Source organism: Gobius niger (assembly GCF_951799975.1).
Source record: "Gobius niger genome assembly, chromosome: 5".
Classification (NCBI taxonomy): Eukaryota; Metazoa; Chordata; class Actinopteri; order Gobiiformes; family Gobiidae; genus Gobius; species Gobius niger.
In genome coordinates this window covers 26,467,150-26,580,585 of record NC_136856.1, presented here as the reverse complement: position 1 = coordinate 26,580,585, position 113,436 = coordinate 26,467,150, and the positions used below count along the sequence as shown (strand labels likewise).

The 113,436-nt window shown below is 40.5% G+C and overlaps 3 protein-coding genes across 8 annotated transcripts; all 3 read left to right on the top strand.

The window, feature by feature from the left end:
- Positions 1-543: 543 nt before the first annotated feature.
- prom1a (prominin 1a) lies at positions 544-88,113 on the top strand. 6 transcript variants are annotated; one of them, XM_079557251.1, is made up of 29 exons: positions 544-1,075; positions 38,312-38,370; positions 39,574-39,600; positions 49,052-49,257; positions 64,709-64,829; positions 66,137-66,200; positions 67,323-67,412; positions 69,377-69,606; positions 70,182-70,256; positions 70,335-70,398; positions 70,464-70,623; positions 70,699-70,851; positions 71,589-71,712; positions 71,954-72,057; positions 73,225-73,309; positions 75,747-75,893; positions 77,434-77,505; positions 77,642-77,734; positions 77,919-77,936; positions 78,484-78,537; positions 78,621-78,701; positions 79,513-79,581; positions 79,967-80,056; positions 80,171-80,286; positions 81,800-81,823; positions 82,193-82,261; positions 86,276-86,362; positions 87,238-87,270; positions 87,356-88,113. In XM_079557251.1, the coding sequence occupies exons 1-27, from the start codon at positions 838-840 to the stop codon at positions 86,343-86,345; spliced, it is 2,703 nt and encodes a 900-aa protein (XP_079413377.1). In that variant the 5' UTR covers positions 544-837; the 3' UTR covers positions 86,346-86,362; positions 87,238-87,270; positions 87,356-88,113. The 6 variants fall into 6 exon arrangements, with proteins under 6 accessions (XP_079413377.1, XP_079413379.1, XP_079413378.1 ...); XM_079557253.1 differs by lacking the exon at positions 39,574-39,600; XM_079557252.1 differs by lacking the exon at positions 77,919-77,936.
- Positions 88,114-95,189: 7,076 nt separating this feature from the next.
- On the top strand, positions 95,190-97,392 carry fgfbp2a (fibroblast growth factor binding protein 2a). The gene is made up of 2 exons (XM_079557208.1): positions 95,190-95,860; positions 96,935-97,392. The coding sequence occupies exon 1, from the start codon at positions 95,207-95,209 to the stop codon at positions 95,855-95,857; it is 651 nt and encodes a 216-aa protein (XP_079413334.1). The 5' UTR covers positions 95,190-95,206; the 3' UTR covers positions 95,858-95,860; positions 96,935-97,392.
- A 2,068-nt stretch (positions 97,393-99,460) lies between these two features.
- fgfbp1a (fibroblast growth factor binding protein 1a) lies at positions 99,461-102,949 on the top strand. Its single transcript, XM_079556677.1, has 2 exons — positions 99,461-99,618; positions 102,330-102,949. Exons 1-2 carry the CDS (start codon positions 99,508-99,510, stop codon positions 102,933-102,935), a joined length of 717 nt encoding a protein of 238 aa, XP_079412803.1. The 5' UTR covers positions 99,461-99,507; the 3' UTR covers positions 102,936-102,949.
- Positions 102,950-113,436: the final 10,487 nt, after the last annotated feature.

Sequence of the window (113,436 nt, the reverse complement as noted above, 5' to 3'; positions counted from 1 at the left end):
GTTGCGCTTATGGCCTCTAGGGGGAAGAGTTACTTAGTACTGCTTTAACATCTTGACGCATTAATTTATTTCCAATTATATAAAAAAAATATATTATCTGTGTTTTTGCTTTCAAGCTGATGCTTAATTAAGTGGAGTCTTGCGAAACAAAAACAATGTATAGGACCTTTAAATGCATTACGTTTTTGTCACTTTTGTTGCTTGTTTTTGTTCATCATCATTCTTTATTCAGACTCTAGGTCCATAGTATAAAAAAGACATATACATACATCATATAAACACCCAAAGACAAGACTCACATAAACAATACATGAAAGACTTTCTTTATTGCGCTTTTTCTTGGGGTCATGTTTTCGCTCCTTTTTTGTCGCTTTTTGGTCGTGTTTTCATCGCTATTTTTATTTTTTATTTTTTTATTTTTTGATAATGCCAAAGTTGAGAAAATGCGCAGTGTCCAGCAGGAGGCGCTGTTCCCTGAAAGCCGCTCTCTCCTCCCCGCGCGCTCACGGCTCTCCTCCAATGACGCCGCGCGCCCCCGTGGATACACACACGCTGCTGGAGGGAGGACAAGTGCCGCTCACTCACTCACATCCGATCTGTGTGGGACCAAACAGCGCAGAGGAGCCAGCACCGAGGACCCGCTCCACACGTCCACCCGCTTTGAGATGCTCTGAGCGCGGGGGGAAACGATGCTCAAGGCCGGGGTCTCCTCCGGGAGCACCACGTAACGAGCTGCTAACGGCAGTTGACATCACAGCTCCTGTTTCACGCTTAATCCCGCGAAGATCCGACCATTTCTTGGCATTAAAGTCACATTTGAGGCACAGTTGGAGCAGGATGGACACGATGTTGTGGTTAGGTGTGTTTGCGATAGTTTCGTCGGGACTTGTTCACGGCGAGCTGGAATCGGAGACGGACTCACGGAGACTTCCACCGCCACAAAAGTTGGATTTCGGCTACGTCCCCGCGGGAGTTTACGAGACTCTGGCCCATTACGAACCGGGACCGATCGGGATACTTTTCCAGCTGGTGCACGCTTTTCTACACGTGGTGCAGCCCAACCCTTTCCCGCACGGTCAGATTTCATACATGTTGTTATTTTGTATTTATTTATTTGGTTGCTTGAATTAATGCATGTGTTTAGGCTGCGGATTGATGTAGTTTTAGTCTGTGTGGCGGGGGAGGGAGATGCTGGGGTGCGGATTGGACAACCTTGCTTCCCTCCAGAGTAGAATCCAGAATGATGCCCTTCTGAATTTTATACACACTGGGATATCGGTGAGTCTCATGCACTTGACCCAGGGCTGGCCATTTTCATCTGCGATTTTTTTAAATAAAAAACTTGATTTACGATTCGTTTCGATGTTTTGCCCCCATTTAAAACAAAAATAACTGCGAACAGTAAATATATTTTAAATATATTATATATTCATTGTATTTAATTAAAGTGCATCAACATAAACAAAATTGCAAAGGCAAACCCTTTCTCTATTTGAAAAGTCACTGTGCAGTACACTGTGCAACAAAGATTGTTGCAAGTTGGTCATTTTATGCTCACTGCTGCCACCTCAGGTCTTACGCGCACCTGCAGCTTCTATATTAAGCTTGTGCATGACGGCACTTCGGACCTGAATTAACAACTTTTTGAGTGACTTTAGAGGCAGTCGTGGTGAACAGGTCTGGGCTCATTCTATACATTAGGACATGGCTGGAACATGTAGGGGGAGGAAAAATACATTTTCCAACTCCGTATAGTCCCTTTAAACATCCAAATTGTTCATACTGTATTTGGATTGAAAAACCCTCAGGTGGGCTCTGTTCTTCTTAGCAAAGTTGGTGCAGCAGGATCTTCTTCCTCTGATTCGAGGGCAGAGAGCTAAAAAAAAAATGAATACCTATTCAGAGGTGTACAGCAGACCTGTTGTGGCTGTTTTGCTCATTATAGAATTAGGCACAGGTATTTTGTTTGCCTGCAATATTTTGTATTTATTTTTATTAGCAAGGAACTTAAAGTAGCCTCAACAGGGCTCTGCAAACCTTTGCATTGGGTGTAATTTAAGGAAATTGAAACTCATTGGTGTAAGTGTGCCATGATGCCTTCACAGTCTGCCAACAGATATATGTTTTACATATATTGCAAGTAAAAGTTATCATGCAAGTTAATTCATTTGCAGCACATTGCAGTTTTTGTTTTGATTTTGTAGTAGTGTAAGTTTATTCATTCTTTTTTTTCCTTGTGCATCTGAGAGGGGGTCTGGGGGCTCCTCCACTTGGAAAATCGAAATTTAACCCCAGCAAATGTCTGTATTCTGGTGCATTTTGGGTCTTCTATTATCTACACACTAATAAGACCCTATTCACAATTTCTGTCAAGATCCTGTGACATATTTACTGTACTGTATCTGTCTTTACTTGACACCATTGATATAATGGTATAATATATCTGATGATGTGACACAGTATTATTATTTGTAATCAATATCTCTTTGTAATCAATATCTCTTTGTAATCAATTTGTCTTGGAGCGTCTCCCTCTGCATTTTAGTCATTCAGTCTGTGTCCCCACAGGTGCTGCTCCTCTGTGTTATTAAAGTCTCCCCTGCACTCTCTCAAATTGTTTCCCCTGCTAATCAAGTCTTGCTAATCGCTGATGCTTCACTTTCCTCCGTCTAATGTGGTTGAGTCCTGGGCCAAGACACTTAAAGCCACACTGCGCAACATTTCCGCGGAATAAATAGAATTAAATAAAAGCATTTTTATTGTAGAGAAAACAAAAAGACCAAACAAATGTGTGTTTGCTGTGTTTGGGGTTCATCAGACCTGACTGAAACTTTACTGGGAGTGGGGACGTCTCCAGCTTGTCTCCATGGAGATGTTGACAAAAGGCGGCCAAATATAAGATTCAAACTTAGGTTAGGTCTTCATCCAAGTCCATTCTTTGATAACCCACTGAAAGAGGCTTTTTCTGCATCTGGTCATTAAGAGCGTGTTTTGTATTGGCAACATTGGATTTCAAAATGTTCCGCAGTGTGCCTTAACTCGCCCTTTCCCCCAGTGTCTGCTGGTGTCTGATTATGTGAGCGGGGCAATGGTCTCTTCCTCGATGCAGGGGCGGACTGGCCATATGTCCATTCTGGAAGAGCACAGAAGGGCCACTGGCTCTAGGGCCATTGGTCCCGCCTCAACTGAGCTTCACCCAAATCTAAAAGCTAAAACGAAAAGCATCAAAATAGCGAGAAAAAGAGGATGAAAACAAAACAAAAATGTGCTGGAAAAGCAACAAAAAGTGACAAAAAATGTGATGAAAAAATTACAAAAACGTGAGAAAAACACAAACAAATGATAGAAAAAAAACAAAAACAAAAATATGACAAAAATGACGTGACAAAAAGTTACCATCACTTTTGTAGGTCTCCTTTGCTCTCCAGTCGAGAAGCTTTTAGATTTGGGTAAAGCCCAATATAAAAAAAATATGAATCTAAAAGGAATTCCGTGGAGTATGGTGCACCACAAGGTTCAATTATGGGACCATTATTATTTATTAGTTATATTAATGATTTTGCTTCTGTTTCTATGACCGCATTTCCCGTTCTTTTTGCTGATGATAAAAATAAAATAAAATAAAAATAAAAAAGTTGACATGGGGAAAATGCACTCGGTTAAGGCGGGTGGTTAGAGGTTAAAATAAGTATTTGTGGAAGTGTCACAATTACGCTAATTTGGGCCAGGCTGGTCAGAGTCCAGGGCTGTTTTTCAGTCCCAGTCCGCCCCTGCCTCGATGTAAAGCGCTTTGAGTAGGGCTGAAACAACTAATCGATTAATCGACAACTAATTGATTACTAAAATCGTTGTCAACTATTTCAGTAATCGATTAATCGTTTTCTAGTAAACCCTGACTAAAATAGAGCAAAAAAAGACATGAAAATTATGTATTTTGAATGAAAACCTACTTTGTTTTTAAAGTTAGGGTTTGCAGTGTTTTGTACATTGTACATTTCCTAAATATCTGTCTTTGTCTTGTCCAATCAGAAAGCAGAATTAGCACAAAGAGCCTCCTCCAAACGTTTGCTTTAAGTTTACTCCATCAACATGTCCTCAAGCGGCGCCACTTTAGCGTTCTGTGATAAGAAAATTTAAAAAAAAATACAATTTCCATGCACCTTTCACAGCCAATCGATTAATCGTAAAAATTATCGATTAATCGCTTACCAAAATAATCGTTAGTTGCAGCCCTGGCTTTGAGTGACCAAGACCGTATCTGTTTTCAATGGGGACGATTTGCAGATTAGCCTCTCCACGACGAGTCACCTTGTTAATGAGCAAATCCCATAATCCTTTGCTCCATATGTTGTTAGCCCTTTAAAGTTTCTAGTTGGCCACCAGCACTAGCCTTCCTAAATCCTCTGTCCATTGAGAGAAACGGGAATCCAAGTGGAACTAAACTGCGGCGCACGCGTCGGCTCCACGCTTTGTCATCTTTGCTTACACGCCCCGGGGATTTCATTATTAATTTTGGGTTCATCAGCGACATGTCAGCAAAGGTCACGTGTATAAATAGCAGCGTGGGGATTGTGCTGTGACAAATTCAATGGTCTGTCTGCGCCGTTGGAATGAATAGGAGGCGCCCTGTCAAAACCGAAACGCAACACGGCTTAGTTTCAGAATGCTGCGGATCATCTTAAACCGGTGGTCACCAACCTTTTTATTAAGCCAAAGATCACAGATAGCTTTGTCCGAGAGAGGGACAATTTCTGCCTGGCCACATCGCAACAATAGGCTACATTGTTTCACCGTTGGATAGAGTTATCTGAAAATATTGGAGGAAAATGGAAATGAGAAGAGATATGTTACAAGAACTTGAAAAATCTGGGTCCAAGTAAATAAATCTAAGCAAGTCCAAACTACTCCACTAATATGAATTCACTTTTGCAGCCAATCTGTTATGGCGATGTTGTGCAATCCGCAGGCAGCTGAGGTTGTGTGTAAAAGACAAGCGGCAAGACAGAATGTGACTGTTTAAGGTCCAGTGGGCAGAGCTGATGTCAGAGCATTGTAAGAGGCTGGGGTCAGTCGAGCGTGCAAACATTTAAGATGCAATCCACAGAAGTACTTGTTTTACATCGGGTTGTGTTATGTAATCCACAACTTCACATTGAAACGTCAATCTGAACTGGTTGTGTCATCAAAACCAGATTTCTCATAGGATTCCTGACGCTATTCCACGATAATAAACAGATTATTTTGAATGTAAAATACTGTAGTCGCTGTTCACATGATCAGAGGAGACCCGGCTGTTAGCGTGCTTTTTGTATTGCTTTTATTTATTTATTTGGAGGATGTCCCCTTGAGATGCACCGTCTCGTTTTTAAGAGGGTCCTCAATCGTCCCGAAAGCAAATTATGCACAAACAGACATGGATTGAACAAAAAAATCCAGGACATAATAGACATAAACATAATTAAATCCCCCACCATGCACAAACACTAGCACGCCCATGCATACGTCACACCTGCACACCCAAATACACATTCACAAAATCAATAACAAATACAGTCACAAACAGATGTCCTCAACAAAGAGAAGACACTAGAGTCAAAAACAATTATATGTAAAAGGAAGACATAGTGGATAGAGGCAGGTACTTTGTGCAAGTATTTACTTTTTAGTTTGTGGGACAACAAAAAAGTTTTGATTTGCGTTTCTTAAACTATTCACCTTATTCCGGAGGCTCGCGTGGGCGCCTCCATGAATTGTGCCCGCCCCCTTTCTCCTATCTGTTAACATGGGACTGGAGGAGTCCACATAAAATCAGTTACTACACGAAAACAAAGCCGTTTTTTGGCTGCACAGAGAAACGGTGCAGAGTTGACATGTTGGTGCAAATGAACATTGGCCATTTTACACAAATCAATCTACGAAACATCAGATTTGAGGAGAATATTTTCCCTCGTTCTCCGTTTAAATGAACGGGCTTTGCGCTCGACCGGAAGTGTCTGTACAACGGAAGTGCTGAGACAAAGCAAAAAGTGGCAAAAGTGGGCGGGGCGGAAGAAGGTGAATAGGAAGAAATGAAATAAACAAAACTTAAATGGGGGGTATTATGCAAAATCGACTTTTTCAAGCTTTACATCATGTTATTATGTCATTCCCTCATTAAAAACATGCCTGAAGTGTTGCCTTGGCACATTCACGTATTTTTGAGTAATCTGTAAAAACTCTGATGGCAGCCATTTTAGGGATAGGTTTGCCTGAGTCCTCCTAGGAACGCCCCCACCTCCTGGAGACGCCTCTGAGCTTTCGTCACCAGCCGAGTAACCAACCACTGCTCCTCAGCAGCACCCCCTCCCCACTGATGCCACAGACAGCATGTGGAGGGGGCGTGTCGGAAAGAGTCAGAGGTTCTTAAAGAGACAGAGGCCTATTTCAAGACATTCGCTACAGCCATTTTGAGAGAGCAATTTTATACAAGGCAGTTATTCTAATTTACTGCATTTACAGACCAACAGAAGGTTTCGTCATCATTGTAGTGTGATATAGACTGGTGCTATGTGATTGAAAAAAGCATAATACCCCTCTTTAAATATGTGTTAATATAAATATTGTTTTAAACTAAGATACATAATAACCAATGAAATTGTCGTCTGGAGGATGGAGTGAGCCAAGAGACTTGTTGATACAACGAGCAGTGGTGGGTCCTGAAGGGCCAACGGAAAATGAACCTGCACAGACTAAACAACATTGAGTGGTTGAAGATTAGTAGCTGTAGTGTTCTGATAAACTATATCACTGTAATCTAAAATAGGAAATAATAATTGGGTGATGTATGTGAGAATGTAAAGAAAGGGTGGGGTCAAGCCTAGATATTTAAACTCATCAACTAGTACAATTGGCTTTGTATTAAAAAAAAAGAAAGATTTTACTAGCTCATGTTAGTCTGTAGTCAGTACATTTGCTAGTCTTCTCTAATCTGGCGGATTTCTATTCTAACATTGAGTTAATCCAGCTCTGATCTCAGTGTTTGTTGTTGTTTATTGAATTGGTGTGCCAAGTTTGAAAGAGGCTTCATTACTTTAGAGATAGATTCTGTTTTATGCTCAAACTTACTTTACAAATTTCAGGCAGTGTTGTTGTCGCTGCAGCTCTCCTGAGGTAGACTTGACGGATGTACGGCTGCCAATCTTCGCTATCGGCCCCTTCGACCACCGTCAGCTTCTCACTCACACGCCACATTACGTAGGCACGGTTTGTGAAGTGTCTTTGGATTCGTGGACAAAAATGCTCCAACCCCTGAGCGGTCATTCACACAACAAGGCATCCGAATCTAAATCAGTGAATTATCCAGTCCACCTTTCAACACAAAACACAAGCAGCCTTTGAAAGAAATCCTCTTAATTGCTGAACAAAACATTACGCAAGAGAAGCCAGCATAGGCTGTCCCATAGGAGTATGTATCACAGGTGTTGTGTTTTCCTCAGACCATATGTCCTCATGTAAACTGCTCCCAGTGCAACAGCAGTAGGCCTTGTCACAGCTCACGCCTCGCTGTACGAATAGCAGATCGAGCCAATGTGGGTGGGTGCCATTGATAGACACATTTGGTTGCTAATAACACCTCCTGACAGCAGAGTGTGTCACATCCATCACATTATAAAGACCCGCTACAATGGCTGGTGCGTTCACTGTATCATTGTGTAGAGATTACGTTATTGTCCAATCTCACAGAAGAACTATTAATGGGCATTTAAGACTGACGGAAGAAACAATTGTGAGATAATGTGGTAAGAACCATGCAAAAAGCTAATTTTGGGGTTCGATTTTTACATTAACTTTGGGGCCAGGGCTAAGATGCTATTCACCATCAAGTTGAATTGCAAATTGAAATGTGGCTGCATTCAGAGGTTGTATGTGATATCGACACAAAAACTTCCTGGAGTGGGTTATGAGAGTAAAGTGTTATAGCCAGAGACAAAGCAACAGTAAGAGCCAGGGGCGGAGCCAGGGGCGGAGCTAGGGGAACGGCTGGAGTAATAGATAATAGATAGTAATAGATGGGCATATGGGACATTTCTAGCGACTTTATGAAACACTCGGCTCGCCACCGTATTGAACAATTTGGGAGGCCTGCTGCTCACGGTGCTTTAACATTGGACCAAAGTCTGAAATATGAACTGCTAAACTAATACAATAATCACATCCATTTCAGAACCTGTTTTGTACCTCATCTCTTGGGACTTTAGTCATATTTATAGAACAGGTGACACTAACCTGTAATTGCACCTCTGATGATCTGCGATTGTGACTATTTGAAGTGTTATTTGAAAATAGAGCTGGGCGTTAATGTATTTTAAATATTTTATTGTTTTTAGTTAAAGTGCATCTACAAACTTTGAAAAATAGCAGTGGCACTCGATGTAAAAAACTGAAAAGCCACTGTGCAGTTTGTAACTAACATTTTTAAACATCCAAATTATTAGTAATAAAAAAATAAAAATCAATTTTCCGAAAATAAGAATCAATTTGACCAACTCGATTCTTAATTTTTTTAAAATCGTGACAATTGACAACATCGACTTTTCCTACATTCCTGAATTTTTAGCCTGTTTTTGTATTAATGTTTATTGCAACTTGTGTGTTATAAAGGATCAATACGTACTTTTAAAACAAGGTGTTTTTTTTTCAATTTCCGAAACACATTTTCCTGCCTCAGTAGATCAAACTTCAAATGTTGTTATTGCGACAGGCCTACACTGTTATGTGGGATCGCCCAGTGGGACCTGTGTGCGGCCGTCATTTAGTTCCCCCCAGAAACAACTTCCTCATTAGTCGGTTACTCTTCCCCAGGGACCACAACTGTAGGTTGTTGTTACGGAAACCAACCTTCACTTTGTCCCACTGTCCCACTATAGATACCATACATAGATACAGATTCTCGGCTGTTTATGTATTTAGCATTTGTTAAAGTAGTGATGGAATAATTGGTGAAAGAGTAGTTCTCATCCCACTTTGTTTTCCTCCTCTGGTAACGCCAAACGTGACCACCGGTGGACAGTCCCTGAGAGGCCGTCTGTATACGGAAAACCTAGCCCTGATGTCTCAAGCACAAATTTTAAGCGTTTGCAATACATTGCAAAGAGTCATTGTCAGCTACTTACAAACAAGTTATTATGAAATTATACAAACCCTAAACTTTGCATGAGCGCTGCACAAATCAGTCCAGTCCAAGATGGTCGACTTGAGTGTTGTTCTTTTCCTCACAGGTTTTGGGTGAGTCCACATGGATAACCCTTGTGTTAGTGTCCGCAAATCAGATTGTAATTCTTAACGCAACAAGCAGCATATCGCTCACAAGACGAGATTAAATCTTAATTTGATTTTTTTTAATCATTTGGGTTTATCACAACACATTATGTTGCCAGCTGCACACGGACAACGGCTTGGGATGCTCAAATGACTGTCTAATAATGAATGTTTGCCCTTGCATAGTTGTCTAAACAAAGTGAAGTAAGTCAGGATGCTAATCACACAGAGTGATTGGAGCCCAGTGAATGACGCATTAGACAAACTACCTGGAGTGAACTTGTAAGAAACAATGCTTGAACGTTGTGCTACATTGCATTTTTCATTCACAGATGGGAAGCCATTATAGTTGGCTCAGCTGCCGTGAGGCTGAGTGATGAAAACCTGGCTGCCAAACTGAAGCGACAACTTATCTCTGAATTAATAATAACGCAGCAGTTTTATACAGAGCTTTTCTGGACACTCAAAGACACTTCTTACTTGGTGATGGTGGTAAGCTGCTGTTGCAGCCACAGCTGCCCTGGGGTAGGCTGACGGAAGGCGAGGCAACCAGTCCAACCATTGACCCCTCCGACCACCACCAACCACTCACTTAACTACATTCACCCAGGCTTTCTGGTGTTACCAAACAGTCTCCCATCCAAGTACCAACCAGGCCGTTCCCTGCTTCGCTTCTGAGGTCTGACGGGGCAAGGGCCACATACCTAAATACTCATTTACATACTAAATTAAGAATGAACTAATGATAAACCAGCAGTTTAACACAACGACTAAAAGAAGTGGTGTCCTAAAGTATGTGGACAGTTAGCAAGTTAGCACAAGCCCGTGGGAACCCAGGGTGCTGAGGGTGCTGCAGCAGCCCCTAGTGGGTAGTTTACGCATTGCAAGCAACATTGATAAACAGGAAATATGTGTCCTTCAGCACCCCCTAACTAAATATGTTCCCACGGCTCTGAGTTAGCATTGAAAATTATGAACGATCCTGATGTATTCAGCCGTTGTCAACCCAACGGGTTGGCGTCTGAGCTAAATGCTAAAGGATATTCAGTAACATTTCTGCCTTATATAGAATCGGATACACATCCATGGCCACAAAACAAAATGTTTGCTAAAAGTTGTAGGAACAGGCTCAGATAGCGAACTGCATTTCGATGATTTCTATGATTTAACAAAATAAAACAAAAATATGTGTAACCATTAAATATTTCAGTATTTCACTGCAGAGAGACCTTACTCTGTCCTCAACACTCATCATCTAAAGTCCAAATGTTTCTTCTCAAGCATTAAGTGTTGGCTTTTAGTGCAGGCCTTTTCTTTTACTCTATAGTTAAGAGGTAGTGAGGAGAATCCCTTCAGACCCAAGGACAAACACAGAACAGAGCACTTCTCCTCATGCTCTGAAGGATAAACTTCACACTACTTGAAAACCCGGAGGCACCTATAACTTTTTCATCTTATCTTATCTTTGAAGGCAATGTTTGTAGGATGCACTGAACTTGGGTTGCTTTAAGCTGTTTTTTTAAGGACACAGCGCAAGTTGTACCATATTTCTCCGAGGATGTGATCAGTCATTCGGTTGATTCATTTACTCATTACGCTATAACTGCTGCAAACAATGGCTCTCATATTGTCAGCGCTAATTCGTCCGATCGCTAATGTAATGTAATTATGATGAAGCTTCTAATCAAATGCCAACAGCCTGTAAACATGATTATAGCTCACTAAACAAGGCATTAGCCACGCGAACACGTCATTTTGACAAATCAGAGCGCAGGGATTATTTGGAAAGGTCTCTCTGAACAAAGAGTCCAGTGTTGTAAATGCTTCGTGCTGCTCCAAAATTCAGATATCAGAGGCAATTTTTGGATTGTTTTTCAAAAAGTTGTTAATTCGGGCCCGAAGTGCCGTCATGCACCAGCTTAATATAGAAGGTGCAGTTACGCATAAGACCTGAGGTGGCAGTAGTGAGTATAAAATGACCAACTTGCATTTAGCCCCTTTAACTAAGTATTGTTGTTTTTTTCATCAAATTGTATCAAAACAAGACATGAAAGTACTTAAGGACCAAAAGAAAACAAATATGGAACTAAATGATATGACAAGAAGTTTAAATACTGTTTTTTGTTGTAGTTTGCTTGCAACAAATGTGTAAATCTCAAGTAAATGGATTACCTGCATTGCAGCTTCTTGCGATATTGATATCGTATCACCTTGTATTGCGATAACAATGCTTCTGTAGGCGTAATATACTTATGTTCAAAGGTATTCAAAATTCTATTCAAATCAATTTTGCAGCTATTATATTTCTTCCCATGTTGTTGTGGACAGCTCAGTTCTGGAGGCCAAGTTGAATGCGCTGAAGGTGATGTGGTGAAACGTCCTTTAAAGGCCCTATACAGAGTTTAAAAATGTTAAAACTAAGTATTTTCATCCCCCTACATGTTCCATCCATGTCCTAATATGTAGAATGAGCTCAGACCTGTTCACCACAACTGCCTCTAAAATCCTGCTACTCAAAAAGGTGTTAATTCGGATCCAAAGTCCCGTCATGCACGAGCTTAATATAGAAGCTGCAGTTACGCATAAGACCTGAGGTGGCAGTAGTGAGCATAAAATGACTAACTTGCATCTAACCCCTTTAAGATAAAGGTTGTGCTCTCGCCACCTCTGCCACAACTGTCATTGTGTCTTTGGGCCAAACACGCTTTAACACAAGTGTTTGCAACACAGCCCACATCCATGAGATGACATAAGATCTGAGTCATGCATGTGTGTCAGTGGAAATCTTCAGGATCGGTAAACAGCCTTGAAGCAATGGAAGATGGTTTTATGTGTGCAAAAGTTGAACCGGTAGAGACAAAGGGAAATCCATGTGAATGAAATATGCCTTTGTCTTCCCACTATAAATAAGTAATTGTATCACTCTTGCCAGATTTTCTTTTTCAACTTGCTTATTCAATACTATTGACATGTTTTAGTTGTTATGTTCTCCTGCTTACACAGAAGAGGGAAGCAGCTATTGCCTTATTATAAGCCTTACAGAGAAGCCTCCTGCTGCACACTAATCAATGTGCCTTGGCCAGGATGTCTCTTACAAGCCTTACTGGCTCTTGGCTCTCTTTCGTTGCCACCTCTAGGACGATTTAGGGGAAACAGATAAGTGTCGGTCAGGGGCAAATAGCACACTAAGATGACGCCGGGCAGAGATGAAGTTATTGATAAGGAATGCCAACAATGGGCAGCACGAGAGGTGTCCTTTGGTAGGCCGTGCAGGGGCGAGAACATTCTCTAGCATAAGTCTCTCAGTCGTGAAGGAGTTTTCCATTGTTCCATTGTTTATTCATTTGCTGTCGTCTGTACTTGGTAGTTTTCGCCTCTTATCCAAGAAGCTTCAAGAATCAGCCCCAGTGACGAAGCTTCTTGGATAAGAGGCGAAACGTCCAGTTCATGAAGTTTATCAAGAACACATGACAGCTTAAGAACCTTTCTCTGCAATACTCTTAACATTTACTTTTGCCTGGATTCATTCTTGTATTAATTCTTCATTCCAGCGGTATGTGAAGGCCTTTACAGCTGTGCAGACGTCCTTTCTGTGAGAGTGGTCTAACCTTTAAGTGTGGAGGTCAGATGTTTGTGTAGGGAAAGGCTGAAAGGCCAGGCTGAGTGAACCTGTCAGAGAAACTGTCAGAGATGTAGTTAGACCACAGAGCCGTGTTTAGGAATCCAGATGTTTCTTACTGTCAAAACCTCAATCTCAAAACGAGTGTGATGATACTGTAGTTTATGAGTTCTACTGTGTTATTACTGTCTGAGTATAAACGATGGAAGATACTACAAATTGCATTATTGACTAAATAGATTGAACTGGACATTTTTACACTTAGTTGCCCCGTGTTTTGAGAATCGTCCAGTTCTCTTCTTCAAAGATCTTAAGTCCCAGGTTTCATATTAATTTCATCCTAAATAAGAACATTTAAAGCTTTGATCTTTATCAACACTTGTCATTGATGATTTTATTGTTCTCGATCTGAAATAATTTGGCTTCCATCCACTGTATTGATCTAGGTTGTTACTATTCCATTTGTATTTTGTATTTGTAGAGTTCATGGTCCCAGTGGGGAAAATAGTCCTCCGCCTTAAAGCAACTTGTCAGTGCCCAGGGAATGATATAGAATTAGGGCAGGGATATAAATGAGAATTACAGTTTCATGCAAAATAATACATTTGGCGATATAAGTGACTCCAGATATAATACCTGGAAAAAATGTCCTTTAGTCTATTGGGCAAACTTATTTAAGGACTTTGTCTTTTAACAAATCTTAAGTTGAAGGTATACCTCCATCTGGCAGATATATCTCCTGGCTATTTAAGTAAAAGTGAGTACGTAAACAGTCAGTACTGCAGTCTGAATGCACAGCGCGTTTTCCCCACAGTTCTGTTTCCTCTGTAAAGGCTAAATGAACACATTTATGAGGAAATACAAATCCTTTCTCTGAGTTTTTAAGCGCCTGCAGACCCAGTTTTCCCCAAAACCCATCTGTGAACAGCCTTAACTGATTACAGATGAGACCATATCAGAACGAAACGAGGACTTCATCAGACCATCATTGCTGAAAGATAGAGCCCCATCAGATGTTTATGAGCTTACAGGTCCACATCGTCACCATCGATTCGATTTGATATAATCACAGCTTCTTTCCAGCTTGTCATGTAAAAGTGCCTGTCACAGAAGCCAGCCTCGTCTAAATGACTGGACTGCTGTTTTTATACATTTGTGTTTTACTTATTGTTGTCTGTTGATGCTTTGTGATTCTTGTTTTTTGATACATTGTGCACCTTCTGGGTGTTGTAAGGTGCTACACAAATACAATTTGATTGATTGATTAAATGTTTGTGTGCTGTCACACAATGACTGGGGACGATGGGTGAGAGGCTCGGAGACGTGGAGCCTCCAGCATCATGTCGACTCATTGTCTGAGGCACTCACTGTGGATATGCAGAATACACAGGCGGGGAGTTGGATAAGATTATCATTGATAGGGCTGAATGATTTAAGACCTCTTTTAAAGCGATAGTGTTGGAGAAACTACATAAATGATATTAAAAGTCATGAAATGGACATGCCGTGCTTATACAGGCACTGACTTTACCATTCATCCAGACCTGACCAACTGTGGCAACCCCATATCCAAGTAGCAACTGTACTGACTGTCCCGTCATCTGTTCAGTTTATAGCAACTGCAAATCCTTTTGGTTTTAGTATCTGCATGAGGATAAGCATTGGCTGATCTCTAATTTGATTCCACATATTATTTAGGCAAGCTAATACAGACGGCATCTTTGTGAACGCCCACAATCGTTCAAAGCAATGGGCGAGGAACACACTTCTCTTTGGTCCTCATGGCCGGGAGCTGACATTCCTGCAATACCACCCCCTGGTGGCCGACTCCAAAAGACACTTTTTAAAATGGATTCCAAGGGAGTCTTTGCACCTCCCAGACACTGCTTAAAAACCTGGCTCCAAAGAGTGTCTTTTTTTCAAAAAATTGTCATGACCCATGTGACAATGCTGGACAAGGCATTATTTTTTTAACCATGCTGTTTTTTTTTCGTAGAAATAAAACGTTTAAGCCTGAGACTTTGACAGGCCCTGGAGCACTGTGGAGGCATGTGCTCAGCCTGCCTCACGGGGGCGCAGTTTCCCGCCTTTTTGTCCTTTTTTAGAACATGCTGTATAGGAGGAGATTGAGCAGCAATCATGGATTTCCTACAGGAATGATTAATGTAAATGGGAGTGAGCACAAGACAATATTAAAGGAACAGGCCACCGTTTTTCCATACTGTGATATGTTCTTACCTGAGCTTAGACAAGTTGATGCGTACCTGTCTGGTCTTAGTGCGTGCCCGTGGAAGAGCTTGGTCGCTTCTAACTTCACCCGTTTGGAGCTATAGGAATATACTGGGAGATGCCAAATGCTAACAACATCTTTGGGCGTTTTGCGTGACTGAGGGCACACACAGACCAGACTGGTAAGCATCAACTCGTCTAAGCTCAGGCAAGAGCATGTCTCAGTATGTAAACATTTTGACTTGTGTATTTATACGCCAGAAAGCGTCTGGACTCGGCATCTAGAAAAGTGAAGGGAAAAAAAGTGAGCGACACCTACAGACTCCTCCCAAATATTAACACTCCTGAATGAGTTAAAATGCAATACAAATGAATCGTATACATTTTATTTTTTGTCACTGTTATTTCCAAAACCAATTAGCTTAGAAGATTTATGGAAAACCATGGCACAGTGATAATAGTCTCGTGAGATGTCCAATCGCATCATGTGGATTGTGGTTGATTGACACTCCTCTGCGTAGTATATGGGTGATGACGGCTAATGGTTACTGAAGCCTGCCAGAAGAGAAATTTAGCATCAGTAGCTCAGTGTGGGAGAGACGAGTGAGTTATACAGTCAAGGCTTATCACCGGAGCCCGCCGCTTGTTGTGAGGTAAGGGGAGTTAAATAGCTTAGCAGGATGGACTTTGTTTATTGTTTATTGTTGTTAATGAAGATATACTTGATTTGTATCATTTTGGATTTCTTCCAAACAACACATTTGATATAATCTTGTTGATGGTATTCTGCGCACCTTTAAAAAGCTGTGTTTGTGGTATGAGAATGATTTGAGAGAAGTGATTGTGACGTCAATAGCGCAAACTCTTCTAATGTACGTAGCGTAGCGTCTTTTTCTAACCCTCTCCCTTCTCGGCTTTGTGACAGAAGATCACACCAAATAATGAGAACATACAAAGAATTATTGTTGTGCTGTTAAATCTTAGCTCGCAGCTTCGCTCCTGTGAATGGGTATCAGGATAGCCTTTAGCGACTTGTTACTCTTGGAAGCCGTCCACAAATCTGGGCTTATAGTGGTCCCCCGGGCCAGGATAAGAGAGCGCAAGCTCACAAGCAAAGAAAAAATGCAAATAATGAATCATTTGAAGGTCAGAGAAACTTGGAATAGATGAAGAAATGTGTGAGGATTTATGTCTCACCCAAGTACTTGGCTTAGACATCAGTGGTTCCCAATCCATTTTACTGAAGCCCCCCAGCACGAGCTGGAGACTCGTCAGGCCCTGCCAGTCAAAAACCGTGGCTTCAATTGCATCAAAACATTAAAAATATTTGTGAATAAGTATTTAAATACAACAAAGAAACATGTTGTTTACAGCACCTGCTCTCCTCTGTCTGTCATACATGATGATTTTTTTTTTACCTTTTCATTTGCTCAAATAATATTGCATCTCTTTGTGCCAGGTGCCAGATTTATAGAGTGAATAACAGCAGGTCTCAAAACAAAGAACAATGAACTGCTATGATGTAAAACTAAATATTGTGTAAAAATCAATATATTGTGTATATTATAAGTGGGTAGCAGCTAGTGCTGGACGCTTTTCCCCCCCAAAAAACATATGTTGCTGCCAACTGTAAATATATTTTTAACATATGTATTTATTGTATTTAATTAAATTGCATCAACATAAACAAAATTGCAAAGGCATTTGTCTAACTGAAAAGTCACTGTGCAGTGTGCAACAAAGATTGTTAAATATCCATTATTTATACTGTATTTGGATTGAGCAATAAAACAACAAAACATCCTGAGCTGAGCTTTGTTCTTCTTAACACATTTGTACAGCAGGACCTTCTTCCTCTGAGCAGAGGGCAGAGAACTAAAAAGCAGCGCATTGGGCCCAATCTTGAGTTTCTAAACGCAGACTGTAGCCTAGACATATGCACGATGACAGGGCGTGATGTGGAATCAGCTTCATGCCGGGGGCAGTAAGTGGGCTGGACAGACTCCCATGGCGATGTTTTGCAGAAGCCCCTCCCCATGCTTTTCCACACCAGACTGGAAGGAATGGACTGGAATGTAAGAGAAGACCGTAGAGCAGGGGTGGCCAACCAGTCGGAGACCAAGAGCCGAAATTTTCAACCTTGATCCTGTGAAGAGCCACAAAGGCACCGACCATTAGCAAGATCCCGGGGCGGTACTTTATTGTGATTAAATAGAATGTGACCGTTTTATTTAATCACAATAAACTATAACTTTATGCCTTTTTCTTTCTTTTTTTTTATAATTATGTTAGATTGAATGGTTTTACTCCTCAACAAGATTGAAATACATGTATATTAAATGACATTTTGTGTTTCCTGTTCTGACTGAGACAGAATTAGATTATTATTATTTTTTTTATTTTTTTTATGCTGGGGTGTGTTTGTATGTGGGGCCCTGCCCACTGAGCCCCCTTCTCTGATTCGCCCCTGGCCTGAGCGCTCAGTGCCTGCAGCTTTGTCCTGACTGGACTGTGCAAAAGAACGCACTCTAGGCTGCACAAAGTTCATGAACTTTAACCAGGAGCCTCTGGAGGATCTGAGAGTCTGTTTTAAGTTGCATCTGTTACAGTTATAGCACGTGTGAAAGAAAAGTCATGACTTTGCGTATTTCCGCGTTACGATGTCGCGCTTCGCATCATACGCTTAATAAGAGCTCCGCTTTTTTCCATTTCCTAATTTTGATCTTTTTCTGTGAATATGTGGCCAAATTACATCAAATAAAGAGTAGCTGATCAGAAATCTGAAAAGCACAGAAGCTAATCCTAGTGCCACGATCTGCCTGCCTGTTGTTCAACCTACATCCCGCTTTGAGTGAGGCTGCACGGGCTCCTTTTTCACACTGCCTCGAAAAGGAGAGAGATACGGACTCTCATTCATGTAGAGATGGAAACATGGTCTGTAGGACGATGGTTGGATTTTTGGTCAAAGACTGTTACAGTTCATGGGAAATATTTACCAATTATTTTGCAAAGAGCCGCATTGTATTAAACATCTCCAATCATGCAAAGAGCCGCACTCTGATTGGCCAAGAGCCGCATGCGGCTCGAGAGCCGCGGGTTGGCCACCCCTGCCGTAGAGGAAACTGAACGCACTTATCGTTGTCAGCGTTTAACTAGCATACAACGCCTCAGCCCGACCCCCTTTTTTCCAAAGCGACGCCCTCAAGCTACCGACGAAAGCTCTGGCACACCGTTGTTTGTAAGCAAGACACCAACATCATCTTGAGCAACGCTGTCTTTGCGCCAGGCGGAAGATCGGGGCCATTGTGTTTTAATAAGTATCCATGAAACTGCTGGTTGTTGTTGGCAAATGTAAAACTCACCCACTCATGGCAATATTGTGATGCAAGTTTATGAACTCACACAACTTTGCGACCATCCAGCTGCTGTGCTTTGGACTTGATGTTGACTGTTTGTCGACTAGCCAGGGCTGCAAGGTGTAGGCAAGAAAGTCTGGACAAAGTCACATGTATAAGAACTCGCATCTTGCATAATATAGTCCCAAATCAATCACAACTGAAGTGTAGAGACGCGTTGATGAATTGACCGCACATTTCGGCTCCCAAGTGTTTCCTCTGATTAGAAAATCCTGCTTCTGCGAGGCCTGGCACATCGCATGGAGAAACTGGAGATAAAAGCTGTGGCATTAAGAGACTGCCATCGTTCAGCCATTTGGAGGTAAGATTATAATGCCACCTCAGCTTAAGCCCTCGCAGATCTGACAGGCAGAAGAGTAGCGGCGCACAGGGTGACGCAAGAACGGAGAGGGAGAGGTGATCCGGAGATAGTCGGCCGGAAACGGATTTCACCTGTGTGTTTTTTTTAGAGAGACTCTGAAGCTAAACTCTACTTAGATCAAAGCTCCCTCCTTGTTTATTCTTCTTGTCGCCTGTCTTGCAGTGTAAACCAATCACAGGCTGCTGTCATTGGTTTACACCTGTCAGAATAAGGAACAAACAAGGTTAAATTGGAATTTGCAATATATTGTGGCTTCTTGCATTGTGCACTATGATGTTTTGGCAGGATATTGTACAGCCCGTCCATTGCAATCAATCGTCCTCGTTGTGTCTTATAGCCGCTCCTTGTTTTTGATATGCAATCATAGATATATATGAGTTAGCATCTTTGTGTATGACTGACAGGAACCAGATTTTATTAACTTGAGTTTCTGTACATAACATAGTTGATCTAAAGGCAACTGAATTTCTCATGAATACGATGGAGTCTTTTTGCGTAAAAGCGAGAGAAAACATAGCAATGTGAACTGAATTGTATTGAAACTTAAAAAATAAAAAAATAAAAAAAACGCGACCGAAATGTGTCGCCATTTCCATCTAATAAAGGACTTTTAACCAAGTATCGGAATGCCACAGATTTTTCTTTTTTTTCTTTTTTTTTTTATATACTTGCGTTTTCATTCTGAAGAGCACTTGACCTTCTTCACAGACAATTCCGCCGACTGAAGCGATCACTTTGTTCCTCTCAAAATAAAGATTACCGTTGGACCTGTTTCTCAAATGGTTCAGTCTGTCAATCTTGAATGTATGCTTTTCATACATTCAACGCCGTCATATTCTGTTTCTTTACTTATGCACTTTTAAATTTACTCCTAACGCACTTGACAGAGCAATAAGCTGGTGAATTAATGTGAAAATGCAATCCTCCACATGGACCTGAGTTTATTACGGACTACATACTGTATATTACTGAAATCAGAGTCTGCTGAATTCAACCAGTGCTAAATGTTGTCTTTATTGTATCACAGCGCTGGGTCTGCAGTGTTTACAAGACGAGCAGGCTAATGTTGCTAACTAGTTGCTAAGGGCCATGGCGATTCTTAGCTTGTTTATGCTTAGGGTCTTCATGCATTTGTTAAACAGACCCAGCAATTAAAACATACTCGGGATATAACATATATAATACGACGATATATAACATACAGCGCAACATTTTGCTACACTGCCTGCCTAGAGGGAAAAAAACAAAATGCTACCTTAGCACGTTAGCGGGAGCTCGCAAAAACACAAATCCACAAAGGAGTATCGCTTGTTGAAATAAGTAACCATCTAAATACTACTATACTTATTACCAATAAATAAATACATAACAAAGTCGAGTAAAGTAATTAATACATAAGCACAGACTCAAGCATCGGTTTCTTGCATGAGTGTAGTTGAAAGTTTATGTGATGTTACTTGAAGGAGAGATAAGGGGTAGGTTTATTATAAGTTCTTTGAACTTCCTGCTACTCCTTTTGAGCACTATAGTCTTGTTTTGTTTTGTTTCTTCTGTAAACATGTTTTAAATATGTGTCTGCTGAAATGAATTTAAAAAAAAACATTCTGATTATTTTAATTTTATTTTATTCAACCTTTATTTAACATGGAAAGTTCAATTAAGATTAAGAACATATTTTATTCAGGGGAGTCCTGGCTCCAAAGAGGAACCTATTGTACATATTTTTAGTGATAGGAGAAACCTACGCAGACACAAAGAATATGCAAACTCAACACAGAAAGGCCCCGTCCAGGTGGGAATCGAACCCGAGAACTTCCTACTGTGAGGCACAAGCGTGAACCGCTGCACCACTGTGCCGCCCTGATGCAACTTGTCTTAAAAGTACTTTATAAGTCAAGAAAATGTAACTGAGTAAAATAATTAATTCCCCATATGCTATGAACTAGTGAGTCTATACCTATGTTTGAAGAAAATGCCTGTACTCTTATCGGTATTCGACATCGGCGCGTACTCAAATCATACTCGTACTTGTATCCGTTTGTGAAAAAGTGGTATCGTCCCTATCGGCCACTAAAGCGGGGTCAAACTGTCCCCGTGTCTCCGTAGTGCTGTCTCATGTGTGTCTGTCATATTTGGGTCAGGTCTGTGTGTATGTGAGCAGAGAAGTGAAGCGTCCTCTCTTTGTTTCCGCTCCATTGGTCACTATACTCTGAGCCTGCTCTCTCTGGGCTAAATGCAGATGCGTGGCACTAAAGGGTCAAGCTGCCAACGCTGTGGATGACAACACTAAACACCCAATGCCCAGACTGAGATTCTCCACCACCAATTAGTGATGTTCTATTTGGTACAAGCGCATGACATGGAAACTGCATGTACTAATCATATCCAGATCTAATAGTCTACAAAGCCTATATGGAATGATGCCCTAACAGTTTGTAACTCAAATCTTACAGGATGGATTATTGCGAGATTTGAATCTTTTACAAATTACAGCTCCTGCATTTGGAGATTTTTCTGTTTGGAGACTACAATACATTCCATGCACAGAGCATATAACGCTCATGTACACCCCTAAGCAGCAAAAGTGCTCACTTAAGAAAACAACAGTGGTAATTGGTTTAGGGCTGACGCAGCTTAAGACGAGATGGACACAGATTAAGAGACTGCAAAGCTTCATGCATCAAACTGCAATGCATTGTGCTTGTGCCATTGTTTCAGAACTCACTATTTTGACACTTCTGCATCTGTTGGAGTGTTATCGATGTGTTTCACCTGTTACTGGTGAGGATTATTTCTTACCACAGATCAGTCACGAAGTGATTCACTCACACATTCAAATGGAAGACTTTTTCTTCAGCAGGGTTTCAGCAGGCATAATAAAGAAGGCATAAATGGAGCAGGACGCACACATGACTCATATCAACTACGGGCACAGAGGTATCCATCCGCCAAAAGATGGACCATTGTCATTTTTAATGATTCTTCCTGGTGAAGTTATAGCCCCAAGAGAAATCCATTCACAGACGTTACAAAACTTTTGGACCCTTTTTCTCAAAATAAGGTTTTCTTTACACTCTTGCAACAACGTCTCAACTTAACTCCTACAAACTCCAGTCTTGTACTTAAACCGCCAAATACAAGGCAAAATTTGAATTAAAACTTTGAATTGTGCCTGCCCCTTTTCTCCTATCAGTTAACATGGGACTGGAAAAGTCCAGATAAAATCAGTTACTACACGAAAACAAAGCCGTTCTTAGGCTGTGCAGAGAAAAGTTGCTGTGTTGACATGTTAGTGCACATGAATATTGGACATTTTACACAAATCAATCTAACATTAGATTTGAGCGGCAAGCATTTTCCCTCGTTCTCTGCTTAATGAACGAGCTTCGCGCTCGACCGGAAGTGTCAACACAACGGAAGTGCCGAGACAAGGCAAAAAGAGGCCAAAGTGGCCGGGGAGGAATAAGGTGAATACCAACAAACTAAAAACATAAATTTAAACCTGGCACAATCCACCATTTACCTGCAGCGTCTCACCTTAACTGATTTATTATGAATACTTAATACTAGGGTATTTTCCGATACCGATACCAATACCAGTCGGGTATCGGGCCGATAACGCTTGTACTGATACTCGTACTTATTCATCAGGTCCCGACGCTCCTACTATTTATATTCCACATAGAGCTGACTTTATTACAGACTACACTCCCTAAATCAGAGTCTGTGCTGGATTTAACCAGAGCTAAATGTTGTTAGTGTCAGTTCAATTCTGATATAACGTAGATGAGTAAATTAACTAATTACTAACCAATCTGCTTTGAAAAAGTCAGTCTATAAACAGTCTATTCACTTCAAAAAGTATGTTGAAGAAAATACCTTGTACTCGTATTGGTATTTGGTATCGGCAAGTACTTAAATCAAAGTACTCGTACTCGTATTGGTTTTAGAAAGAGTGGTATCAGTGCATCCCTACTTAATACAAATCAATATTTAATGACTCAATGAGAAAACATGCATGTTGTTTGTGAATTCTTGTCCTGCAATCCCTCAGCACAAGTTGACCTCACCTTCAGTTGCCCCGTGGTTGTCAGCTCACCTCCAGACACCTCCCTGTGTCAGCTGAAGGGCGCTTGTCTGTCTGGGCTGGTGTGGCTGAGATGGAGCTGTCTGATTAGTAGATGTGGGTCTCTCCTTTGTCAGTCAGTGTCAACAGCAGGCCGGGTGAGAGTGCGGAGGGCCTGATGGTAAACTGCCCAAAATCAGATCAAGAAGCCTGTGCTGATTTAAATATTTCTAATAGTGGAGACGAGATATTTTGCTGCTTGCAGTGGATATTGTGTTACATAAATACATTTTGTGATTTGCTACATGTGATTATAGAGACGGGACCGTAGCTGGGTTTCAGGTATACTGCGTTATTAGATGGGTTGTCACAGTGAGGTTAACCGCTGTTTCCATGTGTTTTTTTTCTATGGAGCAATAGCTATGTATCGCTGAAGTAAAAATAAATAAATATTGAAGCAGTACGTGGCAGAAGACAAGCAGCTGTTGGAGAATTACTAACTATATATTAAAAACTTTTACTTTAGTTCACTGCAGGAGCCTCCTGTGTGTCTAACTATATCTGTTGTAGCCTTGAAGCGAAAGGATAACGTTAATTTAACGAATGGTAAAATAGCAACACCATCTGAGCACATTTTTATGAAACACACTTGGCTTAACATTTATTTAAGTTTTATCTGTCATTTTAATCCTAATTTACCTTTAATTTACGTAAAAAATGAGACCCTAGACTGGCCAAAAGGAAGTTGGCCAAAAACATTATGTATGGAAATTAGCCCATGGCTACAATCCCGCATGGTTGTTTACACAATCTACAATTACTTGACAGCAACAGCATACTGTGGTATTTTTTGGTCCCACTTAATATACCCTGGAATTGTCATACTGTCTCACATTGGACAATTTCATTTAACTTGTGTTTTAAAATCACAATTCATAAACATCCATAAATGTTGAATGACTAGTACTACATCTCACAATATTTTTCCAACCCTATGTTTAACACCTGTGTAAGTTACCAACTGGTAACCGTTCTGACGTCATCGTGCGCAGTGCAGTGGGATCATGTTACAAGTTCTCACACTATATTCTCCTGTTTATGTAAGCCAATAAGGTCATTGTATTCTTCACCGCTAAAACTTCACTTTACTTGCCTACATATTTTCGTTACCTTTGTCATCTGAAAAATGTGCCTTTTCAACAATACCTTAAAAAACTGGAAGTGTCGTTCGCTATTTTTAAAGTTCGCAAGCCATAACTGGACCTTTTATGAGCAATTCTGAACTCCAAGTGTGTTTATCACGGTGCCGTTGGTTTGTGCACCTGCCGTTTGTTAAAAAAGAACTCTTGAATTCTCCACAGTTGCCAACAGAGGGAGCACCAATCAAAGAGCGAGATACAAACCAACAGTCCTTGGTGATAAAGTATAGTTTATAGTTTTGTTTCAACCCACTCGCACATATTTAAAAAAAAAAAAAAAAAGAACACAACCATGTGCCAGCTGATCAAAGGAGCTGGCGTATGATCGTTTTGATCTTTTGCCATTTTTGATTGTATCTTGCCAGCTTCTATTGCAGGAGCGTCAAAGGCAGAACTGGCACAATAAAAAGTAAAATACAACACATATTTTATCTGAATGATCTATGTAATTCAAATTTTGGGACATCCTGTGTCTTGTGACTCTGATCATATGCTACCTGCTCCCTCCAATCAGGCTGTAGCATTATTGTAAACAATATACAACAACTGGGACTTAAAACGGTTGAATGATACTGAACTACAGATCTCTTTATGAATGTTAGGACGGGAGAACACGCACACACAAAATATGATATGAAAAATGACAAACATACAAATAGAAAAAGTGAAGTATCCAATTATCACCAGCAACACACGAGGGCCATGTGTCATATGGAATGTGTGGATTCTCAATTACACAGAGAAAGATCGCCGTACCTTATCCATCGTGAGAATGACGGCGCTCATACGGAGACAGTGAAGTGCTACTGTCACAGGAGCAGCAGGAGCAGGAGGAGCAGGAGGAGCAGGAGGAGCAGGAGGAGCAGGAGGAGCAGGAGGAGCAGGAGGAGCTGGAGGAGCTGGAGGAGCAGGGGGAGCAGGGGGAGCAGGAGGAGCAGGAGGAGCTGGAGGAGCAGGAGGAACAGGAGGAGCAGGAGGAGCAGGAGGAGCAGGAGGAGCAGGAGGAGCAGGAGGAGCAGGGGGCTCTGGTGTCATGGCTCAGCTCAGTGTCACTGTGAAAGGAGCTGGATTGTGCCGTTCTGACAGGCACAAAGCCCTGGCACCACTGAAGCTGCTTAGAGACATCATCTGTCCTTCTGAAGTGATCGGGCACTTTATTTATTTATTTTCTTGCCCAGATGCCCTGTCTGTCACAACTATATAGTCACATACTGTTTCATGAGGCAGTATGTGACACACCAACTGAATACGCTTTGGCAAGGTTTGAAATTAAATTACGTTTTTCTGTCATTAATTGTATTACTATTTTTCTTGATCTATTGGTTTCAAAGATTTTTTTTCAGAGAGGATTTTGGATATCTTACACTTTGAATAAGCTTTTTAAAAGTGGAACAATTTAAAGCTCATTAAATCAAGCTCGATATTAGATACTGAAAAATCTTCTGAGAAAGCCCCCTGAAAAACCTTGAAAATATATAAAAGTACAAGATGAGAATGTTTGGAGTCTGTTGGGGCTAAAGTGGACATGTTGTTGCACAAGTTCACTTAATTAGTCCTAAAATGTAGCCGCAGGTTTGACCAAGTTTGTCTCCCTGACAAGCGGAATGACCATATTTGGATTACAGTGTCATCCCGATTCGCCTTTTGCACTACACGAGGATGCCAAACATGTGAGAATGAATACGTGAAAGACACAATGTTACAGTTACTTCAGGAAAGTCTTGGGCTCGCTAGCGGACTTTGACATTAAAACTCGGATGTTAGAGGAGACAACTAGCTAAAAATCTCTGCTTTGGCCACTGCATGAAAAAACGATGTTTTCACCTGCCGTGTCTGGCTTTAATTATGCCAGTTATTTTACCTCTCTGCTTTATAACATCAGTGCAAACATTGATACAGTGCACGATTTGTGGCTTCTCCTCCAGTAAAGGGAGTCGTCTCAAACTGTATCATTAGTATCACTCAAACCGGGCCACAAAATTACCGCATTTTCCGGACTATAAGTCTCACTTTTTTTCATAGTTTGGCTGGGGGTGCGACTTATACTCAGGTGCGACTTATACGTCACAATATATAATTTCACGTTTGTTATTTTCACACTGACCGCTGCTAGAGGGCCGCTAGGCTTGTGTACCAGTATCTGCTGCTCATGTACCACTGAAAACGTAGAGAGAAACTGCAATGTAGAAGACATAAAAGCTAATCGTGGGCTAAAAGCTCGATGGCGACAATTAAAGGAACGACTTCGCAAATGGGTGCTTGAACAACGTGCTGCCGGGAGAGGCTCGTCAACGGTGCAGTTACGCCTCCATGTCCAGGTAGTTATCAAGGCTGGGTCGACTTATACTCTGGAGCAACTAATATGTTTTTCTCTTCTTCATTATGCATTTTTTGGCTGGTGCGACTCATACTCCAGAACGACTTATAGTCCAGAAAATACCTTAACCAATAGGTACATTCTTGCAGTGTTCCTCACAATCAGCATTTTATTTGGTGTTAGTTTAGCAACACAGATTCACACAGTATCATGTGGAATGAACATAAAAAAAAGATTTGTTACAAGACTTTGTCCACCATTTGACCATTCAAAATGATAATAATAATAATTGTACTTTGAATTGAGGCAAAGGACCTATGTTGCTGAAAGCCAGACAAAAGATAAAATCACTCTTGTATTGCCACATGCTGAGGTTGTCCAAGTCACTATTTTGTCTGTGCTTGCCTCTTTGCCTGTGTAAAGTTCGTCCTAATTCTCTCTCCATAGTTACAGGTTCTATGGTTACACTTGTTTGCATTGTGCTCTGCTTGTTTTGCTCTTCTCTACACTCTCTTAAGCCCCACGGGACTCATGCGTGCACTCTCACATAGGCTCGCTCCGCTTCATTATAAACTTTTCTCTTAGATGTCAAGTCATAGCCGTGCGTTCGCCGGCATAAGATTTACCGTACCATATGGGCTGGGAACGAGGCGCTGTGTAAACAATAGAGTTGGCAGTGTAAAACAATAAGGCAGGAGAATATGGCCTTACAGATGTTTGTGCGATGGAATCTGAATGAGGAAATAGATTGCAATTTAATAGTAGCAGCAGCTGTTCAGCGATATCAGACTGCCAATAGTGATATCAGACTGCCAATGTACAATACAAGAAAGATGTAAATTATAGTTTATAGATGGCACTTTTTGATCAGCGCCATATAGATAGCAATCTCTTGAGGATTTGTTTTGAAATGTTTTGACAACAGTGATAATCTCGAGCTCATCTACTGGGGCAAGAAAAATAGTTTTTGGAATCCTGTCAATGAGAGTGAAGCTCAATAGGGTAATGGCTTACTCTCCTGCTCATCCACAACCACTTTGTTATTGTATAATGTTCTTTCTTGCTGTGAATTTCCCAGTAAAATCACACCAGTCCCCGAATCATCATCTAAAAATACTCATAACTTCTGTTTCTTAGCAACAGAGGAGTGATGCTGTGTTTGTGTTCCTCGAGATTCTCAGCGCTACCTTCTGCAAAGCTGCGTGTGTTACAGACGTTACTGTCCCCATAGGGAAGTATGTCCTCTGCAAGTGACCCATCCTTCCACCAGTGCCTTTGAACCACCTGCCAGGAGCAGTAGTTGACTGTAGTCCAACGCCAATGGGCCCATCTCCAGATCTTGAGCCAGGATCTTCGTCACGGGTGCCTTCTTTACAAGTGTACGTGTACAAAGTGTACAAAAAAATACTGTTATTCTCCGCTCTGAATTCTTTTTTTTTTTGTCATAATGCGACAATTTTACTTCATATGCAAATCTGAAGCTCCGTGGCGTTAGTTGAAAAGCTTTGGCAATGACATTTCTGCAAACCACATTGATGGAAAAGTGTGAGGTTTGCCAAACTTGGTGATGATTACTGTAATTTAGTTGGCCGGCCAAATTCTCACTCTGCCCTTTTGTTGCGTTCCACAATGTTGCTCCTTTTGGCAGTACAGCATGAGGGGAGGACCAGGCTATATTCTGAATCTCAACATAACCATACTTTAGCATATGGAGCTTTCATTGTAAATATGTACTATGGCTCACATTGCTTCCTTGATGATTATCATAGAAAGGAGAGATAAGAGCAACTCGTATCATTTCATAATATAGTGTGCAAATGCATGAATGCGAATGTTAGCTTTATATTTTAAAATGTTTCATGTTATGCTAATCCCGGGTTTGATGGAGTGTGATGGCGCACTCCCTATCACTATGGTGGATGATGATACTAACAAGCTTTGTCAATGCGTAAGATCAGCACTGCCTTTAGACTCACTATTGGGCCGCACAGTTTATTATCAGAATTGCAGTTTGAATTGGTGTAACTGGCAAACTGCAAAGACAACATCCTCAGCCGAACCACATGGGACTTCTCTCAAATGTTTCAATCCTGGGTAGGTTTAAAATGAGCAGAGTCAACTGAAGATCATTATGAAATCCAGCGCTGGAACAAAATATTGGAATGCAATACCTTTGGCTGCAATATCAAGTATCGATACTTTCTCAACTATCGGAATTCTTTGCATTAGGAGTTGTGAAAAAAAATTATTTGCCGATATATCGCGATATTATATCACATGATTATCGTATCGAAGCCAGAAGCGTCTGACTCAATCGAAACCTCTATTTTGGGATGAAATATTCTTTGCAGCGTCCGCGCAGCCTTGAGTAACAATAGAATCTCGCAAGCGTTATCTATGAATGACTTTTTAGAGTGTAGTCTGGCAGAGTTTTGATAACACAGCAAAAAGTTTTAAAGTTTTAGTTATGAGATGCTTCGGGGCGCTTTTTAAACTCTATATTGCTGGTTTGCAAGTGACATCATGGCATTCTGAAGGCCTATATTATTATATAGAGGTAAAATTATTTCATTTTTGAGGACATTATTGGTCTTGAACACACCATGGACCCAGTGACTCATATTAATGATCATTTTTGTAATTCAAACATTTTCTTTTTAGATACGACTTGTGAAAGCGTAATGCTGTTAATAGGAAGAACTGGCTCCTGCCCCCCGCTGGATCCTCACATCACATTGTAGAACCTGCAACCCAGCAATTTCACCTCACTTTGGCTTTTACAGCAAAGACAGAGGCCTGGATTATTACGAGAGCCACCTACCTTTGAGCATATGTTTCAAAATTGTTCTGCATCGCTGCGATCCTCACTTTCTCCACATCCCTGTTGTTTTGGCGTGTGTTTTTTTTGTTTTTTTTGTTTACCACACAACAATGCAAAATGGATTTATCTTCGTAGCATTTCATTATGGTATAAAATGGAGCCTGAACTAACATGACTGAAATAAATAAATAAATCATAATTACTTACTGTATCACAATACATATCGGATTGGCCCCTGAGTATCATGATAGGTATCGGATCGTGACAAAAGTGTATCGTCCCAGAAATCTTTTATCTATTCTAAGGTTGAACGATATGGACAAAATTTCATGTCTTGATATTAATGTCAGATATCTCGATATCGATATGATACGATATAACTATGGGTTAGGTGAAAACTAAGCATTTTTCAGGAAAATAAAATCATAATACTAAAGAGTGCAGTTTTATTGATACAGATGAAAATCTATATCATTTATATCTTGCTTTATATATATATATATATATATATCGATATAAACACAATAACGATATATTTTTCTTTTGCGATATTGATATCTTAAATGTTCATTGCCCGATACGATCACGATATATCTTTCAGCCCTAATCTATTCCCAATCTCATTCCTTATTAGCACCTTTACAACCGGCTATTTAAAACTGTGAATCCATACTCACTGTGTCGAAATATTCCAAACCAGTTGTGACATAGCTGCTGCAAACCAAATCTAAAATTATGAACTGTTTAGTTTCATTTTCTCACAGCCACTTGTGCACAAACCCTCCTTAAACCCTGCCACTCACCGTCTCCATGACTACACTCCGCTCTATTCAAAAACGTTGTAAATCCAAAAGTAATTTAGAAAAAGACAGTTGCTGAAAGGTTAATATTCTCCGCTTGCTCCAAAGCCCCTTGACGGCTCGTAACAGCGGGGAAAGGCCAAGCGGAGTTCTCACAGCCTCTCTCCCAGTTATGAGCATGTCCTTAGATAACTTTAGGGAGAAAATCTTTGTAGCTAAAGAGAAATCCCTCTGACTTTTGTGCTCTATTGGGCCGCTTGGAATGAAATAAAAATTGAATGTGTGGCGTGGATGAGTTGTTATTGAGTTAGTTTTAAGCCTGTTAGACATGGTTAGAGGGGTAGAGGACAGAGAGGCTAAAGCTGGAGAATATTGGACAGTTCACTGGGACACTTTTGTAACGAGATGCAGGAGTTTCTCTCCTCTTTTGTTGAACCTATTTTGTACAAGGTAGTGTAGCTACTAGCATGTGATTCTTCTTCGGTCTTACTTTATTTTTGTTAGTTCACATTGCACCAGAAGGTTATAGGGCATAGAAGTGAAAAGGATAAGCGGTATTCAATCCTAAGGTACGCGGACAGTTAGCAAGCAGGCTAGTCCGGGAAACATTTTAGCGTTCGTTAGCCTGTAACCATTAGCATTTAGCCATCAAACATAATGATGAACAACCCAGATGTTTCCAGCTGTTGCCAATCCATTAACCACATTTACGTGATGTCAAAGCCGAGTTACAAATCATTCATGAATGTACAAACCTTTTGAGATTTTACTAGACAAGAATTAGCATGTACAAGTGGCATCGGAGCTAAATGCTAAGTCATATTCCGTTAAGTTTCTGCTTTTGGGTGTTTTCGGATCCAGTGCCCACTAAACTCCCTCCTCTGAAATGTTAATGATGGAGAAACCACAGAAATTATATGAATGCCGTAGGGCTGGGTGATTTTGGAAAAATAATAAACACAATTATTTTCCCCATATTGATCGATCTCGATTTTCGATTCAACTTTTTTTGTTAAAAAGAAAAATACAATAAATGTGGTCTTTCCTGGACGAGCATGTAAACAGATGCTGCGGCCAAACTGAAAACTGCAGCTAACTCATCAAAAAAACAACAACTCCACACTCGCAGTGCAGCATCCCCATGTCGCCCCTTCACCTGGCTAAGCAACACACAGAAATCTGCAAAGGAGACGCACAAAATTGGAACGTTTGAAGAATGTCTGAGCAGAGAACAAGCACATGTTTGTGTGCAGAGCCTCAAAAGGCCGTTACTTATTATGTACATAAAGAAATAAGTAAACCACACATTTATTAGAAAAAAAAAAGACAATCAAAGTTAAAATTCACTGTTAGAAGTTCTGCTGCAGCCTCAAAGCAAATCCACATGGTCCAAATATCGATCATTTCCTCTTTGAAGAAAAACTCTTCATTCCCGTGCGGGCGTCCTTGTCCTCTATCAGCTCCTCACATGTTTCTGTTTTGCCCTTTAGACAAATTAATGCAACTTTGTAGCTGATTTTTCACATATAATCACCAGGTCCTCTCTTCTGGCTGCAGCATGTGCCATCCTTTGCGTCCAGTTTGTTTGGGCGGAGTGATCCCTGGGATTGACCGTCCATATTTTTTCCAGAATGCGACAGGACTGGCCAATAGGTAGCGTTCACGTGACATCACAACATTCTAAAGAGCCTATAGTTTAAAACTGAGGTGGAGGTCAACTGACGGTAACTATGGTAATTGTGGTAACTGACAAAATGCATATTTTTTTATGTCTTTGTTTTTTGGCTCATTACTGGAGGAATCCACATGAAACAAAAACTGTCATAAAGTTCATTGTCTCCTCTGTCAGCACATATTAACTAATCCAATTATTTTCTCTATCAAAAAGTGGTGACAATATGTGAAAACATGACCGAGATGTTGTCCAATAAAAGGGACTCTCAGACATAAAAATAATATCACAGGTTTGTGAATCCAATCACGATCAAATACTGAAGAGGAAAAACAATTGTCCATTTTCGTTTTGGAAATTTCTTCCAAAAACTGCATTTCTCCCGTAGAGTTATTTTGGCCCTGCCCTCCATCTGACATTATGACACCATCACATTCTAAATCGTGAACGCTACCTATTCTCCTCGATTAAAACGCACCACGCAATTATCGTGATCGACCTTTATTAAAATCACGATTAGATTAATTAATTTCCCACAAACAGTGAAGTGATTCTGTGATTTCTAAGGAGGGCGAGGACAATATTTTGCAGTGCGTCAACACGGCTTTGCTGTGTCGCACCTGGTGTGAACATCATGCAAATGTGTGACGATGTTGTTCTCCACTGCTTTTATAGTCTTGTAAAATCAGTCAATAGTCAAAGCAGTAGAGAACTGCATGCTATTGTACATCACATGTGCCTCCGGTGCTTAGTGCACTCATTTACAAACAAAACACAAAACAGAATTTTAATACCAGCTTCATGCCTTCAAGGAACAGGCCACCATTTTTCCAAACTGAGATATGTTCCTACCTGAGCTTAGACGAGTTGATACGTACCTGTCTGGGTTTGTGTGTGCCCTCTGTCACGCAAAAAGACCAAAGATGTTGTTAGCATTTGGCCTCTCCCAATGTATTCCTATAGCTCCAAATGGGGGTGAAGTTGAAAGCAACCAAGCTCTTCCACAGGGCACGCACACAGACCAGACAGGTACGCATCAACTTGTCTAAGCTCAGGTAAGAACATATCACAGTATTTTTTTTAAAAACGGTGGCCTATTCCTTTAACGCTTTTGCTCTTTTTCTCTCAATGCCAAACAGATTATTACAAAAAAAAAAAGATTTATAAAGTTTGGAAAGGAAATGTGTGCTTTCTTTTCCTGTTCATTTTGTTCCTTTTTGAATTCTCTGACCATGGTGATATTTATTTTATTGTGACCAAAGTTTGTCGTCCCAGCCCTAGAGGTTATGTTGGGCAGTCAAATTCACAATCAGAGCTCAACAATCCCACCCACAAATTAGTAACCAAAACGTTATGAATTTTGACGTATTCTCAAGGACGGTCAGTTAGCACGTAGCTGATCTGCATCGGTCGCCCTTTAAAATTCATGATATCTGGATTTTTGATGGGGTTTTTTACTTTGTGAAGAGATTGAAAAATTGTTACAAATGACTGTTCATAAAGACGATGTTATTATAAGGTGTTTTCCAACACAGGAGCCTTTTGCTGTTCTTGGGGCTCTCTAAGTACCAACCTCCCCTTTGATTGCTTTCCGACAGAAAGGTTTGGTGCTAAAACGCCTATTGAGTTGTGTACACCTTAACAAACACGTTATGAAATGTGTCTGATTCCATTAGTTTTAATCTTTTCTCAATTTCTTAAGAATTTGTGTCCAATGTTATGCATTTATTGGAGAGACTGCCGCACACAAAATCACTTTTTTGAGATAGTAAAACTAGCATGGTTTCTCCGCTCAGGCCATCTTACCCAAAGTGACCCTCTCATCTTCTGCTTGTTTCCGCAAATGTCATCCGGCAACAGGCATATTGAATATTTATGGATTTATGCCGCCATTATTGTCGGGGTCATGTTTAGATGAACTTGTGGGATGGATGGTAAACAGATAAAGTGCTTATCATGAACCGTGGGCCCATTAAAATGTTTGCCTACAATTCATAAACCATTTTACCTCCAGAGACGGTAGCAAGAGAATGATAAGAATGATTTGAACAAACATTGAGCAGTGCGGTTTTTTTCCTCCACTGCAGTGAGGGAAAAGCAGAGAAAGAGGGATCCTTGAAAGTGGAGCATTTTATTCCACACATTTATTGGACGACCATGGCTATAAAATAATTTGTGTAGGAAGTGTGGTTTCATACTTATAAGCCCATGTAATATATGCAGATGTGGAAAAACACTATGCACCCCCTGCCCCACAGCTAGACAATTGTCAGATTGATCCGTGACATTTCTGCATAGAGTCTGCGTTTTCCCCTTATTCTCTCAGGCTTTTTACACTGTCCACACATGCATGAATAAATAAAATGTTAAATCCCAGTGCTCTGCGGTAAAGAAGTGCAAAAGCAAGTGGTTTACAAAATGTCTGCAAGATGGCCACTCTATAATCCACATAAGGAAAGCCTGGAAATGACTGTATTGGCAAGAAGTTTCTGTTCAGTTAGCGTCTTGCAAAGAATCAAAATCGCGTTATTCTCAAGCCCTTTGTGAGAAAAACAACAGTTAAAGGGAGTGGGTGGAGGGGTGTGTATTTTACAAAATCGACCTTTCTGAGGTTCTTGCCATGTTCTCTCATCAAAAACATACCTGGAGCTGTGCATCGAGTGGCTAATGTTAGCTCGCTCATAGGCTCAGGAAGTAAAACTACTGGATCTATCAATCGGCAGATGCCTATGATTGCTGGTTAAACACAAGAAAATGTTCTGAATTTATTTCCCTAATTTTTTCTCATTTTTATTACCAATATTTACCCTAATGCCCCACATTTTCCCCAAATTATTCACACATTTCTTGATCGTTAAAGTCTCGTTCGATCTACCTCTAATGTAACCCGTCTTCTGTGCAGTAGGAAAGCCGGTCGTGGGGGCTCAGTCGAAATCATTGTTGCTGAGTCAAAACACAACAGCGTAATTGTAAACCAACTTGCTACGACTTGAAATATACAGTCTCCTTTCTGTGTGTGTGGTGCTTCGATCAGGTTTCATCCAGCAACCATTATCCTATAGAAAAGAATACCTTTAGCTTTGTCTTGTTCTATATTACATAACTCAGAGGCTCGGTGATCTATGAGAAATGTATCACTTTGCTACTTTTTTGTTCTTCAGTACAGAAGTCAAAACATAAGGACCCATTGACAAGTGCTGTGGAGACTGTTGGGATGTTGAGGGCATAAGAAGTGATGACAGTGACTTTCAGCACATGAGGTAAACTCCGGAGTGTCCTTGAACGCCTCACAAAGAGCTGGACCTCTTCCACCGGCCGCATCACTTTACATTTGATTACACGGGCCACAATGAACAGTGTTCCAAGCTAATGGCCATAATTATGAGGACAGTTACCAACAGCTCAGGCTGCTTGGTTATTGAAAACAATAATTATCATTATTATTTTAGTTGATTATTATTATTATTCAAACAATTATTTGTTGCCTTTAAAAAAAGGTCCATCTTTATTTTATTTATTAATCAAAAAACTATGCTGAATATTTTCTGTTTTCTGAACAGTCATAAAAGTACAAATGATTTCAAGTATGCCTCGATTGAGGAGAGTTCCTGTTTCACACCTGCCCCCTGCTGGCCGGCCCTCACACCTGCACAAGTAAACTGAGCAGCGCAGCCTGATGACATCATCACACAGCACTGTTTGTTTTTATGTCAGGTAAAAGCATTAGCCATGGCACGTGAAATGCAAAGGGAAAATAATCCCATCCGAATGAAATACAGCAAGTTTTATTTTGCTTTGTGAGATCGCTTCGGATGGACAAATGGGAGGGCATCCTTAATAATTGTTTTTTTGTTCATATCTACAGACTTGCAAGGAAATGTCATGACTCTACATTCATAGAACATGACAATGTCAATAAGCTGTTGCCTATTGTTTGGCAATGACCAAACAAACAATTATGAGTTCTCTTTACTCATTAGATTAGCATCATTACAAGGCGCTCTCCTGACAAAGCCGGGTGATGCCTAGCTTTTACTATCATTACGGTCATTTGCATTGAACTAAGCTCCATCTTTTTCTCATGTTGAGAATAAAGCATGTGTGCTGGCCCCTTCTTTCTAAGTGTTTGCGAGTGTTTGTGGTGAGCAGTGCTGCAGGCAGTTCACTGTTGTCTACATAAGAAGGTCAGGCTTTGTTCACGAAGGTGGGACTGTGTAAGATGAAAGCGAGACTGTCTCAGAGGGGTTCAAGTGTCGAGGGCCACTGCCAGGTTAGACCACAGAGGCTGGAAATAACTTTGTTTGGGAGTTGTGTTCCTTGTTGTTAAGTCGGTCGTTGTATTATGGTGCCTAAACAAACTTCTGTTCAATTCCTGCTGCTAGGTTTGCATTGTCTCCTTGTATCCTTGAGCAAGACGCCCATCTCTCCTGATTAACTGGTGATGATTGGAGGAAGTAGCAATCTCACTCAAGAAAGCTGTGCCCAATAGCTTACAAACAATGTGACTGAGGAGTTCATGAATTATAATTTTAAAGCCCCCTGTGTCAATTTTTTTGTTTACGAACAATGAAAGAGGGAGTGGGTAAAGTGTAAACTGTTGTTTTCTAACCTTTAATCCTTAATCTTAACTTTCCTAACACATCTCTATTCTCAGAGTCAAGATCATAAGCATATTTCACAACTTTCCCGAGGCAAAGTGGAGTTTGACGGCAATGGATGGCAATGCTAACAGGAACAGCCTTAAAAACCTTTTGCATGAGTCCCATGTAAACACAAGAGAAAGGCCGCGGGTTGGGCTAAATGTCAGTTTTTTAAAGAAGTAGAGGCGGCGTTCAATCCTAACCTATGCAAAGCAAGTCACCTAGTTTGGAGTTCGTTACCTGTTGAATGTATTTTTCCTGCAGCTGTTTAGCCGTCAAACATAGCAAATTCCGAAAGAGTCAGATGTTTTCGGCTACTGTCAACCAGCCACATTTAGCTGAGGTCAAAGCCTGATTAGAAATCAGTCATCAATGTACGTACCTCTTCATGTTGCCTTTAGTTGAGAATTAGCGTACAAGTGTTTTTCACAGTGTAGGCGGCTGTAAAATTATGAAACACCTGCTTTTTGAGGGCCAAATTTGCTCTTTTGAAATTTAAATCAGGTATTATTACGACGGTATCTGTTCCAAAAGGAAAAAAAAACAGAAAATCCCCTCGACGTTGGTTGAAACACATGCAGCGTAGTGGGCCAAATCGCAGCGTGGGGGAAGAAATTCACAGCATAGAGGGCCTCTGACGCGAACACTGTAAACGCTAAATCATATTCAGTTCTGCTTTTAATGCGGTCAGATACACATCCAGTGGCCACTAAGCATCATCTTATAATATGTTAATGATGGAGAAACCATAAATGCCATGAAACGGCCATGTCATACCTTGCCATACTTGAATATGGTGTGTGGCTTCACCATTCATTTGTCTGGGGCTAGAACGCCGTTGGCTAACAGAAGTACGCATGTGTAGACACTGGCTCAGTTAGCTAAAAGCATTTTGTTCATTTCTCTGGGAAGAACTCGCCTACTAGGTCACAATTTCTAAAAAAAATGCTTTATAATTGAATACACAGCGTCGGCGCACAAATGTTTTTATTCCCTCAAATGTCTGCTTAGTATATGTAACTAAAACTATAACACAGACAAGCAATCTCACAAACCAACTGAAAAGGTTTGCAAAATACATCCGGCACGTCTCGGGGCAGGTGGTTTCGTGTGCCATGAGGATTTTTCAACATCGATTTGTCATGGCGCTACTCTGCCACTTTTCAGACCATTCTAACCATTTAGTTTTCTCCGTTTACTTTTAGAACTGTAGGACGTTGTGCTTCTGCAGTTGCTGGTGTCAATTCCGTCAGTCTCACCTCAATTCGAAGGTGTTCGGTGTGTGAGGAGACTGTTGAGACGTGCTTTCTGTCTGAACTGAATCCGTAAAAGCCGAGGAATTGAAGAGAAAACAGACTTGGAGACACAGCGCGGCTCTTTCTAAACAGCAGCACTAATTGGGTAAAGTACAGGCCTGAAGCTTTCTCTCCTAATGGGGATTTCATGCTCAGAATAAAACGCAACAAATCAGTCTGTTTTTCTAACATTGTCTGGACGAGATGGATATTTGTGTCCTGTTGCTCTGCAGGGTGAAAACTGCCCTGCAACAAAGTGATGTCTGCATTGTAATAGGGACTCTGGATTTTGAAAATCCAGTATAAAGTACATTATTGAGCAAGTGTTTGGTTTGCCGTGGCATTTCCATTGTTTCGTGGAAAATATCATTCCATTATCTACATAAAGTTCATTACAGGAGAACTGACATTTGCTTTAATGGCGGCTTGACTGTATTATCTAATCTCTGGGGTCATAAAGATAAAAACACAAATGCAATTAGGCCCAGTTTCCACTGGACAAGCAAATAATACTTGTAGTAAGAATCGAGTAATCGTAAATGCGTGTTTTGACTAATAAAGTGTTTTCTTCTCTCTCAGATCTTGCTGTGACATTGGCGAAGGACAAGTTTACTGCTTTGCAGAGAGAATACCAAAAGGTAAGGCCTGTGCATCTGTTTTATTAATCTAGATTATGTTGTGACTTTATGGAGCTATCTTTTATAACTTTCTTGGGCAGTCCACTCTATCTTTTAGTGACTTTTCTGATTTACAAGACTATATTATATTGTTATTGCTCTTGCCACCTGTTTTTATGTTGTTAGTCCAGATTATATGCATGCCTGTACAGTCTGTTCAGAAAGTTTTTAGACCTTGTTTTATTTTTAACTTTTTTCGTGGTCTGGTGCTAAAATTATACATTTATTTTATACTGATTACTCCACTGTACTCCAGTAAGCTTTCATCAATATGAAAAAAGTAAAACTAATATTTCTGTATGACATGATTATTCAGTGACCCTATTCACCTTATTCCGGAGGTTCCCGTGGGCGCCGCCATGAAACATGAAACACACAAGAGAAAGGCTGCAGATTGGGATAAACGTTAGCCAAACATCATTGTAAAAATTAGTCAGAGCTGTAGAAATATTTGCGTGAGGGGCAGTCACAGTCTAAAAGCATTGTAATTTATTATATGAGGTCATGCTGTAAGGCCTCTAGAAGAGTCATAATAACCTTGATTCCGTAATAAATAAATAGGTTAATCACAACACTCTTGCTAATGCTATCGCGGCTAGTGCTAACGCCTACAGCAGCTTTAAATACACACACTGAGGAGGCTTTGCGCCAGCGAAAAACATAGTTTTGCAAAGAAAGACTTCACTTTGCATTGTCTTTAGAGCAGACACAGAACTCTGGCAGTATCGAGATCAACAGCCGTGATCGCGAGCGCTAAGTAACCATGTGTGTGCTCCGGATGCGACTCAGGCCTTCAAAGTAATACAATAGAACTGGGAAGGCCTTTAGACGCCAATGGGACTATAATAGCATGCGTCTGTCCCTGTGAGGGTTATAATAATTCAATCTGCTGCTGCTTTGGTGTATAAAGGGTCTTAAAATGCTTCTCAACGTTTAGGTCTGTGGTAAATTGCAGCCTCTATAAGTGGAGAAATAAAATAATATTTGTATAATATCAGACTTCAACCGAGCATTGGATTAAACCGAGCTGTTTGAAAACTTCCTGAACCCACTGTATTCTCTCACTGTCTTTTTTTTGTGCATGGCTTTGCTCTTTCTTTGCCGCTGGGTTCTGTATGCTGCCTTCCTTCTCCATGTGATGTGCTTTGGTCTGGTCGTCTGCAGCCAGAGAGCATAGTGCTGACCCTTCAGGTAAAGTCTATCCACTGGACTTTGTCTATTTTCAACCCCTTCCCTAAAAATGTGTCATGTCGTGCAAACCCCGTCAAATAGTGTTGGTGGCAGGTCCCTTCATTTGACTGAAACAAGTTTTATAAACGCTAGGTGTAGCTTTAGTGATCAATCATGCATGGTGGCTGCTCACAGAAGTAAAAGTAAGGTGTTACTGGGGAGTGTAATATTATTGTATCACAAAAATAAAAGTATCTAATGCAGGTACCGAAAAAATTACAATCTTGAAGCTGTTGGTCCTGGGACAGCATTAAAGGAAGTGACTTGGATGTTTCTCCGCAAATAAATTATCCCCCCCCCCCATTTTTCTACACATTTTTCCCTACCCCAGATGCCCATTTTTATTATTTTTTTCACATTATTGTATTATGATATAATTATTCCCCATTTTCACACATTTCTTCACATTGGAGAAATTTGCTCAAGTGCCAAAAAAAATGTAACGTACCCAGCCCTAGACATGGGGGGGAATATGCAAATAACATAGATTGGTAACATGAAAGACTTGTGAGTGCTATAAGCTCGCTCCATGCTCGCTCCCTCACTGCCTGTTCGCCCAGTGCTTTGATTCGGCTTCTCTCCTCTTACATGAGCTTTGTCTGCTGCAGAAACTAGGACTGAGTGTCCAGGCCCGGTCCCATGGGTGCAGGCTCTTGACTCTGTGTGGTGTTTGTTACACTGTGGTCTGAAGGACTGTACTGTCAACTCATGGACACTCGCGATAGAAACAGAGCTTTTCTGCAATGTATTCAAGCTATTCCTGTGTGAATAATGTAGAATAGGCTTCGGAAAAGTATTGTTCAGTTACTAGAATGTACAACACTGGCCTGGGAAAAAAAATGTAAAAGAACCCAGTCCTATTCCGGTGAGTCCATACTTCTTCGCAAAATGCAGAATGCTGTATTTCTGCAGCAACCTTTCTAAAATGCCCAATGAGCTTGCCTGTTATTCTAAAAAATATATATATACATTTTGATTAGTTGTAGTAGTACTGGTTTTTAGTGGAAGGAAATTGTTTTAGTTAGTAGTAGTAGTGGTAGTCTAAAGATTCAGAATATAAAAAGAACCAAAAGCAAGTATGACCCTAGTACTTTGCATCTTCTGTGCTTCAGAAGACGGCAAGATGAAGCTTGCTTTCCAACATTATCTGTTCAGAAGGATTACTAGTTCCTGGAAATTCAAAATCTGAAGAATTGAGAGAGAAACGCAAGTGTTACACAATGAGAGTCACTGCAAAGAGAAGTGTTTGAGAAAAATTAGTCATTTGGATTCAAAAGGAGGCATTCGAGAGAAAAGGAAAGAAGCTGGAGGGTGAAGCAAATGGAAGACGACGCCAAAGGCAAAAATGTGTCTCTGAACACCTCGCACAATCTGACAAAGGAAGACTGGATCTTTCCTGAAGCACTGCAGGCGTATCCCGAGACCAAAAATCTTCGACTGGTATCTCTACAGCCCTTCACCAGCAGCTCCCCAAAGACACTTGATCAGTTCAATCCTCAGTACATTTGTATTTTTTACCTGATTGCAAAAAATTCTGGTAAAACAATATTATATGCTGTGAAGGGAACATTTTATTTTATTGTGGTTAGGGGTTCCCAAACTTTTCAGGCATTTAGATTAGATAACAATCTGGGATCATTTCTGTAAAAAATAATTAGTAATAAATTGCCTAATATCAAGCAAAAACGAAAACAAGCAAATTTAGATCAGTGCTGTCTGTATTTTACCTCAATTCATAAATCTATGCTGTTTTTGACTCTCTCGATGCTTTAAAACCACAGCTTTCACCCAATCTCATTGAATATGAACATGCTAAGAGAGAGAATTGGAGAATTCCTTCGCTGAATTTGTTTTAACCTCCGCAAACGTATTGCCGCGCAAAATGCAGTGGCTAGCAACAGAATGCCAATACTAGCAGCAACATGCTAATGCTAATGACAACTAATCAAGGCTGGGAGAGAATCTATGAGTGGAATCACCTAAAGTATTAAAATAGTCACTGCTGGAGTGGCCAAGTGTTTGTATTAACTAACATTGTATTTTTTTAATGCCCAAGTTGTAGGCAAATGATCTGATCACTTTATGCTGTGAGTTAATATAATTATCCAAGTCAAGTGATCCTTGTTTTTTTAAAAGATTTAATTTATTTATATCTTGAAATCATCTTGAGATCCCCAATTCATTGCTTAAAGGGGCTAGTTTGCCATTATACTCACTACTGCCACCTCAGGCCATATGTGTAACTGCACCTTCTATATTAAAGAGGGGTATTATGCTTTTTTCAGTCACATAGCACCAGTCTATAGCACACTACAATGATGACCAAACCTTCTGTTGGTCTGTAAATGCAGTAAATTAGAATAACTGCCTTGTATAAAATTGCTCTCTCAAAATGGCTGTAGCGAATGTCTTGAAATAGGCCTCTGTCTCTTTAAGAACCTCTGACTCTTTCCGACACGCCCCCTCCACACACTGTCTGTGGCATCAGTGGGGTGGGGGTTCTGCTGAGGAGCAGTGGTTGGTTACTCGGCTGGTGACGAAAGCTCGGAGGCGTCTCCTGGAGGTGGGGGCGTTCCTAGGAGGACTCAGGCAAACCTATCCCTAAAATGGCCGCCATCAGAGTTTTTACAGATTACTCAAAAATACGTGAATGTGCCAAGGCAACACTTCAGGCATGTTTTTAATGAGGGAATGACATAATAACATGATGTAAAGCTTGAAAAAGTCGATTTTGCATAATACCCCCCCTTTAAGCTTGTGCATGACGGCAATTTGGACCTTTTTGAGTGACAGTGCAGGATTTTGGAGGCATAGTGGTGAAGAGGTCTGGGCTCATTCTTTAGGACATTGCTGGAACATGTGGGGGGAGGAAAATACTAATTTGAACATTTTTAAACTCTGTATAGTGCCTTTAAGACCTGCTTCAGGAACCAATGATCTCTGCTACTAACTGCCCAGAGTGCACTCCAACAGTTTCTCAAGTACTCAAAGCAGGAGTAGCTCTCTGCAGTCATTCAGTACACCGTAAATAGTTCAATGGTAAGAATGGTTTAAGACTCCTATAGGTCAAAAAGCCCCGTGGAGTTTTATTGAGCTGGTGTTGCCACTCTTTAACATCTTTAGGCCATGTCCAGCAGCAGTGCTTAGTGCTCCTGGATCTCTTGGTAAAGCTTACACCAGTCTTCTTTTCCATCATGCAAAAATAACCGAAAATCCTGATAAATTGCGCTGTGTGTTAAGAATCGCCTCAAAGCTCGCGCGCGTCGGCAGCCTGCCCCCCCAGTGATTAAGACTCTTGCCACATTCTGGGATAATGGAGCGTGGCGCACAAACAGCTGATCAGGAAGTTGTTTTGCTGCGCCATTAAAACACAGATGGATAATAATTACACTTTTATTATACGCAATTTACAATCGTTTTGAGGCGCTTCATCGGAGAAATGAGTCATTCAGCACTGCAGCCTAGAAATGACCAACTCCCACAAAGCTTTTATTCATTTTTTCACCTTTCATACTTACATTTACAGAAATAGCTGATTGCTATGCCTGATGACAAACAAATGTTTCTCTGTGTCCAATTCAGAAAGAGCAACCTGCCTTGAGACGCCATCTTGACACATTGCCACCACTTTCCATTTTTATTGCTATAGTAAGGTCAACGTTTTCCTCTGGACACTTGCCAAGACGAGACTAAAAATAGACCCCGCTGCCAGCTCTTGGAAAGTATTGGGAGACATTTTTGACCTTTTTTTAAGGATGGGGGGGTGGGGGGAAGCATCAGCCAGAAGCACAATGACAACAAAAATGTCCGTCTTGTTTTATTTGTTTTGGTTTTTTTGCGTAGCATCACATGCAACTGTCTCTTTGGCTCGTAAGTTCCTCAAATCCTTTCTTTCTTTTCGGCTGCTTTGGACCATTTTTTACTGTCTTTTGGAATCAAGCTTGGGGTGGTAGCAAATGGTCTGATCTGTTACTAAAAATCAAGTTTCTTTCCTCTGTTATCACACACTACTACAAACACGCACAATAACATCCACTCTGGCACCAGGACCTATTAAAGAGATTCTAAAATCTCAGTGGGACTTTTCTCATTAAGGCAAGACACTGCATAGATCTTTCACGCGGTGGTCAATGAACCCAGTTTTCTCCCTTAAAGAAGTACTAAGTAACGTGTTTACCTTAATAAATCCTTTCCGTAGTCCCTTTGGGGGTAATACAAGTGTTTATGGGATGATTGGAGGGTCTTTCATTTCCCCCTGGTGTCTCTGGCCAGAAAACCATGTTTGCAACTTGACTGCCACCGGGCCGGAGCACCAATACACAGTAACAGAATCACGAAGAAGAAGCTAACAGGCTAATGGGCAAAGCTAACTGCGGGCTAGCGTCACTTTAAACAGTATTTACAGCCAAGTTTGAGTGAAAAAAACAATTTCCATTGTATAATTGGATGTACAATATCACTCTCTCCCGTCGCCTTTTCTGTCTGCGTAGTATTAACTCTCTAAGACAATTAATAAGTAAAAAAATCGTAACTTACTAGCGTTACTTTGTACTGCTTTAACATCTTAGTTTTAATGTCAGAGCATAAAGAAGACTAAACCTACCCTTTACGATGCTTATTTTATGACCTTTTGTCTGCTAGCGAGCCGGAGATAGCCGGTTTCCCACACGCATTCATTCACAAATATTGACGTATTTTGTACCCACGTGTAGCGCAAAAGGCAACCGAGATGACGCTGTATTCCAAATATGGTCATTTCCTATCTGGGAGACTGCTGAAAATGTACGCACATGCGCTGACGTTTTCTCCAAATGAGGTTTTCAACAATATCTCTACTTAAAGGCATCGTCATGGCCGTCCTTCAGTTCAACCCCTAGTCACATATTGACTGTTTGGGTTTACCGTAGACAACGTCAACTAATCATAAGACAATGCAAACTTCACAGATCAGGCTGATTTTTTTTTTTTTTTGACAAATTACCACTTTTACATACTTTTATGGGGCAAAAAGGACATTTCCCTACAAAAAGGAAATAATGTACGGTATTTAGCCCCTACAAGACACCAAACATTCCAGTCTTGAACAATATTTTCAAGGTTATTTTTGGGGGGAGATTTTAAATATCTACTCCTCAGCCTGATTTATTGAGCTTTGAACTAGAGAGCCAACTTTTTTGACAGAGATACTGGGTTTTTGGGTATCTGCCAGTATCCGATATTAACCGATACCAAAAGTGGCTGCTCTGAGGGAAAAAGTGGCAAAAGTTTTCTAATGGGTAATCACTGGACTTCCATCCATCCATTTTCCTCCACTTTTCCGATGTCGGCTCGTGGGGGCAGTTGTTGGAGCTGCCCAAATCACATTGCACCAGCCCCTTATGGCTCCTCCTGCAGGTGGTGGGTCCACAGAAGCACGGCCTCATGGTTCTAACCGGGCCTGTTGGTCTCTCATATGGGGGTTCTGAACCGCTCTTTGTCTGAGCCGTCACTTAGGACCTGTTTGCCATGGGAGACCTTACCAGGGGCACAAAGCCCCCGACAACAGAGCTCCTAGGATCATTCAGGTGCTCAAACCCCTCCACCACGTTAAGGTGGCGGTTCCAGGGGGGGGTAATAACTGGACTTTTCTACACTAAATATCATTGGGTATATGAGGGGCTATTTTGGTTACATTATAAACAACTCACATAAAGTGACTAAAATACAAACACTTTACTACTCCAGCAGTGACCCGTTTATTTCATTACTTGATGTATTTCTATCATAGTTTATGTCCCAACTTTGATTAGTTGATTAGCATACTTCCGCTAGCTTTAGCATGCTTTTGCTAGCCACGGCATTTTGCACGGCAATCTAAAATACAATTGCAGGTGTTAAAGATAACTCAGCAATTTAATTCTCCAAGTTCTGCCCCTCAAAATGACATACAGCATGCCCATATTCACTTACATTTAGTTGGTGAAAGTTTTTCAAGCAGAGACAGCCAAAACAGGTATCGGTTCAGTATCGGATATTTGCAGCTGATACCTGATATCATTTTAGATCCCAGTATCGACTCTGATATCAGATACCAGTATTGGATGGGTACTTTGAACCCAAAAAGACAAGGCAAACAGACCTTTTTCCACTTAGAAATAAGATATCCAAAATCCCCTCTGAAAAAAACATAACTAACATCATATTATCATCACACAACAAAATAAAACCATTAAAATAAAGCATAAAATGACACAACACTTGCAATGTTCAGCAAAAGTTTCAAATTGATATCTCTAAATGTATTTTCCCCCTATTCACCTGCAGTGTCTCGGTGTGAAACCATGTTCAGGAATCTAAACGATTCATCTAATTGGAATCGCATACACTTCACAACAAGCTTGTGTAAGTCTAAACAAATTACGATTTCAATTTCAATTCACCTTCCCACCATAAATGAGTGTCTGCAAACTGCCGCAATAAAGCTACAACCCAGCAGGAAAGACGAGCTCACTGAATTGTAAAGTGTTTGAGATCAGTGAGGGCGTTGGTAAAGAGAGTGCAGTCAGTGGTCCATTCAGAAGCAGCACTCGCAGCCCAGCTTTGATCCTTTTATGGAGAAAAGCCATTGAGAGTAAAAGTGACACGTTACACACGGCAAGAGAATCCCCCCAGTCCTATTCAGTTCTCCCGGAGCGAGCCGAGTGCGGTGTCAAACATGGGGAGATTAAGTACAGCGGAAAAAAGGACGCGCCAATCCTAGCTTTCCGACAGCAGCAAGTTAAGAAAACCATGCTGCAGAACACATGCCCTAATTCCGCAGCCTCCAGACCCCGGCCTGAGGACACAGCGGGAAAACATAAAGGCCCAATAACTGCGGGACAAACAACAAAACGCCAGCCACAGATCACTAGATGATCTGTGACGTCCCGCTTCTTCACCTCCTTTGACTTCCATTTGAGAGAGCTAGAAACACCTCAGGAAGACTTATACCGAGCAGCATGAACCGACAGCGCAGGAAGCAGCAGACACTTGACACTGTTGACCAGTCCCGGACACATGTGTTTCCTCACGCAGCAGTGTTTACTGATCCAGGGTGATCTTTTTCTAAAGAGAGAAATAAAGCGAGAGGAAGGAGATGGCATGAGCTGTTTGACAGACTTGTGTTGTGTGGCCGTTCTCGCAATTCTCGTTATTAGGGCTGCATGGGTACCGTTAATTCTTTTTTTTTTATACCAGTCCTTTAACAATACTTAGTTTTTCGATACCGATACTTGAACAGTACTTTTTTCGATACCTATACTAAAATATTTGTCATCTAGAACCAGAAAACAGAACAATTCATGTGTGGAAGATATGCAAGTTTACAATATTGGGTTCATCGCCGATGTTAAAAAATGTGTGAAAACGGTTGGGGGAATTTGGTTGAAATTGGTTAAAAAAAGATGGGGGTAAATGCTAGTAATCAAAATTGGGGGGAAAATTGGGAAAACGAGACAAAAATTGGGGCAGAAATAAGAAAAAAAAGTTTTTAAAAAATGAAAAAAAAATGGGGCAAACATTGGGCAAAGAAAAAAAAGGGGGGGGGGAATCATTTATTTGAGCTGAAACAACCAAGTCACTTCCTTAATGCTATCCCTGGACCAACAGCATCAAAACTTGGATCTAAGGTTAAAATTAAGATTATGATTTTTCTGTACCTGCTTTCGATACTTTCACTTTTTAGACACCATTTGTACGTTTTTTTCCAATACCATACTGATATCGATTAACAGTACACAGCCCTCTTGTTATGTGTGAACGTCCAGTCTGTCTATAATTGCTCAAACTCAATCGTGTAATTTGGACACCGCAGTTTTACAAAGACTTTCCAGTTGCTAATGCCCTCTTTCCAAGCACTGTCATTTTGCTGTACAGTACAATTCATTTATGTTCCAAAAAAATATAGATTTTATGAACCTGTCTTACCCCCTTGTATGTTTTGCTAATTGGAAACGTCACTCCAGCAGCTCAGCCAGGTGTAATTACAATACAGTATGAGCAGATTTGTTACTTGGATCTGGGAGAATCTTGTGATCAAAAGCTCCTGTGAAACTCCTCTGCCGAGCTCCATCTGGGGAATGGATCTATAATATAATGACTGAGGCTCTTCATCACACTCTCCTCAGAACACTGGCTCAGCAGCACACAGCCACATGCCTCTGCCTCCCCTGGAGATATTCCCATCCAACTCCATGTGCTGTCATCTCTGCGAGGCATATGGGCTTCTGAATATGTTGAAGAATCGCAGCTGAACTGCATATCTAACCATCCAGATATGGAAATGTAGTGTTGTGTTATGCAGAATATTCAGGCTGTCATAGTAATTACCAATAGTTCAAGAACCTAAATGATATTTCAGTGAGTTGTCCAATGTCCACATGGTGCGCTGGTGTGAGTAGAAGTGGATTTGATCCCCAGGCTGCTCATCATTATTGGAAGGTGGTTTCGACAATGTTGCTGTGGATTTGATTTGGTGGCTTTCTCACAGTATTTTTACTTGAAGGAAACCCACAACTGTCCCGATGCCTGTACGAATGCAAATGAGAACATGGAATGGTTGCAAGATGAAATGCAGTGGGCAGGAAAAATTACAAGTTGTGCTGACCAGAGGTCGACCGATATATTGGCCGGCCAGTATTTGGATATTTTACAATGTTAATGCTGCCCACACCAAGGACTTCAGAGAAACGACAAGTTATTGAATTTTGTATATTATATGTTGCAGACTTTTGCTTATACTTTCAGAACCATAAGCGATACTTGGAATCTACTCTTTAAACCAAGCTCCCTCTGAAGTACCTGCTTAACAGGAATGTCTTCAATGAATCAGCCCTAGAAAACCTTAGAAAAACCTTAGAAAAATACTGAACCGATACCAGTTTTGGCTCTCACCGCTTTAAAAACACAGCAATCACCAACTAAATCTATGTGAATATGGGCATGCTGTATGTCACTTGGAAGGGCAGAACCTGGAGAATGATATAAGCCAGTCATACAGCCTTTTTAATGTTTTCCTTTAGTTTAGTTTAGTTAGTAATAACTGATAATTGATCTGTAACATCATGAGAAAAGAGCATTTTATTTATCTTAAGGATAAAAGAGGAACATTCACTTTTGTTTGGACAGTTTGGATGTTTTATCTACCCTCAGAATGGCACTCAGACTCTTACCCTTCCAGTCTAGGTTTCCATCATAAGAGTCCTTATTATTCCACAATATCTATCTTTTTACACCACCATATATGCATTCTTACTCCATCCATCATCCTTTAGTTTTCCTAATAGTTCACTCCTTTCACTCCATTTATGTCTTGTCCTCTCTATTACTGATTCATTTCATTACAGCTAGTGTGCTCTCCGTCTACAGTACTTCTCTCTCTCTCCCATCATCGCAGGTGATCTACTATGAGCTGGGCTTCGTGGTGTGTGCCGCGCTGGGCCTCCTCTTCACCGTCCTGGTGCCGCTGGTGGGGCTGTTCTTCTGCCTGTGCCGATGCTGCGATAACTGCGGCGGGGAGATGCACCAAAGGCAGAGGAAGAACGCGGACTGCCAGAGGGGACTGCTCGGGACACTGCTCTTCTCTACCTCCCTGGTCATCACGTGAGTAGCAAGTGTGCCCAGTCGTACGCAGACAGAAAGTTGTTTAGGGCAAAAGTGGGAATAAGGCTGAATACTTTTAGTTCCTTTTCTACCTTAGCATCTTAGCTTTAATGTCAGAGTAAGAAAAAGACTTAACTCACCCTTGGCGATGCTTATTGTGACATTCACACTGACATGGCATCTACGTGTAGCACAAAAGGTGTCTGAGATGATGCTGTAATCGAAATATGCTAACTTTTTGGCGACCGCTGCGGCAGTAAAAGTCAGAGATTAACAGAAAACTTGCAATATAGATACAGACGGCATCGTGTCATAAAAGGGGGCGTGGTCTCGCTGAGGGGGGAAATGGAATCGTTTGGGAAACACAACATTTAGCCATTTTCTGGCTAAATATAAACGCTTTTATCACAAACAAATTAAGTCAAGTGTAAATCGGGTCCATATGGATGTTTATTCACAGCAGATTGTTCTGTAGAAGAAAAAACCGGCAGTCGTAGCTAGCCTAGCGCTAGCTATCATTAGCTAGCATGAAGCATCATGTTAGCATTCTCCGTTATTTATGTATTTTTAGTTCAATTTAGTTTTTGAATAATTAGGGAAAGTTTTGATTTTTTTTCTCCAAATTGTTTTCCCCCTTAACTGTTTCAAACATGACCATATATGGGCGATTCCAGAGATGATCTGTATCCATCTGTATCTATACACCATTTCTCATATTTATTTCAGTAAACTGCTAAAGTTTCTCCGACAGCTTTCAGTTCAGCCATGCTAATCACTTCAAAAACCCAACCATCCTGTAAAAACTAAAAAATTGTGGCCCACACGCTTCCTTCTTCGACTGTCAATAAATGTCTGACTTGTCTTCGATTTGAAAGCTGAAGATGAGACCTTTGTAGTGCCTTTGATGAAGAAACTATCTGCCGTAAATCTCTGGGTCTGGAGGAATGATGGCTCATCCATGTTGGGGAATGTTTTGCGTGCAATATCGTCACCCTCAACCCATTCTCCACGGTTGTGTAGCTTAAGCATTGACATAACCCACTAGACACATCGCACCAGAGAGGCATCTCTCAATCTCCGTAGCACTTTACCCACGCGTGCACCGCGCACATGCCCGGGCTGTAGCGCTGGCTGAACAAACTCCTCTGGTCATCTTGTGAGTCGGAACACATCACGCGTCTCCTCCCTGCCCCCCATGCATGCTTAGGCTATTTATAGTCAAACTCCACAGAGATGGGATGTTATGGACTATGCACTGTGGTCATACTCATCTCCGTGGAATTAGCACCCATTTTCTGCAGCACTAATCAAGCCGACTCATGCCAAATCTGGCTGCACTGTTGAGTATCAAATTGCAGCAGTATCAAGAAACGTAATGGCCGTGATGCAAGGAAATGTTATTTGAAAGTCACAGTCAAAATTTTCAATAGGTCTTATTTCAGTTGTTCTTTGTCTTATGTTTACAGTCACTGGCTGCGTTTACATGCAGCTCAATAATCTGATCTAGATCTGATTTCTAGAGTTCTCTGATTATTGAAGTGACGGCATGCAAACTGCACAATCATCTGATAACGATATGCTGTTTACAATATATATAAACGTATGTATATCTTTGCTAAGATTAAAATATATAATAAGAATAATGGCACGTTTAATAAAGAATAAATAAATCAAAGAAAAACAATCACAGAAGTTCTCTATGAAATAAATCCCAAGTTTGTTTAAAGAGACAACACAGTGTGCAGCTGGTAGTCGAGTGGTTAAGGCTGCTGCACATATGGCAGAACATTATTCCGGGTTCGGGCCACGGCTTTGATTATCAGCTAACTTCTTCTATCTGCTCAAGTGCTTAAAGTGATAGTCTGGACGATTGCAAAGTGAGGAGAGCGTGAGAGTAAAATGTGAAGGTAAACAATCAAGTTTGTCCCCTCCCCAACTGATTTGACCTGAAAGCCACTCCTGGTTTGCAAAATAAGGAGAGAGGGACAGAAGCAGAGATTTTTCTCACCAAGTAAACCTTGCTACTGTGAAGTTTGTCAGTGACTGAAGGCTTGAGTATTTCTTTCTCTACTTGGCGCTTAATGCACCCGGCTGGTGCAGATTGTCACTGTATCCTTGTGCAACGCACCTCACCCACCGAGTATGAAGTCAATGAATAATGACTATTGATGTTGTACTTTGAGAAGCTTAAAAGAACAGTTCGGACATTACTAGGGCTGGCTACCAGTACTTCAACAAAACTTGGTTTTCAACACCAATACCTGAACGATACATTTTAAGATACTTTTACTACAATATTTGCCATTTAAAACCAGGAAGCAGAACAATAACGTGTGGAAGATCTGCACATTTTGGGTTCATTTGTGTAAAGAATGTGTGGATTGTCTTGACATTGGAGCGTTTGAGTCTGCGCAGTTTACTCAACACTGTTGCACTGGACCAATCGTGTGACAATGTTGCCGTGAGAGTTGTACATTTGCTGACAACAACCATCACATTTATCGTTATGAATGTACTACATGGCAACGGCAAGTATGTAGCTGCATCTTTGCGAAACACTACGTTTTTGCAATGCTGTGATTGACAAAAATGCTTGATCCCGCCACAAAAAGCAGTGCACAGAGAGTATAGATTTTCTAATAATGTAACCACTGCCTACATTGCCCTAACAAAGCTTTTTAATTGAATGAAGCTTCCAATACTGCTCCGAAACTTCCCCCCCTTGTGGTTTCATTAGTGGGTAATGGATGAGTGCAGACTTGGCCCAAATGCTGCTTCTTCCCTCCACAACTTTATTACATCTGTGCTGCTTTCCTGTCTCATCCCCAAACTCATCTCTCCAAAGTGGACAGTGGGAGAGCATATCCCCTCAGCTGGAGACCAAGCCGGGGTGGATTCTAACAGGATATAAGTTTGTTCGTCGCATGTCTTTGAGTTGGAGAAATCCGAACTTATAAAATGCCATTTTTGTGACTTGTTCTTATCTATTATAGAAAACGCTATCTCAATGGCCGCCGCCTGGGCGCCGCCATGTTTATTTCCCATACCGACTTTGAAGCTAAGCAGGGAAGTGCCTGGTTAGAACTGGGATGGGAGACCGTTCCTCGGATGCTAAGCAGGGAAGGGCCTGGTTAGGACTGGGATGGGAGACCGTTTGGGAACACCAGGAAGCCTGGCGACAGTACTGAGTGCGTGGTTCATGGCGTGGTTGGTGGTGCTGCTGTCCGAGGACAACCCGCTGTCACAAAAACGCGAGTGCACGAGATCTGACTGCCGTGCGTGTGCGCGCATCCAAACAGGGCGATGTGTGCGTGTGTGGGCGTGTGTATGTGTGTGCGTGCGTGCCCAAAACCTGTTCAAACACGAGCCTCTAATCAAACGCGCTGCTCCGACTGATTTATCCTCCGTGTGATTAAAAGCGAAAATGAAACTACAACTTAACGAGCGCATGGCCTGCACTGCGTAGTTTTTTTTCTTTTTTTTTTTCCTTTGCTGCTGTACCATTTGTTTTCTATTTTGCTTTCACGTATTGTGAGCCCAGAGGTACATTTTATTCTAAAGCAGCTTTGAAAGCATTGCCAATTTTATTGTAAGGTTATAAATACTGTCTAACAACGATCATTAGGCTATTTCAGTTCAAAACCTACTCATTATTTTTTTTATTGTACACTACCGTGATGGACCAAACCACGGGTCCTGCACCGTGAACCAAACCGTTAGAGCTGAACCCCTAATATTTATCCATAATTATTCCACTGTCTCTTGAATCCTCTTCCCCGAGTTTAGCGAAAATATTGTCGTTGTTTATAAGAAAGGAGCACGGGTGCATCAAACACTCCAATTGCAGTTTGTTTGAAATTGTTTTTTGCCTTCATTCTTTTACTCATTTGTGGTGGCCATAGTTTTTGGAATGGGTTGGGAACCACTGGTCTACAGCTGAACTGTGTGACGGGTTGGACATTTCTTTAATCACTCACAATCTCAGAATATCAAATGTGGAGACTAGCGAGGCCCGGCCGAAGGCCGGGTCTCAGCTAGTAAAGTTATAGTATGATATGAATCGTCTAATACAAAATGCCAGCAGAGGACAGTAACCTGTACGAAGTGCCACCAACAAATCATTTGATAAAACTCTAGATCGAACATGACCCTCGTTGACGCGGCAAACATGGCGGCCATCTTGTGACTGGCTGGTGAGGCAACCAACCTTTTTTACCTGGCGAGCTAATTTTACACAAGAATGTCGGAGAGCTACTGATGCTTCAAAAACATTTGTGTAAAATGCTACTTAGGTGGACTTCACCCTGGAGAATTAGTATTTCAAAGAAAATGACTTGAGTTTAGTCCTTATACTTTACAAAATTGACCAAACTGTTTGCAGGTTGTGTTCAGCAAGTTCAGAACAGACAGAAAATGCATCTAAAATTTGAGTTATCAAACGTGTAGACTAGAGATGTAGAAAGTCTTTGGCTCCTGAGCTACCTGTTGGAGATCCCTGCCCTATAGCAACCAATGCAAAACCAGGAGTAACATTTTCGTTGATTCAGCGGCAGAATGTGAGATGCACTCTTTTGTGATTTTGTGATTGGTTTATTACTTCTAAGTCTAGGTCTTTGAAATATCTCATTCAGTCGTGTTGTTAAGCCATATTAGCATCGTTTTCTCCATTCATTCCCAGTAGAGATGCGCCGGTCGGCTTTTTTTCTGACCCGCACCAACCCGATCGGCTGTAATTCAAACCTAACCCGAAGAAACGTGTCTCAGTTTGCCGACCCGACCCAACCCGAACCCGCACGTATTAAAAACAGTGGCATGAGTCACACTGCAGCTGGTTATCAGTCAAACGGGTGCGCATCACGTGACCACGAGTTTACAATGGAGAATTAGATCTTCATGCTTTGTTTTGCTACTGCGTCACTCTTTCTGTCAATCTAAACAGAGTTTGGACTAAAGTGGAGCAGCTTACCTGACGCTACAAGTCGTTGCTCTCCTCAGGTTAGTAAGATGCTGTGTCTTTGTTATTTTAGTTTTACCTTGCTTCATGTTGATGCGTTATTTTCATCACGTGTTGCATATATGCTTGGGCACGGCTATTGTGCTGCATTTGTCGCGGTGATCAACTCATACAGAAACGATAGGCCAGGTGACATCTAAACAAAACATGCTAATGATATGTTAACCCACATTCAACTACACACAGTCAACTTTGTGTGGCATTTATGGATAAGAATGCACTGTTTGTTGTAAGCCAACAATGTTAGGACAAAAAAATAACCCATGTTCAATAAGTATTGGTATTAATGTTGTGTTAAAAAGTACAGAAATGCTGTTTTAAAGTAGGAATCAAATGTTATATTTGATTTAAACAGAACAGAATGATTTGAAGTGTTGAAGGGAAAATGTAGCTAACGTCAATCCAATGCAACTGACATAAAATTGAAAAAATTGCAACAAGGTGATTATCTTCCCAGATAGGACATAAGGCCAGTCACAAGATGACCGCCGGAATTGCCTTTCATTCTAACGTATTACTATGGCCATATCCTAGAGTTTTATGAAAGATCTTTGGCCACCCATTACAAATCTTCTCTTGAACAAGTGAAAAACAAGGGCTAACGCCACTCCAGGTATGTTTTTGATGAGGGAAAAAACCTAATCTCATGGTTAAAAGAACAAAAAAGTCAGTTCAGCGTAATATAGTCCCTTTCATATCAAGCTGGATCATGTCTGACAAAAAGCCTGGGAACGCCACCTTTCTATCTACTACCAAGGGGATGTTCTTTGACTTCCTGTCTTCTCTGGAATCCCACATTATTAGAAAGTCTCCCGCAATATCCAGGCAGCGGCCGATGCGGAGCTCTTATTAAGTCTCCCCAGCGATGGAGCAATTACAAAGTGCACGGGGCGACTCTGCTCTTTTTCTGTGAGAGCCGAGAGGAGAGGGAGCCGGGAGATTTGGGCTCCGCCAAGTGTAAAAACAGATTAGGCCCGAGGCGAAGGTGAAGGCAACAAAGATGTCACCACGGGGAGAGATTGAGGCACAAAAAAAGCCTGATAAAGATTTGACAAAAAGAGTGGGAAAGTCTGTTGAATGGCGAATCGATACTGAAGGAATTATGAGTTTGAAACATGGATTTGACCATTTAATCAAGAAATCTGTGATATTAATCTGCATTAAATTGAAATTGATCATTTAATTTGGTTCATTTTTACTGTAGTATAAAATCCTGCTATCCTTCGACTCGTTGTGTAGCCCAACTTATGAGGCTTTAAAAGTCCCCGCTGTAGCAAATTCATCTCAATCTGTCTGGAGAAGCTTGGCCTTGATAAATGTTTGTAATAACTCCGCTCCCCTGATGCTGTGGCTGTAGGACTTAGGACAAACTTGTTAAATCTGTTTTGGGAAGGTTGGCAATCTCTCTTGGCCTCACTCCTTCTTGGAATCTAAAAACAAGTGTACGTCTCCAGGGTTAGCTTATTATGAAGAACGATTGGTAATGGGGTCTTTGAAATAGCAGCTAATTAACGTTAGTGTCGGCAACTGAATTTTCCAGGTTAGGAGTTTCAAAATGTGGTGCAGCATTTCCAAAATCACTTTAAAGTGATCATATCTTGCATCTCCAAAATAGACTGAAAAACTTTATTTTGGGTGCTTCAGCTTCGATAATTTACGTTCTATAAATATGTCTCTGTAAGGGCTTAATAGTAACAATGAAATGGTTGGATTATGGGCTTTAAAAATGTGGAGGACAGTTTTTGGGCTTAAACAATGACGTGACTGTAATCGGGAAGTACAGAACGAGGCGCTGACGATGTAGAAGAAGAAACCGTTCAATTAAACCGCTTTGTCCAAGGATTACTCCAAACTGCGTGAATGTTGTGAAATACTACTCTAGGTCTGTTGTTAACCTCTTTCCCCCCGCCTTAACCGAGCGCATTGTCTCCAGTTTGACTCTACCCAAATCTAAAAGCTTCTTGAAAAAGGCGTCAAAATAGCAACAAAAACGAGACGTAAATGAGGATTGGAAACGCAGCCAAAAAAAGCATCAAAAGAGTGATCAAACGTAACAAAAACGCTGCAAAACAGGTGACAAAAAAGTGATAAAAAGGCAACAAAAACAAACAAAAATCTTAAAATAAGCTGAAATTGTGACGACCATGTGGCGACAACGCGAGGAAAAAAAATCTGTTTTGTAGGTCTTAGCTTTCAAATGAAGCCTTACTCTGGCCTATCTTCAATGAAGGTTCTTGAGTCGTCATTGAAGATGGACAACTCCTGTACAACTGAGAGCCTACACAGACATCCTACTTGTGGCCTGTAGTCTGTATGCTCCAGTCAAGAAGCTTTTAGCTTTGGGTAAAGCCGACTTGGTGGGGGTTAGGAAGTTAAAACATAGTTTAAACCTCAGGAAAGTCGATTTTGCATAGTGTGTCCACTTTAACATCGTGAAAGTTGTGCTTTTAAAACGGTGAGAGACAAAACAGGTATTGATTCAATAACGGATATTTGGAATCGATACCTGATCAGGATCTGCTCTGATATCAAGCACCAGTATCAGATTGGTGCATCCGTAGTTACGACCCCGACATCACTCGCTGCCCAGTGCATGCTAGCAAGAGCAGCCGAGCCTTTTGAAGTCACTTTTAATCACAGATTTGACTTTCAATCTGCACAGACTCACACAATACAGACACTGAGAAGATCCTTTCTTTACCGACGCAAATCCCTGCCTATTACCCAGCATGCACTTGAGCAGGCCACTTATTAAAGTTTCAGCATGATGAGCTTATAGCCATTCATGCTAATCCCCTGGGCTCTCATTAGCTTTTATGGAGGCAGACGGCATGTATCACAGTTAGATACAGGTTAAACTAAGGGCTACTCTCCACCTTATTGCGTCTTATGAAGTCATTACTCAACACTTCCATTATGTTCAAATGAATAAATAATAATGAATCCTATTTAGCTAAGGATTATGACAAACTATTACAGAGGCTAAATCCAATGTATTATTAATGTCACTGATATAGAGCAGTTACAATAAACAAGACTTTTTACTTGTAGGGGAGAGTGGGGTAAGATGAGACACTTTTTGCTTTGGTGGTTATTGTGTGAAAACATTAAAATATAGATACGCAATTTTACTATGTACATATATTTTGTCTGGAGTATATGGTTTCAAAGAAGTTTAAAAAAAAAAGTGGCTGATTTTACCCCAGGAGCAGGGGAAGTTGAACCAGGTGAAATTGACACTAAACATCATAAAATCCTATATTTACATTTCGGTGTTTCCCATTGAAAAAATGAATGAATAAATTATAGTATATATTTTTCTTTTCATACGCACCATCTGCAGATAATGACATGTCTGTTAAAAAAACATCCAAGGAATTTAATGTAATATTTCATTGTAATTTGCTTGTCTCTACCAAACCCAGAACCAGCAATAAACAATGCAAGAACGATAGAATTGTACAGAAAAATGTTCTGTAGTTTGTTATTCATTGTTTCTTATGGAGCAGATGGGCTCAATTTACCCCAACGTCCCCCCAATTTACATGTTTTGTTTACTTCTTTGCAAACACCAAGAAGAAGAAATATGCCTAAACTATTAAGCTGCTTTTATATCGAACACAATTACTAACCAACATCAGAGGGGCAAAAAAAGGACTTTGTTTTTTTTTCTGTATCAGGCCAAAAAATCACTAAGTCATGAAAAACGCTTTTTTCATGAGGAATTTGTAAAAAGTGAGGTTATTTTATGGCCAATTTTTCCACATTTTTGTCTGGAAAGTTCAAATCATCTAAAGTTCAAATCTATATATATTTTTTATCAAAATGTATTGAGTAAACTTATTCATCTTACCCACTGGCTCGACTTACTCTCCCCTACTACGTGTATTTTTGGTCAGGTGAGTAAATAGCTGCCTAACCTAACCTAATGTATCTTGTGCTGCAAAACTAATTGCCCCATCGGGGACATGAAATAAAGTGAAGTGAAGTGAAGTTAACCAACCATGTACTATTTAATATTGTTTTTATCACATCAACTATCCATATGATCCATGCTTTTGAAGCTTTCTTCTCTTTTATAATAGCTTGTACTGCCATGACCTTTCCAGCTGCCAGCTCCACTGTGAATGCTAAAGGCTGTTTGGCTCACACCTAAATATTTATATCCCTCCCTTGAGTTAAGTGTGGAGCTAATGGGCTGATTTAACTAATGTAGACAAACTTTGAATAGACTTTAAGGAATCACACGAAAATAGCCAACCGACCGCTTCATCATGACGGTGTCTACAAAAAGTCGACCTCTTTTGGTTATAGATATTCCACCTTCCAGGCAACGTACTTTTTCTCAAATCTTTATCATTTACTGTTAATAAAGCCGGGTTCCCAACAATTGGCAACAGAGGTGCTGATGAGAAAGCACTGGCAGGATATAACACAATGATCAGGAAATGTTCTTATCATCGAGTGTCAGCACCTATTGTTGTGTTTTGTGTGCTTTTCCCAGCCAAGTCTTTATCATATTTCATAAGCCACACACAATTAAATGTAATGTCAGTGGTCTCCCAGGGCGTATGGGTTACAGTTACTCAGATTGTCTAAAAACTCGTACCGAAAGGAAACATCAATTGGTATTTTTTTTTTATGTAAAGATAAATCAGGCATATGTAATGATTGTTGTAAATGAAACCAAATCAGACTGCTTTTATTTTTATTTTACTTTCTTTATCTCTTACTCTGGGATACATTTGTGAGGTTAAGACTTTAAACAGACATTTTGGAAATTTTAGCATCTTTGCCTCATCAAAAACGTAACATGGAGTACAGTTGCATATCTAGTTGGCCTCCCTCTTTCATACTCTGACAGGATGTCAAAACATTGTGATTTTTTAAGCCTCTCTGTATTTCAAAGTCCACAATACGTTCATGAGACTTGTTCTCCCGAAACATGCTGGCCAGGTTGGCCCACAATGGCGGTGCGCTCAGTCGCAGAGGCTCAGGACTAACCCAGTACAGTTGTACAATGACAAATAACTCATTTACTTACTTACTTCTTATCACACTCAAATTGCCTGCGCTACAGCTTAGCCATTCCAGTAACATAGCCGGATTTGTTTTGTGCTTGTTCCAAATTGATTTCTTGTGCATTGCGCTTCCACATAGAGTGTAGGACTCAGAATAAAGGTATTTTCTAATCTAGGCATACTGTACACAGATCCTAGTTTATACTACAAGAAACACCTTGGCTAATGTATTCAAAGTAAAAAATCAATTTAAGCATAATATAGGAACGTTTTAATCAGATGTTGTCTAAAACTGTTTATCCTTCTAAAATCATTCATTATCACAATTTATTAACAAAATAAAATTCTTTCTTACTCCAGATTGTCCACTGTATGCTGTTTCTTGCTTATGATCAATTCTCCATTCTGCGTTGGTATAATAGGGCACAGTTTCCCTGTGTGAGACTGAGCGGGGAGGAGCTGTGAGAGGCGCCTGTCCCGACCTCGCTATAGAGCAATCACTGTGAATACAGCCCATTGTTGGGACACTCCACCAGACCATGGAGCACTACCCCGGCAGCCTAACCCCCAGAAGTGGCCTACATTCTGGGCCGCTGCACTTGCTTGGATCTCCCCCTTCAGCTGCTCGGCCCGGAGGAGAGCTTTATGTGTCATTGAACTGCCTTCAAACATGAACTATAGCACTTTGAAAGTAGCTGGGGGGGAGTTTGTATCCGGCTGTGTCTGAATTGTCCCCGGTGGTCCATAATAAAACAGTGTCATCAGGCTGCTACAGGGAGGAAACACAGTGTGGCGATGAACTGCAACACAGGGCTTGCCTTCAGATTCTTTCTCCACAAGGCGTTACTGAGAACAGGAAAGCAAGCTGATGATGTGAAGGTCTGTGAGCGGCCACAGTTTTCTACTTCTGAAACACTGAAGAGGCACTGCAGGAAACAAAAAAGGGTCCATCGAGGAGGTATCCGGGCAAGACTCGCAGTTAAGCCACACAAGAATGGTGGTGGAAAGGACCCCAGTCTTATTTCGCTGGTAGCTTCATTCAGAGTCCGTTTGTTTTTCACCATGAAATGTGTATCAAGACGGACGTTAAGCCGCGAGACCTGATTGTCTGGAACTTGGAGTTTGCATGTTCTCCCCATGTCTGCGTTGGTTTCCTCTGTTCTCCCCTACCTCCAAAAAGATGCTGGTCAGGTTGGCCCCCAGTGGTATCTGATCTGCGCAATTCACTTGTACAATTGCATAATGACAATAAAGTTCTTCACTCATGCACAGTAGCGAGCACTAGAACGAGAAGGTCCAGTCATTGATTTTGAACTAACCTCAGTTTCAAGAAATTCATACACATGTTCTCTTCTTCACCCCTTTGGCACTGCAATAGTAGATAGACTATTTGGTTTAGCTGCTATGCACTTCTCCGAATCCCTCGCTCACCTCCCACGGCAAAGTGTGTACGCAAGTGAATAATTTAGAATAACTCTTTGTTTGGGGTTGTGATGGGTTTTAGCAACTCCAAATCCTCCCCACGTCCGTGTCCAATGAGTCTGACGAGTCGTGTTGTGTCTGTGGGCAAGACATTTTACTCACCTTGCTCTGAGTAAGTGTGCTGGTGGTGGTGGGAGGGTATGATAGCACACAGCAGCACCATGCACAAGTCCACCCCAGAGAAACCTGCTATTTTCCTCCCCCCCCCCCCACCATTTTTTTGTTCATTTTTTTCCCTATTGCTTCAGAAATTAATTTAAAAATGGAGTCAAAATGTCATAATAAACATCTACCCACACACCTGCAACCCCAGAGTGCTTATTATACAATAACAAAGCAAGCAAAACAAATGCATCACCGCCCACAGATATGTTTTGCTTCCCTAAACATATGCCAATTGGGTGACATTTTGAAATGAAATTAAGTTGCAACTCTCTGTGTGCATTTGAAACACATCTACGAGATGTAACTGAAATGTTTGCCTACTAAACACTTATGTACAAATATTATGTACTGCTAATTTTGCTCGATTTGTCAGTTCTCAAATGTCAAAGTCACAATATTCACCCAGCAGAATGCAAGCCTACACTTTTCTCCTTAACGTTTTATAACAAGAAAAACCTGACACCAAATCCATAAACATATTGCCTTAGAGCCTATATCTTTCTCCATGCCTTACATACACACCATTTATATTCCATACCGTGCCAAGCCGCTTATACAAATCTCCTCGCACTCCCGAGTAAATATATTTCTGTCACATCTGCTGTAAAACCAGCATTAGATAAAGGTGAAGTAGAGGTAGGCGCGCAGAGATTGGTCCGTGGAGGAGGCGGCGTCTTAAAGTATTCACGCTTCAGTGAGGCGCTCTGTGCTGCGGAAAATAAGTTGAACGCGCAAAAATAATGGCAGGTTGAGTGGAAATAATGGAGTGTAGCTTTTAATCATGTTATAATGTCAAAGAAACATATACCTGAAGAAGGGCTTTGCTTCATTCACCCAGTTTGACTCTTCTACTGCTTAGGTGCCAAAAGAAGTTAAAGCCTCACCGCGTAGAATTGTACCCAAAAAATAAAATTGAAATACAAGTTTTTATTTTATGACTGATATTTTCAGCATTGAAAAATACCTCAAACAAACATGTGATTTTGCTGTGAGCGGCTCAGCTCTCCTAAAACATGGCATAACTTTACCAGGAGTGGGTACGTCTCCAGCTCGTTTCCATGGAGATGTCGACTAAAGTCAGCAGAATTTTAGATTTAAACAGGTTAGGTTCCCATCCAAATCCATTCTTTGATTTCTCATTGCAGAAATAGCATTGTCTGTCGAGCTGGTCATTAGGAGCATGTTTTGTACCGATGGCAACAGTGTAGTCCAAAAAGTTACGCAGTGTACCTTTAAGATAAGTGCTTTATTGGCCATTGTACAGTTCAGTTGTACAAGGAAATTATGTTCAGGTGTTAGTCCTGAGCCGCTGTGACTGAGCGTGTCCCCAATGTGGGCCAACCTGACCTGCATGTTTTTGGAGGTTTGGGAAACTGTAGCATCCTGGCTGCCTGCCTTAAGTGCTCCTCTGAAACTGTGCACCACCTCCTGGCTTTATCCCTGTTTCAGAGCATGGTGTCCTGCACTGGTCAGCTCCTCCTCCTTCCTGTTCCTCCTGCGCAGCTTACCTCTTTTCCATAACAGCCTTTCACCATCTTCTGGGAAGAGCTTAGTAGTGCATTTGTTTTATTCTCCAGTGAGCGTCCATCAGTCAGAACAATAGTCGAGATAGAAGGCATGTGCGAGTCTTGCCTGGATACCTCCTTGTTTTTTATTTTTTTATTTTCTGTAGCGACTCTTGTGACGCAAAAGAAAGTTTTCAAGCCTCAATCATGCATAACGTGTCAACGATTATGGTAAACATTTAGAACTTTTATAATGTTTGACCATTCATGTACATTTCATCAATTTAATGGAACAGGCTATTTAGTTAATGTTTTTTGTAGGGCTTAAACAACAAAATAAAGCAAAAATGACGGGAAAATGTAAGTATTTTTGATGAAAAACCACCTGTTTGTGTTTGGTACTTTGCAAATTTCATAAATATCTGTCTGTGTCTCATCCAGCCAGAAAGCAGAATTAGCACCTCCAACAAACATTTTACTTTAGCTTTTATGTGGCACAAAGTTGAAAAAAATAAATACAAATGAATTAATCTTTCACAGCCATGCGATTAAGATTTAGTTTTTTGTAATGTCCACTTGCAACATGCATATTGTGTCATCTAACGTTGGTACCACCTCCTCCTGAAAGAACCAACAGCAGCCCAAGAGCCAATCAGTTTGATATTGCGGCTGTAGCTCCCCCATGGTTCAGACTGCCCCACTTCAGCCAGCACTCGTATGGCCCACTTTATCATGTTGTCTTCATGTATTTACTGTGACAGCGTTGGCTCAACACTATAGTGCTCTCCCAAGTGCTCTCCGGCTCACTGTCACTCAGATTAAAAGGGCTGGAGAAGGCTTAGGAATCTTAGAGGTGTCAAGTACTTTCATTAATGTCGGCGGCTCGGAGCTTTTCACTGAGAAGATGAGGAGTACAGCAGCATTACATAACATTGTGTAATATTGTTGTGAAAATGAATGCGTGTGTGTGGTTTCATTGCCATATTTTTAAGCTTTAAAATAAGAGGAATATTGTAACAAGTGCAGTATCCTACCTCAAATACTCTCTCCCATGGAAGCTTAGATTTCCGCCCCCATATCTCCTACTAATTCTTCATACAGTGAGTCACACCTCCTCTTCATTGATCTTAACCTGCGCTCGCTACTTTTTACTGCCATCCTTCTGAAGTGTATGGACATCAATGGCGCCCCGGGCTACATAAAGATTGCATTATGTAGTTCTTGCTTTGAGGTACCGGGATGAGTCATGGTTAGCGGGTAATACAGTATTATGGTCTGTCGGTCCCCTGGTAATTCTTATTCTAATTAGGCCCCATAGCAGCTGTTTGGTGTAGTGCATTGCATGAAAATGGACGCTGCTCGTCCCCAGTAAATCCAAAAATAGTTGTCCGTATTGTAGCTTTAGGATTTATTGATGCAATGTTTGAATACATTGTCGCCAAAGCATTTTATATTTCTGATTTGTGTAATTTTGTAACAATATTTTTAATCATTGTCCTCTTGGTGCACACTGACCCCTACTGTCGGTTCTATGTTATTGCATTAGCTAGCAATGTCAAATTAAAAGATGTTTCATCTATTCACTGGTTGACATGACTCTTTTTAAAATCATGTCATCGGTTCGCATCTACCTACAGGTTATAATGTTTTTTATGCTGGTCCCAAACCATGATAAATGATGGGAATCGGACTCAAGCCAAATAGATTTTTAAAGTACTGCATTAGGGCTGCACTATTTTGAATGGAATTTAATCAATATCTAATTGAGATTTTGCAATTCATGCTTTACACTCACGATTCACTTAATTTTGAGGCCATACCTGAGGCTCTAGAGAACTCGCTTGGAAAAATAATCCTAGGTGTTCCTCTGAAGGGTCTGCAGGACATTTATTTAGCTCGAGCTCTGGATAAAGCAGATAAAATATTTTCGGACCCAAAACATCCTCTGTTTGGAGAGTTTGAGCTGCTCATTTGTGCCACAAGTCATTTTACTATTAAGCACACAATTGTTATTTATTTTTATTTTTTTCATTTTCTTAAGTAGCCAATTGAGATTTTTTAGATTCTGTACAGCTGGTCTGTCAGAGAGGGCCACTACTACCACTACTACTACTACTACTCCATCGGTTCATCTGTGCATGGATCTGGATTCATATTTACCTTATTCAAGATTGACAGACAGAAGAAAATGCTTAACTATGATTTAGAAGGGGGTAGAAAAGTACCATACACGTGCCTGACTCTCTGAATACTCTCTGTTCCAGGATTGGCGTGCTTTGTGCCTACGCTTCCAACCAGACCCTGAGCTCCCAGGTGAAGAACATCCGCAGACTGGTCAACACCAACATGAGGGACCTGCACACCTTCGCCAACGACACACCCATGGTACCGCCGCTCTGCAGTCAAAACCACAGCCGCCTGCTCCATGGCTTTGATCTGACTATTCCCTTTCAAATTCAAATAGAGCTGTCAATAATTTAGGCTTTCCTCTTCAGCTTTCACCGTCTGTTTTATTCACGGTTTTAGATTATGGATTATTCAGGCTTTATAAACTGCTTTGGACGCTGTGGCCTTGGTGTTTCCTATAGCAAAACTTTACAAAGAAGAAGGTAGAAAACATCTCCAGGCTTTAGTTGTCATGGACCTAGAAATCTCAGAAGCGGTCTCTACTCTCTGCTCCTATTGCTGCAAATGTGAATACTTGGGTTTTCTGAGTTGACAGTTATCTGCGTCATTAAGTTTTACCATCATTAATATATTCGAAGAAGAGGTTTAGTGGCCACTTCATGCGTATCCGTCCCCACACAGTTAGAAAACGTACAATTATATGACTTAGCGTTGAGCCACTTTAACATGCTAATTATCATCTATAGAACAATCTCCAAAGGTCTGTACTAGAGTTGCACCAATCCATCTTTTTTGCTACCGATACTGGGGTTTGAGGTTTACCGATACCAAGAGACTTTCTTAAAAGTGGCTGTCTCTGAGTGAAAAATCTAATTGACTCTTCTCCATTGTAAGATCAATAAAGTCATATTGTATTGTCATGTCACAGATTCATTTGGATAAACATTTCACAAAGATGACTTTTCCACACTAAATATCCTTGATGACAGGCTTTAGGCTACATTGACATAAACAACTATGAAGTGAACTGATCATTACAAATTTGTTAGATGAGTTATTTCTTAAACTAAAATACAAACTCTTGGCTTCATCAGTGGTTATTTTATTGTATTAGGCTACTTTAGGTATTATTATCATAGTTTCTGACCCAGCCTTGATTAGTTTTCGTTAGCATTAGCATGTACCCGCTAGCTTTAGCATGCTATTGCTAACCGAACAATTCTGCAGAGCTATCATAAATACATTTGCGGAGGTTAGCCTGCTCATATTCACTTAGATTTCGGTGGTAAAAGTTGTTTTTAAGGCGTTGAGAGCCAAAACTAGTATTTGGTTCAGTATCGGATATACGTATGTAGCCAATACCCGATATCGTGTTTTTATCGTGATACCAAATCCGATGAAGATGTATGAATTAAAAAACAAAAAACAAACACATTAACTACATATTGAGCAGGCTAATAATGTCTGTAACTGTATTTTTGTTGTTTTGGGGCTTCCATATTTCATTCTTTCGTCTTATTGGTTTTACTGCCAGACCTGATCCTTGATTCTTTTTGTGTTTGCAGCAAATCGATTACCTAATATCCCAGTACGCCACTGCCAAGAACAAAGTCTTGTACGACCTGGATAGTAAGTTCCTTTTTGATGTTATGTTAATTCGACGCAAATGACCCGTTTGCATCGGCAATAGCTCATTGTGATTCTGTTTAGCCCGCACAGATCGATGACAGAACTAGGGCTACATTGAGAGCTGTGTCTGTGCGTTCAGTCTACTTTAGCATCTTAGTTGAAATGACTTGTAATCATGCATATTGTTTTGATCTGTGCTAGTTTCACTACTTTGAACTTGTTTTCTAAGCGAGTGGTTCCCAAAGCAGGGTTTGGAGTATCAAGCCTATGAAAAGAAATTGTGTTTGACAGTAACTTGAAATATGAGTTAGATTAACAGTTTCGAATCTGTGTTTAGCCGAGAGTTATTGCTGTTTTTCCTTTTTCTTTTTTGGTAAATATGTCACATATTATTTCGAATGGAATAAATTCTTCCTTACAGGCAGCCCTGTGGGATGCTCAGATCTATGGGGGAGCCGCTCTGCTCAAGATTTCGTTAATAATTGTACCAGACAATTTCACTTATGGTTTCAGTATGGATAAATCGTCTTTCAGTAGAGCATGCAAATGTATCTTATTTCAACTGAAGTTTTCTTATTGTACTGACATGTTTTTTTTTTAGCTTGAAGTTAAATTTAAACTGGTCATAAATATACACAAACTAGTACTGTTAAATTAATCTCAACATGATGCATAATTACAATAAAAAATAAATAAGATTATGTATTTTTGAGTAGAAGTTGGACTGAAAAGAATTGTAAATTTGTCCTTTTCCAATAAATTTGACCTTTATCATACTATAAAAACAATTTTAATAGTCTTTTCAAGTTCATGTAATTTCGCAGAATGCTTTAGCTCTCATTTTTAAGATTAAAATCATTTGTTTGTGCTTTACTGTTCTATAAGGAAGCTCAAAGTCAGTGTGGAACTGTAATATGTCAAAATCACATTTACAGACTGTAAGGTAAAAAATATTGGACGGGGGGAAAAAACGTAGTGTATGACGTTCAAAGCTTAGGATTCATAAAACCGACCATCCATTTTATCTTTCTAGATAAACAAAATTGCCTTATATAAGTTTTGTAAATGTAATAACGTTCGATATGATGTTGTGTCACTGACGTGGGTCTATATCTTGTACAGACATTGGTCCATTACTGGGCGGAAGGATTCACGATCAGCTGGATAAGGAGGTGCACCCTGCCCTGAACCAAGTGCTTAATATGGCTGGAGGTACATGTGCACCCCTTCATTTCCTCACTACGATAGCATCATGTTGTCGTGACCACAACAGTAATAATGTCACATAAGGCGCCTGACGACAAGATCAGGCTCCTGCCCAGAATAGAAAGTAATATATTTTTACACGATTGTAATTGGTCGTCTTTTTCATAAACCTAACATCTATGCTCATTTCTAACCAACTATTTATTGGACACATTTGTTTTCATGAGGTGTATGATTCATATTGATTCTTTTGTATATCATCTTTTTCATATCATCATTTTATGTTTTTTTTTGTTTTGTTTTGTTACTTTTATGAAGTGAGAATCGAGCGAGCCCTGAAAGGTAACAGTGACCGGTGACCCCTGTGCCTAGTATCGTGATCTAACAGTGTTGTTGCACCCATCTTTTACTCCTTTGTGGTCATTTTTGAAGTGTTTTTTCCAAACTGTTCTCTATTCAGTATGTTAGAAGCAGAAACAAGTCAAGAGTTTGATCTTTTTAGTGTAAAAAAGGATGAATAATAATGAGTTTGAGAGGATTTGATCTCGTTTGAGCAGTTTTCTTTCCCCTTTCTATAGAGGTCTTTGTTTCTTTTCCACTTGTGTTCTCCTCATGTTGAGTTGGATCTCGGGACTGAGTTCAAACCAATATAAGCCGTGTGTCACGTGTGTTGTCTGTGTGTCTTCCTATGGCCTGAGTCAAGTCGCTTGATTCTCAAAACTATTATGTAGTTTCTCATTCCCCTTGCAGCCCCCTCTGTAGGGCTCAAGGTCGTTTCTTATCAATTATTTTTAATATCCGCTGCAGGAAACTTTAACTTTTACCAAATTTCCAATAGGTGACAAAAGCACTGACCTTACAGTGCTGCTACGGCCTCTGTGGTTTATGAATTAGCGTGTTTATTACTTTAAAGGCACATCAGTAAAGTCACAGTGCATTCAGCTCAAGTTCGGCTCAGGCCTGGACCTCTTCAGTGTGCCCCCCTGTCTGTGTCTGTGTTAAATGTGTCCATGCATAACTTAGTGTCAGTATTGGAAAGTGTAAGTAAGAATAAGTAAGACCTTTGTTGCTTGGATGTTTTTATTCTGTTATCTGGACAGGAGGAGACATATCATGCAAAAATACTTTTTTGAGCTTTACTCCCCTACTGCTGAAGTTGCCTGGAACATACAGAAGCAACCAGGAAGTGGAACCAATCCAACCAAAGACATGTGTTGCAGTGTTATTAGCGGTTCTGCGTTAATATTCAAACAAGGGTTATGACTCACAAAAGTCACCTACAGTCCAAATTTTGGTCATTGCCGCCGAAAAGCTCTCGGCTCTACCGCGCGGCATCCGTTCATTATCATTGACGGAACAAAATGTGACTGCAAATAAACAGATTTGATTGCACAGACCCGTTTGAGTTCGGCGGGAGCAGCAAACCAGGGCAACGTGCACAAACTAATAACCCTGTGTAAAAAACAGGGGGGAGTCTTTCAACGCCACTTCTGATGTGCTCTGAGCTCAATAAAAAAAAAGAAAAAAAATACGTCATAGTGGGAGCACAAAACAACCCTCCACATTTTTAAAGCTCAAATTACAGCTCAAAAACCAGACCGGTGTTGCGCTCAAAGTGTATTCATCACGTCGCCATTGATTTGCTGCCATGCCATAAAGTGAAAGTGAAAGCGAACTGTTATTACTGTTTTAGAACATTTCATTCCCACTGGTGCCTGCAGGGGGTGCATTAGGCCAATTTGAAATCCTGACCAGCCCAGTGTCTCACTCCTTACTCTCTTTTCCATACATAGACATTATTTAAGCCTCAACTATGCATGATATGTCCACTTCATACATTTTGAAAGGGTCGCCAATACCAGTAGCCCACTCCAATAACTTTCTGACTTACATTTTAGTTGTATTATTTTTCTAAATATCATACAACAACTTTTTCTTGGTTATAATCTCCATACTGAATTTAATTTTAGCCATGCGCGAAACAAAGGAAGCTCTGGAGAACGTCAGCGGCTCTTTGGTGATCCTAAAAGATGGAGCAGGGAAACTCAACTTCAACCTCAGCCTGGTGCGGACCAGCATCAACCGCTCGCTGAACGACCCTGGCTGCCACGACGAGGATTCGGACGCCACCACCGCCCAGCTGTGCCAAAACATCCGCCAGTCTCTGTCCCAGCTGCAGATCAGCGCCAACTTCACGCGGGTAAAAGCAGGATGCCAGCCATTTCTTGCTTTTGTCATTTCAAATAAGCAATTCAGTCCTGGTTTGTTTAGCACAAAGCCCCAATTGTTGCTTCTGGAGTTTACATGAAGTTAAAGCCCCTGTAGCCAATTTTTTCCCATTTTCAAACCATGACAGAGGGAGTGTAACCTGTTGGCTGCAGTACAAACTCATTCCTCACTTTTTTCACATCCCTAGCATCCCAACTCTAAAGGGAATGAGTTTCTTTCACAACTTCCAGTGGGCTAAACAGAGCTTTCTCCTAGTAATGCTAACAACTGCTAGCTTGCTAACACGGCATCATTGCTACTTCTGGGTGTGAGATTGCTACAAATAGCTCCTGATATGACGCAGTATATTTGCAAAAAAAAGATACTGACGCACTTGAGTCTGCAAGAGGGCAAAATAAATTTGACTCTACTGTGGAAAAAAAATATCTGGTACAGGACCTTTTAAAAGTGGCTAGCTCTTGGCAGTACATGCTATGCGTTTTGAAGGGATTTCTGCACTAAATTAGCATGCAAGTGCTAAAACTGAACTTTTGTATCCCACTCTAGTTACCTAACGTCAGACCTCAACTACAAAAAGTTAAAGAACTTTTAAAAACAGACCTCAGTGAAGTCGTCCAAAGGGTAAGTTTACTCAAATATTGAGTTAAATTGAAAAAAATAAATAAAGTACTACTTACTTACTAATATTTTATTTCTTAGGGCTACTCCTCTTTGAACGACACTCCACACTTGGTGATAGAACAGACCAGAAGTGTTGTAGACAGTAAGTTCTTTGAAATGTAAAGATTTTTTCTTTTCTTGGGATAATTCACAATTTCCGCTTTCTAGGTGTTCGGAATTTACTGGACGACATTGGCAAAAACATCACAAAGTTTTCCAAAGTGTTCCCAGTGCAGAGCTCCCTCAACAACTTCACGATATTCATAAGCCACGCTCATGCCAAAATCGAGGATTACTACCCGGATATCGACCAGGTGGACTTCTACAGGTACTGCCATTGTTTTGTTTTTGGTTTGCCTCTCTGTCATTGCCCGTCCTCACCTCTTGTGCGTCTATGTCCCAGATGGGCAGCGTGCATCGGTCTGTGCTGTATGATCGTCCTCGTGCTGGCCTTTAACTACCTGGGCCTGCTGTGTGGAACTCTGGGATACGACAAACACGCGTCGCCCACAACGAGAGGCTGCATCTCCAACACGGGCGGGACAATGCTAATGGCGTCAGTTACACTTTTCAACTACATTGCTAACAATGCTAACAGGACCTCCTCTGACTGACGTTGGGTTCAGGAAGTATATTGTTAGATTTTGTTTTTGGCTGTACTTTATTTTATCATACTTAATTAATGGAATTTATGATTGACAAAAATGTTTATGAAGTTTCCCAAACAGCACCATTTTGATTGAAAGTTGTTGGGGCCCGAATATTTATGTCATTATGATTATGTTTCCCCTCAAAAACCTTACATTTCCTCTTAGTTAGCTGCCACTCAGGCTCGCACTGTAGTCACTAAAAAGAAGTGGCCGTTTGGATTAGGTTATTTTTTTCCTACAAAGACCTTGCACTGCTTATTCTGCATAAGCGAGTTACTGCTCAGGGTAGAACGGTCTGAGAAAATAATTGTCTGCCTATTTTTTTAAACCAATTCGACACAGTGCATTCCATTAGATTGAACATAAAAGCATCTAGCATTTTTTTTTTCATTTTTATTTTAATGAAGTGTGTCAGGTGTAGGTTTTTTGTTTGTGACAGTATCTAGATCTAACACAGATTATTGCAATAACAACATTTTGTCAGCCTTATTACTCTTGTATTATATTGTAGCGCTATCGATGTCAAACTTTTACCAACAGATAACACATGAACGGGATTTTAGTGTCAGACTTCACCCTAATCAAATAGAGATATATTAAAGAGGTGTGCAAACTTTATGAACCTTTTCTCTTTTCAACACAGCGGAGTTGGCTTCAGCTTCATCTTCTCCTGGGTGCTCATGGGGGTGGTCTCCATCCTCTTTGTGACCGGTGGAAACATGGAGAAACTTGTCTGTGAAGCTTTCCACACCAGAGAACTCTTTAAGGTAAACCATGCATGTGAAAATAATAAAGCTTTATAACTGTGCCTACATAATGCCTTAATGCCACTGCTAGGTCGCCCATAACCTATTTCCATGTTTTGGTAAACATCTTTCACAAGCAGTGTGCCTTCTCTAGTCTGAAGTTACAGAATCTGCACCACTTTCGTAGTGTTAAAGATTCTGCACATTTTTTTGTTTTGTTTCCTCCTTTATAATTAGCATTGTGTGTGTTTGTGTGTTTTAGGTGGTGGACACTCCGTACCTTATCAACCGAGAATGGAAAAACTTCCTCCCTGGTTACATGTACAACGACTCTGAACTAGATCTAACTGTAGAGAGCTTTTACAGGTAAAAATGTATATTATTCTATTGCATAAAGGCTTAGTTTTAGGCTAGAAATGTGAGGATATTGGCCAGTAGATGATGTCGCTGTCTCTAAATTCTCAAAAATAATAAGGTGGACATACATGTGCTAGTACGTTATAAAGGATTGGTGAGGCAAAATGTATGAGAAACTACATAGACCATAGTCTGTTTAGTACATGCTCATGACAATAGAATGTTACTTGACATTTGGATGTACTTTGTGTAACTCAAACATGCACAAACGAGCATTTACATTTATATTTATGTGTAACGGCTTAGGTTAGTCATGTGGGAATATTTTTATATACAGTGATTTGCAAAAGTATGGGCACCCCTGAAAGACACACACTAAGTGACACACAATCATGAAGTGAAATTAAATTTATACATGATTTAGATTTTCTTTTATAAATATAAAACTGAAAAGTGGGATATGGTCTGTTAATAGACAATTGTGGAGCAGATAGCAGTCCAAGTCCAAGAACACACCAGACAGGTCCGGGATGAAGTTATTGAGAAGTATAAAGCTGGGTTAGGTTATATAAAGATTTCCAAAGCTTTGAACATCTCTCAAAGTACAGTTAAATTAACCATCCAGAAATTGAAAGAGTCTGACATCACTGCAAACCTCGCGTGTGTTCTTGGACTTCATGATGCTGTCTGCTCCACAATAGTCTCTTAACAGACCATCACAGAGGAGCTGTATTTGAACTGACATTAGATTACACACAGGTAGACTCTATTTAGTCATTGGGTCAACATGTGATCATTAAAAAATCATCAGGAAACTTCTGACAGCAGTTGTTTCACTAAAATAAAAGGGGGCCTATACTTTTGCACATCACACTTTTCAGTTTTTTATTTATTAAAAAAAATCATGTAGAAATGTCATTTTACTTCACGATTGTGTGTCTTTCACTAAAATTTTCAAATAGATATATTTATGTTATTGTCCATAGTGTGGCAAAATGTCGAAAAGTTAAAGAGGTACCATTGTATGATCACCTTTACCACAACACTGGTGTGTTGATGCCAAAACAGAAAGTGTTGGAAGAAATTGTGCTTCCATAAACTCTCACTTGGGGGCAGCAAATGCTTTCTTCAATCTGACATTGGTCTCTTGTGTTTTTCTTTTCCTTTCTATCTTAGTACCTGCAAAGAAAACAAAGGAATCTACTCAGCCTTGCGACTGGACAAAGTCTTTAACATCACCTCGTTCCTCAACACGTCAACGGTGAGTATAAAAATAATAATAATAGTAATAATAATGGCTTACACTTGAATTGTTTTTCAAGCATGTTTGTCAGGCGCACATTAGAATAATACGTTTATGTTTCTCTTATTGTCAAAATATACTTAAATGATGTACTTGACAGTTATACTCCGTACCTCCGTAGTAAATATAATTGAAAATTTAAAGTACATGAAATATTGTCGCATGATAGTGTAATAAGTGTGACACAAGTCAATAACATTGTCAGAAATGTATATTTAATAACATAAATAATCAAATGTTTTAAATTTGATGATAAAATTGACCAAGAAATTGATTGACTATATAAAAGTTCAAATTTATTTTTTTAATTTAACCCATTGAATCCCTAAAATTGTCCACCACCCCCATATTATCTGATGTTTGTGCTTTGTTTTAACTTGTATTCACTTCTCTACTCATCACCAAGAACTTCTCAGTCCTTTGTTGCCAGTTGGCCTCACCACTGGTCTTGGCTGCAATTTGCTACCAGCAGATTTATCCTGGGCTACACCTGCTCCTGCGCCGCACTCATTTGTCTTATTTGAAATGTTTGGGAATAGTGCAAAGCGCTCACAAAATTAGATTAAATTTAACCTCTTTGAATATTTTATGGGGGAAATGACTGATGGCTCTTCAAATCTTCAAATGCATTACAGTCCTGGGTTTACTGCTGTTGAAGTGGTTTAGACTCGTCATCACTGTAAATCTTGTTTCCATGTTTCAGGAATTTATTGGAGTGACATGAAACTATTTACCAGGAAACATAATTAAGTCTGTCAAGCACAACTTCCCAGAACTGACATTCAAACTGCTGTCGTCTTTTAGCTTTAAATTATGCTTTTATCAGACGTTGCAGCTAAACAGAAGTAGCTAAAGCATAAACAAGTTCTCTGGACTGATATTTCATCCATTAGAACCTATTTTTTGCATGCCTGTTGTAATAGCTACGTGTGTTGCTAACTGGAGTAAACACACAGGATATTATTTAACAACTTCTAAACATGTCAAGTATATATCTAAGTAACTGACTTTTTAATGTAGCTATTAAAGTTAGCTTTCTCTGTAGCTAGCAGTTCAAAATGCATTTTAGTTTGAGAAAATAGGTCAGAATGCTCCAACTGTATTCGTTTAAGAAATCGTTTTAAATTCAATATTTAATTTCAGTGGTTAATTTAGTTAGTTACTTGAAGCTGGAAAATTGCTAACGTTAGCTTAAATGTTGTGCTTCTTCTCAATGGTTACACCTCCCATTCCCCGAGCCCCCACACTGACATTGAGGTCAATTTTTTTATCAAACGTCCCGGCACACTTTGTTTTCCCCCCTTCGTCGGAGTGGTGACACTTTTATCTTTAGTGCAACGTCCTGCCATTCCGACACACAAGATAATTATTAAAAATATGTGGGCCTACTAGAACTAACCCTAGCCTTACCTTAGCCCTAGCCTTAAAGTAGTACTAAAGAGCTCATGCCCCTAGAGGCCATAAGCGTTTTTTTACTTATTAGTTGTCCATGAGTGTATGACAAAGGGAGAGAGGGATATTGTACGTCCAATGACACAATGGAGATGATTTTTTTAACTCGAACTTGGCTGTAAATACTGTTTAAGTAGCGCTAGCCCACAGTTAGCTTTGCCCGTTAGCCTGTTAGCTTCTTCTTCGTGATTCCAATAGTGTTTATTCGTGGCTCCGACCCGGAGGCAGGAAAGTTGCAATTGTGGTTTTCTGGCCAGAGACATCAGGGGAGATGAAAGACCCCCCAATCATCCTATTAAACCTTGTATAACCCCCAGAGGAACTACGAAAAGGATTTATTAAGGTAAACAAGTTACTTAGTACTAAGGATAGTGGAGTTCGCAAACTGAACAGGCTACGCTCCAAACTATTGTCGGAATAGAGGTATCAAAAAGTGTCGGGTTGGCGGGATGTCGCAATGGAGGGTTGTTGGAATGATGGGTCGACCCCCTTCTCAATGAGTTTTTAGTTTATTCTACCAGAAATTGGAAAATGTAAGAAAGTTTTCTTTAAATGGGCAAGTCAAACTGAATCGTGACTTGCAGACATATAAATATTCATGGACATTTTTGAACCGCCTCAACTTTCTTGTCGAATGAAACATTTTGTGCTTGTGAAAAACCCGAACTTCCAAGTACACAAATGTCCTGCTATGACCTCTCTGCAGAAAACAACGTTTCAGCCAACATTTTTCCTGTGTTCCCCTTTCATGTGGTAAAAGTCATGCCATGTTTTCCTTTTTGGTGTCAGAATTACAGATTACTATTACAAGACATGCTTTGAGAAAACTCTGGGGTTGTTTGGAAGAGTTTTTATTAGCCGACCAACATACAGTTCTTGACGCACGTTCAGGAATTTTACAGTTTTCCCATTTTTATATTGTAAACTTTTTCCTTGTTTTCAGTTTACTAAGGATGTGGTGGATGAGCTGGACACAGTAAAGATCGATCTGAGGACCATAATCTTGTTGGAAGCTGAAGGAAGACAGAATCTTCTGGATTTCTCTGAGGCTGGGCTGTCTGAGATCAACCATGCCGACTACCTGGAAGAGGTGACACATAATCACATGTACTTAGCATGACAAGAAGTATTTCTATTCACCTAGAACACTTGAAATAATACTGACAACAAAGCTCAGAACTTGAAGCAAGACCTTGAAGTAATGATATGGATATATATAATGGTATTGTTTTAGTTCAAGTTAGATTTAACCATTCGTTGCTCTCCTTATATTTCGACAGACTTGTGAAATGGTGTATAGTTCCTGAAATAGCCAGTCTCCTGATGGACTGTCACGCCTTTACACTCTGCAGGCAGCTGTGCATTATGATAAGAACTATGACATTATACAGTGTGCTATGTTTCTATAAGGCGCGCTCAGCCTGATGACATCAAATCACTGGTGCCAAGCTAAAGAGTGTGGAGGAACATGTGGCGTCTCCAACTCTACTGTGGGTCTATAGAATGTCTGGAGGGAGTGGTTTGGAGATTTTGTTCAGTGTAACATGTTCTTACATAATAACCTGTGGAAAAATATTACAGGGCACGGGTAAGACTGCAGTTATGCACTGTAAGTAATGAGGAGATGTCGTGGGAGGGGCTCAGTGAGGCACAATTCATACACAAGGCAATTCAGAGTGCTTCACAGTTGCATACAATTACACAAAAGCAGATAGAATCAATCCATAAAACATGGTAACATATAGTTTGTCCTTGTGTCCTTGGGAAAGACACTTGGCACAAGACACAAGCCTCTTTGTGATGCCTGATTTGTCTGAAACGTTTATTTTGTCGGATTGTGTTTTCTTTCTTGTAAAATACCTGTGCAATAGCCGGTAGTTAGCCCATAGCTGATTAGTCGTGCTTTTGAAATCATAATGTTTTAATTTTTAGAAAAATCTATGCTAAAATAAATGGGATATTTTACATTGGATCCAGACACGTGACGGGAGTGGGTGGGACTGTTGAGCTCCATACAGTGGGACATTTGAATTCTTATTATTATTATGTTTAAGCTTGCAAAGCATTCTTTTTTATTCAACATTTTTTTCAGTTTTCATCGACAAAAGTATATAAATGATGCAACAATACTGATACTGATTGATCAAGATCCAAGAAAAAAAAATTCTGGATCGTTTATCAATATGTATATCCGACCAGTACTGAACCGATACTTGTTTTGTTCAACAAATACGTAATTTGAGTGAATTTGGACATGCCATTCTTCATTGGAAAGCTCCTCTAGAATTCAACTTTACAATCTGATTGCAATCTGCATTTTAGATCGCTGTACAAAACACTCTGGCTAATGTCGCTAAAGTAATCACAAGAGTAAAGAACGAGTATTTACTGTCCACTGACTGTTGAAGGTCTGTGTATCCACTTCAGTTCATGAAAATGCTCTTACTGATCGATGCACCTACTGCAAACCAATGTCATGCCAATTATCTACTACTTTAAGGAAAGTCTCATGGTATTGGTTGGTATTAACTTAGGCAGATACTCAAATCCCAAATGTTGGTTTAAGAAATAAAAATGCTGGATTGGTGTATCTCTGATATTAATGATTGTTATAATTGTCCCACCTTAAGGTCAACAAAGGAGTTACCGCTGTGGATCTTCTGTCATACGCAGGGGAGTTGGAGGCCCAAACAGACCTAATGGTGAGAATGATTATGATTAAACATGTCTGCTCCCTTTACATTTTCAGATTATGAACCCTTCATTTTAACAGAGATATTGGCACCGTGTTGCGTCTGTGAAATCATCACATACTTGTGTTTGTGTGTGTTACTCTAGCCCCGTGGCCCTCTGCAGAGCTCTCTGAAAGGCCACATCGGCACACTGCGGCAGATCCACGCTCAACAGGTCATCCCTATGGAGCAGAGCATGGTACGGTCCCGCCTCCTTTAACCTATTGTTGCCTTTGTTTTGTTACATTTTATTTCAACATAAAAAGCCTCAACAATAGTGTCCTAAATAAAGCTGATGCATTTACATTTTTACTCATGGAATATACTGAATGTTTTCACAAAATATTTACTTATTATGTTTGTTTTATTTTCACAACATCAAGAAATATGTTAGAGCAAGGGTAAGAACTGTGTCATTACTGTGTGTGTTTCTCCTTGGAAAAATAGCAAAGCACATAGTTTACCTAATGTTCTTGACGTCATCGTAGTCAATGTTTTATATTTTTGTGTTCGTATTCGTACAAGTCATGCCAAAATAAAATAATTTTGTGCTACATTTTATAAAGTAAACATATCTTGCGCAAAGCTAAGAAAGTGCCTCCACTGCATGCAGAGGATGGATGTTCTGTGTAGCATCGTGACGCATGTGCTGCTGATGCATATGTCCCTATGAAGTCAAGTATTTTCCCCGACACATTATTGTAAGTTATGCCACAACATTCTCAAGGCTAAGGCGTTCAAAAGACTCTCAAGAGTTCAAAAGCGCTAAGGTTTTTTAAGGAAGCTTGCGAGGAGTATATACAAGACTATTCAGATTTGAGCATGCCTTGTCTGAAAGCAGAACACAGTGTGCCATTTGTAATGTGTGTCTGTTTTCCCAGTGTGTCATGATGAACATATTATTTATTATAATAAAACTAATTGAGATCATCTATTTTTCTCCAAAAGAGTGCCTTGAACCAGAGTATGAGGTACTTGGAGAGAACCTCATCAGACCTACCTGTGAGTAAAACTTTTTGATGTCAATTCGCAAAACTACTGAAAAGCGTTTTTTATTTTGTTTGTTTTTTTGTTACTTTCCACAGAACAAAGTCTTGGCAGTTATTGAAGCTATCGAAGCGGCCCAGTTTCTCATCTCACAAAACGCTACCGACTTGGTCCGCCAGGTAAAACCTCTAGCCTTTTCTTTTGTAAAGTTGAATGACGCATACAGTTGGGGGGTGAAAGTTTAAGCACCCTGGATCAAAAATTCTAATAATATGGACAATGATGTGATCTTTTATCTCTTTAAAATTATATGAAAGGATAAAAGGCCACAGCAAAAGTTTGAGCACTTGCAAAGTTAATTCCTCGTAGCCCCTAAAAAGGCAAGTATCACAGCTTTAAACGCTTTTCTCGGCGGCCAAGAGTCTTTCAGTTCTAGTATGGAGAAGAAAGGGCACTACAGTCCAACTGTTAAGCCTGGGGTTAGATCCATCATCCTTTGGGTAAACATTTCTTGGGTAGAACGGAGTAGGCTATTGATTCAATTAAATCCCAACAAATTCTGGAGGAAAACGTAATGACATAATCTGAAGTGAAAAATCAGACGGCTTCTACAAACAGCTACTGATCGTAAACACTGCCCAAAATCCTGACCTAAACATCATTGAAGAATTGTGCATAAACCTCCAAAAAGACCAAGACAGACTAGAAATTTTAGTTTTGAATTACTTTTGTCGGGAAGAAAGGGCAAAAATCCAAAAATAAAACGTTTTGGGAATATCTCATCAATAGCTTCATGTCTTTTGGAGCTCATGTCATCATCCCCTTGCTTCATTGTTCACATCAATAGAACATTTGATCCGGGATGCCTAAACATTTGCACACCACTGTATTAGAAGATTGTAAACGTAAATGTTGACAACAATCAATACCAAATACTGTGGATATTTGCGTTTTAGATTTTGTTTCAGATTCTTTTCTATTGTTTTTCAGCAATCTAAAAAGTACACAGCTACCATTGTTGGCTACTTCAACCAGTACATCGAGTGGGTCAAGATGTCTGTAAGTGTCTGTTATATTCATTCACATTCACTCACTTTTCTCCCCAGTTAAATGTCCTCCAGTCCTCGTTTGGCCTGTCAGACGCTGTATTGAGTTGTGTATCGACGAACTGACTGAGATGTTAGCTGTAATTATAGTCAGGAGGACAAATTTAAACGTTACAACCTCTTTAAAATGAAAGAATTTGCTTTGAGGCGAGCGGTTTGCTGACGTCGTCTGTAAAAGAATTTGGAGCTGTAGGCTCAAGATGCCGATGTTATGTTTTGGTAACTGGACGGTGGCACTTGGAAGGTCAAGTATTGTTTAGGTGGAGGTAACTAGTTTGAGAACCACTGTACGAGAGCCATATTCTGCAATCGACTTTTCTTTATGTGCCGATATGCAGCTGCTGGAAGAAGTTGCCCAATGCAAGCCTTTTAGCAACATCATGGACACAGCTGAAATCCTGTCGTGCAGTTTCGTGGCTGACTCAATGGTAAATACACGAAACAAGCACAGACATAATAATCCTGCCATGGATAAACACGGCATTAATAATGACAGTGTTGGTGATGTTCATAGAGGAGATAACGCTGTTTGTTTTGGACAGAATGCGTTCTGGATGGGCCTTGGCTGCAGCACTCTGTTCCTGCTCCCCAGCATCATCCTGGCAGTCAAACTGGCCAAGTACTACCGCCGCATGGACACAGAAGATGTTTACGACGAGTAAGTACCGCATTGTCAGGTTTTGTATGAAAGCGGCTTAGCAAAAGCGCTGTTTTTTTTGTAAAATACCTCATTTTTACGTGATTTCTCTATGAGCTGATCTTTACTTTACTTGTTAATGTGTTACCATGTCATGGACTGATCTCTTGTGTGAAATTCTACCTAAAACCTTAGTAGGTGTTATTTACGGTTTGTTGGGTCTCTGGTGCAGAATGGTTATCAAGCATTTTAATTATTTTACTTGGACTAGAGCAAGGGTTCTCGGGATTGTTTCACCATATTATTATAAAAAGGTAATGACTTTTTGTATGTAATTTGAAGCAGTAAATGCATTACATTAAAAAAATACTACTACTACTATTACTATACTATATATATATATACTACTATAATACTAAATTTGAATTACAATGTCTCGACCTTTCAAGTGGTAATGAAACTTTACTGTGTGGGTCCTCCAGTTGTTTGGATAAATATTCTGAGGTTGCGACCTTACAGTGGGAACCCCTGGTCTAAAGCCAAGTTGCTGGCTTGGCTAGCTGCCTATTCCTGGTACTCTACAGAGTAAGGCCATCTGGTACTGCTCCATAGAGATTGGATTTCTCTCTGGCCAGTCTGATCAGACCAATTGAACACGGTCTATTCTGTATTAAAGTGCATATGACAGGTTTTAATGCTTTTGAAAATTATGACTTATTTGGAGGGATAACATCAGTTGTAAGTTCATCGGTTGCATAATTATCATATTTCGGTGAAGTAGCAATTTGATAAAGAAATGTTGGGCAGAAAAGTTATTTTTATTCACATTTTTAAGCTGCTGAAAGGAAGTGATAGAGGTAAAGTTCCAGAGCAGTTTGACTAATTTCCCATTGACTTAACATGGTTGGCACGGCAACAGTTTAAAATTGTCTCATTGTTCATCTACTGTATGTCACTTCCTGTCAGTGTCCAATAAGGAAGTGAAACTATACACATCATAAAAATGGTCGAACTAAAGAAAGCTGGGTACAAGCTTTGTCAATATCTTAAATATAAATCGTGTTAATTATGTTTTTGCGAAAATTATGTCATATGCACTGTAAAAAGGAGTAAGTCAGGCAGCTGGCTTGGCCACATTATTAGACTAACTTTCAAAATCATTGACCAGTCTAGATACTTTCCTTAATCAACCTTTTATTAACCTTTAATCCTTTTTCTCTCTGGTGTTTTAATCGCTCTTCTCTTCCTTCTCCTCTTTTCTTCTGTAGTACCTCTGTCTCTGGGACTTGGCATTTTACTTTGTGATAACCATTCCTGCCGTTTCCTTTTTCCATAACATTCCATTCATCTGTATACGCACAAGGCACTTTACAAACTTTTACTCTTCAGTTCAGTTCTGATTCTTTTCCCTTTTTGTTTCCTTCAGTTTTTTTTGTTTAATTAAATCTCTGGTCTGGTCACTTCCTCTGGTGCTTTGGGATCTTTATTCTTTATAGACATTAAATTTATTATTTTGTCTTTTTTTTTTTTTTAGCATTGAAACTTTCCCCATGAAAACGTAAGACCACCTCCCATTCTTTTTCTATTATCTCACAATACGCTTTTCTCTATATAGCTTGTAAATACAAATGTTTACTGGACTCTTGGTGCTTGCTTTATGGGTGGATGCTGTGGCTTCTTGTGGTGTGCTATTGCTACCTTCGAAAAGTGTCCCTTACTTGTAACGAAGGGCTCTTGCAAACATTACCTTAGAAAAAAAATCCACCTTTCTTTTATATGTAAATACTCTTCTATTTCTATTCAAAAGCTTTACGATATGAAACAAGTCCTAACCTCCATGTAACATTCATTTATTATTTAACAGAAAGCATGCCTTGCCTCACCCCACATGTCCATCTCCTATGTTTTGTTTGATTTGGTTTTTCAGTATGGAAATTGGTAATAATGGTTATCATTGCGAGCGCGCACAAGGTATTCCTAACCCGATGATGACAAGGTAACGTGGGTTCGACTCTTGTGGCTTGCATGATAATGGGAGTGGGCGCATGGCGGTGCGGCTGGGGACTTCCAAAGCGGAGGTGATAATGCATGTTTTCAACAGGGTCAACAGGAAATTTGAACGCCGGCAAAGAGACAAAACAGAAAAGTCATGGGAGATGCAGTCATTTTTGAGAGGAATTGTGAAAGACGTAATGGAGGCGAAGAGCCCCTCGAACTGTACAAATCTAAAGCCACACTAAACCGTTGTAAAAATAACAACATAAACAGACATGGCAGCGACAAAGATCGACAGATGCTGTTTCTGCTGCTTGTAGTCAAATTAAAGTGATCGTCTCTGTAAGTTTAAATGTTTTACAAATTCATTATATTGCTTATAACTGACCGCGTGGGCCTAACCTGGCTAACGCCAGGCTGCTGTGTGCGCTCGAATCATTTCGAACTGAACAAGAGCCTGGAGACCATGGCCGAAATTTTCGCATGGATTTGGGAACCAATCACAGAAGGAGGAGAGACGGCAAGATGATGACGAGCTATTCGATATACGGAAGCTTGTAGTTTATTTACGGATAAAAAAAGAAAAGGTTTATTTACGGATCCAACTTGACAGCAGCAGACGCGATGGTATTTTTTGATCAAGCTTTAGACCTTGTTTTAAATAGTTTAGCTCAAACAGCGGGTACGTCATACGTCATCGGATACGACGATAAGATTGGCTGTGGCTACGTGCAGACGCATGAGACTTTTTTTCGTAACGCCCAATAAATGACTATGGACGATCTTAAACCACACCTCTCCTACGAGAAAATGAATTGGTGGTCCCCAGACTAAATATCACTTGTGATTTTAGTCTGGTGTTAGCCAGGCTAGCGTGGGCCTGCAATTTGATGTAACTTAAGTAATGTTAAATAATAATATTTTAAAGTCCCTCCTTTTGCTTTTGCTCATCAGAATCCCTGGGCTATCACTTTGCCCAATGAGACGAGCTTTCCTGTGAACCGGCCTATCAGGTCCAATCAGGAGGAGGGGGAAGGGAGCTTGATCGTTTATTTTTGAAAGTTTGTTCTCGCTCTCCTCATTTAGGAGGGGAGGAACTTGATTGAATTTCAGAATTTCATTCTCACTTTGCAATCTTGCATTTCTACGGTATCAGCGAGCCTGCATTAAAAACAGTCTGACCCGCTCCACAGAGCACCTGAGGCAAATCACTTATAACGCCAGACTAACCATATAAAAGTCGGTGTTTTTAATGCAGTCTAGCTGATATCGTAGAAATGGGCTAGCCTTGCACTAGCCTAGCGCCACGTAACTCTTCAAACATAAGAACTGCATGAATTACAAAAAAAAATATTTCCAGAAATCAGCAACACTCTGGATAACTAGGAAATGAGGCCCTATGTCAAAAATCCTGAAATATCCCTTTAATATAGTGTGGCTTTAACATCCAAGAAACTAGTTAATTCTAGCAAAAGGTCCACATGGCCATGAAATATAGGGTGATTTCCATAGGACCAGACCAGTTCAGTTCCCTTGAGACCGGTTCACTTCAGGAGGGTCAGCCCCCGCAAATATGTCACTCAACTTAAACTAGATTTGTTTACTCCCAAATTCGTCACTTTTGGCAATTCCATTCAAACCTTGTGAGCTTCAAAGCAGTGATCCCTTCAGATTCAATCAAACTGTAAAAGAAAAAGTTATTTTTGTCACACCCTTCTCGTGTCAACAGTTCAAGTCGAAGTCAAGTAAACAGAAAATCAATCACTTTTCAGCTGAAACTTTTGAAAAACTTTTCCAGTGTAGTTTTAACCATTGCCTCCCATCACTTTTCGAGGTCATGTGACTGACCCTCTGCATGTGCTTGTGTCGACGTTTCTTCTCCTGTCCTTTAGAATCAGCCAGAGTCCCGTGAATGTGCACCTGATCATTTTGTTCCGAGAGAGGCAAGCATGGCCACGCTTCAGCTTCACTTCTGCTTCCTCTTTTTGTTTTGAACTCACCCTAACCGACTGGGCTAACTGCATGCGGTGTATTTTTAAGTTGCATCTGGACGCGTGTGGAGCCAACCTTCAGTAAACGGGGCTCAAAGGCAGAGAGCAGAATGGTGAAATTACAGAGCGTGCGACGTGTTGTTGGCTGGTTTTACTTTCCCTTAGAAGCTCTTATGAGTCAGAGTGATCACAGGAGAGTGGGTAACATTTTGAGCACTTTGGATCAGGCTGGTACCACAAATTTTCAATGTAGAGCACAAAAAACAGTTAGCTCTAATTTTCTGTATGTAACTATTCCTAATGCTAAATGGATCTTACCGTTAATGCAAACTGTGGAGGCTCTGCAAGATGTAAAACTAAAATAATCACAGAAAACGTGTTTCTTTTATCTCTTTGATGCCTTTATTTAGTCTTTAGAGTGTAAGAACTTTCGATGAGTGTCAACACCCGCTTATTTTGCGTGGTTTGCATTAGGGATGCACCGATACCACTTTTTCTAAAACCGATACGAGTACGAGTACTTGGATTTAAGTACTCGCCGATACCGAATACCGATACGAGTACGAGGCATTTTCTTCAACGTTCTTTCTTTTTTCACAGCAGATTGGTTTGTAATTAGTAAATTTACTCATTTACATTTCCTTAAGTAAAGTAGGCCACACATTTAAGAGCAGTTATATTAGAATTGTGCTGATGCCATTTATTTATTTATTTTTATTTTCATTCCATATAATTTTTAATTTTCATTGCACTGTCCATCATAGACAGAAAAGTCCATGTCCAAAAGCTCCTCAATGCCTGTGCTTTATTCATTTATGTTTTTATTTAACGATAGTATTGAGATGTTATTTTAAATGGTCTCTTTTCGTCTTTACTTCAGCTCCTGTAGATTTTCTCATGTGTTTGTAGCAACTTAGCGAGAAGCTACAGCGTTTTCATTGTTCTGCTGCAGCTCATTTTCGCTCAATATGGACATGCTGTATCTCTTTATTTTGGATTTTCTGAGGACTTTTTAGTCGCTGGGTTAGGTTTTCAGAGGAATAAACCCCTGGGCATAAAACGGCGTCAGAATGGCCAAAACTGCTAGCCGCGAGTTAGCAACGTTAGCCTGTATGTTGTAAACACTGCAGATGCTGCAGCACTAACAACATTTAGCTCTGGTTAAATCCAGCACAGACTCTGATTTAGAGAGCGCAGTCTGTAGTAAAGTCAGCTCTATGTGGATTATTGTATTTCCACTAAAGAATTCTCCAGTTTGTTGCTGTTTTCTCTTGTCAGCTGAGAGCTGCGCCTCGTAGGTGCGCTCGCCGCACGTCAAATGGTATCGGTTTCTGGTATCGGGACCTCATGAATGAGTACGAGTATGAGTACAAGCATGTGGTATCGGCCCGATACCCGATACTGGTATCGGTATCGGTGCATCCCTAGTTTGCATGTGCTCTTGGGTTTAGCGTCTTTTTCCAGGATTATCTGTTGTGTTTATTCACACCCAAAAACAGTCTTGACTTTAGATCAGTTGAAACCCATGGATAGGTTTATTGCAATCACTTTGGAGGAGTGTATCATGTTGCGTTATTAACTGTATCAGATACATTCCTTCATGAATTCATGAATCTTTTTTCTGCTGTGGGGTTGCATTTTACAGAAAAGCCCAGTTTATCCAGTGTGTGTTTATTACTTTCTGCAATTTATAACAAACAAACAACAATAACATTCATGATACCCAATTAACAGATGGTTAGTTCAGTTTATACAGTGCTTTTCCACCAACATTATGCGCTCAAAGTGCTTTTCCAAATCTATTAATTTGCTGTATTTAAGTGACAAAGTCCCTTATTCAACTGTATTTATCTAACCAAATATCTAAACAAAATTAGCACGGGAGATTTTGCTTACTCCCGTCTCATTTCAACACAACATTATGGTAATTTCGAGGCTTCCTGCTCTCTGCCTGATGACCCTCTCCTCTTTACCATACCTTCAGTCTGTGGTGGTAATCTCGTGTCCTGTGTTTTGTCCTATAGCATCCCCTCCTATGACACTATGAACAGGTTCCCTCGCGCCTCAGCTCCCCCGAGGCACATTGACTGGTGACCTGCTGCTCCGGACAGGTACTGCAAAAACAAAAAAAGAATAACTGGTTATTTTCTCCTGCAACCTCCTTCACTCTGTCGCTCTCCCTGCATCCCAATATCTAACTTTCCCAACACTTCTCTACAGTTTGTTCTAGTGCTTTCTGTTCTCCGGCTTAGCAGGAGAACTCTTGTGATGAGACTGACGAACTTACAAACAGAGATGTAATGGGTTTTATGAGTTGCTGTGATAGCCGACTAGACGCCTTAGAGGAGAGACACGCTGCTTGTGCTAATCTCTATTGTTTCATATTGTGTGATGGATGAGTCAGTTCTGTTATGAAATATTAACAGTTGCATATGGTATTAATTTACGATTTGATTAGAAAAGTAATCTCAGAATGGTTGCTGGCGGCTTGGTGGCTGGGTGGTGGTTCGCGTTTTGGGGTTTGAAACTTTTAGTTTCCCCCATCAACATAAAACCGGCACTAGGTGTTCCTGATCCTGAATCTCCCTCAGGATATGGAACATGGGTCGGAGGCTGTGACTGGATCGCCACCAGACTTGTGGGAAACATGTTTTTTTTGAGCCAGTGTTTTCAAACACAATGTAGAAGAGCCAAAGCCTGTCCAATTACAAATGGTGTGATCATTTCCCACCAAGAACTGCGTAATAATCCAGTTTAAACTGTGTAATAATACTTATTGAATGAGTCTTTTACATTTCCTTTGGGAGAGGTTCAAATGGAACTTAAGTAATCTTGTGTTTTGTTTCTCACAACCAGCCAAACATAAATCCTCAAATTGCATACAAAGGATAAATTACCAGATTAAAACGCACTTTCTTCATTCCCAAATGGGATTGATTGTATGTATGTTGTATTGTATGTACTTACATTATTACATGTCTTCCAGGTGCCCAGAAAACTGGAACTAAGCTACACCATGGTAAATGTGGCTTAGCTGTTTTTAATAAGTTATTTATCTGTATTGTCCTGAGTATCAGTGCATTTACTTTTGTGTTTATGTTTAGCTTTTTTTTATAAAGAAGACATGGGCAGACTAGAAGAGGACACTCCCAAGTCATTTCAGCTGAGACCACTCCACAACACCCTGCAAACACCAGAACGTCATTGAACTGACCCGTGGTGTCATGAAAAGTACCGCTGCTTTCACAAAGACATGGATTAAAAACATATGAAGCCATAGGAAATACAAGCTTCACTTTAATGTGCGACTACACAGACACTTTCAGAGTTGTGTTTAATCCTATTGTGGATATTCTTTTGGACGAACCTCTATGGAGCCTATGGACCTGTTGGAAACATGGATGTACAAATGTATTCACTACATTTAGCAACATATAAAATGTTTACAGTTTGTTGCTTTGAAGCTCATGTGACGTCTGGCTGCCTTTATAACTGTATTTGGTTCATTGATTTGGTTGAACCAACAAGGTTACTTTTTATGTCAAATTGTAAACAAAAAATACATATATTTATACTGAACTAAATGAAAAGGCTCTATGCATGGCCACATCATGCTAGTTCCAGCTAACTTACTACTAATTATTGTGTCCTAGCCCATTTTTATAAAGTATTCCTATGGGGAGTCAGCCGTGTCTCGGCAAAATAAATATATGTTTAAATACTACCTGGCAGACAATATTCTGCTGGCAGATGGACATTTTAAAAACCTCACATATGATGTAAGATGTCTGTGTTCACTGGTGTTGAAGGTGAGGTGCTTTTTGGAGCTAAAGGCTAACGCTAATTGGATGCATGTTAAATGTTAGAAGACTACAATCTGAACAAATTGTAACACTGGCTTAGGTTTTATTTCATTTTTAATTTACATTAGCCATTAGCTTCGAGACTAAAACACCTACTTTTATGAACATAGAAGTACAGTATCCCACACTGTAGTACCTACATCATATGTAACGTTTATCAGATGTTGTCAGTGATCTTCCACCTGCTGCTTATTGTCCTGTGTTCACCAAATAATCTTTATATGTGTATTTTAGTCTTTATTTATTCTTCAAATCTGTTTATTTCTGTGATACTAACTCTCCATAGGAATTAAATGGGGACATGTAATCACACAACCCAATCACTCACATACAGGAACTTAGTTGGAAAAAGGACAATGTTAGCCAGGAAAGCCAGACTGTTCTGTGAGTATGGCTGGCCGGGCTAGCACAATGTTTAGTTTAAGTGCAGAAGTGCACACATTTGTTTGAGCAATTTTGCATTCATCTTATCTTCCAAAATTCATACAGTGTGGATGCTCAAAATGGAGTCGGCTGAAGCAATAAGCTTATAAGTGCCGACGCCATGTTCAATTCAATGTACATTTAGAAAACATAATCAATTATTAGGTCTAGATCACATTGACTTTTGATGCAAGTCCTTCCTGAGCTAAACAGATACAGATTTTTAACGATACAATCATCAGTTTTAAGCTTCACACAAAATTACAGGTAGGACAAAGTATGTCTAAAAAGAATTACTACGTCATTAATCTTACTTAATTCGAGATTAATCACAGTATACGCTGTAGTTCTTTCTGATATTGGTTCCAATAGTAATCTGGTGTTATTATTATAAAGTTCAAAATAATTTACATTTTTATCGACTTGCGTAGGGGCAGGCATATTTTAGTCTATTGTAATTCTCTTTTGGTCCTGCTTATTCCCTGTTGTCATTCCCATCTCCACTACAGTTTTTTTTTTTTTTCTTCCTTTCTTCCCCTGTATAGTGTAGTGCGTTAAAAAGCTGGAAAAAAAATTGCTGTAGTGTGCATTTTACTTTAATTCAAACACAAAATGAAAAACACAGTAACGATACGAAAATGGGTTGGGCACCTTAACAAGCAACAGAGCTAAAACTTAACTAAACCTTAAATGAACTTGTCCTTGCAACCAGTCTGTCAAAGAAAAGGAGAAACACGAGGCGGCCATCTTGCGTTTGTTTGTTTATAATTTTTGACTGACTGACCTAAACTTAACACAGAGTAGGGGATCAGTTGAATTTATTTGTAGCAAAATACTGCTCTAGTAATTGATTTCGGATGCATTTGTTGATTAACATATAGAAAGTTTCCTTGATCTGCACTAACACTGTTGCTTGGTATTTTTTTTACAGTGACACGATGACACTACAGATGAACACTTTCACGCCAAATCATTTTAGTATTTACGGGAGGTCTCAGGTGTTTAGTTCGCAATCCAATTATCTGCTTAATATTAGCTTTGGACACATGCAGATCTTCTGAACTGTCAAATTTATTCAAAGCTGCTTGTGTTTTGTTCGGCTCCGCGTCTGTGTGTGAGATCTGTCTGCCGAGGTTTGTCTGTAATACATTGAGGGGGAAAACAATCCAGCTACCTGCCCACGTCGTATCTATGTTTACAATTTGCATTTGTGGCCGTCTTGTAATTGCAGCGCGAGAGCAGACAATCCGTTTGTCGTACGTGTTGGCGCTGTCAATCAAACTGAACGCTTGTAGAATATGCTTTAGGTGCACGAGTGATGACGCGGCACACAAAGAAAGTCTATCCTGTTTGATTTTGTACAGTTCATCTTCCAACAGCACCTATCCGATTTATTTTCATTAAAAAGGAAGGTTCTTATGAGTTATATAAACTTTAAAGCTATACTGCGGGACATTTCAGCCTCGATACCGTGCATTCTGAGGCTTTGGTACCTCTCCACCTCTCAAACCTGACTTGTAAATACAGTAGCTTCTCTTTCAAATGATTTAGTTTAAAGCAGTACTAAGTAAAATGTTTACCTTAATAAATCCTTTTCGTAGTCCCTGTGGGGGTAATACAGGTGTTTATGGGATGATTGATTCATCTCCCCCTGGTGTCTCTGGCCAGAAAACCATGCTTGCAACTTGACTGCCACCGGACCGGAGCCACCAATACACACTAAAAGAATCACGAATAAGAAGCTAACAGGCTAACGGGCGAAACTAACTGTGGGCTAGCGCCACTTAAACAGTATTTACAGCCAAGCTGGAGTGAAAAAATGATCTGCATTGTATAATTGGATGTGCGATATCCCTCTCTCTCTTTACTCTCCAAGACAATAAGTTAAAAACTCGCAACTTGCTACGACACCTGCAGTAGCGCTTATGGCCACTAGGGGCATGAGTTACTTAGTACTGCTTTAATAACTCCGTAGCAATGGCATGTTTATGTTGCGTGTTTTACGACAGTTTGTCTTGCGACGCACCGACATAGAACCTACAATGTCCCGCACTGTGGCTTTAATTGAATAAGTCAATTGTAAAATGTCTAAGGTGGATAGATTTTCTCTGTGTGCCCTGACGAGACTTTATGATGTAAATGTTTTATCAAGTGCTTTAAATACTGTAGATACAGAAGTATCCACATCCTGCTGACAGACTGCCATTGACTCCAGTGGCATTCAGTTGTAAAATGTCTGAACAGTCAAACTCCAAAGCTGTATATTGGAGAAAAAAGATGTATGGGCAGATGGTAAACTGTACTATATGAATTAAACAAGAAAATATCATTCATTACAACCGTTTACAGTCTTTTGTTAATTCTGGATCAGTACATTTACTGTGAGGGAAAAACTGTTTAAAATATTAAGCTGGCTGTGGCACAAAAAGTTGAGGGCATTGCCTGGAAACTTCCATTTGAATCAGGCTAAAACCAAAGTGTGTCATTTTTGTATCCTTGGGCAAAACATGACATCAATCGTTTTCTCCAGGTAAAAGCGACAATATTACTGCATAGACGTCAAAGTACTCCAGGTGTTATTACGCCTCACAATATAGTGCCCCTTTCAATCCGCTTAGAAAATGTTGTGTGACTAGACTTGGATCAGCTATCGTTTCACGTAACTGTATTTCAATAGGGAAAACGTGGACTAACTTCTAACTTTACCCCAGTTTGGAGCCATACCTTTGCTAGGAGAGGCTAAATGCTACGTTCCCACCCTCACCTACGGTCATGAGATTTGGGTAATGACCGAAAGGACAAGATTGCGAATACAAGCGGCCGAAATGAGTTTCCCTCACAGGGTGGCTGGGCACACCCTTCGAGATCGAGTGAGGAGCTCAGTTACCCGGGAGGAGCTCAGAGTAGAGTCGCTGCTCCTTCACGTCGAAAGGAGCCAGCTGAGGTGGCTCGGGCATCTGTTTCGGATGCCTCCTGGTCGCCCCAGAGACAAGGCCATGTGGAAGGCCCAGGGCACGCTGGTGGGACTATGTCTCTGAGAAGTCTGGGTATCTCTGCTGAGACTGCTGCCCCCGCGATCCGGCCCCAGATAAAGCGGAAGAAAATGAATGGATGGAGGCTAAATACTAACAACATTTGCATTACTGAGCGCACGCACAAAAACCAGACAGGTACAAATCTACTTGTCTAAGGTAAGAACATCTCTTGGTATGTAAAAGCGGTGGCCTGTTCCTTTAAACCTAATTTTTTGGCTCCCTGTGGTCAAAGAAAAGCAGCAGAACTTCATCAGAGACGAACTGATCATGTCCCACTGTCCCCCCACAGTCTATTCTATTGTTCATGGTGTGAAATGTAGGTCTCTAAAAATCCCCTTCGGTTGAGAGAATCCATGTTTACATCGACAGTAACATTTCTTCATTCGTCGTGTCAAAGCTGCTGTAAGTTGTACGGGAACATTTGAGGGTTTTTTTTTTCTCCTTGAAGCAACAAAAAATACCGCAGACTCAATGTACAGAACATTATGTAAACGCAGGTGCCGCATATGTACCCAAACACATGCCATGTAACACCAGTCAGCGCTGTTGGTCACTGAGCAAGAATCCACCACATTCCCCTTTGGGCCACAACAACTGGGGCCTGTCCTACTGGTCAGCTATTTTTAATACGGGATGATTACCCTCTCCATAAGCTCCACTCTGAGGTTTTCACAGGCGCGGTGTAACAAGTGAAAAAGCAATAGCAGCAAAACCACACACCGGCATATTCCTGCTCCTAAATAGATGTGTATAAGACGGAGTAGGGAGAAGCGAGGAGCGGCTAGCACCAAAAATCTCCCTCTTTGTGTGTGCTATAAGGATTTATTTTAACACTGTTTTCATGTCACATTCTTGGAGGTCAATAAGAGTTGGGCCATGGCTCTTTTCCCTACTTTGTAATATTGTTTTGGCTGAAAGAAATTACAGAAACGCTGTCAGTAAACTGAGCCTGTTCTCATGTAACGGCTTCCCGGAGGATGCCATGAAATTAGATGCCACGCTCTCATGTCATTTAATTTTGGCGGTTTCTCTAACATATTTTAAGATGATTTTTCCAGGCTGGTGTAGTATTCTACCCCACAAAAAGCAGAAACTTGACTGAAAGAGATTTTTAACTAGGCTTTGATATCGCTTACATATGGTTGACAACAGCTGAAAACATCTGGATCTTTCATAATTTGGGATGTTTGATGGCTAATGCTAACGGCTATTGGAAAAATACATTGAGCAGGCTAACGAATGCTGAAAAGTTTCCCGCAAAAATATTTTTCCTAGGATAGTTGGTAAACAGTGGACATTCATCATCCAATCAGAGACTAATTTAAGATTAGGCACCAGCCCACTATCCTAAAGGTTAGTGGCTAAGGCAGGGTCAGGGTTAAGCTGATTGGTTGGTATGATGTTTCACTCTCATGACTTGAGACTGGTTGATCTACCAACTATCCTAGGAAAAATATACTCGCTTCCCGGCAGGGGCGGACTGGCCATATGTCCATTCTGGAAGAGCACAGAAGGGCCACTGGCTCCAGGGCCACCGGTCTGGCCTCTGACTTTACCTCACCCTTACCCCCGGGCGTAACCGAGCTTTACCCAAATCTAAAAGCATAAAAGAAAAGCATCCAAAAACAAAAATGTGCTGGAAAAGCAACAAAAAAGTGACAAAATGTGACGAAAACGTGACGACAAAGCAATGAAAAAAGCGATGAAAAAAAAACAACATGAAAAAAATACCCGAAAAACAAGAAACGAAAACCCAATGAAAAAGTGACAAAAAGGTGACGAAAATGTTACGAAAACATGCCAAAAAGCCACAAAAAAGTAATGAAAAAGCAACAAAAACATGACAAAAATGCAGCGACAACGTGACAAAAAGTTACCATGACTTTTCTAGATTTTAACTTTCAAATGAGGCGTTACAGTGTTGCTCTCCAGTCAAGAAGCCTTTTGATTTGGGTAAAGCCGAACTGGAGAAAATGCTCTCGGTTAAGGCGGGGGGGGTAAGAGTTAACATAATGTATTTTTTTCAGTCCCAGTCCGCCCCTGCTTCCCGAACAATCCAACTTGCTAACTACCCGCGGATCAAGCTAGCTTAGATTCTCCTTTTTATTTATTGTTTCGACTGGTGGCGGATCTCTATGGTAACGTTAAATGTATTTCCATTTCTGGACTTCATATAGCACAAATAGGTTGTTTTGAGTTGAAAACATTACTTTTCGAGCAAGTGCAGCCATTCCAATCCAATCCGACTTTAAATCAATGGTAAAACACTTCTTTGTAGATCTATTCAACACCGTGCAGCCGCAAACACTCTTTCCGAAAAGCCCCAGTCTGTACGTTACTTTATGTCCCAAAGTGAGCTCGACATGCCATGTGTGGGTAACCTCCCCTCTTGTGCCGTCTAAATATGTTTACGTTGGGAACTAAATTATAAGTTTGGTTGTACGGCAGGGAGACTTAACTGCCTTTAAGAACAAGCGAGAACTTGATTGCTCAATATAGTCAATGATTATAAAGTCTGACGAGCAGTTTGATAGAGGTGTACTTAGCAGAAGTATTTAGAGGTACTGCCGCTGGGGATGTAATTTTCAAATTACTCCTGGTTTCTTCATCATGCGTTGGCATCAGAGGTGGGTAGAGTAGACAAAATATTTCCTGTAAGTGCAATATCGCTTTCAAATGATTTTTCTGAAGTAAGAGTCAGTTAGTTATGACATATTACAGTGTGTTGTGTCCTTAAGTATATTATAAACAGCCAACAATTGTGACAAAAGGCCTTTGTGCGCTACACCTTTATCTATTGTAGTGCTGTTTACATTACCGTAACAGTATTGCTTCCTTAAAGGGGCATTATGCAACTTTGTGTGTGGAGAAAAGAGTATATATTTGTTTGTTGACCTTGTAGTGGCCCAGCAGCTGTATGAGTGGTCAGTATAGCGCCTTTACTTTCCATCACAGTCGTCTCTAGAACGCTCCAGGATCAATTGTTTGGATGGTTTTCACAGCTGACGGAGCCTCTCTCCTGAAAACCTACAAAACAATTGATCCTGGAGCGATGTAGAGACCCCTGTGAACCACTCATACAGCCCCTGGGTCATTACATGGTGAAATACACACAAATATCAGCTTTTTTTTTCCACATAAAAAGTTTCATAATGCACCTTTAAAGATGTGCTTTCAGAAAGACAAACAAAAAAAATCCAAATGACAAACCATATGTAAAATAATGTCATTTTCTGAAGTTATACAGCGGAAAGATATAACTGTAGTTTTCGCAGTTTTATAGATGTACAAGCAGTGAAGGGAGTAACCACATTTATTCAAGTACGAGAACTTTAAGCTTGAAGTAAAGCATCATAAAACTACTCTTGAAGCATATTTTCTCTGAAAGATACTCGGCGTACTTGTGTCTTGTTTACGATGCCCCTATTGCGTAACATCTCGCTTTGGTTTCGACTGTGGCTGCTTGACATGTGGCCCCAGCTTCCTCCAAAAGCCATAAGTGGTGTTTTTCGATCCTCCTCCTTGTCTGTACATTTTTTTCTTCTTCTAAACCTTCCCATTCTGCTGCAAATAAATAGCCGGGGGGGACCACTGACTCCAGCAGTCTGCCTCTCCAACCTTCCAAAGCGGCATCATGAGCAGCCAAGCCAGCGCCCTTCTCCTCCTCCTTTTCACCTTCTCCTTCTTCTGGGCGACCAATGGCCAAGGAGAACGACGCCAAAACATCTGGAATGATCCCATCGCTTTCAACACAAAAGCCAAGGACAGATGCACAATGATCATCACGGGGCAAGGGGATCTCACCAAGCTGAAGCTCTCCTGCCAGGGTCCCAGAAGATCCTACTGGTGCGAGTACGTGGGGAAGCCCTACACCTGCCGGTCGTTCAACAAAAACCCGCGGCACTACTTCATCCAGATGATGTGGGTGCTGAGGAAGCTCAACAACGCGTGCCAGGCGCCGCGAGTCCTCAAGCCCCACATGTGCCGGAAAGCCACGGACGAATCCCAGATGGTGTTCTCGTCCGCGTCGTTCCCGAGACAAGACAGGCCGGGGGCGCAAAGGGAGGCGACCCAAGCCAGGGCGCAGCAGAGGCCGCACCCGACCCGGCCGGTGTGGCACAGGCAGCCGGTCAGGGGCCCCATCAGGGAGATGCAGAGGAGCAGCGGCGGGCCCCAGTCGCCGGCGCCCACAGCGGAGACGCATAAGAAGAGGATGGCCAAGCTGTACTGCTGGAAGTCAATGGAACGGGTCTGCGCGTACGTCATCGGGCTGTTCCGGGAGTAAGAGGTGAGTGGAGTGACGGGAGCAACGCATAACTGTGGTAAGACGAGTTTTGTGAATGGAAACAAAGTTGGCTTACCAGGATATCGATGACGACAAGAAAAAAGTGTGAAAAATAGGCATAGGGATACAGCAGTTATTGAAATATAGTGGTCTTTAAAGCCACAGTGCGGAACTTTACCCCCAATGGATTTACTCATCATTAGGAGCATGTTGTGGTATTGCTGGTTATGTTTTTAGTTTCAGTGACGCTGCAACGTCTAACCTGGAATGTTCCGCAATGTGGCTTTACGGCGGGGATAGAATATGGTTTGTGCTGCAAAATGACATACAGTGGTGTTGAAAAGGTCGAAGCATTTGCAATTTGTGGTTTTTTTTGGGCTGACATTTCATTGCCATTTCAGTCAAAAACAAAAAACCTTTCTTTTCTTTTTTTTAAATAATTTTTTTAGAACTTTTTTTATCATTATTATCTTTCCCCCTCCTTTCCTTCCCTTCTTCACGGTATGTATGTGTGAGTGCATTTCTGTTTTTTAACTCTATTATATCTTTTTTTGCTCATTCCTTTATTTTACTCCTTTACTCTTTTCTCTTCTACTGTCCTGTTCATCTCTTTTCTTTTGTCTTCCAATCTTTTTCTTTCTAAACTTATTTTCTACTGCTTCTTCTCTTTCTTCCCTTTCTCTTGACTCTTCTTGCTTTACAAGTTTTCCTTTCTTTCAGGCCCCTAGCAGATGGGGGAGGGGGGGTTAGCGACAGGATAGGAGACTTGAGTGGTGGGGACATTTTTTATTATATATTTTTTTTATTTCTTACTTTTTTTCAGACCAATGTATTGTCCTCAAATCCTGCCTGTGTGAAATTTAAAAAATGCTAATAAAGAAATTTGAAGAAAAAAAAGCAAACACTAACTTTACAGTGATTTCAAATAAAACTGAATTATATGTTGCAAAAAAAATAATAAAAATAAATAAAAATAAAAAATAAAATAAAATAAAGTGCTTCACGGATATATAGGAGAGTCTTTGAACCACATTCACCGTCACTTCTTACCCCTCGCATCTACTTTTCTCATTCCAGATGTGTGTTTCTCAAATCCAGCTCCGCCGCCGTGCGTGCCCGTGTTGGAAGAGCCACAGTGCTCTCTTCAGGGGGGACCGCTGCATTGCTGGGATTTCTCCAAACCCAATGCAAACGCCGGCCCCCGACACTCCCTCCATCAGCCGAGCGTTCACAATCTTCCACGAGAGCTCAACCCGCGCATGCAGCTAACACCTCACACCTGCACCAGAGGCATCACCCGCCGGCATCTTCACTTCCCCAGTGCTGCAGACAGTCACACTTACAGTCGTCTGGCGTTCTCTTGTCTTCACACTATCACAGAGCCAGCAGACAACACTCTTTTGTACTATACTTGTGTACTAGTGTGTAAATAACTTGTGTAATGCAATTTAAGGCCACACTGAGTAACATTTCACCAGCTCGTCTCCATGGAAGTCTTGTTGCTTTGCTTTTAAACGATTTGACCTGAGGTTTAAACTCATATGATTTGATTTTGAACTCCAGTTAAATGTAATTATTCATTAGGAGCATGTTTGGCAGAATGTTGCGTACTGTGGCTTTAAATAGGAGGCATTGATTCCTGAGATACTGTATGTTTACAGCAGAATGTTTGTTTATATTGTTATTCAATAAAACATTATTTATCCAATATGTTTCCCTTGTTTGGATGTATCAAATTTTACAAATGGGCCTAAAAAGAGATGGCATGAAAGTCAATGCATGTGCAGTACTTTAAAGACAGAAGTACAACATGTACAGTAGTAGTATAATGGTGACCCTCACGCGCTGAAAACCATGACTTGTTTTCAATTTGTGGATTGGAGCGTTGCAGCCATAAGTTTCCGATGCCCAATTCCGTTCCAGAGATGTTTTAGTTGTTTTAGTCTTTAGTTAGAACACATACTAGAAATTGGGCAGAATTCTTAAGGACTAAAGCGCTAAAGGGAAACTGCTGTAGAATTAACTAACTAATTGAACTGATTAAGTTGGAATAGTCTTTGCATGTTTGATGAAACACCACCTCGCCTAAGATAATGTAATGCAGATGATCCTCTTTAACTGAGAAATGTTCTCACTTCAAAATGATGACTCTCCAGCTAAAATAATGTAATGACAAAGTGGAGAACAAACCTTCATTAGCCATCTCTTGTAACATTAGCATTAGCTAATGAAGGTTTGTTCACATAGGCCTGATTATATTGAAAGCTGTGACCAATGGAAAAGGTTTGCATCCATCAAACTTTATTTATAAACCGAAACCGAAAGGTATCACAAAGTGCTTTACAGATTACAACATTTAAAACAATACGCCTGGCACAACCTCCTATATATATATTTTACATACTAGGATTAAATAAATAGATTAGTCAGTTAAAAGCTAGACTAAAAAGGTGGGTCTTGAGCCTGCTCTTAAAAACATGAACGTTCTCTGCAGCCCTGAGCTCCTCCTCAGGTCGTTCCAGAGGCGAGGGCCGCAATATTGGAAAGACGCCTCACCATGAGTCTTTTTGTTGACTTTAGGAATAGCTGGGAGACCCCTGCCGGAGGAGCGAAGGGGCCGTGAAGGTTCGTAAGGTAAAAGCAGCTCTGAAAGATAAGAAGGACCAAGACCATTAAGACATTTAAAAACCATTAAAAGAACTTTGAAATAGATCCTGAAACACACGGGGCCAATGCAGCGATTCTAAAACCGGTGTAATGTGGTCCCGCCTCCTGGTCTTCGTCAGGACACGAGCTGCTGAATTATGTAAAAGTTGTAAACCTGAGATCCTCTTTTTGGGAAGAGCAGAAAGCAGGGCATTACAGTAGTCGATACGACTGGTGATAAAAGCATGCATGAGCGTCTCCGTGTTGGCCCGAGAGAGAATGGGGCGGACTCTGGCTATGTTCTTTAGATGGTAAAAACCTGTCTTTGTCATATTCATCTCTGATGCAGTGTTTTTATCAGTTACACTTGACAAAGGGGCTGCCATTTTTGTATTCATCTCTCACACCTGAAGTTGGATTCTCATCATCTCAAAGCTGCAATTACGAAGTCGAGCAGCGTTCCTGAGTGTTTTTTCAAGTTGTAGGTTGGAAATTGATCTCTTTTTGGAAACGCAGCATAAATTGGTTAATTTGTAACACAATTTTATTCATGGCATATGATCAAAGGCCTAAACCTGCGCACATATGCTGTGCTAATCTCAGCATCATGAGTCTGATATCTCTGCCTGTTTTTTTTTTTTTACCCTCTTTTACATCGTCTTGTAATACGTCCAGACGTATTACAAGTACCCAGACAAAAAAAATAAGAATAAAATAACAAAGTCACAATAGAGTTGCATTAGTAACATGTTATATGAATTTCCTGCTGTACTGTGCCTAACTCTGCTTGTGCCGTACCCATATTGACCTGTGGGTGCCACTAGCGTGACACTTCCAGATGCTGAAGCCGAAGTAAGTGATTTTGTCCTGCCTAGACATGAGTTTTTTTTTCCACCTTTTTCCCCTCCATATCTACCCACTTCATCCACTTCATCACTGGCACACTGTACAACCAGATGGTGTGGGAAAAGTCCTAGAAGACTCTCAGTCATTTGCGTGTCTTTATGAAACAAACTAAACCTATTAAAGCCAATTTTGCGCAGACAGGTGGGGATTCTCCAAGAGAGCATTGCAATCTGTCACTAAAGATTACCTCTGTGCCTCAACAAGACAAGGTGAGTGTGTGCGTAATTATACTAAGATAACTATAACACTCATTTGATTACATGCTCATTTCTCAACTCACGGCGAGACACTGCAGGGGAACGGGGAAAATGTTCATGTTTCAAGATAGTTTCAAAATAGTAAATGGATTTGAAACTTGCCTTTATAATAAAACATAGTGTCATTTAAGTTTATTTTGTGTCCAAGTGAAAGCACATGTTTGAAAAGTTATGTGCAGCAACTTGTGATTCATTTTCCAACAGGTTCATTTGTATTCAAGCGTCTAATTTATAATGTATGTAAATGGTTATTCAGCCACTTGTGGGCTCTGGCTGCTTTAAGTTGCATATAAATCAAACCAAGGCTACGGCTGAGACTAACTCACAGAAACAACACACACACACACATTCTTTGAAGTTACATTGTATTAAGTAGAGCTTGTATTGTTTGTAAAATCCCCCACGCTAATCCAGTGGAGAGCTCCAGGATATTCACAAAGAGTTTCTTCAGTAATATTATGTCAGTGAAGCGAATGGCTGCAAATTCAATATAAAGGAACTCTCTCCACAATGGTTTCACCGGGTATTATGATTATAAATATACGATTAAGTGTTAAATGTTGTGGAAAAAGTACTGTAATAAGTGGAAGAATAAAGAAAATTGTAGGGCTTTTTGGAGTTCATCTCCAGTTAGTCTCTTTATAACGGGTTTGTTCGCCGCATGTGTGTTTTTTTATTGGTAAAAATAAAAGCAAGACTTTGACTATAGGTGTAAAACATTATGCTCTTTCAATGATTTACTTTGACTTTTTGTATTTTTGTACTGTAGACCGGCCGTACTTTGTTCAACCATGGTTGTCTTTAAATGTGCTACTGTATATGAATACATTTGGTTAAGTGATTGATAACGTTTTGTAGGAGTTTGCAGGTTGTGTAGTTGTCTGCATATTGTTTTTTTTTTTAGCTTTACGACTTTGGGTGCTTCGAATGTCCTGCAGTGCGGCTTTAATATAAATATAATTCTCAGTGCAGACATAAAACATAAAACACAGAATTTAGATAACAAACAAGCTATTAATCTTTAAACTACAAGGCTATGGGACATGCGTAAAAACAATATTAGAATAAGAAAGATAAAAAGTAAAATATGGTCAGACGACAACAATTGACCTAAAACAACAGCGGGATTATATTTGCAGATGTGTAGGTCTATAAAGTGATAAATGATATAAAGTGATAGCAGCTGATCTAATGAGTCTGTAACTGAGCTATTGGGTCTTGTTTTTGCTCATGAGTCTGATGGCGGAGGGGAAAAACTGTTCAAGTGGTGGGAGGTATGGGTCTGGATGGACCGTAGCCTCCTGCCTGAGGGGAGAGGGGTGAATAGTCCGTGTCCAGGATGAGAAGGGTCAGCTGTGATCCGACCCACACATCTCCCGGTCCTGGAGGTGAACAGGTCCTGGAGAGATGGGAGCTCACAGCCAATCACCTTCTCAGCAGCACCCACAATGCATTGCAGTCGATACTGTAGCGCCGGGGAACCACCTGGTGATGGAGGAGGTGAGGATGGACTTGATGATGGAACTGCACCAGCATCCTGGAAGGCAGCTTAGCTTCTTCAGCTGCCGCAGGGAGAATATCCACTGCTGGGCTACCTGACTTTTTGTTTTATTTTGTTGCTCTGTATTTATTTTTGCCACCTCAGAGTATGTGGCAAACACGGAACTGACCTTTAAGAAGTAGAATCTAAATTAGTTGCTTCACTTTGCCATCGCTCAATGCCGTACACGGGAGTGCGAAACGTGCATTATGATTAAATTGCTTGAACAGTTTAGATTTGTGGGAGGGATTGTGCGAGCTGGAAATGAGTTTGGGCAGAAAAAGTCAGCGTTAAGGAGGTAGACAAATGCTTGATGGGCATTATTTTTCAGTGTCATTATTTCGGACAGTGGTGTAGAGTAGGGCTGAAACAACTTAATCGATTACTAAAATAGTTGTCAACTATTTCAGTAATCGATTAATCGTTTTCTAGTAAACACAGACTAAAATAGAGCAAAAAAGACATGAAAATTATGTAATGTGGATGAAAACCTACTTTGCTTTTAAAGTGAGGGTCTGCAGTGTTTTGTACATTGTAAATTTCATAAATATCTGTCTTTGTCTCGTCCAATCAGAAAGCAGAATTAGCACAAATGGCCTCCCACAAACGTTTACTTTAAGTTTACTCCATCAACATGTCCTCATGCGCTGCCACTTTAGCTCTATGTGATAAATTTTTTTGAAAAAATACAATTTCCATGCACCTTTCACAGCCAAGCGATTAATCGTAAAAATAATCGGTAGATTAATCGATTACCGAAATAATCGTTAGTTGCAGCCCTAGTGTAGAGCTGAAGAAGTCTTTAAAACAAGGCAAAATCTGATCAGTTCCAAACAACTCAGAACAGGTGACTACTTGTTGAAAACCTTTGCAACGATGAACAATCCCAGTGTGTGTCATTGTCAAGAATCTATCCATATTAACTAAGCAATAGAGTCTTGTCACTCAAATTTCCCTACGGGGACAATAAAGTTAACAAACAAAACAAACAAACAAAACACTCAACGAATAACCTGTGAACAGGAAAGCAGCGTGTTCTCCTCGAGCCTGGCGTGCTTTCTGAATGAAAGAATGAAAGGTCGCTCTGGCTCACAAATCTAAATCCCTCCTTATCCGCTTTCAGGTTTTAGGCCCCGATCCCATGGCTTTCCTCACCCACGCCACCGTCCTGCTGATCCTGGCCTGTGTTTCCCATCAGCTGGTCCTGGGCAGCGGGCAGCGCGCCAACGGACGCCGGTCTCCCCGAGTGCCTCGCCAAGCCAAGTCTCTGCAGCCGATCAAGGGCAAGACGGTGACCAAGGACAAGGCGGAGTGCACGTGGGCGGCGACGGGCGACGACGTCTTCACCATGGGCGTCACCTGCAAGAAAGGAGGCAAGAGCATCAGTTGCGACTACGTGGCCCGGCCCGGTTTGTGCCCGCAGTATGCCAGCGACCCTAAACTCTTCTGGAAGCAGATCGCAAGGAGTCTCAGAAAGCAGAGGAGTTTGTGCCAGGACAGCAGCGCCATGGTGAAGGCGGGGATGTGTCGGAGAGCGCCCAGAGAGGCTCACTTCAGCCTGGGGAAGACAGATAGGAGGGCCGGCCCACGCATCAGCCTGACACCCTCACCCCCAAGTGTCAAATCCTGCCAGCGCGCGAACAAGAGGCTGGCACAGGAGCACTGCACGCACAATTGGTCAAGTCTCTGCACATTCCTCTTCACCATGGTGCAGGACCAGGACTGTTGACGGATGGGGAAGAGTGAATATTAGTTTGGTATATCGAGTAATACAGTTCATGTAAGAATGTGTTGTTTTCATCCTCCATTTAGAAACTACGCAGTTGCTGAATGTGTTTATTAAATGATCTTTTAGGCCAGACGTGTCCAAGGTTTGGAGTAAAATCTATTGGTTTCAATCCAGGAAAAACAGAGGGCCAACACTTCAGAGAGCCAGGCCTAAGTTTTGTCACTGTTCCTAGCCCTAAGCTTAATTATTTTCCTACTCAGTAATCTCAACCTACACTAGTGTGACGATTAAATTCCAATCATCACCAAATATTGCAAATACCACCAGAGAATCCAGGGCAATCTCCTTGCTAAATCCCGTCCACTCTGATAAAATGCAAAGAATTAAGTGAATGGATCATGGATTTTGACCGTGTCACTTCAAGTCAATGATTATTTTTGACTCATTAAACTACAATATCACAATACTGCAAATATACAATTCCTATCCGTAATACGTGCACGTTTAGTTCTGTTTTTTCTTGTTTGTACAATGAATAATGTTAATAGTGGGTAATAAAGCAACATTGCTGTGTAAATTGAATACATTTACTCCAGAAGATAACTGAATCTTGTAATATTTTTGAATAACCAAAAAACTAGTGTATGCCTATATTTTTGTAACATTTATAAATAAATGTCTATATTTTAAAATGTACTCTTGAGTGTTGATTTTGCTATTCTAACTTTTTTGTCCTTTATTTATCAGGAACATCCAAAGGAGATTCAGACAGGATCTCTTTTTCAGGAGAGTCCTGCCCAGTGCGTTAGTAATAAGCCAAGGCTGTGGGAACCCGGGGTGCTGAGGGTGCAGCAGCATCCTGGTGGATAGTTTGTGCATTGCAAGCAATGTTGATAAATAAGAAATAAGCACACAGAAAGAGTTTTGGGGGCAATCCTAATCAAAACATGTTCCCACTGCTCTGTAATAATGATGAAGTTTTGAAGTTTTATATGGCACTTTTCTGGACACTCAAATGCCGGCGTCTCATATAGCACGCTTCTATTCAGTGGCTATACGGCTCGGTCGACGTACTTTGCCTCCCATGTATGTACTCTTCTCACTAAATGTGAGGGTTTCCACATAATAATGGACTGCAGTAGTTGTGGGCGGCGCTTCCACAGAGGCTGGAATACACATTACTGAAGGAAAAAAACAGAACCACAATGAAACATTTTGTAACCGCAATGACAACAATGTGGACAAAGGATGCCTTTTTGTGGAGTTTTTGGAATTATTCAGAGGTGGCAAGGCAAACACTACAAGAAAGAAGTAGCTAAAAGACGAGCTATGAAGGTGCATGCGAATGCTATGCTAACACCAGCTAAAGTTGTGCTAACAGCAGCTAAATGCTATCATCGGCAAAAACGCCTTATCAACAGCGTATGATGATGTGAAATATTACATCCGGATGACCTGCCAGATTTAGTGAGGGTTGTCCTCACTATCTTTTGCCAATCAGACGGCAGCAGTCTGTTCACGTCACCTTAGTATCAGTTCAGGGCGCTTTGGCCACAGCCAGAGGTTGGTCCCAAACCTGTGCCTGGTCAGACCGGTTTGGTTCTGGCCAGGGGACGCCTACCTAACAGGGTTGACCCTATTGAAAACTGTTGCAACCATTAACCACCAGCTGAACCACATTGGCATGGTGGGTAAAGTGTCTAACAGTGCTAACCTAAGTTTTCTTTCACTTTTTAATGGAATAGCCACAGAATACCAAAGCAGTGCAGAACTGGAAAAGAAAAAACAACATTCAGGAACTAAGCTCTCGAACAACAGCATGTGCTTATTTTATCAGCCGATATCAAACAAATGCAATTGGCTGTCCACATGCACTGCCTCCTGCCGGGTTAGATATGTAGCTCAGGGGGGAGTTTTGCAGCAGATTAGCAGTCGGAGCATGTTGGGTATTGACGCAGTAATTTGACCAGAGGCTCTCCGATTTTCTCGCGCATACCTTGGCACTGACAGGCCTCATAAAAACAATCACAAGCTCAGCTCCACTTCTAAAATCAAACCCAAGGATGAAGGATTTACCCAAGACACTCTGATACGCAAATATTTGAGATCAAAGTATAATGTTGCAGCTACACACAACAGGTTCAGGAAGTGTAACCCTTGAATTAGACTTCCTGTGGAAATGTCCAAATTATGATTCATTTCTGTAACCTCATATAGAGGCCCTACCTTTTTGTTTCATAGGCAATGGGATTTGGGGAGTTTGCGGTTGTTGTTAGAGCATAAATTATGTATATTTTTTAAAAAACAGTTGTAGTTTCTATTTTTAATGCATCATTGTTACGAATTATTAGAGTAGAAATTTTGACGACAGAATAAAAATATACAAATTTTGTCATATTGCTACATAATAAAATAGTAATAATTTGGATCATTGGTTCTCCAAAAGTGGGGCTCAAGCCTTTTCCAGGATACATTTCTTTCAATATTTAACTTAAAAGTGTCAAAACATCTGAATCTGGTCATCATTTCAGCTTTATAGGTTTATTTACCTCATGCTCACATTATGCTAACACCAGCTAATTGCTATCATCGGCAAAATTGCCTTAAAGGGATATTTCAGGATTTTTGACATAGGGCCTCATTTCCTAGTTATCCAGAGTGTTGCTAATTTTTGGAGATATTTTTTTTGTAATTCATGCAGTTCTTACATTTGAAGAGTTTCGTGGTGCTAGGCTATAGTGCAAGGCTAGCACATTTCTATGGTATCAGCTAACCTGCATTAAAAACAGTCACCTGAGGCAAATCACTTATAACGCCAGACTAACCATATAAATGTCTCTGTCGATAGAATACTTTTAACCATTTTGCATTTAAAACACCTTATATTTGAGCAGCATCAGCTTCGTGGTTGTATAAGCTACGCAGCGGCGGAGTGATCTGCGACAAAATAGTCCCTCAAAATGCGATCATTCATGTGATGCAAGGTCAGTTATATTCCAAAAATTATTCTATCGACACAAACATTTATGTCGCTAGTCTGGCGTTATAAGTGATTTGTCTCAGGTGCTCTGTGGAGTGCGTAAGACTGTTTTTAATTCAGGCTAGCTGATACCATAGAAATGCACTAGCTTTGCACTAGCCTAACACCACGAAACTCTTCAAATATAAGAACTGCATAAATGATAAAAAAAATATCTCCAGAAATCAGCAACATTTTGGATAACTAGGAAATGAGGCCCTATGTCAAAAATCCTGAAATATCCCTTTAACCAAGTGCCTTTACTCTCGTTCAGCTTTACCCAAATCCATGAGTTCACAGCCTATAGGCCAGTTTAATGCCTCATTTGAAAGACTCATCTAAATTGATAGTTTTCCTACTTTGAAACCATTTTCATGTGGGAATTAAGAGGTTAAGGCTCATTCAACATTATGGGGAAAATACAGTATGTTATATAAGAAATTAAATTCTTATTTGGGTCGCGGCCTATCATCCTAGAATTATGGTGGGCCCTGACAGCATCCCCGTTGAGAAACACTGATCAGTCTGAAAACTTTCTGAACCCAAACAGCACTTGGTTGTGAGTGGTTATGGCATGAGGTTTAATGGCCGACATAGTTATTGTCAATATTCATATCCATTTTATTTGTCCATTCAGCTTTTCTCTCTCATGTACTATCAATGCGCAGTACCGCACCCCCTCCACGCCAGACTTAGCACGCGTGTGAAATCGCCAGCTTATCTTTAACAGGGACATACATCACTATTGGCTTGAACACAACCGTTGGACTCTCCCATGTTCTTGTTATGCACCTGCCTCTGGGAAATAGACATACCTCAACACGCTTGGCTTGCAGAACGTCTCCTCTGGGCTGATACGGTCTGCGCCCGGCAATTATATATATGTCTGCGGCTGCAGCTTTTAACTTTAATGGGCTTAAAGGTTGCTTGAAATCTTGAAAATGTGTCCTTCTTCTCGGTGTCACAGAAATGTTACAGAAATGTAGAGCCAGGCTAATGCACGCAGGCTCTTTGCAGGTTATTATGGTGCCATATAAGAGTGCATTGAGAAAACAGTATCTTGGGAACAGAGAAATGGCCCAGAGTAAAATGTCAGCTCCACAATGATTTTATGGAGCTGTATCCGGACGCCCAATCAAATACAGGGGGAAATCATCCGTATAGGGCCAGCTCCAACCTCGACTCAAATGGAAAAAGGGAATAAAGAAAGTTATTCATCCAATTCCAACAGTTACATAAACAATCAAGATGTATAAAAGGCGTGCCCTTGCAAGGCTCTGTAATACATTTAAAAGGTTAGTATTATGAACCACAACATTAGGCCTCAATCATGACATTTTGATATGGCTCTGTCCCAAACGTCATTCATTGTAATATCAAATACAACAACATTCTCTCTATGCAGCTGACTGTATTGCATGTGTGATGATGCAAGTGTTTTTCTGACTGTGCTGTTCCTGCACGTCCACTGGGGACGCACTATAAAAGTTCAGCCTTGCGTGGACCTCCTCATCCTGTTGACCCCTGTGCTGGCACTTTGTCTTTACTTTTATGTACTCGTAATCATTGCTCAAGAAGATAAGAGTAAAAACACGGCGACATAGAGCGCACGTTTATGTGAAGAAACCAGTGAGTCAGTGTTTAAGATGTTAGCATGCTACCGGTTAGCATTTAGCTTCAACAGCTCAGCTCCGACCTCTCCAAGAGAAAAACCTGTACCACTCTCCAAACATTGGCTGCAACAGTACAGTATAGTATAGTGTAGTATCTCCTCAGTGTTCGTAGATGTGAGCCACACATGTGTTTATCATGTTGAAGCCATTGACAGTTGTCAATGGTTGACAGTAGCTAACTGGTAGCATGCTAACGTCTTGAGCAGCTTAAAACACTCACTCAGACTGAGACTCTGTTGACATGTCAAACTGTAGAAATCCCAGAGAAAAGTTTTCTGTTTCCTCTTTGATGTGTTAATTTAGTCTGAGAAGTGAAGCAGATCTTTAGTAAATTCTGCTGTAGCTCGACAGACAGCGCTGCTACATTTGCTGGTTATTTCACATAAACATTTAACTGTTATCTTCATGAGTACAGAAAAATGCCACTGTCAATCAGTTGTCTTTCATTTTCATCCTGTGTAGAGATATTGTTACATGTTATAGTTCTGCATAATGCTACTTTGGTGATGATGATGTCATTGGAAACGCACGTATAAAATGGCACACGAAGGCCCTATGTAAACCAATACAAGTGGAAGAGGAATCAGTGAGCTGTTGAAGGACTCTGTGTTCACAATCTGCACTGTTTTACCTAAATTTTATGGATTGACATGACAACAGACATGTAACATTGGAAATCATGAATGTTGTAACAAATAAATTATGTGTAACTAATGGAATACCCCCCCCCCCCCCCCCCTTTCAATGGAACTTACCTGCGCACCTTTAAGTTAAGGCTAAATCTCAGTCCACTACACATAGCTTGTAACCGGATGGTACTTTGCAACGCTTTGTGGTTGCAACCGAGAGCAAATTAGAGGGTTAAGGGCTTGGAATGCCACTACCAAATACAAGTATATTTAGGAAGGAAACTTACCAGCTGCTTAACAAAACCCAAACGTACGTCAGGAAGAAGCCACAGTCTTTAAGCTCCAACTCCACAACACCTGTTAAAAACTCAAATCGGCCTGTAATTAAGGAACAAGCAATCTTTTCAGACGGGTTTCATCAAAAATGCCATTACCTGCTCCATCAAAGGCTTCGTTGTTGGTAATGTTTTCAAATTGCACTACTTTTCTCCATTCATTTGCTTTAATCTAGCCTTATAGAACAATGACTTGCCTATTAACTGATCTGGGCCGCCAATATGTGCCGTTATAGAGTCGACGTGTCCAATGAAAGAAACTAAATGGGCTGCTGTGCTCTGCCTGAATCATTGAGCGTGCAAGTCAGCGTGTATAGTGTGCCACTGCCTCAGATGCAACATTAAAGAAGTCTATCGAAATTCAATGTGGGGACGTTTCAGGCATTTGTAGAAATGATTGAGTAAACTTCTAACTTGGCATCAGACGTGGGTGTTAAAGTGACGTATAGATACATCTCTGGAATAGCCCATATATGGTCATGTTTGAAAACAGTCAAGGGGGAAAACAATTTGGAGAAAAATCTAATCTTTCTCCAATTCTTCAAAAACTACTTTAACAAATTAAATTGATGATATAGTTTTCTACCCAATAAAGATACAAAGTTCAACAACCCATAAATACATAAATAATGGAGAATTCTAACATAATTCTACATGTCAACATCGTGCTAATCCTAACGTTAGCTAGCACTAGCTATGACTGCCGTTTTTCCCCCGCTTTTTACGGAACAATCTGCTGTGAATAAACATCCATATGGACCTGATTTGGACTTGACTTTATTTATATGTGATAAATAAGTTTATATTTCGACCAGAGGTGCAGCTGATGAAGAGAAACTATCGTCAGAATCCCGCTTCAGTCTGAGCGAGGAAACTCTTGTCTGTCGCTGGAAAAATTTGCCACATTTTCCCTCACAACAATGACCTGCGTGTCTTATTTTATTGATGAAAAATGGATAAATCACATGTTTAAAGCACTGTACGGTTTGAGGAAAGCATTTGAAGTGCTCCAGTCTGTGTTATGGCCACTTGTGAACTAGTGTCTCTGTACCCCTCCAAACTAAAGTGAATTCCAGTATTTAAGAAGCACATATAACTAATGTTGGTCTGGATAATCATAGACAGGGGCGGACTGGCCATATGTCCATTCTGGAAGAGCACAGAGGGGCCACTGGCTCTAGGGCCACCAGTCCCGCCTCAACTGAGCTTTACCCAAATCTAAAAGCTAAAAAGAAAAGCATCAAAATAGCAAGAAAAAGAGGATGAAAACAAAACAAAAATGTGCTGGAAAAGCAACAAAAAATGTGATGAAAAGGCAACAAAAACATGAGAAAAACACGGACAAAAAAAACACAAAAACATGAGAAAAACACAACAAAAAATGAAAGAAACAATAATGAAAAAACCAAAATGACGTGACAAAAAGTTTCCATCACTTTTGTAGGTCTTAGCTTTCAAATGAGGCGTTACATTGTTGATCTCCAGTCGACAAGCTTTTAGATTTGGGTAAAGCCCAGCATAAAAAAAACATGAATCTAAAAGGAATTCCGTGGAGTATGGTGCACCACAAGGTTCAATTTTGGGACCATTATTATTTATTATTTATATTAATGATTTTGCTTCTGTTTCTACGACCACCTTTCCCGTTCTTTTTGCTGATGATAAAAAATAAATAAAAATAAATAAATAAAAAGTCGACCTGGGGAAAACGCTCTCGGTTAAGGCGGGTGGTAAGAGGTTAAAATATGTATTTGTGGAAGTGCACAATTACGCTAATTTGGGCCAGGCTGGTCAGAGTCCAGGGCTGTTTTTCAGTCCCAGTCCGCCCCTGATCATAGACCTAAATGTTCACCTGTATTTAAAGTGAGTTTCCTCGTCTTCAGGTGTCAAACTTTCTACACACTTTGAACTATATTATGTTGCAGCATAAGGCCACATTTTCTTAGCAACAAACGAATACCTAAACCTTAAAGTAACAATAGCCTACTGTATCATAAAACTACTCCAGACAGTGGACCTATCAGAAGTCGCGCACAGTCAGACCACCACCACAGTCTGGTCTGACTGTGCGCGACTTCTGATTGGTCAGTAGAGGCAAACAGGCCATGGCAAAAATCAAAGTACCTCTGTGGACACTAAGACGATTTTGCACTCATAGCATTCGTGAGTAGCCACTGTGGAGAGCATGATTGTATTAATGCCATTGTGTGAAAAGAGATTTAAGGAATTACGGTCTTGAGGGTCAATGAGATTATTGGAAAGCCATGAAAAGCGACTGTATTGTAAAAGCGAGAGTTGCTAACAGTGGTAGAGTGGGCAACTTTAACCAGAAGATTGATAATACTAAAATAATACTGTTTTTGGGTATATAAAACAATCTACAGTTGGAGGGGAAAAAAAGTATTAGTTCAAGCAGACACTGTTCATTCATTCTTATGATTTTGATGAAGATCAGAATCAACATTTAGTAACAAATTTAGGCAGAAATGTGAGAAATTCCAAAGCGTTCACATACTTTTCCCTCCCACTGTAGATCATCCATTAAAAAAACCCTCTGCAATGACATGAATGCCTGTATTTTATTGCCTTAATTAGATGAAAAGTGGCAGCGTGGCTTCCATCATCTGACTGTTCTTGTCGACTCAAAACACGTCCCACTCACTAACCATCAATAATGTTCGCCGTCATCTTTCCTTTTCCTCAGCGCTCAGAACAAGCACACCTCAGGTGAGCTTGTTCCGCGCGTGGAATTGGAAGCCGCTTGACGAGCTGCAGTTCCTTTGATTATGTGACGAACGATCACCTTAATACTTGTACGGGCGGTGGGAGTTGGGGCCTGCTGACAGCAGTGCCCCCCCTGCAGCACACATCGGCTGCAGTGATTTATGACAGGCTGAAGTCCTAGCCGCGGGCCATATATCGATGCAGAGTCACTCCTAATGATTAACAGCTATATTAGCCTCCCGTGATGTAAGTGCAGTACCGCACCGGCGTTCACTGTCAGAGGGCTGTACACACACGAGAGAAAACTAAATGTCACTGAGTAAATAAATAGGCCTTTAGTTCAGAGAGCGTCTCGTCATACCCCCCACAGAGCTTATACGATCGATCAAAAACTGGGGATTTATAGTCTATACATGTAACAAATCTCTTAAGGCTGTTTTTGTGTGTGGTGTAAAGTTTGGATTACAACAACTAGAAATAATATGTACAGTGGGACTATTTCTTAGGCTCTAGCTTTGATTACGGCCCACAATCAATCTTTTTGAATAGCAGAAACCCTGCAATAAGAGAGGGTATGCAGATGATAGCGACCGTATGGGAACAGACGCCAAATAAGCTTCAACTTTGATTGATAATCAATCAAAGTTGAAGCTTATTTGGCATCTGTTCCCATATTTCCTTGACTTTGGAGGGAAAATGTGCTATACATTAAAAACAGAAGGTTATGAGAGAAAAAGACACTTTATCAGTATCGGACAACAACTTACTGTAACTGAAAGTGGAAAGTGCCTTCCTGAGCACACTGTTACTGTTATATTATTATCAACAATCCAGAGTAGCTTTGTGGCTATAAAGTGTATCTGTAATGCACTAACCATGGTCTGCTTGTAAAAACTGCCATAAGGGAGGAAAACTATTATATGTGAGATTAATAGCCTGAGTCTGAGACAGACAGAAATGCAATTGTGGATTCCTAAATCACTTTTTGACATGAGCTGAGGTGAAATGTGTTGGGGGAAGCAGTGGCCTGTGAAGAATGCGTGCCGGCGCTTGCAAACACACTCACCTAGGGCCCTTAGCTGGTGTAGCGCAGGATCCGATAATGAAATAGTCATATTTCACAATTAAAATATCAGTTTCATGGTATTTTCACAGACTATTATTTGGGAAGTCTCACCATATTGAAAAAGTCAAGTATCAAAGTGCTCCGTATCTCTACACGCACAAAACCAATCTGAATTCTATTTACATCCTTCAGTGCTCGAAACAGGGGACATGCCAACTCACTGGATGGAAAACAAAAACAATCATGATATTTTAAATTTTAATTATTACAATGAATGCATGAAGTATGATATGGATTGCTTCCAAACAACATCCAAAACTGTTCTGTAACAGAGATGGCTTCAGAGGATCAGAGGAGACTGAAGGCAGCCAGGTTTCCTCCGGGTGCTACAGTTTCCTCCACCTCCAGAAACATGCTGGTCAGGTTGGCTCACAGTTGTAGTGCGGCTCAGGACAAACACCTGAACATTGTTTTGTTGTACAACAAAAAAATAAAGCACTTTAATGCATGAAGAAAAGGTATTTAGAAACTAAGCTAAAGAAGATGAATAACTGTGAATTGAAGATTTGTTTTTGGCTCTGCTAGACTTTTTGTTTTGTTCTCTATTCACTAAATTAGACAAAGTCTGTTTTCCTGTTGTACACACAAGTTATGTCCAATGACCTATGCAGACTTAATGTTGTAAAGATATTTAATGTGTATTAATAATATTATGAGTATTATGTCTGAGGGCTCGCCTCCCCTCAAACATACACGTCGAAAGAGACAGTGCCTCTCGTTAGTATTCATACACCTTGAACTTTTGCACATTTTGTCATGTTTACAACCCTAAACATAAAGATTTTATTTTTATTTTTTTACTGAACGTTCACACACAAGTAACAGACAACTGTGAAGTGAAAGCAAAATGATACATGATTCTGTTAATTTTCAAAAAATAGAAAAGTGAAAAGTGGGGCGTGCATAAGTATTCATACAGTATTTTCTGAGTGCATTAAATTGCCTTTAAAACATTTCTAATGACTCCAGAATGTTCACACCTTGGCCTAACGGTT

What these genes read in the sequence shown, in the direction of transcription:
- prom1a (XM_079557251.1), top strand. Translation starts at nt 838, where the DNA reads ATGGACACGATGTTGTGGTTAGGTGTGTTTGCGATAGTTTCGTCGGGA. An exon ending in ACAGAAGATGTTTACGACGA is followed by an intron (nt 80,287 to 81,799) that starts GTAAGTACCGCA and finishes TTTTTTTTTTAG; the next exon opens with CATTGAAACTTTCCCCATGA. An exon ending in GAAACTTTCCCCATGAAAAC is followed by an intron (nt 81,824 to 82,192) that starts GTAAGACCACCT and finishes TTGGTTTTTCAG; the next exon opens with TATGGAAATTGGTAATAATG.
- fgfbp2a (XM_079557208.1), top strand. Translation starts at nt 95,207, where the DNA reads ATGAGCAGCCAAGCCAGCGCCCTTCTCCTCCTCCTTTTCACCTTCTCC.
- fgfbp1a (XM_079556677.1), top strand. Translation starts at nt 99,508, where the DNA reads ATGAAACAAACTAAACCTATTAAAGCCAATTTTGCGCAGACAGGTGGG. An exon ending in CTGTGCCTCAACAAGACAAG is followed by an intron (nt 99,619 to 102,329) that starts GTGAGTGTGTGC and finishes ATCCGCTTTCAG; the next exon opens with GTTTTAGGCCCCGATCCCAT.